We start from the raw sequence: 144,179 nt of genomic DNA, 5'->3' as shown, positions 1-144,179 counted from the left end.
TTATCATTATCATTACCACAACCATTATCTCAGTTGGGGGCAATTGCCTCTATTGTCTTTAGATGATTAGATTTAGTGGTTACCTCTAAGGCTGTGTGTATGTTTAGCACCTTTAAGGACAGCCCACTGAAAGACCTATAAAGAAACCATGTAAAGTTTGTTAGCCAGAATGATTTGGGTAGAACTACAGCCGCGTCAACGCGAAGTCCTCAATAAAAAATAACTTTGTTTGAACGTGATCCCCAACGTCTCCTGGTCTCTTGCTTCGACGAAGAAAAAGTTTTCAACAGGTGTCACCACTAAGGGCCAATCATCGCTTAATTAATCACTTAATTATCTCATTAACTTCAACACTGCTTCAGTGTTAATTTTTAACACCCTGTAGTTGGACCTGTATGTACACCGAGGAGTGTTAATTAAACACTGGGGGTTTTGCCAGTAATAGTAAGTACAATGAAAAAAATATGTATTTACACAATAAGTGCACTGTATCAAATGATTCATTTAAATGTTATTAGGAAGCCACTTAATATAAAGTAGGTTTCTGTCATTTTACTCTTTAATTGTATGTTGAGTTATTTAAGATCCGATATTGTGTTGCAATTGACTGACAGTCAGTGAAGTCATATCAAAACTTGCTGTTTGAGATGCTTCATCTGGTGACAGAACTATTAATATGAATTAAAAAATGTGAAACCTAATATGATTTATTTAAATAAATTTCAGCAAGTGCGCTGCCCTTTTTGTATAAAAGGACGGGCTCGGGGGCTGCTTACCTGATTTTCATCTCTTCAGCGAAGCTGGATCTTGAGAGAAGCCGCCGCCATCGAAGCAAGCGACTAGCAAGCGACTAGCAAGCAGAGGACAGCGTCTGAAGAAGCCGGTCGTCTTTCGCCGCCTTCAGCCATCCGTGCCTGCTGCGTTATCCGGCAACAGTATCCTTTTGCTTCTGCTGTGTGTGCTCGCTGCTGCGACACACACCTTCTGTCTGAAAGAGCGCGAGGCGTTTGTTTCAAAATGCCTCGCAACTCCTGTGGCTCTTGCAGAGCCCCGCTCAGCGACGGAGACCGCCACGTTATCTGCGCTTTCTGCCTGGGTCGAGAACACGCAGCCCTCACTCTGTCTTCGGGAGGCTGCGTTCATTGCGAAGAACTAACAATGTCGACCCTGCGGGCTCAACTTGACTTGTTCGACACCGAAGCTGTCACTCCACCTGTCTCTGCTGGGCCGCGCAAGAAGCACCGTTCCCAGAGGCCATCGGAGCCCGATGTGGCCTTCAAGTGCTCGCCGGAACCTTCCCCTTGAGCCTCGCTATCTCCTTCTCCTCGAGCCTCGCTATCTCCTTCTCCGCCCCCCTCCCCCCTCCCGGACGCGCAGTTGCCGGACGCGCAGTTGCCGGCCGCCGCCCTCACTGCCGCCGCCTCGGGGGATGAAGCGGACGGAGACGCCATCGGTGACAGCTGTTCCCTTCTGGCTTCGGACAGTGAAGAGTGGTCTGGATCTAACCGTTCAGGCCCCACCTCTTCGATCCAGGAGTCTGGCTGGACTCGGGCCAGCGTGGACGCGGAACTTCTTCGCCTCCTTACGAAGGCCGTCGCCCAACTTAGCCTCGAGTGGTCACCGCCTAAGGAGCCCGCGCCCAACAGGCTCGACGGGTGTTTTCTGCCTAGCCGCCGCCAAGCGCCCGCTTCTAGGTCAGCACCCTTCCTGCCAGAGCTCCACGCTGAGCTCTCTAAATCGTGGAATGCTCCATTCTCCGCGAGACTTCGCTCCTCTGTCTCCTTGATGCTCTCCCAAGTAGACGGCGCCGCCGAGAGAGGATACAATTCTATCCCCCCAGTGGAGGAGGCGGTAGCAGCGCACCTTTGTCCGCTGTCTGCGGGATGGCGTTCAAAGGCTGCCCTCCCGTCCAAAGCCTGCCGGGCCACTTCAGCTCTCGTCGGCCGCGCTTCCGCCGCCGCTGGACAGGCTGCTTCCGCCCTGCACTCCATGGCAGTTCTTCAAATTCTCCAAGCCAATCTCCTCCGTGAAATGGACGAGAAAGGCCCGGACCAGACTGTCATCACGGACTTACGGAGCGCGACGGACCTCTCCCTTCGTGCTACTAAGTCCGCAGCCCAGGCTATTGGGAGATGCATGGCCTAGCTCACCATCACGGAGAGGCACCTCTGATTGACGCTTGCGGACAGCTGAGCAAGCCATATTTCTCAACGCCCTGCTCTCCCCTACCGGCCTTTTCGGCCCAGCGCTAAGCGGGATTGTCGACCGTTTTTCAGAGGTGCAGAAAACCACGCAGCCCATGAACCTCTTCCTGCCTCGATGTTCGAGCTCAGCTGCAGGCCGCTCTCAAACTCAGCCTCCTGCACGAAGCTCTACCCAGCGTCCATCCCAGCCTCCATCTTCGCAGCGACAACAGGGCGCCCGCCCTAGAATTGCGCTCATCAAGCCGTCAGAGGCCGCCTCCCTTGCGGGGACCCCGGCCCAAGATCGCACTGAAACCTGAGCCTGCGAAGTCCTCCTAGCGGCTGCAAGGAGGAAGAGATGGTTGAGAACGTTCCGCTCTGTCAGTCCCCTTAAAAAAGGTGACTGCAGATGCGTATATTGCAGCCAACGAGCGCGTTGTACAACCCGCTCGCCTGCACCCAAACGCCGTTTTCATGGCGACCCAGAGAAAGAGTATAATGTCTGGTTATCCGGCTCAAGCCGATGCTGTTTTGAGTGTAGAAAATGTGCCCTACAACACTTGCTGAACGCTCGAGTGCCTTACCGAGCCTGGGCTTCCGGCGGTATGCGAATCAGAGTGACTCAGAGCTGCGTTTCAGATCTGGAGCCCTGGTTAGCGGCCGAATGGTACCAGCTGGGAGTGACAATGGGAGCTGTCTCGTACCGAAAGGTTATCTCTACAGACGCCTCCAACCTAGGTTGGGGAGCTCTCTTCGAGGGCAGACCGGTTTTTGGCCAGTGGTCAGACCGGGAGAAACGCCTTCACATAAACTGTCTGGAGATGATAGCGGTCGAGAATGCACTGAAGCACTTCCTCCCATACTTGCGGGACCACCACGTACTAGTCCGCACGGACAACATGTCAGTGGTGGCCTACGTGAACCGCCAGGGCGGTGTCAGATCCAGGAATCTCAGCGCTCGGGCGGAACGGCTCCTCGTTTGGGCTCAGTACTCTCTGCGCTCGCTGAGAGTCGCACATGTGCCCGGCCACCTGAACGACGGCCCAGACAGACTGTCCAGGGACAATGTTCCCCCTGGAGAATGGTCCTTGCATCCTCAGACAGTCCAGCTGCTGTGGTGCCTTTTCGACAAAGCGAAAGTCGACCTATTTGCGTCAAAAGACAACGCTCATTGCCCAAGGTTCTTTTTTCGAAAAACGAGGACGCGCTGGCCCAAGCTTGACCCAGCTGCCCACTGTACGCTTTCCCTCCGATCTCACTGTTACCACAGGTAATCAGGAGAATCAGGGAAGCGTGCCACTCGGTGCTCCTCATAGCCCCGCGATGGGAGAACCAAATCTGGTTCCCAGAGCTGATGTGGCTGTCAGACTTAGCCCCATGGCTGATTCCGGTGAGAAGGGATCTCCTCTCTCAAGCCGGCGGCTCGATTTGGCATTCCCATCCAGAGCGCTGGTCTCTGCATGCATGGATAATCAACGGATACCCGTTGCCTTGCCAGAAGAGGTTGTGAACACGATCACGCAGTCTAGAGCTCCCTCTACGAGAAGGCTCTACGCGTCTAAATAGTCTGTGTTTACCTAATGGTGCACCGTCAAAAATCTAGACTCAGAAACTTGTGGGGTCTCATGGGTGCTTTGCTTCCTTCAAGAGCTGCTGGATATCGGCAGGTCCCCCTCCACGCTCAAAGTGTATGTTGCGGCTATTGCAGCGTTCGCAGAGTTGGCGCACGGCCAGTCAGTAGGAAGGAAAGAGCTCTTCATCCGCTTCCTTAGAGGAGCCAGGAGGATGAATCCCCCGAGACCCCTGTCGGTTCCTATTTGGGATCTTTCTAGGGCTGGGCGATATATCGCATGACATTGTTAGGCGCATCTCGTCAGTTAAGCCGGTTCCTTGATTAGTAGTAAATCGCCATCACCTGCTTTCAGATGGAGCGGCATTCACTACAAAGAGCCGTAGTTAAAGAGCATATTGCAGGTTAGAAGACCCAATTAGTCAATGTATAGAACAATAATGTATGAATTTTCTTTTAAAAAAACCTTCTAAATACGCTACGTTTTTGTAAGAAAACTTTACTTCCGCATCTAAAAATGGGCGTGGGGGGCGTGACGTAGCACGAGGGAGAGTGGTCGATTCAAACAACAGGGAAATAATGGATCGCAATAACGTTTCGGACGCTGAGGAAATTGTTCATACTTACTCGTATGACGGAGCACAGCTATACAATTATGAGCCTGCTAGGCAGCCAAGAAAGCAGGGACAGGCCAGGATTAATGTTAGACAGAACAACGGTCAGAGGAGACAAATTGAGTTGTAGTGTGAGGAGATAGTGAAGAACAGGGCAGGTGTCTTGGTGAGAGACCAGTGTTAGCTTATAGATACGTTTCCTTGAAATTTCCTTGAATTAATTTTTTTTTAATTAAAACTAACATCATAAATATGATATTTTTTTACTTTGAGCAATGATGGAGCTATACTTGACTCTTCTTAGAAGCAAATAAAAGAAAACAGCTCCTTGGACAAAATGAAATGTAATATTGTAGTAGGCTAGTTATAAACAAAGGTTTATTTTAGTTCAGATTAACATTTGAGGGCAGCAATTGTATTCATAATGTCAAAATAAAACCGACGTAATGTAAATTGAAAGCATTTTAGCCTACTTTTCCTGCCAAACGTCCATGGTTGCAGACAGTAGTGTTACTACAGTAAATCCATGGTGAATGTTGCTGATCTGTGGACACTGGATAGTTCATTCATTGCACAATGTTTATTCCTGGTTTCCACGTCAGCGCTGTTTGATCCGTTCTTAACGGAGAAATGTGAATGTTTCTCACTAGATCTCGCAGCGATGTTATTACTTCTGTGGTGAATTCAAATACTTTATTTACTGGATCTCGCAGTAACAGTGTTGCTTGATCAGCTTGATCAGGCTCGCACTGCACTGGTCCAAACTGATAAACGGTCCACACAAACACAATAACGAGTAGCTCAGTTTTTGTTTTCCGAAGCCGATGCGGAATAGAAATCCCGTCTCTTCACCTGCACAAACCGCGCCCAGGCACGAAAGATAGCACCGTCCCTTTTCTTGTTAGGAAACCGGTGGACTCGATGTCCTGACAGGCTGGAGTTTTTGCAAGCTCCACAAACACAATAATTTACCATGACGATGATAAATTGAAATACAAAAACTACTGAAAACACACTGACTCACGACCGGTCTTACTGAATACCAACCTACTCTGCACTGAGCTGCGGCAGAGCTGCAGAGCACAGCACACATCTCCCTCTTGTGATGTAAAATGACGCGATGTTGAAAAAAAGTGTTTTTTTATGAGCAGTCAAAGAAACGCTCACTTTATCTACTAAATTGGTGTCCTTATGTCGTTTTAAAACATTTTAAATCCTGCATTATCTTTTCATATGATATTTTCATACACGGTTATATATTAATTTAGATTTTTTTTTACCTGCAATATGTTCTTTGACTGACAAGCTGAGCCATATCGCATTAATATCGAGGACGTATCGCCTGCGATAATTAATGTGATATGGCTCAGCTTGTCAGTTAACTACGGCTCTTTGTAGTAAATGCCGCTCCATCTGAAAGCAGGTGATGGCGATTTACTACTAATCAAGGAACCAGCTTTACTGACGAGATGCGCCTAACAATGTCATGCGATATATCGCCCAGCCCTAGATCTTTCTTTGGTCCTGGAGGCCCTGAAAGCACATCCCTTTGAACCCTTACAGTCCGTGGATCTGAAATACCTTTCCCTCAAAACCGTTTTTCTGATAGCCCTGTCATCAGTCAATCAATCTCAATCTCAGTCACGCGTTATCTGTTAACGCCGCGTGTCTCGAGTTCGGACCTAATGACTCTAAGGTCATTCTCAAACCGAGACACGGTTATGTCCCCAAGGTGATTGGCACTCCCTTCAGAGAGCAGGTCATAGGTACACCTCGATGGTAACCTCCTCCTTTATAACCTGGAAGTTCCCGCCTTGCAGGCTAGACTTTTGTCAGTCTAAGTCGTGTGTATGTTCTGCCCAGATTATTTGTGCGCAGGCTACTCTCACTTGATTTTAGCTCTCCTGGTCGAGCTGCACTGTAAGGGTCGATATTCTTCAGTATGGACCGGCTGCGCCACTCTATGTCCCCTATTGTGTGCTTATGTACTTGTGCTGGCCCACACTGTTGGCCGCCTGTTTCCCACTTATCTGTGTCCCCTGGGCATTCCCCTGGGACTTATGTGGTGGATGCTTGGCACGCACGGCGTTGACAAGGGGTTCCCAAAGCATAAGCAACTTACGCAATACGAGAGAACCTCTCGTAAGAGAACGTACTCGGTTACCTAACGTAACCTCGGTTCTCTCTAGAAGGTACGAGTATTGCGTAACCTGCTGTGCTCGCGCCACGAGCTGATCTCGCTTCAGTCGATGAAAACCAGGTAAGCAGCCCCCGAGCCCATCCATTTCCCCACTATTTGATTGGTTCTTCATATGCAAACCCCTCTGTTACTAGGTAAAGCAAACTTTGTTTTAATGATGACTTCATTTGTTAATCACAAGATTCTAACAGACTGTCTAGTTTAATTTCCCAAACTATGTTATTTATACACACGCACACTCAAAGTCACAAGTTTTCCATTGGTTTCGTGCAGTACATCCTGTTCAAATGTTAGATGTTAAATAAGGTTGGATGTTAGAAACATGGTTAGTTTAATATACAGTTTAAAATTTCCACAACAGTAAGCATTGGGACTAAAAGCCTTAAATGGAGTTGTTTTGTGCATTCCTGTGATCACAAATAAATAGAAGCCTGGCTGAAAGGATAACAGTATGGTTTGCTCAAACCTCCTTAGATTGCATAATTTCTTGGAAAAATAAGTAGAAATGCTAAATTTTTCCTAAGGAAATGTGTCAAAAACATGATATTTTATCTATATTTTTCTAAATGTGTAAGCATTGGGACATAAAAGCCTTAATGGAGTTGTTTTGTGCATTCCTGTGATCACAAATAAATAGAAGCCTGGCTGAAAGGATAACAGTATGGTTTGCTCAAACCTCCTTAGATTGCATAATTTCTTGGAAAAATAAGTAGAAATGCTAAATTTTTCCTAAGGAAATGTGTCAAAAACATGATATTTTATCTATATTTTTCTAAATGTGTAAGCATTGGGACATAAAAGCCTTAATGGAGTTGTTTTGTGCATTCCTGTGATCACAAATAAATAGAAGCAGGCACGACTGAATAAGAATGTTTATTCTCTATTTATGTGAGATAATGATAAATACCAGTTTGATTCAGGATGATTGATGTGTACTGCTGACACAATACATAACTGTCACAGTAAAAAAAAAAAAGTATTATAAAACATTGGTTAAATATCGATGCTGGAGTTTTAACCGTTACAAAAATAAGTTTATTCAAGTGTGCCATTAGTATACTTTTAAACTAAAAATAAGAAAGTATACTTTCATTCTACTCTTTATGCATGCAAAGTACAGTTAAAGGTATATTTCAAGTGTAACGAATGGACTTAATGCAGAATGCTCTAGGCCTCATAAAACCTTCCCCCTCTACCCTGTTGTCATCGGCCCTCAAACCAGTTCTATTCAAAGGCCGTTATCACCTCTGCTCTCCTGGAGCCTGTTTCAGAAAGGAGGTTAAGTGAAAACTCTGAGTTAAGAATACCCGTTTATACTTAGATTTAAACTTAGATTATATAGGCCAGGGGTTCCCAAACTTTTCCATTCCAGGACCCACCTAGACAAGATTAATCTCAAGACCCACCAAAATATTAAATAATTTTAAAGCATGAATGTGGGGTGGGAGGCGTTAGTTCTCTTTGGAGCTGTTTTTTTTCTTGTTATAGTATGAATGAATTGCAATACAAACTTTTGGCACATTATCAAAAATTGAGAGCCTAACAGCCTAATGGCTGTTGAAATAATGTGAAGAATACTGAGTAGTTTTTGTCTGCTGCCTCAACTGAATTACCAGACATGACAGAACAAATTTAAAGAAATGAAAAAAGATTAAGTAAGCTTAATCATAACCAAAGGTTTGATATGGCAAAAATCAGAATAAAAAAAAATATAATAGACTAATCATTTTATTTGACAGTAGGCCCAGGACCTAGAATTTCAATACTAATATTTATGCTGCGAGTGTTGTTAAACTCATTGCGTTGTTCAGCGCAGAAAACGCTTTCATGCTCGTGTACATGTGAAATACTTTTTATATAGGCTATATTTTTTGCGTTGTAGCAAAATGCATGCAAGGGAACGCAAACAACGCACTCTTACGACGACCCTATCTCTGAAAGACAATTAGTGCTGTGTTGAACAGACGACAGAGAAATCAGTGCGATTTGTTTCATGAAGCGCGCGCTTGCGACATGATTATTTTTAGCGTCTCAGAGCGGCGCGGTTCATTAAGCGGTTATGTGCGTATTATTAACAAGAAGAAACTCGTTTACTCCAATCACTGCTCTGCATTCTGCATGAGATCGAATTACACCGGATAATTCAAATGTCACGAAAGGCTGATTCAGGTCTCCGCTGCGTTTCCCAAAAGCATCGGGAGCTAAGCTGATCGTATTTTTTACAGTCTATGGTAGAGACCATAAGTGGCAACGGTTTTACGATCTACTAAAGGCTTTTGGGAAACGCAGCCCCTTTCGTGACATTTGAATTCTCCTGTGTAATGTGATCTCATAGCGATTTCTATTTAACGTTGGTACATCGTGCAAAATGTTTGTGTGTGTGTGTCATTCATGAAACGTAAATTTAGCTGCAGCCAATAGTGACTGCGCGACCCACCTCTTCCCAATCTGCGACCCACAAATGGGTCGCGACCCACAGTTTGAAAACCCCTGATATAGGCTACTCCACATACAAATGTGAAAAAATCTGAATGTGTAGATTGTTTGATGTGTAGACACATAATAATAACAACATTACTTCTGTAGGCCTCTCTGTGGCAGCAGAAACTCTTTATACCCATCGTCCTGTGAAGATGAGCATTTGGTTGAGTACACTTTATAACACTATTTGTCATAATTTCTGGTGTATTGAGTAGGCTACTTACAACTGCCTGGGGTTCTGTTGGGACAGGAGGCTCCAAAAGACAGATATTACCATCAGAATCTGTTGGGACTAACAAAAAAACCCAACTCAAAGTAAAATAAATGGAAATATAAAAAATAGCCTATATAAAAATAACACATATGTAAACCTCTTACATTTTTGGAAGGCCCTTGGATCTTCGGGAGTGACTGGCTCTGAAGTCCCTCCAGGAATTCCCTCAGCCAAAAATGCTGCTGCATTGCTAGACACTGGATGCTATTTAGTTATTTAATATGTCAAATGTTTGTAAAGTCAGGTAGCCTACACCCATGATATGCTCAAGCCTTACCTGATTGAATTATGTTTTTATGTTTAATTTTCAGCTGCTGCCATGTTCTTTTAATACCTGCAGGATTGCACCTACATGAAAATTAAAATTAGGTTGAATAACATACTGTTCTTCCAGTTTCACCTCTGATATTATAACAGTTGGGTAAGTTAGAGACCAGGGCGGTTCAGGCTGAGCAGATGGCCAGGGCAGATCAGGCAGTGCAGGCGGCCAGGGCCGGGACAACCCTTCGGGCGGCCATGGCGGAGACGTCCCTTCGGGCATCCATGGTGGAGACGTCCCTTCGGGCGGCCATGCCGGAGACTTCCCTACGGGCGGCCATGGCGGAGACGTCCCTTCGGGAAGAAGCTCAGGCTCGGTAGACATGACGTGCAGCTCAGGCTCAGTAGATAAGATGTGAAGAAACTCAGACTCTGGATCGGCAGACGTGACCGTGACGTGAACAGTCTCTGGATTGGCAGATCGGCATACGTGACCGTGACGTGAACAGTCTCTGGATCGGCAGACGTGACGTGAACAGTCTCTGGAACGGCAGACGTGATGTGAACAGTCTCTGGATCGGCAGACGTGACGTGAACAGTCTCTGGATCGGCAGACGTGACGTGAACAGTCTCTGGGTCCGTAACAGGGCAAGATGAGGATTTACAGACGGCCTCCATAGCCGTGACAAGGCAGGACGAGGATTTACAGACGGCCTCCAAAGCCGTTACAGGGCAGGAAGAGGATTTACAGACGGCCTCCATAGCCGTAACAGGGCAGGATGAGGATTCATAAACAGTTACCACTGACACCTCCGAAGGTTCTTCAGCAGATGCCACCACCTCTGGAGGTTCTACAGTGGTAGCATCAAGAAACAGGTAGAGTTCATTAACAGGACAGGTACGGTTCCATTGACCGTGACATGACAGGCTGAGAGGACATTGCTGGGCGCTACCACCATACAAGGGACTGAAGCGAGCACCACCGCTTCGAGAGGTTCTGTAGCACGTGCCGCCACCTCTGGAGAAACTGCAGCGGGTGCCATCGCCTGGGGCAGTTCTGAGGTGGTGTACGCAGCCCAAACGCAACATAAAGCGATCCCCATCATAGGAAGCGCTTCAGACAGGGTAATTAGTGCAGGAACAGGAGGATTAAAGTGAGTAGGTTTGGGGATACCAGCTGCGCGTGCAGACACCAGTGGTGCATCCTTCACACTGGAAACCAGACTGGGAAATTGAAGCACTGACCCTGAATATCTGGGTGTGGCAGACAGGACGTGAGAAGACTCTGGCTGGTCAGCAGTAACATGAAGAGACTGGAAAATCCGCTGAAATGTGAAGAGAGAGACTTGTGACAATCAGTTGAAACATGACTTGACTTATGAAGATTAACCGTGACTGGGCTTGACTCATGACGATCAACTGTGACTTGGCTTGACTCATGACGATCAACTGTGACTAGGCTTGACTCATGACGATCAACTGTGACTTGGCTTGATTCAGAATTGGTAGCTATGACGGAACGGGATGTTGTTGTGTCCGCCATGTTGTGAGCGTGCTCTGGTGCGGCCGCCATTACATGAGTGAGTGCGGAGTCGTGTTCCTCTGCGACACCCACAGTGAACGCTGAACCAACAGTCAACAAAGCATAGTCCATAAACTGACTGAGAGATGAACGGGGACCCTCACGGATTAAATGTGATTTGAGTGGCTGATTAATGCCCTCACAAAAGAAATCTATGAGCACACAGTCCGGCATATCAGAAAAATAAACAAGATCTAAATACTCTTGTATATAATCCTCGAGCGATCGCGAGCCCTGCTTGAGGTTTAATAACATTGGTGCAGTGTCCATACCTGGTCAATATCCACAGGGAAAGCCACTGGATCCTTGTGTGGCTGAGTATTCTGTAACAGGGCAAACAAGGCGAGAGATGTGCGGATCCATATGCAAGGCTTTATTCCAGAACATGGTCATAATACAGGCAGGGTCAATAAACAGCAAACAGGTATGGCAGAGGAATGACACAGAGTAATCCTTAGGGCAAGCGTGGGTAGACGATCGGCGAACAATATCCAACAGGGAAAGAGAGATAATCCAGGTAAATAGCAATAATCCAAACGAGGTGCAAACAGAATCCAATGTTAATCCAGGAAACATGGGCAAGAATCAGAACACAGGAAAACACAAAGGACAAGGCAAGACTAAGATCACTGGATGGCTCTGTAGAGTAGCTAACACTAGGGGAGTGATAAACGCAACACAATACTCAGCAACAGGGAGAGAAAGTCCAAGGCTTATAAAGAGTGTGAGATAGCGTGTAATAGTTCTCAGGTGTGAGCGTGATTAGTGGAATCAGATGTGTGAATGCAATGAATGATGGGGTTTGTAGTGAAGTGCAAGAGTCCATGCTGTGAGTGGGTGACCTTTGGTGACCAACCGGAAGTGCATGGACCAGATTCGTGACAATAACCCCAAACCAAGTGAGATTGTGCAGAGTTTTAAGTTTAATTCTCGGAACAAACAGCCGTGCTTCGGTGCTGTTGCGGTGCTTCGTGAACTTGCTCAACATTGCAATTACGGAGACAAGTTGAAAGAAATGCTCCGTGACAGACTTGTGTGTAGAATTGAGGCTGATGGAATACAGCGTCAGTTGTTGGCAGAACCGGAGCTGACTTTTGAAAAGCGCTAAAACTGGCGCAAGCCATAGAGACTGCAATTAAAGACGTGCTGGATTTACAATGTACAATATCAAAACAAGGCGTCCACGGACATGCAAGTGTTCACTTGTGGCACTGCTCTTGCAGAAAACGACACTCATGCTGTTTGAAAGCGCAAATTAGAAAAATTTGCAAAGTTGGGTTGCCCTCCACTAAGTCAAAGCCTAAGGGGGGAAAGGGAAGATACAAGCAACATCAGTCCAGCACAGAGAAACATAGATCGGCTCATCTCATCAGTGACAGTGGAAACCACTGCCAGTAACAGGTAATCTTCACTATGTATAGTGTGGTAGAAACTCAATTTCCAAAAGTTTCTCCAATTACAATGTACAATTTTTTTTTTTTTACATTTTGAAGTGGACACAGGCTGCAGTGTCACTATTATGTCAAATACAGAACATGCTAAGTTATGGAGTGTGGGCACCAAGTTGAAAGATTGTTCTCTTGATCTGAAAACCTATACAGGTGAGTCAGTAAAGATACTGGGGCCACAAATGTGAAAAAACTGACAAATGCTAAAGTTAAGTATGCACTCCGTTTTATTAAGAAAAATGAATACACAATGAGAGCAGACTCGCTAGCCAGAAAGCTACAGAACAAAAACCTTACTGACTTTTGGCAAGAGGTCAAAGTAATGAATACCAATAAAACATCCTTACCGGCTGATATTGAAGGTATTAGTAGGCCAGAAAAAATTGCTGAGCTTTGGCATGAGCACTACCGTAACCTGTTTAATTGTGTTAAAATTAAAGTGACTACAGAGTCACAGAGTCAACAACATCGACAGCACCAGACCACTACACTCCACCCACTCGTTCCCAGTCACCAGAGTACTAATCACCGTCACCTGTCACCAATCTTCACTGATCATCACCCAGCACTATTTAACTCTTCCCACTGCAGTTGACCATTGTCTGGTCTCGTTGTTCCTTCAGAGAACACTACCTGACTCCTAACCTTTGTGAAATCTTCCTAGACGATTTACCTTCAGCCATCTGTTTCCTGCATCCATCTTCAGTCATCTGCTTCGTTCATCTGTCTTCAGTCATCAGCCTCTATCCCCATTTCAGAACCTTCATCAGATAAGATCTGTTATCATCCAGATATCCATCCAGTAATCAACATTCTTTAGTTACTTGCCTGCTTCCATGCTTGGAAGTTACTTGCTTAGTTACTTGCCTGCTTCCTGTTTCATGACAGAAGACCAGACCAACATGCAAAGTACTACTGATCCCAGCGACGCAAGTGCTGCTCCCCCGGATCCCTATTCTGATTTCGTTCAAGCCCTTCGACAAGCTCTTCACCCACCAGTCACCAGTCCTTCACCATCTGCCTCTGTCAGTCCCATGGTCCGACGAGCGACATACTCAGGTGGGGCGGAAGAATGCAGCGGGTTCCTGTTACAATGCTCTCTCCTCTTTAAAATGCAGCCGCAGCAGTTAGCCAATGATCGTGCGAAGATCGCTTACATCATTTCATTGGTGACAGGACGTGCACTTCAGTGGGTGCGTGCCATGTGGAATGCTAATTTGGTAAAACCGCCAGTTCCATTTCTGTTCATGACCAACTGTTCCGTCTTCGTCAAGGGAGGTCTTCGGTGGGTGATTATGCTCTTCAGTTCTGCACTGCCGCCAGCGGGTGGAATGAGACCGCGTTGATCACAGCATTACACCAGGGACTCAATGTTAACATTCGTCAACAAATGGCTATCTATAATGACGTCATTGGCATAGAGAGCTTCATTCAATGTACCATCAGGATATCCCAACGGCTTACAACCTGTGCCTTGGATCAACCCGTACTGCATCCTCCGTCCACTTTCAACATCTGTCGACCCTCCAGCACCAGAGCCCATGCAACTTGACTCCACTCACCTGTCTAATGCTGAGGGTCAACGTTGCATAGTGAATTGTCTCAGCTTATACTGCGGAGCGGAAGGACATCTTCTGGCCACCTGTCCAGTGCGACCTCCATGTCCAGCAGTGAGTGTCCTTCAATTACCACCTCTCATATCTACGCTAAAAAGCACTGATGTTATGTTAATCTCCCGTCAACGATCACTTTCAGCGAAAGCCCTCATAGACTCAGGTGCTGCTGGTAACTTCGTCACTCAACTTCCTCCGAAAACGTCATCTCCGTCAGAAACCCTTTTCTCAAGTTCTTCATGTGCATTCGATCCTGGGAAAACCACTGGACCGTGGCACATACGGCACTGTACCCCATCACTGACACTGACATCACTGATGTCTCCATCAGGAGAAGTTATCGTTCCTGGTAATGGAGGGCTACCACCTCATCGGCCATGGGACTGTGCAATCGACCTGCTGCCTGGGGCCACCGTTCCACGTGGTAAGATCTATCCACTGTCCAACCCGGAACAGAAGGCCATGGAGGAGTACATCGAGGAGGCACTACGAGTGCCGGGTTATGCTGTACGAGCTTTCCAATGCTCCTTCCGTCTTCCAAGGATTCATGAATGACTTGTTCTGGGAATTCCTTCATCGCTTTGTCATCGTGTATATAGACGATATCCTCATCTATTCCCGGAACCTGGCCGACCATCACCACCACGTCATGCAGGTCCTACAGAAGCTTTGTAAGTTCCATCTCTTCTTGAAACTAGTAAATGTGAGTTCCACCGTGACACAGTACACTTCCTCGGGTACGTCATTGATCAACATGACATAAAGATGGACCAGAGAAAGGTAGAGACTGGAGAACTGGCCACAACCCACTTCTATCAAGGAACTCCAACGCTTCCTGGGATTTGCCAACTTCTACCGTCGATTCATCAATGGCTTCAGTAAACTCAGCTCATTGCAGTGGGGCCAAGTCTCTGTCCTGGAACTCCAAAGCTAACACCGCCTTCAACCAACTCAAGAAAGCCTTCAGTACAGCTCCTACCCTCGTTCATCCCAATCTGGATCTCCCCTTTGTCGTCGAGGTCGACAGCTAGGAGCTATGCTATCTCAGCGACAGGGTAAGCCTCCCCAACTTCATCCATGCACCTTCTATTCTAAAAAACTGTCCCCGGCAGAGCAAAACTATGATATTGGTAACCGGGAGCTACTGGTGATCAAACTGGCTCTTGAAGAGTGGCGACATTGGCTGGAGGGAGCTCAACACCCCTTCAAAGTTATCACTGACCACCTCAATTGATTGAACACCCGCCAGGCACGCTGGTCCCTCTTCTTCACCAGATTTAACTTCACCATAACGTACCGACCTGGTAACAATTATACCATCCTGAATCCATCACCCCTCCTCCAGAACCCATTCTCCCTCCAGCCATCATCGTCAGCCTGATCCAGTGGTCCCTCGGACCAATTCCCTAAAGCCATACAGTCAGAGCCTGCTCCACCAGGAGGTCCTGAGGGACGGACCTATGTGCCCACTCGTCTCCATCTGTTGCTCATGGACTCAGTCCACACTTCACCGGGCTCTGGACACCCAGGCAGATAAGATCCGTTATCATCCAGATATCCATCCAGTACTCGATATTCTTCAGTTATTTACCTGCTTCCATCGTTGTGATCTCATACTTCTGCAAATAAACCTGTTATTCACTTTACCTGTGTGAATCCTTCTGTTTCATGACAATTACGAGCTTTACAAGGACATAAATGCTTTTTACAAGTTGAAACCTTGAAATTATGGTAATTTCAAAATGCTGTGAATGCACCTTTAATTTAGCACTGAGCAAGCTGGCTCTTGCCTGTTCTTGATAACAAATTATTCTGGAACTGCTTATTAGTATTCGACCCCTGTCTGCCTATTATTTGTGGAGTTGTTATCAGTGGTTTTCAATCTTAGCCCTGGGGACCCACTGCTCTTACGACACTTTGGGGAATGCCCCTAGCGTAAGGCATCTGAAGTATGAATGAAACTAATCAAATCTTGATTGGTGCTGCACCATGACGTAACATGTGATGGCATACAAGGAAGCTACAAAGGGACGCCGGCACACAGCAGATGTATGTCTTCCTTCCGTATATGTATGTATACCTTCCATATCTGATTCAGATCATCAGCTAACTTAGTGAAAGCTCTATGTATTGAAAAGTGTGTCAAATAAGAGAGAAACACAACATCTTACACAAATGTTTTGTTTCAGTTTGCTTGAAATTGCCTTGATGTTCTTTTAAATTAATTTCTTGCAGTGTCAATTTTTGAAGTGAGTGGGTGTTGAGTTCAAAATAATGATTAAAAATGTTTTAAAGTCAACATCATATTAAATTATCTATATTTATTTCTTAAATGTAAAATGCTTCGGACTTTTTTTTTTTTTTTAGATTTATTTTAAATGTAAGTTATTTTATTTTTTCTGCAAAAATGGTCAACTGTTATTGATTGTACATAACCCTGAAACTTTTTTTTTTTTCACAACACTGTGACCAGCATGTAGATTATTGTAGATTGGTTATCTACAATAACCTATCATCAAGGAGTATATTGATTAGGTATGTTGCATTATTTTGATTTGCTATATCAACTATGTTGGTATATATTCAAATTTGTGGTTAACTGATCAAGAAAACCAGATGGTTGGCCGTTCAAGACCTACCGTTGAAACATCAAAATGGTTAAATTGTCAACTATGTTACCCTGCTGAGCCAACTCTTGGATGACAGATTGTCATGGCCATATACTGTGTAACTGTGTGCTCTGAGGATAATTAATTATTTGCAATAGATTAGTTTTTATTTTAACCTTCTGAGACTGTGTACTGTGTGTGGTTCAGTTATACCCTACGTTATGGGGACAAAATGTCCCCACAAAGATTGCAATATGATAAATAAGATTGTGATAAGCTTATAAATCATACAAAATTGTGTTTTTTTGAAATGTAAAAATGCAGATAGTTTTCTGTGATGGGAAGGTTTAGGGGAAAGAATGTACAGTTTGTACAGTATAACAGTCATGTCTATGGAATGTCCCCATAGCCCAACGTGTGTGTGTGTGTGTGTGTGTGTGTGTGTGTGTGTGTGTGTGTGCACCTACTTAACTATGTTTTAGGGACAAATTTGTACCAAGAAGTAACCAAAATCTCCAAAAACCTCCCTTCAGGGACGTCCTCATTTGTATATATGGTAGAAAAATAAAGTAATTAAAGGTCCCATTGCATGAAAATTTCACTTTATGAGGTTTTTTAAAGGTCCCGTTCTTCGTGATCCCATGTTTCAAACTTTAGTTAGTGTGTAATGTTGCTGTTAGAGCATAAATACTATCTGTAAAATTATAAAGCTCAAAGTTCAATGCCAAGCAAGATATTTTATTTAACAGAAGTTGACTACAGTGAACGGCTCGTTTGGACTACATCCCTCTACTTCCTTCTTTAATGATGTCACTAGAACCGTTTTTTGACTAACCTCCGCCAGAGACAATTTATATAAGAGACATGCCACTTCCTCAATCCTCAATAGAACTATATAAGGAAAACCCGTAACGGCAAAGATGGCGGTTGTATGAACATGTCCCGCCCCTCCCGCTGGAAAGCCAATCATCTGCTTTTAACAGTCAAGCAGCGAAACATTTAAACCTATCGTCTGGTTCCACTGACGCATGCGCACAGTTGAGGTTTTGCGACAGCGGAGACTATTTGGGGACAGCAGGTTGTTGTGTGTGCAACATAGATATATACACTAGATGTCGCCTGGGCTACGGCAGTTCATTGGAACGAATGCGTCTATAGAGCCGCCATCTTGGAACAGGGGAGCCCCTCCTCTTTAATGCATCAGCGTCAATGTAGGCAAAGGTCTAACGGAAATAAAATCACCATAAATCGTCATGAATGCGATTTTCTAGTTTTTATGGTTCGTTCCAATGGTCAGACATGTATTTATCATTGAGTCCAGAGGAAATTTAAGGTTTTGATATTAAGATAATTACTTATTTTTCAAAATATAATGCATAGTGCTAGTAGGCCTAAGTTTATTAGTCACATTCTTCCACTTGACCCTATAATGTAGAGTTGCACTCTCTCTCTCTCTCTCTCTCTCTCTCTCTCTCTCTCTCTCTCTCTCTCTCTCTCTCTCTCTCTCTCTCTCTCTCTCTCGAATGTGTGTTGCATGCACTGATCTATATAGAATGTCATTCTATATAGATCAGTGGTTGCATGTCGGGAGTGTGGGGTGCGTGAGCGTTTCACGGGTGAGAAGAGCAACTGATTTTTCCTCTTTTTGGGAAGCTGTTTTAATTTTTTTTGTTTTTTTTTGTTTGTTTTTTGCTTTTCGTTTTTTCTTTTTCGTTTGTTTCAATTTTTTATTTTAGTTTTTATTTTTCATTATTTAATTTGTTGTTGTTTTTTTACTTCGTGGCGGGGTGTGAGAATGGAGGCTCACCCGAGTGGGTGTGACTCCTCTCTGTCGCTCCGTCATGGAGTCAGGTGCGTGCCTGTGGCCGATGCTTCTGTGGAGGATGTAGCCTACTTGTCGCGGCGGGAGAGCAAATTGGATTTGAAAATATAGTTTCTGCCTCGCGAATGAATAAGGCCGTTGTGATTTTCTTGAAGGAGCAGAGTTTGGTTGGTCGGTTGATTGAAAGCGGAGTCTGGGTAAGTGGTGTTTTTTGTGTTATTTCACCGCTGGTTTCCCTTTCAACGAAAGTTACAATCTCTAATGTGCCGCCGTTCATACCTAGTAGTGAAATTGAACGAGAATTACTCAGGTTTGGAAAACTTGCTAGCGGAATAAAAATGATTCCGCTAGGTTGTAAAAATCAAGCATTAAAGCACGTGCTCTCATTCAGACGTCAAGTGTTTATGTTTTTGGAATCGCCTTCTTTGGACATCTCTTTTCGCGTTCAGCATGAAGGGAAATCCTATATGATTTACGCGAATACTGGCAGCCTCAAATGTTTTGATTGCGGAGATATTGGACATAAGAAAAATGCTTGTCCAAACAAAAGGCAGATTGAAAGAAATGAAAACACAAGTGAACACGAAGTAGTTTTACCAACATCAGAAGAGCAGAGTATGAAAGTAAGGAAAGACCAACTCAATAGGCCAACTACGGGAAAAAGTGAAACTGGAAGTGGTGAGGCTGTAAAAGACAGTGAAGAAAGTAGGCCTACAGTAAGTGAAGTAGTCGAGGAACATAGCGGGATAAGTATTGAAGTTGAAAGATCTGAGGTCATTGGTACTCTTGAAACAGATAGGACTACTATTGGTGATAAAATTGAAGATCACCTTTTTGGGTCACAGATAGAGGAAGAAGGAATTGGTCATGAAATGGAGGAAGGTGATGATGATGATAATTTGTCTGAAATGTCGGATATCCCATCTCAGTGTGGGGATGAACAGTTGTATACTGTAAAAGAAATTAATGATTTTCTGGATGAAATTTTTGGCAGAAAGTTTGAAGTAAGCGAGTTTTTCCCAGATGTTGGAAAGTTTTTGATTTCAGTAATGAAAATACAGAAAACAGTAGGATTTGAAGAACTTAGCAGAAGGAAAAGGTTTAGACTAAAGAAAATCGTTACAAAATTAAGGAGAGGCAAATGTTCGACCAAAAGATTAACTAAACTTGTTTAATGTCACAAAGGGTGAATCTTCTTTTCTATTTTAAACTGTCTTTCCTTTCTGTCCTATTTTTTTTCTTTCTTTTCCCTCTATATATGGAGAGCTTTAAAATAGGAACCATTAACATAAATGGAGGGAGGGGAAAAAACAAAAGGGCTGCAGGGAACTACACTAACCTTTTCCACTGGTGGCACTTGCGCTACTAACTTTTTCAGTTACTGGCGCAAAACATGATTTGGTCGCACAAATTATTTATAGTTAGCCGCTCTGGATAATAATAAACAATAATGAAACTGTATTACATACAGATGTGCTTTTTATTTTACTTGCCATCTTTTAAACCACATGCCTTCTTGTTTTTGTTTTCTTTAACATTGGTTGGGATAGATTTTCTCCTAAATGGATTTCAACATGCTATGGTTGGCACAGATGGGCAGACTCCTGAACTCTTAAGTAGTGATGCACCGATGTGAAAATTGTGGTCGATACCGATAATAACCGATATTAATATTGCTGTTATGGCATAAAAAAAATACTAAAAAAAAACAGGAACATTGTGTACAATTAAGATAGGCTACTTAATTTATTATCCCAATGGCAAAAATATTGTATCACGATTTTTTTCAGGAAAATCACGATTCACGATTTTATCACGATTCTTTTTTATGTTGGTTTTACTATTTTGCGACTGAGCATTACAGCCAAAACTTATGTTCATATTTTAAAAACAAAGCCTTGGGTAACAAAACATATATAAAAAAAATGCCAGACAGGGGTGAAGATAAAAATATTTGTCATTATTTTCTTTGTTATTAAATATTAAGATCAAAGATGCACATTACACATACACAACTTAATATACAAATTAAATAGTGTTTTATGTTTTCAGCTTCAGTAGGTGTATTTAACAGTAGCATTGAAGAAAGTAATTAAATGAACAAATATGAAAATAAAACAAAATACACTTCACTGTATAAATTATACATTGATACTTATTAAAGCTACTTCATTCAAGAGCAGTGAGTGATTTTCTCTTTGCATTTTGTTGTTTTATTAACATAAAAGGAATAGTTCTCCTAAAATTTCAAATTGTCATAATTTACTCTCTCAAGTTGTTTTAAACTCGAATGAGTTTCTTTCTTCTGTTGAAAATAAAAGTTATTTGGAAGAATGTGGGTAACCAAACAGTTGATGTAGGCCTACCCCAGTGACTTAGAATATTTTTCTCCTTTGGAAGTCAATGGGGACCAGCTACTGGATAGCCACATTCTTCAAAATATTAATATTAGAAAAATATTAGAAAATATTAGAAGGAAATTAATACAGGTTTGGAACAACATTAGAGTGCGTTTAAATGATTTTTGGGTGAACTATCCCTTTAAGGACAAGCGGCAGCGTGTTTACTATTGCTACTGTCTCTTTAAGAGTTGCGTCTAATATACACGCATTTGACAAGCAGATTTATTCAATTTTCTCAAGTTTGCTTTCACTTTAGTCATAACCGACTTTGTTTATCTAAACCTTGTGTGTATTTAATAGTATAAGCACAATAAGACTCGAAAGATAACTTAGTCCATTATCCAGGCGCTGGTAGACAGGCTTTTAGTGCATGTGAGCTTCACGTAACGTTACGCGCTGATGAAGGAACGCACACGTTAGAACACGTTAAAATATAAAACATTAAATATTAAATGTAAACTATAGCCCGTCAATTTTCATTTTACAATTATCTTCTCTCTCTGTGTGTGCGCGTCCGTGTTTGTGTGTGTGAGAGAGAGAGAGCCGCTCGCGCAGCACTGATACAATGGTTTTAATCTAAGTAACGGTCGCGGGGCTGAAGTTAACTTGATGTTTTGAATGCTCATAGGCAGTGCACGTTATAAAACGTATTCTTAAAATACACATTTCTTTTTTAATAAATGTTCATAGTAAATCATAGCCTAAAACATAGGTACAAAAATAATCAGTGATACATTTGCGACCCATTAAAAATTACGGTCGCAATGGCATTTCAAAAGGTCGCATATGCGACCATTTTGGTCGCAGTGTAGTTCCCTGGGCTGTTATATCTGAATATATACAGAAAAAAAACATTAATATAACTTTTTTACAAGAAACCCACAGTGATATGTTAGACGAGATAGACTGGAGTATGTGGTGGGAGGGAAACATTTACTTTAGTCATGGCTCAAATCTAAGTGGGGGTGTTGCCATTCTTTTTGGAAAAAATATTAATTAGGGCCCGAGCACCGATGGTGTGAGGACCCTCTTGGAATTGCTCTGTTTATTAGGGCCCGAGCACCGATGGTGTGAGGACCCTCTTGGAATTGCTCTGTTTATTAGGGCCCGAGCACCGATGGTGTGAGGACCCTCTTGGAATTGCTCTGTTTATTATTATTAGGGCCCGAGCACCGATGGTGTGAGGACCCTCTTGGAATTGCTCTGTTTATTATTAGGGCCCGAGCACCGATGGTGTGAGGACCCTCTTGGAATTGCTCTGTTTATTATTATTATTAGGGCCCGAGCACCGATGGTGTGAGGACCCTCTTGGAATTGCTCTGTTTATTATTATTATTATTATTATTATTATTATTATTCTTCTCCGCATTGAATTGCATTTTTGAGGGCCTAAACATGCGCGAAAACTCACGAAACTTTGCACACGCGTCAGAACTGGCGAAAATTTACATCTGATATAGGTTTCAGAATTGGACGGGGCAAAACGGCTCGATAGCGCCACCTATAAAAGTTCAACGGAGTGCGCCTCCCGCAACGTTCCACGTACGTGCACGAAATTCGGTACATACATGTAATGACCTAATACCTACAAAAAAGTCTCTTGGAGCATAGCCCTAAACACAACAGGAAGTCAGCCATTTTCAACTTCCTCTCAGATTTTTGTGCAGTTTTTGCCATTTTCAGGCCTCGTACTTTAACGAACTCCTCCTACAGTTTTAATCTGATCATCTTCAAATTTGGTGAGTGTAATCTTAAGGCCTTTGCGACGTTAAATTGCGAAGATCTTGAGTTTTCGTCGAAGGGCGGGTCCTCGGCGGCCTGACAAATTTCGATGTTTCGCCATGAAACAGGAAGTTGCTGTAACTCAGGCATGGAATGTCCAATCTGCCCCAAACTTCACACGTTTGATAAGAGTTCTGTCCTGAACACATGACCATGCTCATATTCAGTTATAGTCATAGCGCCACCTGCTGGCAACAGGAAGCGACATGTTTAACACTGTTATGGACTCCTAATAACATATAAAAAAGTGCCAGCAAGTGCTAAACATGCTAACAACATACTAGAAGCATGCTAAAACATGCTAGCAAACTCTTAGCTAAGTGCTAAAGCATGCTATTATTGCAATTAAATAGGAATTTGCTGTAACTCAGGCATGGAATGTCCAATCTGCCCCAAACTTCACACTTTTGATAAGCGTTCTGTCCTGAACACATCTACATGAGAATATTCAGTTATAGTAATAGCGCCACCTACTTATAACAGGAAGTGTCATGTTTAACACGTTGATGCCATTCTAGCAACATGTTAAAAATGCCATTGACTTCTAAACATGCTAGAAACATGTTAAAACATGCTAGCAATACTTAGCTAAGTGCTAAAGCATGCTAATTCAATGAAACAGGATGTTGTTGTTACTCAAGAAGGCAATGTCCAATCTGCGCCAAACTTCACACTTTTAATAAACGTTCTGTCCTGAACACATGACCATGCTCATATTCAGTTACAGTCATAGTGCCACCTGCTGGCAACAGGAAGTGACATGTTAAACACTGTTGTGGACATATAAAAACATATAAAAAAGTGCCAGCAAGTGCTAAACATGCTAACAACATACTAGAAACATGCTAAAACATGCTAGCAAACACTTAGCTAAGTGCTAAAGCATGCTATTGCTGCAATTAAATAGGAATTTGCTGTAACACAGGCATGGAATGTCCAATCTGCCCCAAACTTCACACGTTTGATAAGAGTCATGGCCTGAACACATCTACATGAGAATATTCAGTTATAGTAATAGCGCCACCTGCTGTCAACAGGAAGTGACATGTTTAACACTGTTGTGGTCTCCTAATAACATATAAAAAAGAGCCAGCAAGTGCTAAACAGGTTAGCAACATACTAGAAACATGCTAGCAAACACTTAGCTAAGTAATAAAGCATGCTATTACTGCAATTAAATAGGAATTTGCTGTAACTCAGGCATGGAATGTCCAATCTGCCCCAAACTTCACACGTTTGATAAGAATCATGGCCTAAACACGTCTATGCTCAAATTCAGTTATAGTAATAGCGCCACCTACTGGCAACAGGAAGTGACATGTTTAACACGTTGATGCCGTTCTAGCAACATGTTAAAAATGCCATTGAGTTCTAAACATGCTAGAAACATATTAAAACATGCTAGCAATACTTAGCTAAGTGCTAAAGCATGCTAATTCAATGAAACAGGACTTTATTGTTGCTCAAGAAGGCAATGTACAATCTACCCCAAACTTCACACGTTTGATGAGTTATCTCTTGAACAAATGCCCATGCTCATATTTAGTTATAGTCATAGCGCCACCTGCTGGCAACAGGAAGTGACGTTTAACACTGTTCTTGACTCCTAATAACATATGAAAAAATGCCAGTAGGTGCTAAACATCCTACCAACATACTAGAGACATGCTAAAACATACTAGCATACACTTAGCTAAGTGCTAAAGAATGATATTACTGCCAATTAAATATGAATTTACTGTAACTCAGGCATGGAATGTCCAATCTGCCCCAAACTTCACACTTTTGATAAGCGTTCTGTCCTGAACACATGACCATGCTTATATTCAGTTACAGTCATAGCGCCACCTGCTGGCAACAGGAAGTGACATGTTTAACACTGTTATGGACTCCTAATAACATATAAAAAAGTGCCAGCAAGTGTTAAACATGCTAACAACATACTAGAAACATGCTAAAACATGCTAGCAAACTCTTAGCTAAGTGCTAAAGCATGCTATTATTGCAATTAAATAGGAATTTGTTGTAACTCAGGCATGGAATGTCCAATCTGCCCCAAACTTCACACTTTTGATAAGAGTCATGGCCTGAACACATCTACATGAGAATGTTCAGTTATAGTAATAGCGCCACCTACTGGCAACAGGAAGTGACATGTTTAACACGTTGATGCCGTTCTAGCAACATGTTAAAAATGCCATTGAGTTCTAAACATGCTAGAAACATGTTAAAACATGCTAACAATGCTTAGCTAAGTGCTAAAGAATGCTAATTCAATGAAACATGACTTTGTTGTTACTCAAGAAGGCAATGTCCAATTTGCACCAAACTTCACACGTTTGATAAGAGTTCTGTCCTGAACACACATCCATGCTCATATTCAGTTATAGTCATAACGCCACCTACTGGCAACAGAAACTGACATGGTTAACACAGTAATGCAGTACTAACCACATAATTATTGTGTACTAAGCATGCTAGGAACAGACTAAACATGCTAGCAACACTTAGCTGAGTCATGAAGCATGCTATTATCACCATTATACAAAACATTTTGTAAGTGACTTTGACATACTCTTACTATATATACCTCCTTAAATGTACATTTCCCAACCATGCTCTGTCTTCCTAAAGCCACCGAGTGTTGATGGCAGGGGTGCGAGGGCCCTTTCATCGCTGCTTGCAGCTTTAATTATTATTATTATTATTATTATTCTTCTCCGCATTGAATTGCATTTTTGAGGGCCTAAACATGCGCGAAAACTCACGAAACTTTGCACACGCGTCAGAACTGGCGAAAATTTACATCTGATATAGGTTTCAGAATTGGACGGGGCAAAACGGCTCGATAGCGCCACCTATAAAAGTTCAACGGAGTGCACCTCCCGCAACGTTCCACGTACGTGCACGAAATTCGGTACATACATGTAATGACCTAATACCTACAAAAAAGTCTCTTGGAGCATAGCCCTAAACCCAACAGGAAGTCAGCCATTTTGAACTTCCTCCCAGATTTTTGTGCAGTTTTTGACATTTTCAGGCCTCATACTTTAACGAACTCCTCCTACAGTTTTAATCTGATCATCTTCAAATTTGGTGAGTGTAATCTTAAGGTCTTTGCGACGTTAAATTGCGAAGATCTTGAGTTTTCGTCGAAGGGCGGGTCCTCGGCGGCCTGACAAATTTTGATGTTTCGCCATGAAACAGGAAGTTGCTGTAACTCAGGCATGGAATGTCCAATCTGCCCCAAACTTCATACGTTTGATAAGAGTTCTGTCCTGAACACATGACCATGCTCATATTCAGTTATAGTCATAGCGCCACCTGCTGGCAACAGAAAGTGACATGTTTAACACTGTTATGGACTCCTAATAACATATAAAAAAGTGCCAGCAAGTGCTAAACATAATAACAACATACTAGAAGCATGCTAAAACATGCTAGCAAACTCTTAGCTAAGTGCTAAAGCATGCTATTATTGCAATTAAATAGGAATTTGCTGTAACTCAGGCATGGAATGTCCAATCTGCCCCAAACTTCACACTTTTGATAAGCGTTCTGTCCTGAACATATCTACATGAGAATATTCAGTTATAGTAATAGCGCCACCTACTGGTAACAGGAAGTGTCATGTTTAACACGTTGATGCCATTCTAGCAACATGTTAAAAATGCCATTGACTTCTAAACATGCTAGAAACATGTTAAAACATACTAGCAATACTTAGCTAAGTGCTAAAGCATGCTAATTCAATGAAACAGGATGTTGTTGTTACTCAAGAAGGCAATGTCCAATCTGCGCCAAACTTCACACTTTTAATAAACGTTCTGTCCTGAACACATGACCATGCTCATATTCAGTTATAGTCATAGCGCCACCTGCTGGCAACAGGAAGTGACATGTTTAACACTGTTATGGACTCCTAATAACATATAAAAAAGTGCCAGCAAGTGCTAAACATGCTAACAACATACTAGAAGCATGCTAAAACATGCTAGCAAACTCTTAGCTAAGTGCTAAAGCATGCTATTATTGCAATTAAATAGGAATTTGCTGTAACTCAGGCATGGAATGTCCAATCTGCCCCAAACTTCACACTTTTGATAAGCGTTCTGTCCTGAACATATCTACATGAGAATATTCAGTTATAGTAATAGCGCCACCTACTGGTAACAGGAAGTGTCATGTTTAACACGTTGATGCCATTCTAGCAACATGTTAAAAATGCCATTGACTTCTAAACATGCTAGAAACATGTTAAAACATACTAGCAATACTTAGCTAAGTGCTAAAGCATGCTAATTCAATGAAACAGGATGTTGTTGTTACTCAAGAAGGCAATGTCCAATCTGCGCCAAACTTCACACTTTTAATAAACGTTCTGTCCTGAACACATGACCATGCTCATATTCAGTTATAGTCATAACGCCACCTACTGGCAACAGAAACTGACATGGTTAACACAGTAATGCAGTACTAACCACATAATTATTGTGTACTAAGCATGCTAGAAACACACTAAACATGCTAGCAACACTTAGCTGAGTCATGAAGCATGCTATTATCACCATTATACAAAACATTTTGTAACTGACTTTGACATACTCTTACTATATATACCTCCTTAAATGTACATTTCCCAACCATGCTCTGTCTTCCTAAAGCCACCGAGTGTTGATGGCACGGGTGCGAGGGCCCTTTCATCGCTGCTTGCAGCTTTAATTATTATTATTATTCTTCTCCGAATTTAATCGCATTTTTGAGGGCCTAAACATGCTCGAAAACTCACGAAACTTTGCACACGCGTCAGAACTGGCGAAAATTTACATCTGATATAGGTTTCAGAATTGGGCGGGCCAAAATGGCTCGATAGCGCCACCTATAAAAGTTCAACGGAGTGCGCCTCCCGCTATGTTCCACGTACGTGTACGAAATTCGGTACATACATGTAATGACCTAATACCTACAAAAAAGTCTCTTGGAGCGTAGCCCTAAACACAACAGGAAGTCAGCCATTTTCAACTTCCTCTCAGATTTTTGTGCAGTTTTTGCCATTTTCATGCCTCGTACTTTAACGAACTCCTCCTACAGTTTTAATCTGATCATCTTCAAATTTGGTGAGTGTAATCTTAAGGCCTTTGCGACGTTAAATTGCGAAGATCTTGAGTTTTCGTCGAAGGGCGGGTCCTCGGCGGCCTGACAAATTTTGATGTTTCGCCATGAAACAGGAAGTTGCTGTAACTCAGGCATGGAATGTCCAATCTGCCCCAAACTTCAGACTTTTGATAAGCGTTCTGTCCTGAACACATGACCATGCTCATATTCAGTTACAGTCATAGCGCCACCTGCTGGCAACAGGAAGTGACATATTTAACACTGTTGTGAACTCCTGATAACATATAAAAAAGTGCCAGCAAGTGCTAAACATGCTAACAACATACTAGACACATGCTAAAACATGTTAGCAAACACTTAGCTAAGTGCTAAAGCATGCTATTACTGCAATTAAATAGGAATTTGCTGTAACTCAGGCACGGAATGTCCAATCTGCCCCAAACTTCACACGTTTGATAAGAGTCATGGCCTGAACACATCTACATGAGAATATTCAGTTATAGTAATAGCGCCACCTACTGGTAACAGGAAGTGTCATGTTTAACACGTTGATGCCGTTCTAGCAACATGTTAAAAATGCCATTGACTTCTAAACATGCTAGAAACATGTTAAAACATGCTAGCAAAACTTAGCTGAGTGCTAAAGCATGCTAATTCAATGAAACAGGATGTTGTTGTTACTCAAGAAGGCAATGTCCAATCTGCCCCAAACTTCACACTTTTGATAAGCGTTCTGTCCTGAACACATGACCATGCTCATATTCAGTTACAGTCATAGCGCCACCTGCTGGCAACAGGAAGTGACATGTTTAACACTGTTGTGAACTCCTGATAACATATAAAAAAGTGCTAGCAAGTGCTAAACATGCTAACAACATACTAGACACATGCTAAAACATGCTAGCAAACACTTAGCTTAGTGCTAAAGCATGCTATTACTGCAATTAAATAGGAATTTGCTGTAACTCAGGCACGGAATGTCCAATCTGCCCCAAACTTCACACGTTTGATAAGAGTCATGGCCTGAACACATCTACATGAGAATATTCAGTTATAGTAATAGCGCCACCTACTGGTAACAGGAAGTGTCATGTTTAACATGTTGATGCCCTTCTAGCAACATGTTAAAAATGCCATTGACTTCTAAACATGCTAGAAACATGTTAAAACATGCTAGCAAAACTTAGCTGAGTGCTAAAGCATGCTAATTCAATGAAACAGGATGTTGTTGTTACTCAAGAAGGCAATGTCCAATCTGCCCCAAACTTCAGACTTTTGATAAGCGTTCTGTCCTGAACACATGACCATGCTCATATTCAGTTACAGTCATAGCGCCACCTGCTGGCAACAGGAAGTGACATGTTTAACACTGTTGTGAACTCCTGATAACATAAAAAAGTGCCAGCAAGTGCTAAACATGCTAACAACATACTAGACACATGCTAAAACATGCTAGCAAACACTTAGCTTAGTGCTAAAGCATGCTATTACTGCAATTAAATAGGAATTTGCTGTAACTCAGGCACGGAATGTCAAATCTGCCCCAAACTTCACACGTTTGATAAGAGTCATGGCCTGAACACATCTACATGAGAATATTCAGTTATAGTAATAGCGCCACCTACTGGTAACAGGAAGTGTCATGTTTAACACGTTGATGCCGTTCTAGCAACATGTTAAAAATGCCATTGACTTCTAAACATGCTAGAAACATGTTAAAACATGCTAGCAAAACTTAGCTGAGTGCTAAAGCATGCTAATTCAATGAAACAGGATGTTGTTGTTACTCAAGAAGGCAATGTCCAATCTGCCCCAAACTTCACACTTTTGATAAGCGTTCTGTCCTGAACACATGACCATGCTCATATTCAGTTACAGTCATAGCGCCACCTGCTGGCAACAGGAAGTGACATGTTAAACACTGTTGTGGACTCCTAATAACATATAAAAAAGTGCCAGCATGTGCTAAACATGCTAACAACATACTAGAAACATGCTAAAACATGTTATCAATCACTTAGATAAGTGCTAAATCATGATATTACTGCAATTAAATGGGAATTTGTTGTAACACAGGCATGGGATGTTCAATCTACCCAAAACTTAATATGTAACATGGAAGAAACATGCTAGCAACACTTAGCTAAGTTCTAAAGCATGCTATAAAAGCTCAAGGAAGTTGTTGTAACTTAAGCATAAAATGTCCAATCTACCCCAAACTTCACACGTTTGATAAGAGTTATCTTTTGAACACATGTCCATGCTCATATTCAGTTATAGTCATAGCGCCGCCTGCTGGCAAAAGGAAGTGACGTTTAACACTGTTCTGGACTCCTAATAACATATAAAAAATGCCAGTAGGTGCTAAATATCCTACCAACATACTAGAGACATGCTAAAACATACTAGCAAACACTTAGCTAAGTGCTAAAGCATGATATTACTGCAATTAAATATGAATTTGCTGTAACTCAAGAATGCAATGTCCAATCTACCCCAAAATTAATATGTAAAATGCTAGAAACATCATAAAACATGCTAGAAATGCTAAAGGAAGTTGTTGTAACTCAAGCATACAATGTCCAATCTGCCCCAAACTTCACATGTTTGATAAAAGTCCTGCACTGAACACATCTACATAGCAATATTCAGATATAGACATAGCCCCAACTACTGGCAACAGAAACTGACATGGTTAACACAGTAATGCAGTACTAACAACATAATTATTGTGTACTAAGCATGCTAGAAACATACTAAACATGCTAGCAACACTTAGCTGAGTCATGAAGCATGCTATTATCACCATTATACAAAACATTTTGTAACTGACTTTGACATACTCTTACTATATATACCTCCTTAAATGTACATTGCCCAACCATGTTCTGTCTTCCTAAAGCCACCGAGTGTTGATGGCACGGGTGCGAGGGCCCTTTCATCGCTGCTTGCAGCTTTAATTAGGGCCCGAGCACCGATGGTGTGAGGACCCTCTTGGAATTGCTCTGTTTATTATTATTATTATTATTCTTCTCCGCATTTAATTGCATTTTTGAGGGCCTAAACATGCTCGAAAACTCACGAAACTTTGCACACGCGTCAGAACTGGCGAAAATTTACATCTGATATAGGTTTCAGAATTGGGCGGGGCAAAATGGCTCGATAGCGCCACCTATAAAAGTTCAACAGAGTGCGCCTCTCGCTGTGTTCCACGTACGTGTACGAAATTCGGTACATATGTGTAATGACCTAATACCTACAAAAAAGTCTCTTGGAGCATAGCTCTAAACACAACAGGAAGTCAGCCATTTTCAACTTCCTCTCTGATTTTTGTGCACTTTTTGCCATTTTCAGGCCTCGTACTTTAACGAACTCCTCCTACAGTTTTAATCTGATCATCTTCAAATTTGGTGAGTGTAATCTTAAGGCCTTTGCGACGTTAAATTGCGAAGATCTTGAGTTTTCGTCGAAGGGCGGGCCCTCGGCGGCCTGACAAATTTTGATGTTTCGCCATGAAACAGGAAGTTGCTGTAACTCAGGCATGGAATGTCCAATCTGCCCCAAACTTCACACTTTTGATAAGCGTTCTGTCCTGAACACATGACCATGCTCATATTCAGTTACAGTCATAGCGCCACCTGCTGGCAACAGGAAGTGACATGTTAAACACTGTTGTGGACTCCTGATAACATATAAAAAAGTGCCAGCAAGAGCTAAACATGCTAACAACATACTAGAAACATGTTAGCAAACACTTAGCTAAGTGCTAAAGCATGCTATTGCTGCAAATAAATAGGAAGTTGCTGTAACTAAGGCATGGAATGTCCAATCTGTCCCAAACTTCACACTTTTGATAAGCGTTCTGTCCTGAACACATGACCATGCTCATATTCAGTTATAGTCATAGCGCCACCTGCTGGCAACAGGAAGTGACATGTTTAACACTGTTGTGAACTCCTGATAACATATAAAAAAGTGCCAGCAACTGCTAAACATGCTAACAACATACTAGACACATGCTAAAACATGTTAGCAAACACTTAGCTAAGTGCTAAAGCATGCTATTACTGCAATTAAATAGGAATTTGCTGTAACTCAGGCACGGAATGTCCAATCTGCCCCAAACTTCACACGTTTGATAAGAGTCATGGCCTGAACACATCTACATGAGAATATTCAGTTATAGTAATAGCGCCACCTACTGGTAACAGGAAGTGTCATGTTTAACACGTTGATGCCGTTCTAGCAACATGTTAAAAATGCCATTGACTTCTAAACATGCTAGAAACATGTTAAAACATGCTAGCAAAACTTAGCTGAGTGCTAAAGCATGCTAATTCAATGAAACAGGATGTTGTTGTTACTCAAGAAGGCAATGTCCAATCTGCCCCAAACTTCACACTTTTGATAAGCGTTCTGTCCTGAACACATGACCATGCTCATATTCAGTTACAGTCATAGCGCCACCTGCTGGCAACAGGAAGTGACATGTTAAACACTGTTGTGAACTCCTGATAACATATAAAAAAGTGCCAGCAAGTGCTAAACATGCTAACAACATACTAGAAACATGTTAGCAAACACTTAGCTAAGTGCTAAAGCATGCTATTGCTGCAAATAAATAGGAAGTTGCTGTAACTAAGGCATGGAATGTCCAATCTGCCCCAAACTTCACACTTTTGATAAGCGTTCTGTCCTGAACACATGACTATGCTCATATTCAGTTATAGTCATAGCGCCACCTGCTGACAACAGGAAGTGACATGTTTAACACTCTTGTGGACTCCTGATAACATATAAAAAAGTGCCAGCAAGTGCTAAACATGCTAACAACATACTAGAAACATGCTAAAACATGCTAGCAAACACTTAGCTAAGTGCTAAAGCATGCTATTACTGCAATTAAATAGAAATTTGTTGTAACTCAGGCACAGAATGTCCAATCTGCCCCAGACTTCACACGTTTGATAAGAGTCATGGCCTGAACACATCTACATGAGAATATTCAGTTATAGTAATAGCGCCACCTACTGGTAGCAGGAAGTGTCATGTTTAACACGTTGATGCCGTTCTAGCAACATGTTAAAAATGCCATTGACTTCTAAACATGCTAGAAACATGTTAAAACATGCTAGCAATACTTAGCTAATTCAATGAAACAGGATGTTGTTGTTACTCAAGAAGGCAATGTCCAATCTGCGCCAAACTTCACACTTTTGATAAGCGTTCTGTCCTGAACACATGACCATGCTCATTCAGTTACAGTCATAGCACCGCCTGCTGGCAACAGGAAGTGATATGTTAAACACTGTTGTGGACTCCTGATAACATATAAAAAAGTGCCAGCAAGTGCTAAACATGCTAACAACATACTAGAAACATATTAGCAAACACTTAGCTAAGTGCTAAAGCATGCTATTGCTGCAATTAAATATGAATTTGCTGTAACACAGGCATGGAATGTCCAATCTGCCCCAAACTTAATATGTAACATGCAAGAAACATGCTAGCAACACATAGCTAAGTTCTAAAGCATGCTAGAAATGCTAAAGGAAGTTGTTGTAACTTAGGCATACAATGTCCAATCTACCCCAAACTTCACACGTTTGATAATAGTTATCTCCTGAACACAAGTCCATGCTCATATTCAGATATAGTCATAGCGCCGCCTGCTGGCAACAGGAAGTGACGTTTAACACTATTCTGGACTCCTAATAACATATAAAAAAGTGTCACCAACTGTTAAACATGTTAGCAACATACTAGAAACATGCAATCAAATACTTAGCTAAGTGTTAAAGCATCCTATTACTGCAATTAAATATGAATTTGCTGTAACTCAGGCATTCAATGTCCAATCTACCCCAAAATTAATATGTAATATGCTAGAAACATCATAAAACATGCTAGAAATGCTAAAGGAAGTTGTTGTAACTCAAGCATACAATGTCCAATCTGCCCCAAACTCCACATGTTTGATAAAAGTCCTGCACTGAACACATCTACATAGCGATATTCAGATATAGACATAGCCCCACCTACTGGCAACAGAAACTGACATGGTTAACACAGTAATGCAGTACTAACCACATAACTATTGTGTACTAAGCATGCTAAAAACATACTAAACATGCTAGCAACTACTATATATACCTCCTTAAATGCACATTGTCCAACCATGCTCTGTCTTCCTAAAGCCACCGGGTGGCGGCGGCACGGGTGCGAGGGCCCTTTCATCGCTGCTTGCAGCTTTAATATGACTGTTGTTTCTGCTTGTGAGATAGAAAAAGGTAGGGGTTTAGTTGTTCAGGTAGAAATAATGGGTTCATTGTTTGTATTTATTAATGTATAGGCTATGCACCGAATAATGGAGCAGAGAGAATTAATTTTTTTAAGAAAGTGAATGATGGCTTAAAAGTTTTTGATAAGAATGTATTTTTGATTATAGGTGGTGATTGGAATTGCACCCTAGATTTTACATTGGATAGAAATGGAGAGGAACCCTGTCCTCCTTCAATAAATGTGTTAAGTAATATTATTAGGGATTATGATTTATTTGATGTCTGGAGAGAACATCATCCAATGGCAAGACAGTACACATGGGTAAAAGTTTCCAGTAATCATATTAGTTCAGCAAGGCTAGACAGGTGTATATTAGTAGAAGTAATAATATTAAAAAATCTGTTATTTCCCCAAATGGTTTTACGGACCATCATTTGTGTTCGTTGGAAATAAGCTTGAAAAAATCAAAAAGCTTCAGTTCTTATTGGCATTTTAATATTAAATTGTTGCATGATGTAACTTTCTGTGAGAAATTTGTTTTATTGTGGAATAACTGGAAAGAAAGGAGAAATGATTATGATAATATTGTTCAATGGTGGGAAGTAGGAAAAACCCAAATAAGAATGTTTTGTCAAAATTATACTGCTCATACAAATAGTTTGATTAAAAAGACAATCAAAGACCTTGAGAGAGATATAGAACAACTTGAAATAAATGCAGTAAACAATAATTTAATTGATGTAAGCATGTTGGAAAAAAGGAAGAAAGCTTTGGGAACTCTTCTTCATGAGAATGCAAAAGGAGCTTTAATTAGAGCTCGTTTTTCTTCACTGAACGATATGGACGCTCCTAGTTCTTTCTTTTTCAATTTAGAAAGAAAAGTAATGGAGAGAAAACAGATGTTACATCTGAAACGTGAAAATGGACTTTTAACCTCCGATCCAAAAGAGATGAGGATGCTTGCAATAGATTTTTATAAGGATCTGTTTGGAGCACAAAACTGTGATGTCTCTAGTATGGACTTTTTACTTAAAGATATACCAAAACTGGATAATGAACAGTAAAAGGAGTTGGACTCTGAGATAACAATGCAAGACTTGTCAAAAGCAGTTCAGCAACTTTCTATTGGTAAAGCCCCTGGAATTGATGGACTTCCTTCAGAATTTTATAAACATTTTTGGCATGTACTCAAGGAAGACATGTTGGAGGTTTTTAAAGCCTCTTTTGAAAAGAAGGAACTGCCAACAAGTTGTAAAAGAGCTGTACTTTCATTACTTCCCAAGAAAGGTGACCTTGGTCTTTTAAAAAACTGGAGACCAGTTGCATTATTATGTACAGACTATAAAATTATTGCGAAGTGTCTTTCAGACTAAAAACATACCTTGGGTCTTTGATACAAAGAGATCAGACTTATTGTATACCAAAGAGAACTATAATGGATAACCTCTTTCTTTTAAGAGATGTTATTGATTTGGCATACATGGATAATCAAGATGTTGGTATATTTTCAATTGATCAAGAAAAGGCTTTTGATCGAGTTGATCATGTTTATTTGTTTAATACTCTCAAAGCTTTTGGAATTGGAGATTCCTTTTTATCTGGAATAAAACTTTTATATAATGGGGCATCAGTCATGCTCAAGGTGGGAGGTGGACTTAGTCAACCAGTTTTAGTAAATAGGGGTATTAGACAGGGTTGTCCTTTATCAGGACAACTCTATTCTTTAGCAATTGAACCTCTACTATGTCAATTAAGAAAAAAAATTAGAAGGTTTTATGGTTAAAGGGTTTGAAAAAAGGCCTATTAAAGTATCCGCTTATGCGGATGATATTACTGTTTTTATCAAAAACAAAAATGATGTTGAAGCATTAAAAGAAAGTCTTAGTATTTATGAAAAGGCCTCATCTGCAAGGGTCAACTGGAACAAAAGTGAAGGGTTCATTATGGGGAATTGGCAAGAGAAGCCTCCTCCAGTACTTCCAGGTGAAATTAAATGGGGAAATGAAGGGTTGAAGTTTTTAGGGGTATTTCTTGGGAGGGAAAGATATCAGGAAAAGAACTGGGAGGGAATGGTTGAAAAAGTATGTGGAAAATTGTCCAAATGGAAGTGGTTGTTGCCTAAGCTGTCATATGGGGGAGGGCACTAGTGACTAACAACTTAGTTGCCTCTATGATCTGGCATAAAATGATTGTAATGAACCCACCAAATGATGTTGTTTGTGAAATCCAAAAGAGATTAATTGATTTCTTTTGGTCTGGATACCACTGGACAAAGGCTGCTGTGCTTTTTTTGCCCGTCAATGAAGGTGGACATGGACTAATGGACATACAAAGTCGAATTAAGACCTTTAGAATCCAAGCAGTGCAAAGACTGTTGTATTCTGGGAATTCCATGTGGACTGATACAGCTTGTGCTTTATTGCAAAAAGTGGACATTTTTAAATATGATAAACAGTTGTTTTTAGTAAGGCTGACTGATCTGAATTTGAGTGGTACTTCATCCTTTTATCAGTCAGTTTTAAAAGCATGGAAATCTGCTTTTAAAGTAGAGAGAGAGTTTTCAGATCCTGGAAGCTGGATACAACATGAACCTCTTTTCAGCAACCCTCTGATAGAAGCCAAGGAACTAAATCTGGAGAGCTTGAGATCTGTAATGGCAAAGCTCATTGTACAAAAGTATCCGATTTGAGAACTGGAAACAAATGGAAAAGTCCTGAGGAGATGTGCTGTCTGACTGGCATCAAGTCTGTGAGGTTCATGAATATAATACTACAGAGAATCTTTTCGGTCTTACCTTCTGCATTGAGACAGTTTAAAGAAGTGAATGAGATGACTCCACAGAACAATGAAGAACATTATGAATTTCCAGACTTAAAGATTTCTGCAGCCATTGAAGAACAACCAGAGGATGATTCCATTCTCAATTTCAGAACTCCTCAGTTAAAAACGTTTGAAGAAACATCTAAGAAAGCAATTTACATAACATGTGTGAAAGTGACACACTACTCCTCCCTTATGACAGTAAGGGAATCAAAATGGACCGATCTTTTTGGGGCAGTTTCTTCCCCTAAGGGATGTTGGAAGACTTTTTATAAACCTTCCCTGGAGAAAAGGACTGCGGATCTCCAGTGGAGAGTCGTTCACTGGGCGATAGCCACAAATAAACATGTGGCACATTTTGATCCCAATGTGGTAAAGGAGTGTGTTTTTTGCAATGCTGAGGAGTCAATAGATCATGTGATTTTGCTATGTTTTAGATTAAGAAGATTATTTCAGACCTTGGAAGATTGGTTCATAAAATTGGGAGAAGTGTTTAGCACAGTGAATTTTATTTTTGGTCTTAAATATGTTGCTGCAAAGAGGAGGAATATTTCCTTGATAAACTTTATAGTGGGCGAGGCAAAGTTGGCAATATGGTTGACAAGGAAGCGGAAACTAAAAGGTGAAGTTTCAGGGGACCCCGATCTGACTTTAAAGGCCATAATAACGGCAAGAATTAAAGCAGAATTTGTTTACTATAAAATGATAAATAATTTAATGGTTTTTAATGAAATTTGGGGAATAGGAAAAACTTTGTGTACAGTTGATGAAGAGGAACAATTAATTTTTCTTTTGTAATTTACTTTTTTCTTTTCTTTTTTCTTTTTAAGGTTTTAATTTGGAGGAAAAAGTTGTAAATGTTAATTTTTTAAAAGGAGTTGGAGTTGTAAAAGGAAGAATGTGATAATAAAGGAGTGTAAAAATTCAAATTCTCTCTCTCTCTCTCTATCTCTCTCTTTCCGAAGCCAGGCAAAAGTGTAAACAAGAGTTACAAGACTTCACCGTCTCCAAATTAAGCGCTGTCTTGCTCTCTCTCCCGCACGCATATTAGTCAAAATAAAACGACATGATGGTAAAAGTCCCCCCCCCCCCGAATTACCGCTGGGTGTGAATTGTGCTAAAATACGTTGCCTTATCTTCTCTGAAATGCGGTCCGCACATTCAGCTGACATAAAATTACTCTCTAAATAAACGAAAAAACCTATCCAGTGATGTAATGTTTTCTGTGTTGACACTAACCTTGTGGGATGTGATGTCCATGTCCTAACTGCTGGGATAATCACACAACCGTATGACACCCAATTAGCGAACTAATGATTCATTTGAACCGATTCATTTTAATTCATTGTTATTACTGATAAAGTGCAAACCTGCTTATATTTAAATAAAGGAGAACAATATTGACATTGAATATGCACAACACCGACATTCTGGATAGAGACGTAAATGAAGTTGGTGTCGTGAACCCTTGCGCATGCGTAGTAAAAGTATAAGCTGTGGGGGAAAAGGCGTTTTAAACCTTATTGTGGGGCAAAGTCATCAAACTTTTTCAGCGATTTTTATCATATTTTACAGCAGGTTTCTATACATGCAGTTTTTATGTCCCAGTGACCAGTGAAAGTGCAGTTCTGACTCTCTGCCCATTCATTTAGATAGGAGCCTGGTCTTGTTAGTCCGAAATAGCTGCCCGGAGGCGTTGCCAAGATGGCGGCCGAGTGGCACGACTTGCCTAAAAGGACTTTGCCTCCGCCCACAGGAATGCTCCCTCAACTCTACTGGCTACTTGTGCACTTCTTATGTGCACTTCTTATAACTTACTGTTTACTCAGCTCTTACGGTGATTTTCTGAAGTAAAACTGACTTTTCATCTTTTGTGTGATAAGAGACTGTAAATGGTTCGCACTCTGAAAAACTAGACAAAGTCTTTGTGTGTCACAAACATCTTTTGTGTGATGTACAATAAACTTTATTTAACTCATCAGTATATGTTTGATCATCATTCAGACAGCAGACTTGTAGGCTATTAATAAATAATGGATACATAGCCTACAAGCAGATGACAAATACGTTATAATAACCGTAATTAAACTACTAAACTATACCTGTTTCATCTCTATACAGCACTCTGACTCTGTAGGCATTATTGTCCGACTCGAAATGAACGCCGTTACTGAGAGTTTCTGATATTATCATTCCGTGAGCTGAAATTGTCCTGACAGACTGAGCGCGAGCTCATGAAGCTCCGCCCCCTGCATCGTCCAGCAGCACCTCATTTGCATTTAAAGGGCACACACTAAAACAGCGCGTTTTTCTGTGCCCCAAAAAATGACAATTTAAACATGCTGTAAAAAATGATCTGTTGGGTATTTTGAGCTGAAACTTCACATACACACTCTGGGGACATCAGAGACTTATTTTACATCTTGTGAAAAGGGGCATAATACGGGACCTTTAACATTAATATGAGTTCCCCTAGCCTGCCTATGGTCCCCCAGTGGCTAGATGATTTGATGGGTGTAAACCAAGCCCTTTTTGAGAAAATGAAAGCTTAGACGGTCGAATCTAGAAACCTTCCCTTTATGTCGTCATAAGGGGAAAGGTCACCTCCCCTTTCTCTTCTTTGCCCGCAAAGAGAATTTGTCCCGCCCCTGAGAATATGATCTGCGCGAGCGCGATATTGTTTTTTCCTCGAGAGACGTCATGGCTTGCAAACGAGCGAACGAACGTCTATAGAATGTCCATTTAGATAGGTGTGTGTGTGTGTGTGAATCAAGATTAATTCAGTGGTTCCACTGCACATTTTAGATGTTGCCCTAATAATCAAACACGCCTGATACTATGGAAGCTTGTTACCGCCATGGATAAAGCCAAGATGAAACAAAGTGATCTATGTTCACATTCTACAGTCAAGCTCACCAGGAAAACATCCTTACCCTTGTGATATCACAATTGACAATTAGATATGTTACACTGATGAAATATGTAAAAAAATATTAAATATGTAAACTGAAACCAATAATAATTTTATTGAGAAACCATAATGCTTTTGGACTTTTCTGTTAAAGCTCCAGTATGCGACTTTGGTATTTGACCATAAGAGGGCGCAGTTTCCAACAATAACAAAGGCGAAGCTTGATGACGCTATGAAGGAGGTGACGATGGGAGATGTCGTTTTTAATGCGTTTTCACCATCTAGCGATATATCTACATGGAATTAATGAATCATGATCACGGATGAGGTAATTTATTCGTTTTTGTATTACCTGTCTGATCGTATTATTTTATTTCATCATAATTAATGAACTGCAAGGAACGTGAAATGTTATGCTATATTATCCCGTTACAACATACAGCTATTTGTCAAATGATTTGTTTGGTTAATGTTGTGCAGTTTTACGTTTTTATGGTTAATGCCGTGTTGTTTAACGTGTTCAAACCAATATCTAAAAGTAAATTTGAACGAACATTTGCAAGTAATGACTAAATATATTTTTTTAACATCATATCCGATTGTATTTAATTGTACTGCCATAAGCTCGGTCACCACACGTGATAAAAAGCCTTACCAAAGTACAAAGAGCAATATAACTTTGTTTATAAGTGCTATTATTGACAGTTGCATGTCTTACCTGTCTATTAATACACTCGCGAGAGCAGAGTCTCTGTCAAGTCCAAGATTGACGCGCAGCTCTCTCCATCTCGAAAACGCCTGCCGATATTTATCTGGGTTTTATTCCTCCGTTTGTCACACAGTCTGAGTGTATCCGAATATGGACACTTTCGTTTTGTTGGCACTTCAATACTCGCCAAAGAGTTCGTGATCCATAACAGCTATAACCATACAGTCTATGGCTATAACGCTTTACCCACCACTTCCGCATTTGACCATGCGATATTCCGGTGTGGTGGGTCATATTTTTTATTTTATTCTTTTTTTATTCTTTGTCAGACGTCTTTATTTTTTATTGTGATAAGAAAAAAAACCTCAATAAAGTTGTTGTAAAAAAAAATAAATCCGGTGTGGTGGAATATCCTATCACATGGTCCACACCGGAAAAAAGGGATATTGCGTCACTGAGGCGCGACATTTCTTTTCCGGGACGGCCAGTTATTTAAAATCGGAATTTCTCTGAAATAAAAAATCTTTGGAGACTTTTGAGATATTGTAAGTACACAACTGGAGGAAATATATCACACTGTGCAAGTTATTTTTGGAAATTTTATTACAAAATTCCTACATATTGGAGCTTTAATATGAAACGTGCCCCATTTATAGAATGAACCATACATTTGTTACCTCTAATCTATGTGCCAAAAATTATTCATTTGTTGCAATCAGTGCCAAAATATATTGTTTAAATAATTGAAATAGACAAATGCCATTATTGAATACATTATTCATATATCAGAAGAAGACATTATTGTAAATTGTGAAAATAATAATAATAAAATAATAAATAAATACTGATAAAATAAATTCATGAAGCATGTATCTATCTTTATTCAGATCACTCCTGAAACACCTAAGCATTTCAGTGTGATGCAATCTTGCAGAAATGATTAGATAGATCTGTTGCTTGATGATTTATTTCACAGCAGTTGAACTGTCCAACAACAGAATCATGTTAAATGTGTTGTCTTGTTGTCTAGTCTAGAGTTGTCTAAATGTACACCCTGCTGAATTATCACGTAAAATTCTATAAACTGCGTGCACTGACACAACAGATTGCAGAGGTTACACAATGTTATTTATCAGGCAGCATATATATATTTGTAAATCAAATGTATTGTGAAGCCATGAGACCTTTAGCTGCCAGTGTAGTTAATATTAAACTAGAACTTTGATCTTGTTGAAGCATTTCTATTTCTTCATTTCATCATCTTCAGAATCAGAGATCTGGAACACGACAGTTTTCATTTTACGTTTCAGTACAATGAAAACTGTAGAAAATGAAAGGCTCACTCTAAGACGGGAGTTGGGGCTCACCAGTGCTGTATCTTTGGTTGCAGGCATCATGATAGGTTCAGGAATTTTTATGTCTCCACAGTTTGTACTGGTGTACGTTGGGAGTTCAGGGGCAAGCTTGATCGTCTGGGCAGCGTGTGGTATAGTATGTATGTGTACTGCTTTGTCATATGCTGAGATGGGCACCATTATCAGAGAATCAGGGGGCGACTATATCTATATACTGTGAATTTATCGACCTTGTCCTGCATTTTTTGTGGCCTTTGCAACCATGTTTCTGATTAAGCCATTTGGGATTATAGCTGGTTCTCTGAGCTTCGCTAAGTATGCTGTGGCACCATTTTACACAGGCTGTACACCACCCATTCTGTTGGTAAAGTTTATTGCAGCAGCATGTGTCTTGGTGGTTGCAACTATCAACATGCTAAATGTACGTTTTACTATGGCTACTCAGGTGGTCTTTATGGTGGCCAAATTTGTAGGTCTATTGATAATAGTTATTGGAGGTATAGCATCACTTGTACAGGGAAACTATGGAAGCCTCTGCAATCTAGAAAGTGCCTTTGCAGACACAAAGCTTGGCATTAGTACCGTTGGAATGGCACTATATCAGTGCCTGTGGTCATATTCCGGGTGGTACAACATAAACAATGTTACAGAGGAGGTGAAAAGACCGGAGGTGAGATTAACTGAGTGATTATTGATGTCACTATTGATGTGATGTAACTGAGTGACTATAATTGAGTGATTTAGTCTTCTGCAATGTCATGATTTTGACAGTATTGACATACCAGAAGAAATGAAGTAATAAAGTCAAGTAAGATCATTTCATTACATGATTACGGTGATAAATGCAGATTTGTCACATAAAACTGCTAAATTTTATGATTTATCACTATAATAACCTCATTTATAAAGTGATTTTGTCTTTCAGGTGAACTTGCCAAGGGCACTGATGATTGCTGTTCCCATGGTAACAATTCTATACCTACTAGTCAATGTCAGTTATCTGGTTGTTATGACAACCACGGAGATGATATCATCCAGCGCAGTAGCTGTCACATGGGGGTAAGGTTCTGAGTGCTACACAATATATCTGTTTAGATATTATAATTGAGTGATTTAGTGTGATGTAGTCAATCCTATAAAATGCTATAGTGTATTAATATTTTACATGATCTTGATATTCATGTTGGGACAAGTATTTTTGTTTTATGATGTGTATGCATTTATTTGTTTTTTTGTGAAAGGAATAAAGTATTAGGAGGGTGGGGCTGGGTGATGTCCGTTGCTGCAGCACTCTCAGCCTTTGGTTCTCTGAATGGATCTTTTTTCAGTGGAGGACGAGTGTGTTACGTAGCAGCAAGAGAGGGACACATGGTAAGAAAAATTGCCTTTGAAATAACTGAAAACAAAATGGGAATCAAATCAGTAGTTTGAGTGTAATGCAGAATTTGTAAATCACACTTTATATTATATTTCAATAACCACAAATATTAGGGTGGTTTCAGGAAAAGTGGGACAAATAAGCTTTGATTATTGATAAATTGCCTTTTAATCAAGTCAAGTCAAGTCACCTTCATTTATTTAGCGCTTTTTACAATATAAATTGTTTCAAAGCAGCAGCTCTAGAATAAAGTTATCGTCCAGCTAAAGTTAGTTTTGACTGATTCACTTCCGTTGCAAAGATCATTAGTTATTAACTTAGGGGACGCTAACACAACACCGTTCTAACAGAAAACCCTTAATGCACTCCGGCCTGCTCATTTGCACAACAACAACAGTGCCTGGTGGCTCGAGAACGTAAACCTTGAAATAGGTTCCAAGATGCAAACATTGAACATTTTTGAAAAACGCTATCATCTCTGCATAAACTTCAAAAACGTGAATCTGTGAAAACGCTGACGCCGTGCACACGCGTATTACGTATTTAGTCTATAGGTATGCGTTCAAACACAAAGTGTGCACAGGCATGTAGTTCCCTTTCGAAAGGGAACTCGCACTGCATCGATTGATGCTTTGGGGAACGTTTCAGGCATGACAGGTGCCTGAAATTAGAAATCACGGCAATCCTATTAACCATCGACAGCCCATGAATCATTACTGTGCGACCTGGGAGTATATAAGGGTGCCTTGCAACATAACATTCACCTTTTTCATCTTCAGGGACTGTTCTGTCTGTAAGCGCTTTGAAAATCAAAGGTAATTATGAAATGCACTGAGAACATTTACATTACATTTACATTTAGTCATTAAGCAGACGCTTTTGTCCAAAGCAACTTACAATTTAGGAATAAATTAAGCGAGTCACCGTGAAGAAGCAAAAACAACGCAAGAAGTGCTCAAAATACGAAGTTCAGGCGTTGTTCAGAGGCATAAGCCCAGGCATAAGCCCGATAAGGGAGGATTAAAGGAAAAGAATTTTTTTTTTATTATTTTTTTTTATTACAAGTGCTCACAGAAGAGATGGGTTTTCAGCTGTCTTTTGAATGTTGTCAGGGATTCTGCATTCTGGATGAGGGTGGGGAGAGCATTCCACCAGCATGGAACCGTGAATGAGAATGTTCTGGATAGTGATTTTGTTACTCTCTGTGATGGAACCACGAGCCGTCACTCGTTGACCGATCGCAGGATTCTGGTAGGGACGTAGACTCGTAGGAGCGAGTGAAAGTAGGAGGGAGCTGAGCCTGTGGTAGATCTGTAAGCAAGCGTCAATGCCTTGAACTTGATGCGACTCCCGCAAGAAGAGGAATCTGAGGGAGGTGATCCAACACAAACGCAAACAGCGTCGGTGATGGATCACCTCCCCTGAGTGCTTAATATATCTTAGCCCTCTCCTCTCTTCCACAACTCCCCAGGCGCTTCTGGCCCTCACCAGAAGCTGCGCTTCTCGTCCGGTGTGCGACCCCCTTTAGCCCTTAGGCTATTAGCCACTTCAGGGTAGAGTAGTTTGTCTCCTCTCTTAAAAATATAATAATATTTTTTTACTGGAGAGTATATAGATTCTTTCTAGAGACTTTCTTGTCCTGAGTACATCGCTCCCTTTAGCTCGGTTTGATTTTTCATACAGGCTGAGCGTTTTTTGCAGCCTCTCATATGAAAATAATAATAATATTTTTATCTTGAAGCTGGTGCTCCACCGACCACTGAGGTATATCTATGCTTATAGGCTGGCCCTCACTTAGCATTCCTATATGACAGCCTCCTCCCATGGTAGGGAGTCGCTCGGCCAAGGCATTTGGGGGTAAGAAGAGTAATGCAGGCTGGTGCAGAGGCATGATTGATAAAGACCTATGGTTAGGCCTTCAATAAGGCCTCCCCAGTACAACGGGTCTTTTTGAGCAGGTTTAGGCCATCTTTCGCTCTGCGAAGAGATCGTTTTTTGTTTGCCAGACCCCGCCGTACAGAGCTAGCATATGGACTTGGGCCTCCAGAGTAGGCTCCACTTATTGCTCAAGCGATGGGTTGAAGGTGGTTGGCTTGCAAGCAAGCCCCACTCCCCTAGGCTGGGCGCAGGAAAATTCCTGTCACCTCTAGAGCCACTGGCAGGCCTGCACCCTGTTAAAATTCTCAGGGGCAGGTGGTTGGCACTCCCCTGTCGATACAAGGTAGTTATGAGTGCTCCACTTTCAGCTCTGTATCATTCTACCTCACACCACTATGGCTCGGGTCAAGGGGAAAATTCTAACCTTCACTTAATTTTGGTTTTCGAAGTACGCTCCCTTGAAGCCAGAGCATTGCCATGAGCTGATGCCCATGCGTATAGTTGGTAGGCCCCTGCCTCCATTGAGGCAGGGTGGCTGAAGACCTTTGAATATAATTTCATTATTTAATATTATGTATCTGTATTATTATTCTTTATTAGTATTATTATCTTATGAAGTTTAAAATGCATGAGTTAGACTATAGATTGCATGGACACGTGTGTTTAAGGAATATATTTTAGACACAAGGAGGGTAGCTGGGAGGATTATGTATTCTGCTTAAAGGTATGTGTAAAATGCAATGTTCAATTAGCAGAGAGTTCCAATGATGATGATACTTCAAATGTGACCAGTTGGTATGCTCTTTGCAAGAAAATGAATGCTTCAACTGATGCAAATTTACCATTTGTATACCACTAATATACACTAAGAAATAGTTTCTTAATGTGGAAAGTGGATTGTACCATTAGCATATACGTTCCATCTTTAAACAATGTTTTTCTACCTTACAAGGAAGTCGAAAGTCGCTCAGTTGTGTATTTAAGCTCAATCCTTACTGTACTACGGCAGAGAAACACGGAAAAGACCTGGCATGAATATAACATCTTCTCAGAGTTTCTCTCCTGACATATAAGAATAAAGATATTTCTTGGCAAGATAACTGGTGTCCGGTCCTGTGAATCAAATAATAATGGGGAAAAGGCTTTATTCCAAGTCTACAGTGGCGTATGTTGTACTCCCCTTGCTTAAATGGTGTTGTTGTGTTTTTGCTGAGTACACTGCCATGGGCAATGTGGTTAAGTACCAGGATACTGTAGGTTCTGTGTAAACAGTTTATCTGCCAACGAAGGCTGCGCTGTCAAGTAGTAGGCCTCAGCAGGCCACCTTGACGGGCAGCCCCCAAAAAGGGCTCCTTAGGCCAGCTTGCCTCAGGTGGTTGGCCTTAGTAGTTCAGGCAGTAGACTTTAACAGGCCTCCTCGGAAGAGAGTCCCAGTGTTGTGGGACATTATAGCTGCGACCAGGTAGCCAGACTCAAGAGGCCTCCTGTGGGTGGCCCCAATATTTTTGTTGGTGTAGTACGGTTACCAACAGTGTTGTGTTTGTAGTAGAATAGACTTGCTTTCAGCTAGTAGACCCCCCAGCAGTATGCACTGGCGTGCATCAGGCCGAGTAGGCCTCTCAAATTCTCATATGAGTTTCCGAGTGACAGGGTACACAGCCAGCAGTGTTGACGGCCAGGCACTGGCCTTAGCAGGCTTGGCTGTTAAATTCACTGGCCAATCAGACAATTGGCTTCAGTGGGGCTCTCTGGCGAGCCCCGATCATGATCAGCCAAATAAGATTTGCCACTGTATGGTTGGCCGTTTAGGCCTCCCAGAAGGCAAACCCCCAACAGCGTGGGTAATTTTTGCCAGCTAGTTAGACCACTGTCAGGCGGTTGGCCTTATCAGGCCACCATGAAGCTCAGTCCCCAACCTTACTGGTCCATGACAGTCAGTTTCTTACCTAAGAAAACTTTTAGGCAGCCAGCCTTGACAGGTTGCTCCGAGACTGAGCCCCAGGACTGGGCAGCTGGCCTTAGCAGGCCACTCTGGGACTGGCCTCCCTGTAAGTGGTTTCCCAGCGATACTGGTTTCTGGCAGCTAGTGGCCACTTGCTATCAGTTCAGCTGGCCTTAGCAGGCAACTTCTGAAGGCGAACTTGCACCCTAAGCACGACTAAAGTGTTCACTTTCTACTGGTTCCCTCCCGAAACCTCTCGTTTATCTAGTCTACAGCCTGGTTTGCCTACCAGGCAGGCCTTGCACTCCCCTCACTGAGGGTCATTATGAGTATTTGGCCTCCTGAGTCTGGTCAAATGGTCGTAGGCCTCTTGCGAGGCCTCCCAGTTAGATCAGCCCTTGGGCCTTTTCAGGCCTCCTCAGTGCTTTGAAACATAAGCGCTGGGTAGATCTGTGGATTGAGCAGAGAAACTCCCCTCGCTAGCAAGAGTTATAAGCGCTATGCTGAGTCATGCTTTTTTTCACATTCAAAGATGTGTTTTTAGTCTAGATTTGAACTGACAGAATGTGTCTGCTTCCCGGACAATGTTAGGAAGACTGTTCCAAAGTTTAGGTGGTAAATAGGAAAAGGATCTACCGCCAGCAGTCTATTTTGATATTCTAGGTATTATCAACTGGCCAGAATTTTGAGATTGCAATAGACGTGAAGGACTATAATGCGTTAAGAGCTTGCTGAAGTACTGGGGAGCTAAACCATTTAGTGCTTTGTAAGTAATCAGCAATATTTAAAAATGTATACAATGTTTAATAGGGAGCCAATACAGTATTGACAGAACCAGGCTAATATGGTCCCACTTCCTGGTTCTGGTAAGAACTCTAGCTGCTGCGTTTTGGACCAGCTGTAGTTTGTTTATTATGACTGCAGGGCAAACACCCATAAGAGCATTACAATAATCTAGCCTTGAGGTCATGAACGCATGAACTAACTGTTCCGCATTTTTCATTGAAAGCAAATGTCGTAATTTAGATATATTTTTAAGATGGAAGAATGCAGTTTTACAGACTGGTAGAAACTCACTACGAAGAACGGAGTGAGTTCTTCTCTGCACAGCAGAGAGAGTGGCTCTAACTACAGACTGCTGGACAGCTTTAACAGCTGAGTGCTACATCACCATCACCTGCCACTACATCACTACATCAATTTTAAATTATCAAAATTTATAAGGAAAGACAAGTATTTTGTTTAGGCTTGGCTTGTAGGGAATTCCAAACCTGCGTATATTCTAACGCACATAACTATAGAACCCATTCTAAATGCGCATGTGACCGCCATCAGCGTTTCTCACAGGTTCGCGTTTAAAGTCTGTGTAGAGAGAATGGTGTCGTCTTAGCGGCCCCTAATTTAATAACAAATGATCATTGCGACGGAACCAAATCAATTAAAACTAACTTTAGATGGAAATAACTTAACTCTGCTGTAAAGCCGAAACAATCTCTGTTACCTTAAATTATACGCTTATCTCTGTAAAGCTGCTTTGAGACAATCTACATTGTTAAAAGCGCTATATAAATGAAGATGACTTGACTTGACAGTGATGACTGGCAAATGAACTCAGCGGTCCTGCTCACAGAAAGCCTGCCAGGCCGGACCACCTCGCTGAGAAAATTAATGGAGCTGTAGAACAGTGGGGACTTGAAGGCCGAGTTATTGCATGCGTTCATGACAACGCGGCCAATAGTGTTGCTGCCAACAGTCCCACCAGAGTGCCCTGGATTTCCGTTGCCTGCTTTACACACACCCCCCAGTTGGCCATAAATGATGGATTTGCATTGTATCTATATCGGGTAATATCAGCGGCTAGTAAACTTGTTAGCCACTTTAATCACAGCACTTCAGCAACCAAAGCGCTGCAAAAGAAACAGGAGCAAATGAGCCTCGCAACTCACCGGCTCACCCAGTCGTGTAAAACACGGTGGACCTCCGTGTGCGAGATGTTTGATCGGCTGGTGGAGCAGCGGTGGGCTGTTGTTGCTGTGCTGTCGGACTGAACTGTGGCCAAGCTTCAAGATGCCAGGATCCTGGAGTTGAAGGATGAGTACTGGCAGCTGATGGAGGACACACAGCTTGTGTTGTCAGCACTTAAATGTGCTACCACGGTTATGTCTGCAGAGAAAGACGTCTCCATCTCGAACACTTATCCCGTCACCTTCGGCCTCATCAATATCCACCCCATGCGCAGTGAAGGAGACAGGCCCAGACTCATCGAATTCAAGACAAAAGTGCGTTCCTCCCTCATCAAGGGAATGAATGTAAGCTAAACTTTTTATCTTAGTTTACATGATATACCTAATTGCAGGCTTACTTTCCTGTTATCTGCGTTGTGTTACCTATTTAGATTTAAGCTATAAGCCCCGCGAAGAATAAAACAGTTACTCCATAAAACTTTTAATTTTAATATTTATTTTATTCATAAAATAAACACCAGCAACAAAAAATATAACATTATAAGTATAACACATTTATTCCTCCGCCAAGCAATGTAGTTCCAAAGAGGTTTTTTAAGCAACACATGCAGCAAAAAAGCATCATAAACGGCATTTGCGCAGTAATACTAATGTAATGCGGTCACGGGTGTATGTTTGTTGAGTAATTTACAACGGCTTCGAATGCTCAACCAATCAAAATCAAAGACTGGAACTATCCGTTTTATAAACAGCATTTTTTCTGATTATTGATTCCCCATCATATACTTATACAGGTTCAGTCTGGTGAGTTTGTGTCATTCGCCCCCATGATCTCATCAATGCTGGAGCTGGAGAAAAAATGAATTTTAATATCAAAATATTAATGATTAATCGATAGTCGATCGTTAATTCTCCTGACGATCGACTAAGAAAATTTAATCGAATGCCCATCCCTAATTGGTATCAAAGAGCACACCCAGGTTCCTAACCTTATCTCATGGAACCAAGGTTATGTGAGTAATCGAGACGTTCCCTTTCGAAACGTTTACTCGTATTGCGTCTTTTGCGGTAGGTCTAGGGCAGTGGTTCCCAAAGTGGGGGTCGCTGGACCCCGCCGCAGGAGTCGCAAGATGATTTCTATAAAAAAAAGTGGAAAAAATATATAGGCTCTATATATTTTTGTTGCAATTAATTTAACCCTTTCGCACGTACGATCACACGTGATCAGTCTAGGCTGGTCCCTGGAGCGTACAATCACACCGATGTGATTAGAACGGTCAGTGCATGACATAAAATTCAAATGTGCTCTCGCGCGATGGCTGGCGCTGAGCCAGAGACAGGCGTGCTCAGAGCTGTCATATATCACAACTTTTCAGTGTTTTCAACCACATAAAGTTTATTTTAGGTTTCAGACATATAAGTACTAAAAAAAAACAATACATTTAGAGTTTGTAAAATACACACTGATGTTAAAGGAAGAGGCAATAATAATCCTTTCCATTATAATTAGACACGTTTTATTCATATCAGATACACATTGTGTAAGTAACTTTAAAGTTTACTCTATTCTTCTTCCAGTTCAACAGCCACTTACTTTTATGTATTTCGAGAGAAGTGGATGAATTCACGCGTTGTAAATCCAACAGATCCGATTCTCTGAACTGCGTCTGCGGCACAAACTAAGATGACGGCGCCCATCGCGCATACAGCTCAACTAACGCGATCGTTATAAAGGTGTTTAAACAACAAAACACTTCCACTGCATATATTTGACAATCGGAATATCAGATATTTCATGCCATATCTAACAAATGTGTGAATATTTTGAATAAAAAAGGAAAATGACATAAAAGCAGATCATCATTCATTCAGCACTGTTATTGCTGCGATGTCACGTGACAAGCAATGACGCGTCACCACGGAAACCATAAAGTGACACATTCTAAATTACGGTCGCCTTGAAATTAAATCGATTTGCTGTACTTTTCACTATGCCTTGGCTTGAGGACAGCTTTGAAGTCATTATTCCCATATTTGAGGCAGGAAGCGCTGACGGAGAGCACTTGCAGGTTGCCCACTCGCTTGACCAATGCTAATGTTAGCAGTAGTGTGGCCTTACGCAAAAGTGGCCAGAGCTCGGCCAACTGTAGAGGCTCGATGGGGGGCCTTTGAGAACCCTAAGGACCGTAGATAGATCCCAAGAGGGTACGGTAAGAGGACGAGCCGGGTTAAGCCTCCTTGCCCCTTTCAGGAAGCGGACGACCAGGTCGCTTCTAACCAGAGAGGGAGGTCCTTAAGGTCCCGTTGAGGGGCTACACATGGAGGGCCCACATGTTGCCTCGGGAATGCCAGATTGTCCCAGTCGCTTGGGTTTGAACAGAGGCTGCAACTTGAGTCCACCTTGGTGGTTTATGTAGGACACTACCGCTGTGTTGTCCGACCGAACTAAGACGTGATGTCCTATTAGGTTATATAACTTTATAATAGTATCAATCTTGCAAGTAAAGAAATTCATAAAGTCATTACTGCTGTGCTTGGAAACATCTGAAGTTGAAGCTTTATTTCTTGTTAATTTAGCCACTGTATCAAATAAATACCTAGGGTTGTGTTTGTTTTCTTCTAATAGGGTTGAAAAATAAGCAGATCTAGTAGTTTTTAAGGCTTTTCTGTACACAGTGACACTGTCCTTCCACAAAATGCGAAATACCTCCAGTTTTATTCGCTTCCAGCTGCACTCCGTTTTTCGGGCTGCCTTCTTTAGGGCATGAGTGTTGTTATACCATGGCGTCTGACAGTTTTACTTAATCTTCTTTAAGCGCAAAGGAGTTACTAAGTCTAAAATGCTGGAAAAGAGAGTGTCAATAGTTTTTTCAGTGTTGCATGATCCTTCATGCTGGATCATGCTAATCGATTGCTCCTGTCTGCCTTGTTGCTGCTGCTGAGTTGGCTTGTGTCTGTAAGCTTTGTATATCTTTCTGTTTTGAATCATTATTTACTATCATTCCTTGTTGTTTATATTGCTAAATATACAGTGGGGAGAACAAGTATTTGATACACTGCCGATTTTGCAGGTTTTCCCACTTACAAAGCATGTAGAAGTCTGTAATTTTTATCATAGGTACTCTTCAACTGTGAGTGACGGAATCTAAAACAAAAATCCAGAAAATCACATTGTATGATTTTTAAGTAATTATTTTGCATTTTATTGCATGACATAAGTATTTGATACATCAAAAAAGCAGAACTTAATATTTGGTACAGAAACCTTTGTTTGCAATTACAGAGATCATATGTTTCCTGTAGTTCTTGACCAGGTTTGTACACACTGCAGCAGGGATTTTGGCCCACTCCTCCATACAGACCCTCTCCAGATCCTTCAGGTTTCGGGGCTGTCACTGGGCAATATGGACTTTCAACTCCCTCCAAAGATTTTCTATTGGGTTCAGGTCTGGAGACTGGCAGGCCACTCCAGGACCTTGAGATGTTTCTTACAGAGCCACTCCTTAGTTGCCCTGGCTGTGTGTTTCGGGTCATTGTCATGCTGAAAGACCCAGCCACGACCCATCTTCAGTGCTCTAACTTAGGGAAGGAGGTTGTTGGCCAAGATCTCGCGATACATGGCCCCATCCATCCTCCCCTCAATACGGTGCAGTTGTCCTGTCCCCTTTGCAGAAAAGCATCCCCAAAGAATGATGTTTCCACCTCCATGCTTCACGGTTGGGATGGTGTTCTTGGGGTTGTTCCTCCAAACACGCTGAGTGGAGTTTAGACCAAAAAGCTCTATTTTTGTCTCATCAGACCACATGACCTTCTCCAATTCCTCCTCTGGATCATCCAGATGGTCGTTGGCAAACTTCAGATGGGCCTGGACCTGTGCTGGCTTGAGCAGGGGGACCTTGCGTGCGCTGCAGGATTTTAATCCATGATGATGTAGTGTGTTACTAATGGTTTTCTTTGAGACTGTGGTCCCAGCTCTCTTCAGGTCATTGACCAGGTCCTACCGTGTAGTTCTGGGCTGATCCCTCACCTTCCTCATGATCATTGATGCCCCATGAGGTGAGATCTTGCATGGAGCCCCAGACCGAGGGAGATTGACCGTCATCTTGAACTTCTTCCATTTTCTAATACTTTCCTATTGTCCTGTAGCCCATCCCAGCCTTGTGCAGGTCTACAATTTTATCCCTAATGTCCTTACACAGCTCTTGGCCATTGTGGAGAGGTTGGAGTCTGTTTGATTGAGTGTGTGGACAGGTGTCTTTTATATAGGTAACAAGTTCAAACAGGTGCAGTTAATAAAGGTAATGAGTGGAGAACAGGAGGGCTTCTTAAAGAAAAACTAACAGGTCTGTGAGAGCCGGAATTCTTACTGGTTGGAAGGTGATCAAATACTTATGTCATGCAATAAAATGCAAATTAATTATTTAAAAATCATAGTCAAGTCAAGTCATCTTCATTTATATAGCGCTTTTAACAATGTAGATTGTTTCAAAGCAGCTTTACAGAGATAAACGTATAATTTAAGGTAACAGAGATTGTTTTGGCTTTATAGCGGTTCTTTAATAAAGTTATTTTCCAGCTAAAGTTAGTTTTGATTGATTCGCTTCCGTCGCAACGATCATTTGTTATTAAATTTGGGGCCGCTAAGACGACACCATTCTCTCTACATACTGTAGACTTTAAACGCGAACCTGTGAGAAACGCTGATGGCGGTCACATGCGCATTAAGAATTGGTTCTATAGTTATGTGCGTTTGAAAATATGTGCGCAAGTTTGGAATTCCCTACAAACCAAGTGTGATTGGTTTGAAGTGTGACATACAGTGTGATTTTCTGGATTTTTGTTTTAGATTCCGACTCTCACAGTTGAAGTGTACCTATGATAAAACTTACAGACCTCTACATGCTTTGTAAGTAGGAAAACCTGCAAAATCGGCAGTGTATCAAATACTTGTTCTCCCCACTGTAGCTTACTCAACATCACACATTAACCAGCCATCGCTAGCTTCAATCTAAATTGTTATTGCTAGCACAACACGCTAGTAATTCGCTAGCCTGTTAGCGTGCCATCCGTGCACTCTTTATTTATTTTTCTCTCGTGCACTCGCGCCTTTTACAAGTTCATCAAACCTTAGGTGAGTAGGATCAGTCAACAAACACGGTGAGTCATGTCATCTTCTCCTCTTATTGTCACTTGCACTTCATGTAACATGTATAGCATAGCCTTTTCTCCCAACACAGGCTTTACATGTGATAAATGCAGGGAGATAGTCAGGTTGGCGGAGAAGATTTCAGAGCTAGAGATGCGCATCCAAACTTTAATCGAGGTTAATTGTAAGAGTGCAAGGGCTTTAGATACTGTTTTGGATGCAACTAGCTTAGTGAACTCTGAACATTGTTCGGTTCCGGCTGAAATAGAGCCCGTGCAGCAGGGCAATTGGGTGATGTTGAGGTGTTGTAGTTGCGGGACAAAATACTGCTCTTCCGTTCCGGTTACCATAACAAATAGCTTTTCTCCACTCAGTGAAACACCTACTGTGAATCCTGTTGAATGTGCCCTAGTTATTGGCGATTCTATTACACGGAACGTGAAAATAGAGACACCAGCCACCATAGTCACATGTTTGCAGGGAGCCAGAGCGCCTGACATCAAAGCAAATTTAAAAGTGCTGGCTAATGCTAATCGTAAATTCTCTAAGATTATTATTCACGTCGGCCCTAATGATGTTTGATTCCGCCAGTCGGAGATCACCAAAATTAACATTAAAGAGGTGTTTGAACTCGCAAGTACGATGTCAGGCACTGTAATTTGCTCTGGCCCCCTTCCTTTTCACAGGAGTGATGAGATACTTAGTAGATTGTCCTCACTCAATGGCTGGCTGTCTAAGTGGTGTCCGCAAAATAATATAGAATTCATAGACAATTGGAAAAGTTTTTGGGGCAGACCTGACCTGTTGAAAAGGGATGGTATTCATCCCTCCTGGGATGGTGCTGCTCTTCTCTCTAGTAATATGGCACATAGTCTTAGAGCTCAAACATGAATTGGGGCTCAGGTCAGGAAGCAGACAGACTGGCTAAACCGATCGTCTGCCAGCCGTCTCACGTCACCAAGGTCAGATAAAACCCATCACATAGAGCCTCTTTCACCTAGATATCATCATATAGAGACTGTGTCTGTTCCCCGAATTAGGAAATACAAAAAACTTCCAAACCCATCTAAGGTTCAACAAATAAAAAACAGATATAATACAAATGAGCAAATGATAAAACTTGGGTTGCTGAATATTCAATCCCTTACTCCAAAAGCACTTATTGTTAATGAAATGATTACAGACTATAACCTAGATGTGCTGTGTTTGACAGAAACCTGGCTAAAACCAAACGATTACATTACTTTAAATGAGTCCACCCCACAAGATTACGGTTATTAACATGAACCTCGTCTGAAAGGCAAAGGGGGACGTGTTACTGTAATTTATAGTAATATTTTCAAAATTACTAAGAAGTCTAGTTTCAGATATAAGTATTTTGAAGTGTTGGTGCTTAATTTAACTATGTAGTGTAAATGATAAATCATGTTTGAGATTTGGTCTCAAACTGATATACAGGTCACCAGGGCACCATATAGACTTTATCAAAGAATTTGCTGATTTTCTATCAGAGTTAGTAATGGCTGCAGATAAAGTCCTAATTGTTGGTGATTTTAATACATGATGATAATGAAAAAGATTCATTGGTAATAGAATTTAAAGACATTTTTAACTCTATTGGAGATAGACAACGTGTTAAGGACCTATTATTGTCGTAATCATACTCTAGATCTAATATTATCACACGGAATCAATGTTGATGCTTTTGAAATTCTGCAACAGAGTGATGACATCTCAGATCATTATCCAGTCTTGTGTAAACTTCATTTAGCCAAGGCTGCACAGCCAGCTCCATGTTACAAATATGTTAGACCTATCACTTCTGCCACTAAAGATTGCTTTATTAATAATCTTCCTGATCAGTTTCATCATCTCAGCATCCCAGATAGCTTAGAAGAACTCGATATTGCGACAGAAACTTTTAACAATCTCTTTTCCAGATCTTTAGAAAAGTTGCTCCGTTGCGCTTAAAGAAGATTAAAGGGTAACACTTTATAATAACTGCACGCTATTAATCATTAGTTAAGCATTAGTAAACAGTTAATTCATCATTTATAAAGCATTAATAGACATTAATAAATGCAGTTATAAATGCTGTATTCTTGATTTAAAAGCATATCTCTAATGTGTTTAATAATTGTATTTTCACACTTTATTAATGATCAATTTATCATTTCTAAATGAAGTACTGCATTATTTACAAACCAGTTATTTAGTAGTTGTCAGTGGTTCATAAGCTCACTTAGAAAGTGTAAGTAAATGATTAATAAACTATTTAAATGTACATTCATACATCTTATTATTCAGACATATAGTAATAGTTACTAAGTGTGTTAATAAATGCTTTATTAACATGTATTTCTACTGTAATCCAGTGTTAATCCAGTTAGTTATAAAGCATTTATTAGTGGTCAGTTAACTATTTTTGTGAGCTCATCTAAAGTGAGGACTATTTATGCCTTGTAAAGCATTTACAAAGGAGATTTAAAGGCTGTTATATATTGTTATGTTCTGTATCACCGTGTTGTGTTTGTTTCCTTTTTTTCTGTTTAGAAGATAAATGAGCCTTTAAATCTCCTTTGTAGATGCTTTACAAAGCATAAATAGTCCTCACTTTAGATGAGCTCACAAAAATAGTTAAATGACCACTACTAAATGCTTTATAACTACCTGAATTTACTACATTTACTTACACTTTCTAAGTGATGAAGAAAAAAGGAATCGCCGGTGCAGCACAGATGTTTACTTATTAATTAATTTATTTAAGGTGCATAACAATGACTAACGTTTCGATGTAAAGTTACATCTTCATCAGAGTCCTTGGAGAGAATGGGTAGTGAAGCCCTTAATGAGGATCATCAACAAGTGTGATTGTGCGTAAAGGGGGCGTTGGCCACCCAAAAAATACACCCATCTAAACCAAGGTGCCACACTCACAAATCAGTCATTAAAGGGCAAGTGCCCGCACACAGGTCAGAAAAGATTAAAAACAATGTAAATAAGTAACAAGCATAAATGTTCACAATACAATGGGAATAAAAGTATATTCATCTTACATACTGAATTTTAATATGCTTAAATGTTTAGAGAAAGCATGTTAAGCTAAATTCTTCATTTAGACCTAGAGGTTCTAAAGTGTTAAGTGTATGTATCCAAAACGCTTCCCTGCATAGGAGTTTATTGATAATATCACCACCTCTGGGTGGGGGTGTGATTTTCTCAATTCCCCAAAACTTCAATGATGCTGGGGAACCATGATTGGCCTGCTTATAGTGCCTCGCCATGGCATATGTTAAGTTCTGGGTACGAATTGCTGTTTTGTGTTCAGCTATCCTTAGTTTAAGTTGACGTTTTGTTTGACCTATGTACACCAGTCCACAGGGACACTTTAGAAGGTATACTACGTGAGTACTGTTACAATTGATATATGAAGAAATCGAATATTTCTTACCGGTGCGGGGATGTGAAAAATCTTTAGTATTGGTCGAATTGGAGCATTGCGCACAATTGCCACATTTATAGAAACCCAGGGACGGGTTGGGGAGCCAAGTAGTTGAGGGTGGGATAGTCATATCTGAGTGGACCAATCGGTCGCGAATGTTACGGGCGCGTCTGAATATGAACCTAGGCAGCTCAGCGCAGATGTCTTTAAGTGTCGGATCACTGTTAAGAACATGCCAATGCTTGCGAATAATATTTTTTATTCTTCCTGCTGCTGAAGTGTAGCTAGTGAAAAAAAATACTTTAGATGTCGTGTGTGGCTTAGGTTTTTTCTTTAACAATGAGGCACGGTCTGTATTTAGAGCCCTATCCCACGTTTTAGTAATGTCAGATTTATCATAACCTCGTTGTCCGAAAAGACGCGCTAGATGGGCTGCTTTTGACATTAATTCACTTGTGGTACTACTATTTCTTCTGACTCGCAGGAACTGGCCCACTGGTATATTGCGAACCAGATGAGGTGAGTGATTGCTATCTGCTCTTAACAGGGTGTTCCTGCTGAGAGGTTTGCGGTAGATAGTGGATTGTAGGATATTATTAGCATGGTAAGGTCTAAGAAATCAATGGACTGCTTGTTAAATTCCATAGTAAAAGACAAATAATCTGTAGTTGAATTTACATAAGTCAAAAAATGATTTAACTCATTGGGTGTGCCCTTCCATATTAATAGAACATCGTCTATGTATCTGCGCCAGAGTGATATTTTAGAATGGAACGGGTTCTTTTCAGTATTCTGTACATATTTTTTCTTGGCTCCCCAGCCCACCCCTGGGTTTCTATAAATGTGGCAATTGTGCGCAATGCTCAAATTCGACCAATACTAAAGATTTTTCACATCCTCGCACCGGTAAGAAATATTCGATTTCCTCATTTATCAATTGTAACAGTACTCATGTAGTATACCTTCTAAAGTGTCCCTGTGGACTGGTGTACATAGGTCAAACAAAACGTCAACTGAAACTAAGGATAGCTGAACACAAAACAGCAATTCGTACCCAGAACTTAACATATGCCATGGCGAGGCACTATAAGCAGGTAGAGATGCACCGATTACAATTTTCTAGGCCGATTCTGATTTTCGATTTTTCATTGAGTTTGACCTGCCGATACCGATTTTAGCCGATTCCGATTAAATTTTTTTCTAACCACTTTACAGAACACACAAATATTTATTTTCGATCTTTTCTTTTACCCTTTCACGCGTAAGTTTAAAATATTCTAACTGACACCCCCACCCCCTGAGTGAGTTTTTTTCAAGGCGAACATTCCCTTTAATGTTTCCATGGCGACACGTCACGCAATACACTGCAGCCACAATAATACTGTATGACAGATGTGTCGCTTTTATTTCGCTTTTCCTTTTTTATTCAAAATATTCACAAACTGTCATCAACTAGCCTATCTGATATTCTGATTCTCAAATACGTGTAAGTGAGTGTGTTTGGTCGTTTAAAAACCTTTATAAATAATCTTGATCTACAACATGAGATGGGGGCTGCAATGTTGTCCTGTCAGTCGGATTTACAGCACGTGAATTCATCAGTTTCTCCCGAAATAAATGCAAGAAAGTGGCCGGTATAGAGTAAACTTTATAGTTAACTTACTTCCACTATGTTTGTCTGATATGAATAACACATGTCGGCAAATTATATTTGAATAGATTGTTTTTGCTGCTTCCACAGACATCAGTGTGTATTTTACAAACTCCAAATGTATTGTTTTACTCGTGCTTATTTGTATTTAAATATCTGAAACCTTAAATAAACATTATGAGGTTGACACTGCGATATATGACAGTGCTGAACCAAGCGGCAACATTCTAATCTGAAAAATGATGCCTACCCGGAAGTGCGAAAAACTGCAATACATCGAAAATCCACTAGGTCCCAAAAGGGAGCAAATGTCCATAGACCCCATGTTAAAATGTCCGTTTTCACAGCATAAATTTATGTTTTTACAGGTTGGTCCCATGGACTTTTATTGTATTTTTCGATAGCTGTGAGGGGGGTGAATTTTTTTCTAACTCGTTAGTTTAGATCGTATTTAGATATAAAATGTATGACAAATAAGGGCGTGGTTACGTTTGATTGACAGCTTGATTGACAGCTTAGGCTGCGCCAAGGAGAATGTCAACATAAGAAGCGCCATTTTTTAACACAGTTGAAATATAATACTACTGTTTCTGTATCATGAAATGTAGTTTTAAGAGTTTTTCAGGCGAGAATGTAGTTGTTTAAAGCTCAAATCCGTGGTTTATTGAAAGATTTATGAAAATTTTATCCAGTTGTGAGATCCAGCGATGACCGGGCGCTCGGTGCTCATGTACCCCGCCTGGAACAGCCTTTCCTCGGCTAGTCGTTCTGACGTTTGCCGCGGACTCTGGCGTCTCTGTAGTGGTTAAACATGAGATATAATTCGTCTTGTCTATATCTAATGGGCGATTTTTTTTGTCTCGTGAATCTATAATTTGTTCCCTGGGCAATCGTTTTGGCTGTGGGGAAGTTTCATAACTTTATAAGCTATTTAACTTTACCGTTGTATGGTTAGACTAGAGCGCTGACTTTGTATGTTTGACTGAATTGTTTGCTTTATTTGTATAGCTTCTTGTACCTTTTACTTATACTTTTATAATGGCTAATATTGATAACTGAAATTTAACAAAAAGAGACTGGGTTTAAATTTTAATACAATGAAGATGATCTGTAATGTTGTTTACTGCAAAATCTGTTGTTTAGTACAAATGCACATATTGCCTGGACCATATTAAAATGTTTAATATTTTTATAATATATTTAAAACGAAAAGAGGCAGGTTTGTGTTTTATATTTTGTTTTTTGTCTTATAATTAGGCAAACGTTATGTGCAGTGAATATAATCAATATGCGTTGCCTGAACCACATTTGTGTGGCTATAATGTACAATATACATTAAAATATACACAGAGATAACCGGAGTAGCAGAGCGAGCTGAGTGATGCGCGCTGCATCAGAAGGTGGGCGGGATTAGGATTTCCCAAGATTTTCCAAGATGGCGCCGCCCATACCCCCCATAAACGGCTTCAAAACCGTTCTTCAGAAAGTCTATGGGTGACGTCACAGACGCTTTGTCCATATTTTTTACAGTCTATGTGCTGAACGCGTCCGACTCTGGCTCAGCGCCAGCCAACACGCGAAAGCACAGTTTGAATCTGGCAGTTATGCGACGTCACTGAACATTCTAAATGTGGCACCGTACTCTCAGGGGCACAGAAATAAAAATCCCATATTCATTCGATTCACATGACATCACTGTAGCTTTGCGCCGCCATCTTTGCGACCGCGGCGGTCTCAGTAATGCCTGCAGTATGTTGTGCAGTTGGCTGCAACAACAGCCAAAAGAGGAACCCTGAACTGGTATTTTATTCTATACCAAAAGAAGAGAGAAGAGAGAATAATTTATTTAAAAGACTTGAAGTCTCATGTTGGTTTGTGGTTAATTATATTTCCATTATACTCTCAGTGGCCAACATTATAGACAGATATCGACAGATAATGTTTTGTCTTCATTTTATTGTTGGATCTGTTTAAATGCACTTTATCATGGCAAGTTAGTAAGATTTGTTTTGTTTTTTAATATAACTGTCTGTCTGTTAGTTAATACCTACCTAAATCTAATAAATATTTTTCTGAAGTTCATAAAGATATTGTCTTCGTCACATGCGCTTTAGATCTTATTTTGTGTAAGTAATGTTAACGTTAGCTCTGCAGACGATGCATAATCTCAGCCTTGAAATGCATATTAAAGGACTAGTTCTTCCAAAAATGATAATTCTGCCGTCATTTACTCACCTTCATGTGCAAATTTACTTTCCGTGGAAGACAAAGGGACATTTTTGAATATGTAGCCTAATGGAGACTCTTATTGTCGATGTAATGAAAGTGAATGAGTAACATTAGCCTACTGGGGGCTGTCACGCAAAAAATAATAATAATAAAAGACAAAAAAAAAAAAACATCACAAAAGTATCATAAAAGTGATCTAATACGACTTGTCCGTTATATTAATATTGTTATTTATTCATATGATAGCTTTATGTGACGAACAAACTGCAATTTAAGTCGTTATATTATAATCACTGAGCTTACCTCTTGATAGCTTTTAATCGCAGCTGAATCATTCAAAAAGATTAGACTCGAAAGATTCTTTCATTTCAATATTTGTGTGTATTAAACCTTCTCTCTGTAATTGAACATCTGTTCTTTCGGACAGATATGGCAGTCTTTTATGATATTCGGCTGATGTCTCTGGCTGTGCTGATGGACGGATTAGATAGATTCATTCATGCCAGCCGAACAGCTGCAGATTCATAGATTCATTCATGACATCGCCTCGACTCTCATGAACGCGCGCCATGAAGCTCTATGACTTAAGTATTTCTATATCATGAAAGTCCAATTGGGGCAAGCCTGGGGCAGATAATAATCGACTAAAGAAAACTGGGGGTAAAAAATAAGGATCGGAGCCTAAAATATAAATTTTCTCCAGGTATCTCTGTCTCTCTCTCTCATTCAAATGGACAGTTTGGGCGGCCATACCGGGCGAGTCGGTCGCAAATATGGCGGCGTTCTATTTGTAGTGACGTAGGTGGCATCTATGAATATGAGACCGGACCGCTCAAAAGGTTAATCATGCAGCGCCCGTGTGCATTTGACCAGCATAAAATCGGCATAATGTCAGATGTGAAAATTGGCCGATTCCGGTCACCAGCCGATCAATCGGTGCATTTCTATAAGCAGGCCAATCATAGTTCCCTTGCATCATTGAAGTTTTGGGGAATTGAGAAAATCATACCCCCACCCAGAGGTGGTGATATTATCAGTGTTGCCAACTATTTTCAAAGGAAAGTAGCTAACGCCTCCCCTAAAAGTTGCTAGATGATGTCATACATCGATTAGCATGTTCATGACGTCATCGTGGCGTACTTGCATTCTGCCTGCCTAATGTTTTTTCTCATTATAATCATGCTCACTTACTGTATTTTAATATAACATAATATAATATGATATATAATATAATATAATATAATGTAATATAGCCGAATGTCCAATAAAGCTGTTCTCATTTACTATATTTTTTTGTCAGACAATAGAACGAGTAGCTACTGAATGACTATTTTTTATATGTGCACAATTATCTGAATTGAGAGAGTTCGGGAACTGGGTGAACTAAAGCACTGTGATAGTGAGTATTACAAGTGATACGCACAAGAAAAGAAAGGAAAATAAAATGGTCAAACTAAATTCTTCAAATATAAAACAAAAGACAAGTGATAAGTCCGTGGAAACAACAATGTTCATTCAGGTATGTTAGCTGCCGTGCTGCTGCTCCTCTCTCAGCCATTCACTGAACAGGGTAGACGCAGAGAGAGGTGTGTGACGGCAAGGAGTTCAAGCAAACCTCGCGCTCGCAGGACTGTGCTGGCAACATTTGTAGGTTACTGAGGTTTGTCCAAAAAGTAGCTAGATTTGTCGCTAGTCGCTTTTTTGAAAAAATGTCTCGCTAAAGGGGTATATTATCAATAAACTTCTATGCAGGGAAGCGTTTTGGATACATACACTTAACACTTTAGAACCTCTAGGTCTAAATGAAGAAATTAGCTTAACATGCTTTCTCTAAACATTTAAGCATATTAAAATTCAGTATGTAAGATGAATATACTTTTATTCCCATTGTATTGTGAACATTTATGCTTGTTACTTATTTACATTGTTTTTAATCTTTTTTGACCTGTGTGCGGGCACTTGCCCTTTAATGACTGATTTGTAAGTGTGGCACCTTGGTTTAGATGGGTGTATTTTTAATGTTTTTAATCTTATTAATGTCTATTAATGCTTTATAAATGATGCATGAACTGTTTACTAATGCTTAACTAATGATTAATAGCGTGCAGTTATTATAAAGTATTACCGATTAAAGAAAATAGTCCAACGCCGTGGTGCAACGAGCACACTCAGGCCCTTAAAAGAGCAGCCAGAAAAATGGAGCGCAACTGGAAGAAAACAAAACTAAAGGTATTTCGCATTTCATGGAAGGAGAGCTCAATTGCATACAGAGAGGCCTTAAAAGCTGCTAAATCTGCTTATTTTTCAACCCTATTAGAAGAAAATAAACAATACCCTAGGTATTTATTTGAAACAGTGGCTAAACTTACGAAAAATAAAGCTTCAAGCCCAGAAGTTTGTAATAATATTAATATTAATGTAATAATAATATGGGGAAGGTTTCTCTGCGTATTACTTGTCTTTCCTTTGTCGCAACACAACAAGATTAAATGCAATATATTTTCTCATATGGATTGACTCGTTATTTCATCTGACTCCATAAATGAAAAAGATTTTAATGATGTCTGTGCATCATTAAACGTGAACGAATATTTGATTATTCTTTTAAACTCTGATTATATTTTACCCGCTTAGATCAGGAAACTATATCGCTTTGAGGTTCTCGCAAGGTCTACGGCACAGTTTCACCAGTCCCAATTATCAAAACAGAAGTAATTGGCTAAATATCTGGGATTTGCCGTATTCACACGTGCACAATCAAAGATATGTAAATAGCCCCCTTGGAGTACCCCCTCAGGAACTTAATTAAATCTTTTTACTTTAGTAAAGGTCTTGACCACCATTAAAAGACGTTAGTCGATCAACTTTACTTTTCTTAAAATGGCTTTGGCTTGGCCAAGCTCGTGGCATTCCACGTACACTTATCTAAAGTAATATTAAATTAGAACAGAGGTAATTAGATGCACCCAAATCTAGGTTGATCAAGTGTACTTGGATGCAGAGATGAGTTATTTTCCGTCTAGAATCAGCAAATGCTGTTTCATTTGCTGATTCTAGATGGAAAATAACTCGTCTCTGCATCCAAGTACACTTGAATTTGATACCAGATATTAGTCGCCACTAATCTGTCGCAAACTTGTGGAAATATATGAATCCGATAATCTATGGGAAAAACAATCTCAGAGTCAGTCAGAATAAAATCAAACGTTTACAATTTATTGACCAGGTAATGAAGCAATAATTCAAAATCCAATTCATAAGAATAAAATCATCAGTTAAGCATATCATAACAACAATTCAGAAATAGAGGAATTTGTAGAAATTATTTCCTGGCAACAAAAATTACACACAGCGGTTGTGTGGGAAGTCAACCTACAGACTCCCCGAACTTTATCTGCTACAGATAATTCAATATTCTTACCAAATGGTGGCATCTGTCATTATAATTAGATTTTGGTTCCCTACTGAGGGGTTCACACTGTGAGATCAGAATTTGTACTTGAATGGGTTCTTGTTTTACATACAGGAGGTATAGTCTGAATGGATGATCTTCCTGTTACATATGCAGGAGATAGTTCAAGTGTTAATTCTCAGGATGGCCATTTGTTTCATCGAGGGATCGATCAGACATACTGGCACCAGCCTTACAACTATGCAACCGTCTACTACAGTATCGCATCAGGGAGTGCATTGTAGTCTCCCTAAGGAAAAATTCGATTCATTCATTGCTACTGAAGTGAATCAATCAAAACTAACTTTAGCTGGACAATAACTTTATTCTAGAGCTGCTATAAAGCCAAAACAATCTCTGTTACTTTATTTTCCTATTATCACTGTAAAGCCGCTTTGGAACAATCTACATTGTTAAAATCTATATAAATAAAGATGACTTGACTTGACTTGACTTCAAAAATCATTCTAATATGCTGATTTGCTGCTCAATAAACATTTCTTATTATTATTATCAATATTGAAATGCTGCCTAACATTTTTGTGGAAATTGGGATACTTTTGTCTCAGATTTCTATGATGAATAGAAAGTTCAGTGAACAGCATTTATTTGTTAAATTCATTAAAGCATTTGATAAATAGAAATCTTTTGTAATATTGTAAATGTCTTCACTGTCACTTTTGATAAAGTTGATGCATCCTTGATAAATAAATTAAAGTATTATTTTCTCTCTCTTCTTTTAATCTTACAAACAATACATGTTTGAATGGTATTACTTTTTCCACAAAAATGTTAAGCAGCAAAAAATGTTTTCAACATTGATAATAATTAATAATTATAAATTAATAAATATATATAGGACTACATTCATATTTTAATTTTTATTATTATATTATATATTTACAATTATATTGCACTATTTTACAACTACCTAAAATAAAATCACTTTACTTCACAAACTAGCTAAGCTGGCTGCATTCACTGAGGTAAATTATAATCATCAAAAATAGTATACGTAATATTCACAACAATAACCGTTAAAAATACTGTCATTTGTATAACAATGGCGAAATGTATGAATACTTACACACATACGTAAACTCCTCCATCGTTAGTTATGACCGTTCTGACTGGTGATGACGTGGTGTGCGAAATGATAGTTGGGTGATCATTGCTCTCCACTTCCTGTGAAGTGATGTATCGATGTTCCCTTATTCCCTATGCCATGTGCAGTGCCCTTCGAACTGAACATGTTCGCTCCCTTCGGATTAGAATCTAACTTAAGATGGCGGAAAACCCTGTGAAGTCCACTTCGCAGTCTACTTATGGTCAAATGGAACGCACCTGTTGATTGTTTGAGCATGTGACTGCGCGTTTCTCCTTGTTTTCTATTGTTATGCGCAGCATATTTCCCGCGCGCACAAACACAGCCACAGACAGTGAATTGTTTGTTCGGTTAGCGAAGAAGAGCATGATGTATTTTGTATAAAGTTTTTTTTTTTGTTATTAACTGCTTTGAGAACTGGAAATGCACAATTCATGCATACAAATCTGTAAATATTAATAAATACAGATGATGATTAAATTAGACCAATGCAAAAAACATAATTCGTGCCTGCATTTATTAAGACAAACCTAGTAAAAACGAATGCAGTATATACACTGACTTGGCAGCTCTGTGAAATGTAATACAACATACTGTCTAAATGCATTAAAATTAAAAGTGTGAGGTGAAATTCTTGCATAGACATAGGTAAATGGGTTTGTCTATTAGCCTGAAATATATATATATTTTTTTTAATTCAGATCTTGTGCTTCCTCACATTGGAGTCCCGAGTTCATGTATAAAGTTTGGTTTCGATACGTGACAGAGTTCCTGAGATATGGACGACTTCCTGTTTGGCGACTATGCCGCCGATTTCGTTTGGCTGTGACGGGCAAACGCTTCCAAAAATCAAAAATCCTTCTAGTAACTTTTGTGAGGCTTGGTCCAAGGATCATGTACGTCCAGTTTCGTGAAGTTCGGACCAAATTTGTGACCTGTGAAACTTTAGTTTAGCTTTCTGTTCAATCCAATATGGCGGACAAACGACATGGACTCGTGATGTCATCTTCGCGAGCAACTTACACCGGTACTGACCGGACGTTTTAAAGTTGGAACGGTGTCTCTGTCTCAAAGGGCCTAGGCGCAGGAGCTGGCCAAAATTTTTCTCCCGGGAAGAAGAAGAAGAAGAAGAAAAAAAGAAGGAAGAAGGAAGAAGGAAGAAGGAAGAAGGAAGAAGGAAGAAGGAAGAAGGAAGAAGGAAGAAGGAAGAAGGAAGAAGGAAGAAGGAAGAAGAAGCTTTCAGCAAGCACACTTAATTACCCACCCAATGTTGTTTAATTAGTTTTGTTCCAATGTAATTTTCATTTTAAAGTAATCACACAAACACAAAGTTGTTGTAAATGCAGTTATCATTTATTCCAATGCAAAAAATTACTGAGCAACACTGTTGCATCTAATTCTCAATAGCTCCTCAAATGTTTTTTTCATTGAGTCTGCACCGTTCTGGTCTGAATATCTTTCCTGCAACACTAAAGATTCTCTCAACAGGTGCAGAGTGAAGTTGCAAGGGACTTCTGAAACTTAAAAAGTCCAGTGTTGCCCATCAAATTGTGCTTTCAAACAAATATCCACCTCAAATTGTTTAGCAACCATTTTAAATACTTGGTTAAAGTAAAGCATTCTGGGAAATGGAGTCATGTTCCATCATGTTCCACAAAATTACAATTACAATAAATCAAACTTAATTATTTGTTCTGTGAATAGAGCTTTTAACATTCATTGCTGGGGGAAAACATATCCTTTTAATGTAATCTGTACAAGTAGTTCAAACTAATATCATTTATAATGCAATCATATCTGACATAAACTGTAAAGCTTCATTGTTAAACACTTCACTTAAAATATGTATATGAATTTCTTTGAATTTTTATTGAATTGCAATTCTGCTTCCTTTAATTCAAATTCGAATTGTAATTCTAGATCCTGCTTTTGACATCAATTCAAATTCAATTCAAATTCAAGAATTGAATTGGAATTAAGGAGTCATTCTCAATTCAATTCTGAATTGTGCACAAGCCTGTTCACCAGGCCCACCTATTGATGAAGTTTTGTATCCGCCACCCTCTAAGGCTGCATCGAAAGGTAACTTCGCGTCTGATGCCATTTTGGATCCACAGATATAAACAAACTGCTTCGGTGTTGTGTGCAGGTGCGCTAATTTTCCCATCATCAGTTTGTTTTTATAAATCACAAATTATGCGTTGGAAGTGGCGGAAGTATCCTCTTTTAGGGCCTATTTTGTGCATACGCAACAGTTATAAATGAGGCCCCAGGGACTTTCTGTAAGCACAGGCTCAGATTAAACAGGTACATGTATGTGAAAAAACCACACAACTGTGTAGAGCAGGTCATCAGCAGTCTAGGCCTAATACCGTCCGGTCCCACTGCTTCCCCCTGCTTCAGTCCCCTCATAACCTGAGATGGATGGAGAATAATAGGCGGAGCTACTGGTGAATGGAGGATGGAGGAGGGAGGAGGGAGGAGGGAGGAGGGAAGGAGAGAGGACTTTGGGGAGATGATGTCATGGATGTGATGGTGGGGAGGTGATGTCAGTTAGTCAATAGTGAGAATTGGACCCTAATCTAAAGTGTGACCACAAATGAATTTAAACTCTTAAGGGTTAAAATGTAAATTTAGACTTCAATTTGTACAATACAGATCAATTTGTTAAAATGCATGACGGCAGACAGATTAATTCACTAATATCTTTGTATTTCACTTATCTTTGCATCGATTGGACACATCAAAATTCTTTTGATAACTTTGGTTTGTGCAAAGATGTCTGCTCAAGGTCGGACAAAGAGTCTTTGAAAAGTATTTTTTCAGAAAATCTAAAATAGCTATACAAATTTATAGACAGAATAGGGTTGGGTTAGAATTCAAAAAACGTTTCTGTGTGACAGTAGTGATGCAGGGACCATCCTGCCAAGATTGGAGTGTTGTCGATTTATGGTCTCTGACACCCTTTTAAAGCAGATAAACAAAGACGAAGAAAATCAGTGCAAACACAACTGGGCCCCAGGACCTTTTGAGCTTGGACCCATAAATATATAAATAAATCTTAAATGTATGCCGCCTCTATTATTTTTTTTAAAATGATGATTGGTTTGAAAAAGAAGTCACCCTTCTAAACTGGTTTTATATGGTTTCTAGCCAGACCAATGATAGAATTTATGGTCCCACTTTTGCTGATGATCCAGTTTTATCTGTTAAAAAAAAAGTATTCATTTTGTATTCATCATATATAAATATAATAAATATTTGTACTGTATATTTACATTAATTTGGGTTATTGCATCTGAACAGCCTTGTATCTATGCACCACCACAAATATGCAAAACATTTGGGGATAGTTCATACAAAAATCTAAATTCTGTCATAATTTACTTACCCTCAAGTTGTTCCAAATCTGTATGAATTTATTTCTTCTGCTGAACACAAAAGAAGATATTTTGAAGAATGTCAGTAACCAAACAGTTGATAGGCCTCACTGACTTCCATAGAATGGTGAAAAGTCAGTGGGGCCCATCAACTGTTTTGTTACTGAAATTCTTCAAAACATCTTCTTTTGTGTTCAGCAGAAGAAAGAAATTCACAGTTTTGGAAGAACTTGAGGGTGAGTAAATGATGCCAGAATTTAAATCTTTGAGTGAACTAGCCCTTTAAACTATAACCACTGTTCTTGAACAGTATTATCAAAAGTGTTCCCTTTCTTTCAGCCTGACATCCTGGCCATGGCTCACATGCACAGGCGTACTCCATCTCCAGCTCTCATTTTCAACACAATCATTTCTCTTATTGTTCTTATTCCGGGAGACTTCCAGGCCATAGTCAACTTCTCCAGGTATAGTGCCTGATTTTGCATAACACCAATTTACCCATGGATAAAGATTATTTAACATAGGAATAGCAGTTGGAATGAATTAATTACTAAACCTCCTTGTCCTCCCCCCAGTCGTTCTGTATCTGTGGTCTGATGGGAGGACAACAAACTCTTTGTGCAGCAAAGTTTAATTTATTAACCACTGTACCCAGATATCTATATTAATCTACAAGCTCAGTGTCCTTTCCATGAATGACAGTAAGAGAGATAGAAATGGCAGACTTTCCAAAGTCTATAATCTTGCGGGGTGGTCTCACTTTAAATGAGACCACCCCGCAAGATTACTGTTAAAAACATGAACCTCATCTGAAAGGCAAAGGGAGTGGTGTTGCTGTAATTTATTGTAATATTTTCATGAATTACTAAGAAGTCTAGTTTCAAATATAATTCTTTTGAAGTGTTGGTGCTTAGTATAGCAATATATAATGTAAATGATAAATCACGTTTGAGATTTGTGCTGGCTACTGTATACAGGCCACCAGGGCACCATACATACTTTATCAAAGAATTTGCTGACTTTCTATCAGAGTTAGTACTGGCTGCAGATAAAGTCTGTTGGTGATTTTAATATACATGTAGATATGGAAAAGATGCATTGGGACTGGCATTTCAAGACACTTTTAACTCTATTGGAGTTAGACAACATGTGTTAGGACCTACTCATTGTCGTAATCATACCCTAGATCTAATTTTTATCACACGGAATCAGTGTTGATGCCATTGAAATTCTGCAGCAGAGCGATGACATCTCAGATCATTATCTAGTCTTGTGTAAACTTCATTTAGCTAAGGCTGCAAAGCCGACTCCGTGTTACAAATATGTTAGACCTATCACTTCTGCCACTAAAGATTGCTTTATTAATAATCTTCCTGATCAGTTTCATCATCTCAGCGTCCCAGATAGCTTAGAAGAATTCGATATTGCGACAGAAACTTTTAACTCTCTCTTTTCCAGCACTTTAGACACAGTTGCTCTGTTGCACTTAAAGAAGATTAAAGAAAATAGTCCAACGCCGTGTTACAACGAGCACACTCTGGCCCTTAAGAGAGCAGCCAGAAAAATGGAGCGCAACTGGAAGAAAACATAACTAGAGCTATTTCGCATTTCATGGAAAGAGAGCTTGATTGCTTACAGAGAGGCTTTAAAAGCTGCTAGATCTGCTTATTTTTCAACCCAATTAGAAGAAAATAAACAAAACCCTAGGTATTTATTTGAAACAGTGGCTAAACTATCGAAAAATAAAGCTTCAAGCCCAGAAGTTTCCAAGCAGCACAGCAGTAATGACTTATATCAGGGAGAAAATTATAACTATGCAACCGTCTACTACAGTATCGCATCAGGCAGTGCATTGTAGTGTCCCTAAGGAAAAATTTGATTCATTCATTGCTATAGAAGAGGAAGAATTTGTTAAACTCGTTAAATCATCTAAATCGACAACATGTATGTTAGACCCTATACCGACTAAGCTACTGAAAGAGATGCTTCCAGAGGTCATAGATGCTTTTCTTAACATCATTAATTCATCTTTGTCATTAGGATACTTTCCAAAAACTTTTAAGCTGGCTATGATTAAACCACTTGTTAAAAAAACGCAACTTGATCGTCAGTGGTGGAGGAATACTGAATCTCAGTACTTGAGTAAAAGTACAAATAACCAGAGACATATTTACTTTAGTAAAAGTAAAAGAACCACAATGAAAACCTTACTTAAGTAAAAAGTAAAAAGTACCTGATTTTAAATGTACTTTAAGTATTAAAAGTAAAAGTACTTGCGTAACAATTTATTATCTTAATGTCTATATTCTAATAATTAGGGCTGTAACAATATGCAATATGAAACCGAAATCGCGACACTCGGATCCACGAACCTGTGTCGCGGTGTGAGTGTGAGAAGGCAGAATCGCGACACACCCCTTATTTGAAGTTAACATTATACAATACGTAGACCTGGATAAATTCTTTAAAATTGGGCAATCCCAGCGTTATGAACGTGACAATTGCAGTAAAAACTTGAAATGTAAATTCTCAGAAAATGCATTTAATACCAATTGAAAACCAGTTGGATTTATATATCCATACTCCCCATACTCCCTTAATAAAGAAGTCCAGACATTAGAAAAATATTAGTCTACTACAGACACATGCGTTTTATATTTAATATGAGGGAAATATAAATCCGTAACGGACATGACACAAAAAAAACCTTTAACTTTTAGGTGGCAAAATATTTTTTTAGTAATTTTGTGAATTTCACTGCGCAAACCAAAAGTAATATAGGCTACCCACCGGATGAAGAAGGGTTGGCTCTCAACAGAACATAAAATGTTCACATTTATGAGGAAAAAACAATGTTACGGACGGGTCAGTTCTCCGTTACGCACGTGAGCGCTCTGAAAGCGGCACTAAAATACTGCATTAAAACGTTCACAGAGACCTCAAACAGAAAATGTGCATTTCTCTCTGGCGCGTTCACTGCAAAGATCGCGCGTCAGCCTCGTCAACTTCATCCTTGCTGCTGACACTGACACAGCAGGAAACACTTGTTTATTAATAAACAATTAAAATGTCTCCTTGTTATATTTTACATATTCATAATCATTACTTTTGCCGGTTCTTTGTGACAGCTTTTAGGTGCTTTATTGGCAGCGCCACAGTTAGCCTACATGTTACATGAACGCGTCAGCACCGAAAACATGGAGATTTTTTTTCAATCCCTGTTTTGGCGAGGGGAAAAACAGATCCGAAAATGTAACGAAACGTTGTAGTAATGTAGTGGAGTAGAAAGTATAATAATTGCTGCAAAAAGTAACGAAGTAAAAGTCAAAAGTATGCCCTATTGATTCTACTTAAGTAAAGTACAGATAGGCTACGTGAAAAATGTACTTAAGTAAAGTAACAAAGTATTTTTACTTCCTTACATTCCACCACTGTTGATCGTACAGAATTAGTCAATTACAGGCTGATCTCGAATCTACCTTTTCTGTCAAAGATACTAGAAAAGGCGGTATCCTCACAACTTATTTGTGGCATTGGACAGTTTCTTTCTGTTAGTCCACCAAGATCCAATCAAAATGTAGCAAACTTTTGTCCACTGTTATGGACAGAGAGGGGCCTGGCCATAAACTGTCCCCTGGAATGTGCTGTTCACCACACCAGTGATCACACGCTCCTGATCACATGCACTTAAGCATTTTCTGAAGTTTATTGGAGAATTTTTATTTTGGGCCATGGTAATCAGAATTTCTTTTTAGCAAAATTTGCCCAAAAATGTTTCTGACATTTTTCCATTTGTTTTCTAGCTTTACTGCCTGGATCTTCTATGGGATGACAGTATCAGGTCTGCTGTATTTAAAAATCAAGAAACCTGACCTTCCCCGGAAAATTAAGGTAAGAACACACATTCATGATCCATTCATAACCCATTCATTCATTCATTGCAAATGTGTATTATTGCATTTACCCTTGTGGGAAATTAAACTATCTCTCATAGAGCCAACTGATTTCCTTTTTTGTATATTAATACTAGACAGAATATTTGGGGATATTTAATTTAATTAATCAATAAACAATACTATTGATCAGCATTACCAAACGTGGACGTTTTCCACTAGAAACAAACATTGATGTATTATTTTAATTTAATACTGTGAAGCTGCTTTGATGCAATCTGTATTGTGAAAAGCGCTATATAAATAAACTTGATTGATAAAGAACATTATGATTATCCTTCGCTACACTGCTCAGCCACATGTAGTCCATACACAGCAAAAACTCCAATGTTAACTCTCCTGGGAGTTTATTTGACTCCACACTCAAGAGTGTTAAAGTGTTAAAATATGAGTGTTAAATGAACACTGAAGCAGTGTTGAAGTTAATGAGATAATTAAGTGATTAATTGAGTGATGATTGACCATTATTGAAGACATCTGATGTTAACAAGCAGAATCACTGAAGGAGAAAATCTAAACTTTTAAGTCACCATTATGGTGGTCAGTATTTGCTTTAGTTTGTGCTCTTGACCCTTAAACTATTAACATTAGATTTTGTTTGGCTGCTGTAATTGATTTATAACTGCCAGATAAACAAAGAGAAAGGGTGATCAGCTGGTGTTATGTTTTGACATAATCATCATTTAACCTGTATCACTCATTTAGAGCCTCATTTCTGACTTAAATTTATATTGTTGATTACAGCATTGATTACTGTGGTTCAACAGCATAAGATACAGAATGTTCAATATATTCCAGGATAAAAAAAATAAATAAAAAAAAAATAAAAAAAAGGCACACACAGACATCAAAAATCAGTGTATGCATCTCACCAATGGTGACAAACAGAATATTCAATTAGGAAAAAGAAATTACTATTCAGATCATAATTTATTCATTCCGCAATGCATGATGGGAGCCATTAATGAGTTTTGATTGGTGGCATCCAGAATGCACTGCAACATGCTTTATTATTGTCACCATTGTTAAGATTCACAGGCTGATTCTTGATGTCTGTGTGTTTAACTAGATGTACCGCATCGCGGTACAAAATATGACCGCCGCTCAGGCCTGCACTGGCTTTCCACAAAAATAAATGACGTGGAGTAATTTGGCTGTATTGCGTGTTTATGTATATACCTAAAAAAAGTAGTAGTATGTGCATGTCTGTCTGTGTGTGTGTGTGTGTGTGTGTGTGTGTGTGTGTGTGTGTGTGTTTGTGTATGTGCATGTCTGTCTGTGTGTGTGTGTGTGTGTGTGTGTGTGTGTGTGTGTGTATGTGTGTGTGTTTGTGTATGTGTGTGTCTGTGTGTGTGTGTGTGTGTGTGTGTGTGTGTCTGTGCGTGTATGTATGTGTGCGTACATGTGTGCGCGTGTGTGTTTGTGTGTGTGTGTCTGTGCATGTGGATTTGTATGTGTGTGTATGGGTGTGTGTCTGTGCGTGTGGATGTCAGTGTGTGTGCATGCTTGCGTTTGTTTGTATTCCTGCATGTGTGTGTGTGACAGTATCATCCTAAACCAGCAACCCTTCGCTCAACAGCACCATCTACAGGCCGATGAGTGTACAGTCACTAAATGTGCACATAAATGAATTTATTTTATACCCCCCCATGGATGAAATTCTACGAAACTTAGCAGAGGATACCCCCAGAGGATGTCAAGTTAATCATACACATGAAATATGGTGCAGTTCTGAACATCTCCACTGAAGATAGGGGCGATTAAAGCAGAATAATATTGCATTTTCATTTTTTATGGGATGGGCGCAAATCACAAATGAGTGATTATGGGCTAGGTTGATGTGGGCCCTTAAGAGCAACATACCATAAAAATTTCTTCATCCTCGGTGCCACGGTTCAGGTAGTTATTTATGAAAAACTGCATTTTTTTGGGTTTGGGGGGGCCCAGCGCGGGGGGGGGAGTGGCCCCCGGGGACCAAACGAAATTTTTCCGTAGAAGTGTAGTGGGGCTACATGCCCACCAAATTTCATGTTCCCCGGTGTTTCGGTGTCCCTGGTATCGTTGACGAAAAATTTACGGGGGCCCCAGCGCGGGGGGGGAAGTGGCCCCCGGGGACCAAATGAAATTTTTCCGTAAAAGTCTAGTAGACCAACATACCATAAAAATTTCTTCATCCTCGGTGCCACGGTTCAGGTAGTTATTTAGGAAAAACTGCATTTTTTTGGGTTTGGGGGGGCCCAGCGCGGGGGGGGAGTGGCCCCCGGGGACCAAACGAAATTTTTCCGTAGAAGTCTAGTGGGGCTACATGCCCATCAAATTTCATGTTCCCCGGTGCTTCGGTGTCCCTGGTATCGTTGACGAAAAATTTACGGGGGCCCCAGCGCGGGGGGGGGAAGTGGCCCCCGGGGACCAAACGAAATTTTTCCGTAAAAGTCTAGTAGACCAACATACCATAAAAATTTCTTCATCCTCGGTGCCACGGTTCAGGTAGTTATTTAGGAAAAACTGCATTTTTTTGGGTTTGGGGGGGCCCAGCACGGGGGGGGAGTGGCCCCCGGGGACCAAACGAAATTTTTCCGTAGAAGTCTAGTGGGGCTACATGCCCACCAAATTTCATGTTCCCCGGTGCTTCGGTGTCCCTGGTATCGTTGGCGAAAAATTTACGGGGGCCCCAGCGCGGGGGGGGGGGGGGGGGGAAGTGGCCCCCGGGGACCAAACGAAATTTTTCCGTAAAAGTCTAGTAGACCAACATACCATAAAAATTTCTTCATCCTCGGTGCCACGGTTCAGGTAGTTATTTAGGAAAAACTGCATTTTTTTGGGTTTGGGGGGGCCCAGCGCGGGGGGGGAGTGGCCCCCGGGGACCAAACGAAATTTTTCCTTAGAAGTCTAGTGGGGCTACATGCCCACCAAATTTCATGTTCCCCGGTGCTTCGGTGTCCCTGGTATCGTTGACGAAAAATTTACGGGGGCCCCAGCACGGGGGGGGAAGTGGCCCCCGGGGACCAAATGAAATTTTTCCGTAAAAGTCTAGTAGACCAACATACCATAAAAATTTCTTCATCCTCGGTGCCACGGTTCAGGTAGTTATTTAGGAAAAACTGCATTTTTTGGGGTTTGGGGGGGCCCACCGCAGGGGGGAGTGGCCCCCGGGGACCAAACGAAATTTTTCCGTAGAAGTCTAGTGGGGCTACATGCCCACCAAATTTCATGTTCCCCGGTGTTTCGGTGTCCCTGGTATCGTTGACGAAAAATTTACGGGGGCCCCAGCGCGGGGGGGGAAGTGGCCCCCGGGGACCAAATGAAATTTTTCCGTAAAAGTCTAGTAGACCAACATACCATAAAAATTTCTTCATCCTCGGTGCCACGGTTCAGGTAGTTATTTAGGAAAAACTGCATTTTTTGGGGTTTGGGGGGGCCCAGCGCGGGGGGGGAGTGGCCCCCGGGGACCAAACGAAATTTTTCCGTAGAAGTCTAGTGGGGCTACATGCCCACCAAATTTCATGTTCCCCGGTGTTTCGGTGTCCCTGGTATCGTTGACGAAAAATTTACGGGGGCCCCAGCGCGGGGGGGGAAGTGGCCCCCGGGGACCAAATGAAATTTTTCCGTAAAAGTCTAGTAGACCAACATACCATAAAAATTTCTTCATCCTCGGTGCCACGGTTCAGGTAGTTATTTAGGAAAAACTGCATTTTTTGGGGTTTGGGGGGGCCCAGCGCGGGGGGGGAGTGGCCCCCGGGGACCAAACGAAATTTTTCCGTAGAAGTCTAGTGGGGCTACATGCCCACCAAATTTCATGTTCCCCGGTGCTTCGGTGTCCCTGGTATCGTTGACGAAAAATTTACGGGGGCCCCAGCGCGGGGGGGGAAGTGGCCCCCGGGGACCAAACGAAATTTTTCCGTAAAAGTCTAGTAGACCAACATACCATAAAAATTTCTTCATCCTCGGTGCCACGGTTCAGGTAGTTATTTAGGAAAAACTGCATTTTTTTGGGTTTGGGGGGGCCCAGCGCGGGGGGGGGGAGTGGCCCCCGGGGACCAAATGAAATTTTTCCGTAAAAGTCTAGTAGACCAACATACCATAAAAATTTCTTCATCCTCGGTGCCACGGTTCAGGTAGTTATTTAGGAAAAACTGCATTTTTTGGGGTTTGGGGGGGCCCAGCGCGGGGGGGGGAGTGGCCCCCGGGGACCAAACGAAATTTTTCCTTAGAAGTCTAGTGGGGCTACATGCCCACCAAATTTCATGTTCCCCGGTGCTTCGGTGTCCCTGGTATCGTTGACGAAAAATTTACGGGGCCCCAGCGCGGGGGGAGGGAGTGGCCCCCGGGGACCGAACGAAATTTTTCCGTAAAAGTCTAGTACACCAACATACCATAAAAATTTCTTCATCCTCGGTGCCACGGTTCAGGTAGTTATTTAGGAAAAACTGCATTTTTTTGGGTTTGGGGGGGCCCAGCGCGGGGGGGGAGTGGCCCCCGGGGACCAAACGAAATTTTTCCTTAGAAGTCTAGTGGGGCTACATGCCCACCAAATTTCATGTTCCCCGGTGCTTCGGTGTCCCTGGTATCGTTGACGAAAAATTCAGTAAGGTGATGGGAAAAAAAAACAAAAAAAACTTTGACAATCCCTATATGACCGCTTTCGCTAGCTACGCTAGCGGCGGTCATAAATAATAGCAGGCTTTGGCTTTTTTTGTTAAAGTTTTCTATCAGAACAACTTATAAGAAATCCTTTAGATTACATTGAAAATGTTGATAATCTTATGCTTTACAAACACATTTTGTGTTTGCTTTCACATGCTGCTTTAATCAATAAAGTAAATCTAACTCAGATATTAGGCTCTAAATGAGTCATTCAGGCCAAATAATGATTATGTCAAAACATAACCAACAACACCTGTTAATCTTTTCTTTTTGATCATCTGGTATCATAACTCTATAATCTAAAGTTATAAATGTAAGGGTCAAGAGCCCAACTAAAGCAAACAACGTTGACCACAATGGTGACTTAAAAATAGTAATTTTCTCCTTCAGAAATTCTGCTTGTCAACATCAGGCGTCTTCAATAATGGTCAATCATCACTTAATTAATCACTTAATTATCCATTATAATTAATGGAGTTTGTGTGGTCGAAAGATCATCCTAAATATCGGGTCAGAAAACAAGATGAGTTACACTCAAATGAAGTAGCATTTGGATTCATTTTAATAACATAGACAACATAAAGTCAGACTTTTCCAAGATGGCGCCGATCAGTGCAGTGATCAGTGCTCTCTGTTTTTTAGTTTGTTTGTGTTTTATGTTTTCTTCTACGTTTTAATTCATTCATGTCAGTCACTGAGGATTTATGATTCCACTACCCTGCTGCAGATTCGATCTCAAGTTGTATACTTGGCGATCAGTAATGTGAACAAGTGCGCTTTTCCTTATCACACACTGCCGCCGTATCTATGGCGTTCTCCGACTTGATGTGTGTGCTGCAGGCGTAAGCGGCGCCGGCGACGACGAGGGAGACGTGCGGGCGCTCATGTGAGGCAGAGATTTCGGCGGGGGTCTTCTGTTGAGGTGCAGTTTGTAGATGATGCTGGCAATACGGATCGGGCTGTAGATCTTTGGGGCTGGCGATGTTCTTTCTTGCTGCCCGTGTATCCAGATGGAGGTTTGTCAGTGCTGCGGTTTCGCCATGATATGAAGATTTCATCACACCGAAGAGGTGTATGCCTGAGCAACTTGAGCTGTCCTAAGACGGTAAAGTTGGGCGCTATCACAGCAGCCCCCACGGTCTTGCACACGCTACAGATGGCGCTTTTAAATGCGCGCTCGGTTCTAAATAAGACCTTTATACTTAATGATTTTATACTGCACAATGCCTTGGATTTCCTTTTTATCACTGAGACTTGGATAAATGGGGATGAGTGGAGTCCCTGTGTGGATATTTGCCCACCTGACTATATCTTAAATAATACCCCGAGGCAAATGGGTCGTGGCGGGGGTTTAGCTACTGTTAGTAAGCAGCAGTATAAATGCCACAGCTTATCGACTACATGTTATTCGAGTTTTGAGGTTCAGCTCTTAAGGCTTGAGTTTCACAAGCCTGTTTTGGCAATTGTTGTTTATCGACCTCCAAAGTACTCTCCTGCGTTCATTCAAGAATTTTCGGAGTTTTTATCCACCATGATATTATTGTCTGATCATATTTTACTTGTTGGGGATTTTAATATTCACATATGCTGCCCTGGGAAGCCTTTGGTAAAGGTTTTTTCAGACCTAATGGACTCGTTTAATTTTAAACAACATGTACTTGGGCCCACTCATGAGAAAGGACATACACTGGACCTTGTGTTCTCCTTAGGTGTAGCTGTTTGTGATGTTGTTGTAATGGATGCCTGCCTTTCAGATCATATGCCTGTCACATTTAATTTAAATATGCAATTTGTACGGGCGGAGCATCAGCCTTCTGGTTTACGCTCACGTATAATTACTCAGTCTACACCACAGGCGTTTGGTGATTCTTTTAACTCAATTTTTGAAGTATCCTGGCTGGAGTCTGCATCTACTGAGGCCGACCCTGAAGAATTACTCTCTGCCTTTAATTCGGTGTGTTCTGGAATTTTAGATTCTGTTGCCCCATATAAGCTTAGGTCTAGTAAAGTCAATTTACAGCCCTGGTTGAATGATCATACACGTACACTTAGACAGCAGTGTAGGCGAGCAGAACGGGCCTGGAAAAAGGACAAACTTACGATCTCGCAGCAGATTTTAGTAGATTCACGCAAGGGATATCAGAAGGCTGTGAAGGAGGCTAAATCAGCCTTCTTTTCAAAAATTATATTGCAGCACTCAAACTCACCAAAAACATTGTTTCAATCTATTAATAGGTATATGAACTCTCACACTGTTTCATTACCATCATCTACAGAATGTTGTGAAAAGTTTTTGAATATTTTTTCAGTAAAAGTTAATACAATCAGAGCTAGCTTTAGTGCTTTGAAGGGCTTGACAGGAGGTACTCTTAAAAGTGTTAATAATTTGGATCAATTTGATATGGTTACTACTGAGGATATTAAACTGATCGTTGACAAATTGAAACGACCCGCTGCAAGTTGGGATGTTTTGCCTTCTGACTTGTTGTCCGAGACGTTTGATTATACTGGGTCTTGTATTACTGCTATTGTCAATTGCAGTCTTTACACAGGCATTTTTCCTCATAGTTTTAAGCAGGCGGTTATTCAGCCCCTTCTTAAAAAGCCTAACCTTGATCCTTCGGATTTCAATAATTATCGGCCCATTTCTAAGCTGCCTTGTATTTCCAAAGTATTGGAAAAGGTAGTTTTAGCACAGTTAAGTTCGTATCTGGCCAATCATGAGTTGCTAGACGCTTTTCAGTCTGGTTTCAGAGTAGGACACAGTACTGAATCTGCTTTACTGCGAGTTTCAAATGACATGCTACTCATTGCAGACTCAGGGACTAGAGGAGCTTTAATTATGTTAGATCTGAGTGCAGCTTTTGATTTAATCGATCACACTATTCTTATTGATCGGTTGGAACATGTAGTGGGGCTGAGAGGGACGGTTTTAAATTGGTTCTCCTCATATCTAAAGGGACGCTCATGTTCTGTTAGGGTTGGGGATTTTTCCTCCAAGTCACTTATTTTGGAGTGTGGAGTTCCACAAGGTTCAATTTTGGGCCCTATTCTTTTTTCTTTGTTTCTTTTGCCCTTGGGCATAATTTTTAAGAAACATGGTATCTCATACCATTTATATGCAGATGACATTCAGGTATATTTACCGATCAGTGCTGGTGTCCCTAGCACTAATCAATCCTTGGTACTATGTTTACAGGAGGTTATTGCCTGGTTAGAGCAAAACGGCCTGAAGTTAAATGCCAGCAAATCGGAAGTTTTGGTTTTCGGGACAAACAATGACGACAGGGACTTAGGGGGCCTTCTTGGCTCTTGGGAAACATATGTTAAACCCAAAATAAGAAATTTAGGGGTAATTTTTGATTGTGCTCTTATGTTCGATCATCAGGTTGACTGCATTGGCTCCCTGTGAAACAGCGTATACAGTACAAGGTTTTGTTGTACGTTTATAAAGCTGTGCATGATTTGGCCCCGAAATATATTAAGGACTTGGTGCGTATGAACTCTTGCAGAGCACAAAGGTACTCCAATTGTCTTCAATTGTTTGTACCGAGAACTCGCTTAAAAACAAAAGGGGATCGAGCTTTTTCAGTTATTGGTCCTAGACAGAATTAAAAGCCACAGAATAAAGATACGTTTTAAGACGCGATTTAAAAACCACAATTGAGGATGCAGACCTTACATCAGGAGGAAGTGCATTCCACAATGCACTTCCTCCTGATGTAAGGTCTGCATCCTCAATTGTGGTTTTTAAATCGCGTCTTAAAACGTATCTTTATTCTGTGGCTTTTAATTCTTGACTTTGTCATTGTATGTCATGTATTTTATGTATTTTATTATTTTATTTTATCTTATTCTATTTTACAATCTCTTGGATGTTCAGTCCTTTGGCCTACAACGTAGCATAAAGGGCTATATAAATAAATAAGACTTGAGACTTGACTTGAGAATGTCAAATGTGTAAGGTAAAAATATCATATTGAGCAGGGTCTACTAACAACTTTTAACAACCTTATTTGTTATATGTTCTGTTTTAAGTGTGATTTGGTTAGAATTGTTTAATTTTGGATTGTTCAATATAAATGAAATGTTCAATAGCCTTTTTTATTCTTTATTTTTAAAGTTTTTTATTTTAATTTTATTTTTTTACCAAACATAATGTAAAATTTAAGGTTTAATATAATTACATTGAATAATTTAAGTGTAATATATGCATATATTTATCAATCACAGGCCAAAAATTACAAAATGTGGATTAAAAATTAAAGAAGTGGAACTAAATGAAGGCGGCGTTTTGGAGCTGAAAGAGTCAGCTCTTATTACTGAGCTGAGCCAAATGATCCGGTTCCCTATAAAGAGCCAGAATTCCTATGATTCACAATGGCCATTAAAGCGGATGTTTTAGAAAGTTTTTGTGTCATCTAGTTGTTTAGAGGAGAAAAAAATCAAAGGAACCTTTTACCCTGTGGAGCCTTTAGCCCCGTTGTACCCTAACCATTTTGAGAAAACTAAGTAAAGTGAAGGAAGTGGGGGAGAAGTAACAAATGTGTAGGATGCACAGAACAGAAAGAAGCTTTCCCGCATTTCACTCAGTGGCTTATGGAGAAAGATTCCTGTATGTTAAACACTGTGTTTGTATTTCAAGTTTCAAATAGCTATATAGGCATGGTGAAAGGAATCTTTACATTGTCAAAGCATTAATAACACTATACATACACATTTACAACATAAACACACATAGGGCCCTATTTTAACGATCTGAAACGCAAGTGTCAAAGCGCAAAGCGCAAGTAACTTTGTGGGCGGGTCTTGGCGCTGTTGCTATTTTCCCGGCGGGATAAATGACTCTTGCGCCAGGCGCAAATCTAAAATGGGTTGGTCTGAAGTAGCTTCATTATTCTTAGGTGTGGTTTGGGCGTAACGTGAAATAAACCAATCAGAGCGTCATCTCACATTCCCTTTAAGAGCAGGAGCGCTTGTTCTAAAGCGGATTCCTATTATAACGGCGGATGTGCCAGGCGCACGCGGGGAGCGGTTTACAGCCAAGGAGAGCAACGCTCTCGTCAGGGACGTTGGGGATGGAGAAACCCACCCAAATTAACTTCGGTTAAAAAGGCGTATGATAATTTGGGTAAATGTGTAAGCTAGATGTATGCTTTTATAATAAATTGTCTATCTATCTATCTATCTATCTATCTATCTATCTATCTATCTATCTATCTATCTATCTATCTATCTATCTATCTATCTATCTATCTATCTATCTATCTATCTATCTATCTATCTATCTATCTATCTATCTATCTATCTATCTATCTATCTATCTATCTATCTATCGTAATAATGTATGATTTGCAAAAATGAAAACTGCTGCTTCTGTGTAGATGAGAGAATCAAAGTGAATGCGCGTTGTGCACACGCTACATTGATTATGGCCAAACATGCGCCCTTAAAATAGCATATGACTAACATGCGCAACACGCCACTGACTTTAAACTATTTTTTCCTGGTTAGTGGCGCAATTGTTTTCTAAACCTGCAAAATAGCATGAAGGAACGTTTGCGCCGGAACACGCCTCCTTTTTTGCGCTGAACCGCCCAGTTCATTCCCTAGTTTAGTGACGTGCTTCTGTGGAGGGAAAAGCGCGCTTTGCGCTGTGTGCAAAATAGGAATTATACATGCGTCGGTGTACAAAGTCAATTGCGCTGGGTGCAAGATAGGGCCCATAATAATAATAACAACTAAGGCCCTGTTTACACGAGAACGCTCGCGGGTGAAAACGTAAAAATATTTTATCAGATGTGCCTTTCGTTTAGACGGCGACGGCGTTTTTGGGGCTTAAAAACGCAAAAAAGTGAAACCACACTCCAGAGTGGAAATCTTAAAAACGCTCCACCGTCGCGTTTCCGTCTAAACGGTAAAAACGCTAAAGTCTGCTAGACAGTGAAGGCACCGATCAGTGCTTCACATTGCCACCCAGCCGCCTGGACTGCATACTACATTGAATTTCACACACTTTTGCGTCACCGTATGCACGCAGATTTCCCCCCCCCCATAACGCTCGTCTAAACGCAGAATAAAAAGTGATAATTTTTGCGTTTTCTCTTCAGATCGTTTACGTGTAAACGTAGCCTAAGTTATACTAAGTAGTTTGAAATAGTTTAATTTAAGTTTAGTAGTTTTAAAAGCCAGATACTGTAGATAGATAGATAGATAGATAGATACAGTAGATAGATAGATAGATAGATAGATAGATAGATAGATAGATAGATAGATAGATAGATAGATAGATAGATAGATAGATAGATAGATAGATAGATAGATAGATAGATAGATAGATAGATAGATAGACAGACAACAACTCCCACGCTCCACAGCGCCTGTTAGTTTAGCTTCCAAACAAGATTGCAGATATTGCTTTTAGTTTCTGCAAGTGAAGTCCCACCCACTGATCTGTAATAGGTCTGTAGCATGAGTGGGTCCCACCCCCTGGAAAAATGAGGAAGTGTTTGTAGTCTCAACCCCTCTACAAAGATATGGGACTTCCTGCTTAAAATAATGCAAAATGACGATTTTTACATCATTATAAGCAGGAACTGCAACGCTGAAATCCGTATTTCTCCCATCTCATGGGAAAATGAGGGAATAATGCACGAACATTAAAAAATATGACTGGGTTTCTAACGATACAAAGCTTATTGCAAATGGGTGAAGTGTTCCTTTAAATGTAATGTTTTCGACAAACTTAATGCATACTAAATGCAATCGATTTCAAATGTATCACAGATTAAGATTATTTTTTGGAACAACTTAAGTGGGACTTCATATGTACTTTCATAATTGCTTCTAGTGTCTTTAAAATAAAATAAATGTGCACTGCTCAATATACGGACAGGCAATTAATGTGAACTAAAGTATACTTCAATGTCAGTTATCAATACACCTCTGGTGCTCCTCATTTGGGAGTCACACTTGTTATCTTTGCGGTCAAAAGGTGAAAGGTGAAAATGAAAGTTCCCCCCAATAATATTTTTTTAATTTTGAGAGGATTTGATGGTACTTATTAATATTTATGCAATAATTATGGGTCATTTTTGCCATTGAAAAAATTAATCTAATTTTTCAAAATATTTTTTAATTAAAGGTTTTTTCAAAAAATTTTTTGTCACATACAGCAAACATCTCCTCACTATCCGCTAGCTGCCTGTCCCCTGAACACACTGTAAAAAAACGCGGTCTCTCTAGACACCACAGGCTCCACAAACGGCAACAAAAACAAACTGGGCTCACCCGCACCACGAAACACAACAAACAGTGCTCCAGCCAATAACCGACAAGATGTATTTGAGGGTGGGGTTTGGGGGGTAGTGCGCGTACACATGAAGGGGGTGTGGGGGAGAGAGAAGCATGAAGAGGGAAGTTTGAATTATGGCCGACACACGACCAAAGAGACGACGTTAGCAAATTGCAAAGAAGAGGGACAAGGATAAGGAACGCGCGAAGTACCGAATTTACATCGGAAAAACCTTCGAAAGGTGGCGAGAACTCCGCCGGCAGAAGGGCTTCCAATCCGACATTCAGTTGCTCTGTTTTTGCTGAACAGGTCAATCCATTTTTCTTTCTAAACCGACGTTCATGTTCGCCAAACCAACACAAGGATGTAATTAGCTAGAACTAACGTTATGCAGTCAGCGTTAACTTTGGTGAATACTACCATAATGCATGTTTCTAGCAGCTAGCGATCAATCTCTATTGTAAATTCACAGTAGGACGACAATTTGTGTGAATGATTGTTTTCACCCACTGTTTGTTATGAATTTGAATGTTCATTTATAGGCTATTGACAACTTTGACTAAATTTGTTTACGACGTCGCCGTTGTTTATGCTCACTGGGAAACGCGAAGCTAACATTATCATGCTATTATTGCGTCCTTGTATGGGAGCTATAATTATAACCTCAGGTGGCGAAACGATTTTAAGATAATGTTTCTCTTTTTCTGCATTCTGTTCTGCAATATATAAAAGCATTTATCTAACTTGGTGACATTACACATTGAATGAAGTATCGGGGTAGTGACTACTTTGACTTTCCTTTATGCCGGAAGGGAGGGGAGGAGGGAGGAGACGGGAGGAGGGAGGAGGGAGGAGGGAGGAGGGAGGGTCTAGCTAGCCTCCGTTTTGTTTGACAACAATTCGAATGTCAACAAGTTACATCTCCCGACATCGCCTAGAGCACCTTTAATGCAGTGTTTCAGATTAATATATGGGCCCTATTTTAACGCATGGTCTAAAGCGCAGGGCGCAAGTTCACTTAGGGCATGTCTGAACCCACTTTTAGAATAGAATAGAATAGAATAGAATAGAATGAGGCATTTATATAGCGCTTTCATATGTACTACTGTACACCCAAAGCGCTTTACAATCATATCAGGGGTCTCTCCTCAACCACCACCAGTGTGCAGCATCCACTTGGATGATGCGACGGCAGCCACAGTACAACGGCGCCAGTGCGCTCACCACACAACAGCTATAGGTGGAGAGAGGAGAGAGAGTGATAGAGCCAATTCAATGTAACTTCACTTTTGCTAGTTTAACGATGGGAAATGGTCTAAAAGGGTTGTCCCTATTCTCTTAATGAGTAATGGGTGTGTTTTGGGATTTACGTGTGTTAAACCAATCAGAGTCTCATCTCCCATTCCCTTTAAATGCCAGTTGCGCTCGCACCATGGCAGATTCACTATTTACATGACGGAATTTGATAGTGGAAAGACCGAAGTCGTCTCCAGAGCACAAACAGAACTGCTCGTGCGTGAGGTAAAAATGTGCAAGCAGATCATCTACGGGACAAGCCGGATTCCACCATATCTTTATGTACACAATAATAATCTTTTACATTGTAATCCTTTTATTTTAAATATTTGGCATGTTTTTGTGCTGCTGGACGTGCGTTCCTGTGTTTTTAATAAGCAGAGTGTACGCACGTTGTGGACCCGCCTAAAGGCGCACATTACTAAGGCGCTCTTTAAATAGTGTAGCCGGGCTTGGGTAAAAAGGAGAGAAAACATGTAAGTTGTTAAACCCAGAGGGTGTGTTTTATTTCTTGTGCAATAGTGAGGATTGAAGGAGTATTGGTGCTCTTGTGCTTCTGTTGTGAGAGTGCTGGAGAAAGTGGAATGAAGACTGCAAACTCCAGCCAGCAAAGAGTTCTATCAAGGCTTCTAGGTTCCTTCTCATTAATCACTCTCTGTAAGAGAAAAGGGTAAACAGACGTTAGTGAACGGAACGATGGTAGTCCGCCGTGGAGCTGGACGTCCTGTAAGTACAGGCACAAGTTAGTGGAGGGGGGGTGGGAATGACCCTTGACAGACCTGACCAGCCCGAGAACATCCTGGACAGACCATCAGCATTCCTGTGAGAGATTCCGGCCCAGTGTTTTACATTAAAGTGGAAGTCCTGGAGCGCAAGGAACCATCTGGTAACCCTTGCGTTGGTATCCTTCGCTTTGGACATCCATTGAAGGGGTGCATGGTCGGTCACTAGGGTAAAGGAGCGCCCTAGGACGTAGTAAGGACAGCCCACTTTATAGCCAGTGCTTCTTTTTCGACGGCAGCATACCGGGTCTCTGGAGGGGTAAGCTTACGACTGATGTATGTCACAGGGTGTTCTTCTCCATTGATAGTCTGGGATAAGACTGCTCCTAGCCCAGTATCAGAGGCATCGGTTTGGAGAGTGAAGGGTTGAGCGAAGTCTGGGGTATGAAGCACTGGAGAGGAAGACAAATTAGCTTTTAGGTTTTGGAATGCCTCCTCCTCTGCACCTTGTCGGGCTGGCCTTTCTTTGTCAGGTCTGTGAGGGGAGAGGCCAAAGAGGAAAAACCTGGTATAAAACAGCGATATACCCTGCTAATCCCAGAATGCACGTACCTGTTTCTTGGACATGGGCCGGGGGCATTCATGGATTGCCTTTACCTTGTCTTCCTGTGGTAGGATGAGGCCCCGACCAATTCGGTACTTCAGGTAACGTGCTTCAGAGAGGCCCAGGTGACATTTTCGGGAGTCCAGCCTGACGCAGTGCCGATAGCATATTCCTCAACCGAGTGAGATGGTCCTCCCAGCTCTCTGATTGGACGACCACATCATCCAAATAGGTGGTGGCATACTGCCGGTGGGGCCTCAGAACCACATCCAGCAACCTCTGGAATGTAGCGGGAGCCCTATGCAGGCTGAAAGGAAGGGTCCGATATTGTCAGTGCCCTGAGGAGGTGTTGAAAGCAGTCTTCTGCTTGGAATCTGAGTTTAGGGGCACCTGCCAATATCACTTTGTGAGATCCAGAGTGGAGATGTATCTCCAGAGTGGAGATGTACCCTCTCTAGCCAGTCAACCAGTTCGAACACTCGGGGCATGGGGTAGCTGTCAACAAGGAGGTGTCATTCAGCTTCCTGAAATCATTACAGAAGCGGAAGGTGCCATCAGGTTTCGGGACTAAGACAATCGGGCTGGACCACAGGCTGTTAGAAGGTTCTATGATCCCCAGCTGGAGCATCTTCTGGACCTCGTCCTCAATGGCTTGTCGACAGGCTGCTGGATCTCTATAGGGCCGCTGCCGGACAGTGACACCAGGTGGGGTCCGAATCTCATGGGAGACAATTGTGGTGTGACCTGGAAGATTCAAGAAGATATCTCTGAAGGGATCATGTGACCCATCGACAGCGATGCCAGCATAGTTTTCGGCTCTGCTCGCATGGTCTTATTTTTTCAATAATCCTTTAACATAATTAAAATACTTCGACATCTATTTCATCATGAATCCTTCCCTAAGCAAAGAAGCACGGAAAAGGGAAAATGAACAATCGCCCATAAAGAAAAAATTCAAGGATTCTGCCATCTCCAAGGAAGAACTCGATGCAGCTATTGCTAATGGCATAAAGCTAGCTCTCCAAGAACAACAACGTGGTCTAGATATGGCCGTAACCTCCGCTGTCAGGGAAGCTGTGGACTCTATTCTGGTCCCAGCACTACGTGACTTGCGAACAGAAATCCAAAAGACTAATGAAACTGTGAAGGAGATCAGCAGTGAACTTGAGAAGGTAGCCAAATCTACTAAACGGACTCAAGACCGAGTGGAATCTGTTCAGACGGCTGCACGAGAGGACAGACGATCGGTTATCGAACTAAAGACACAGCTAGACCAGCTCACCACAAAGTTGACAGACCTGGAGGACAGGGGACGAAGAAATAATGTAAGGCTGGTTGGCTTACCAGAAGCAGTGGAGGGTTCGGATGCAATCGGCTACCTTCCCAAGTGGATCCCCTCATTGGTGGGCTGAGACATTGACATTGAACGGGCACATCGTGTGTATGATGGAGGAGAGGCTAAATCCAACAAGCCACGCACCCTCATCTTCAGATTACTCCGTTGGCAAGACAGATCGGCTATCCTGAACGGGGCACGTCAAGTTTATCCAGTGAAGTTCGCAGCCAATGGCGTGCGCGCATCCGCCCACCTGCTCACGCCTCCCGCTCATGCTTCGGAGCCAACAGCCGGCACTATCCTGTTCTTCCCCGACTACAGTCCAGCGACAACAGCAAAGAGAAAGAGCTTTAGTTCTACCATGAACAAGGCTAAGGGCATGGGCCTGGAGCCATTCCTCATCTATCCTGCGTGGATAAAACTGCAGTATAAAGGCGAAAGGAAGATGTTCGATTCCCCCCAGGCCGCCGAAGATTTTATCAGCTCTCTTCCGCGGAGGTCCACCTTTACACTGGTACGGCGAGATGGTGGTGCTACTGACGCAGCCTCAAACCCGACCGAAGAAAACAACCACAGGGATCCCCCTCATGCCAGAGAAGGCAATTTAGTGGACATGGAGGAACGATCTTAGTCAAGTCAAGTCATCTTCATTTATATAGCGCTTTTAACAATGTAGATTGTTTCAAATCAGCTTTACAGAGATAAACGTATAATTTAAGGTAACAGAGATTGTTTTGGCTTTATAGCGGTTCTTTAATAAAGTTATATTCCAGCTAAAGTTAGTTTTGATTGATTCGCTTCCATTGCAACGATCATTTGTTATTAAATTTGTGGCCGCTAAGACGACACCATTCTCTCTACACAGACTTTAAACGTGAACCTGTGAGAAACGCTGATGGCGTTCACATGCGCATTAAGAATTGGTTCTGTAGTTATGTGCGCTTGAATATATGTACGCAGGTTTGGAATTCCCTACAAACCAAGCCTAAACAAAGTACTGTTGTTTCCTTATAATTTTTGATACAGAATTTTATTTTATTTTATCAATTCGGGGTAGGTACGCGAATTGAGTTTCCCGACAATGTTTTATCTGTAGAGTGGTAAAGGGATCCTCCATAGGGAGATACTAGTTGGCACTTCAGCACTGCGTTGTCATCGGGTCCAGGCGCAGGTCCTTCATCAGATCTGGATACGGCCTGGATCCGGCAGGCTGTGGGAAAACCTTGGGATAAACAAAGACACTAAAATTAGCGTAGATGCCATTCTTCTTATAATATAACGAGTACATCAGGATTTATGGGAAGTGTTCCCAGTTCCAGCTGACCTAATCTATGCAGCCTAACATTGAATTATAGAAGTCTATAATGTGTTATGTGTATGCTAGGTCAAAGAGATGTGTTTTTAGTCTAGATTTGAACTGACAGTGTGTCTGCTTCCCGGACAATTTTAGGAAGACTGTTCCAGAGTTTTGGTGCTAAATAGGAAAAGGATCTACCGCCAGCAGTCGACTTTGATATTCTAGGTATTATCAACTGGCCGGAATTTTGAGATCGCAATAGACGTGAAGGACTATAATGCGTTAAGAGCTCGCTCAAGTACTGCGGAGCTAAACCATTTAGTGCTTTGTAAGTGATCAGCAATATTTTAAAATTGATGCGATGTTTAATAGGGAGCCAGTGCAGTTTTGACAGAACCGGGCTAATATGGTCATACTTCCTGGTTCTGGTAAGAACTCGAGCTGCTGCGTTCTGGACCAGCTGTAGTTTGTTTATTAAGCATGCAGGGCAACCACCCAGTAGAGCATTACAATAATCTAGCCTTGAGGTCATGAACGCATGAACTAACTGCTCCGCATTTGTCAATGAGAGCATATGACGTAATTTAGATATATTTTTAAGATGGAAAAATGCAGTTTTACAGATGCTAGACACGTGACTTTCAAATGAAAGATTGGTATCAAAGAGCACACCCAGGTTCCTAACCGACGACGAAGACTTAACAGAGCAGCCATCAAGTATTAGACAGTATTCTAGATTATTATGTGAGGAAGTTTTTTTGTCCAATAATTAGAATCTCTGTTTTTTCAGAATTTAGAAGTAGGAAATTACGAGTCATCCAATTTTTTATATCAGCAATGCATTCCGTTAATTTAGTGAATTGGTAAGTTTCGTTAGGTTTTGAAGAAATATACAGCTGAGTATCATCGGCATAACAGTGAAAGCTAATGCCATGCTTCCTAATGATATCTCCTAAGGGTAGCATGTACAGAGTGAACAGCAGCGGTCCTAGTACTGAGCCTTGTGGTATGCCATACTGAACTTGTGATCGATGAGACATCTCTTCATTTACTGCTACAAACTGATAACGGTCAGATAAGTATGATTTAAACCATGCTAGTGCAATTCCACTAATGCCAACATAGTTTTCTAGTCTATTTAAAAGAATGTTGTGGTCAGTGGTGTCAAATGCAGCACTAAGATCGAGTAACATTAATAGAGAGACACAACCACGATCGGATGATAAGAGCAAATCATTTGTGACTCTAATGAGGGCAGTCTCAGTACTATGGTACGGCCTAAATCCTGACTGGAAATCCTTGCAGATATCATTTCTTTCAAGAAAGGAACACAGTTGTGAAGACACTGCTTTTTCTAATATCTTTGACAGAAAAGGTAGATTCGAGATCGGCCTGTAATTGACTAATTCTGTAGGATCAAGTTGCGTTTTTTTAACAAGCGGTTTAATCATAGCCAGCTTAAAGGTTTTTGGTACGTATCCTAATGACAAAGATGAATTAATGATATTAAGAAGAGGATCTATGACCTCTGGAAGTATTTCTTTCAGTAGCTTAGTCGGTATAGGGTCTAACATACATGTTGTAGATTTAGATGATTTAACGAGTTTAGTAAATTCTACCTCTTCTATAGCAACAAACGAATCAAATTTTCCCTCAGGGAGACTACAATGCACTGCCTGATGCGATACTGTAGTAGACGGTTGCATAGTTTTAATTTTCTCCCTGATATTATCAATCTTATAAGTGAAGAAGTTCATAAAGTCATTACTGCTGTGTTGTTTGGAAACTTCGGTGCTTGAAGCTTTCTTTTTCGTTAGTTTAGCCACCTTTTCAAATAAATACTTAGGATTATGTTTATTTTCTTCTAATAGGGTTGAAAAATAAGCAGATTTAACAGCTTTTAAAGCCTCTCTGTAAGCAATCGAACTCTCTTTCCATGAAATGCGAAATACCTCTTTTTTTGTTTTCTTCCAGTTGCGCTCCATTTTTCTGGCTGCTCTCTTAAGGGCAAGAGTGTGCTCGTTGTACCACGGCGTTGGACTATTTTCTTTAATCTTCTTTAAGCGCAACGGAGCAACTGTGTCTAAAGTGTTGGAAAAGAGAGAGTTAAAAGTTTCTGTCGCAATATCTAGTTCTTCTAAGCTATCTGGGATGCTGAGATGGTGAAACTGATCAGGAAGATTATTAATAAAGCAATCTTTAGTGGCAGAAGTGATAGGTCTAACATATTTATAACACGTAGTCGGCTTTGCAGCCTTAGCTAAATGAAGTTTACACGAGACTAGATAATGATTTGAGATGTCATCGCTCTGCTGCAGAATTTCAATGGCATCAACATCTATTCCATGTGATAATATTAGATCTAGAGTATGATTACGACAGTGAGTAGGTCCTGACACGTTTTGTCTAACTCCAATAGAGTTTACAATGTCTTTAAATGCCAAACCCAATGCATCTTTTTCATTATCGATGTGTATAGATGGTGGACAACCAGAATGAGACTTTTACCGCCGCCGTTCCTGCGGCGGCAAAATTGGGATGTGTATTTGCTGCCTTTTACCGCTGAGTGGTGCTGTAATCACAGACTTTGAAAAGTGTCAGTTTATTCTCTTTATGACGTAATCTGCCGCGGCAGTAATCTGAGCTGAGGTCACAGATAAATTCAAGATAAATATTGTGGTTAAACGAATTCAAATTCATTAAATTTAAACAAAGTAGACACACGTTAACATTGTGTGCCCGGTTTTTCTATAATTTAGAAAGGCTATGTCAATAGGTTACTTGTCATTTACTTCGTGTTATTTTAATTTTTTTTTTAGATTTATTAACTGAAACATAACAGTGAAATAAATTAAAATAATTTACCGTAAAATTAAACCATTTTCAGGACTTGCAGTTACTAACCGATGTTAGTCGGTTTAAGCATTCTTTGTTATATTCAGAATTAGGCTTACATGTTGTTATGATTATCAATTGAATTCTTTAATAAATAATCAACCACAATGCCTATTACTGCCGCAGCAAAAATAAACCAGTCGAATTTCAAAGTCGTTCGCGAAATGACTGGCGCAAGTGACAGGGCAAAACAGCAGCAACTGCGGCATTTTAAAAGGTAAGTTTCCTATCTGTTTATAAAAAAAATAAATAAAAAAAAAACATGGCGCAAGATCTTGTAAAAAAAAAATAAAAAAACTTTTTTCATTATTTTAACAAAAATGAGACTGATTGAATATGTAAAAATATAAACAAACAAAGCAGAGAATAAAACAAACTTTTAGGGAAAAAATATAGGCCTATTATGCTACAACAGAATTGGTTAACATTAACGAAAGCAAAATATGTAAAAATACATTTCAAATAAAATAAAACAAAACAAATTCGTGGCCGAGTGGTAGGCTATAACTTACGTTTCAATAATTCAGATGACACGGGTTCAAATCCCGAACAAACATGGGCTACTTTTTTATTATTAATGCAGAGAGATTTGATAGTTCTAAAATATTGCTACACCATATTGTTTTTTTCTCCTATAGCCTATATTAAATATTTTATATTTATAAAATAAAATTACCATTCATTTCCATTTTACATTAGGGACAATTTTTATCCAACAGAATGGCTGAATTAACATCTGCATAATAATAATAGTAATAATAATAATAATAATAATAATAAATAAATAAATAAACAGCACAAGGTCTTGTAAAAACACTTTATTTTTATTTTTTCGACACATAATTTCGAGACAGTAAATTGCCAATGTTAAAAAAAAAAGTAAAAAAAAAGGAATATAACAAACTTTTAAAACAGAGAAAATGGTAGACCTAGGCTATTCAGACGATAGCTCTGTGGTCAATGCATTAACAATAGCCTCTCGGAGCTTCAAACGATCTGAGATCGAATCTCAGTGTAGCCGACAGTGTTTGTTTTTCCGTTCTTGATGCTTAAATATGCATCTGTTTATTAAAGTCAATCATCTTGTTTAATTATCAATTGTACATTACAACATAAATTTGCTACATTCCAGTTGAGCCGCTGCAAAGACGACACATCTGATGAAGGAAGACTGTCAGCCGATTGCACCAGAAAATGAAGATGATGAAGCTCGTCTTTAATCTGCTAAATTATTTTTTTTTTGTGTGTGAATCATTCACGAGATTGAGAGGACTGACAGTGATACCCGGCCATAGCAACGGAAGACATTTTTCAAAAAAGATCGAACAAAACAGAAAAATACTTTCAATACAGTATTGCTTTCAATTAAAAAATAAACAATGAAAATGTAAAAGAAAAAGAAAATTAATTAAGTTTGAAAACCCATCGCACATTTCAAGGTATGAATAAAGTGTCGGGACAGTTTATTTATTTAAACAGGGTTGCATCAATAGAGTTTATTCCCTTTGTGATGCAAAATAAGAAACACAGAATCTTATTCTTGCAACATTTTAAATTTCTATTGTCAAAGAAATTGCAGCTAAATTAAAAAATTAAAACGGTACAAAACGAAAAAAGTTCAAAGCAACATAAATTAAGAACAGGCGTTTTTCTTTGGCTCTCTCGCGCTGGATATTTTTTTAGTAAGTTTGGTCTCCCTCACTTCTCGAAATTAAGCATTTCAGCGTAAAAAAACACCACTGATAATACTGTATATGTCGCTGTGTGTCATCCACACAAATCACGAAAGAAACTGTAACAAATAGCCTTTGTTCCTTCAAAGATACAACATGCCTTGCTGAATTCATCTTACAATAAAACGAGGTGGGTCGCGAATTAAAGAGCTCTGTATCTGCTAAATTGAAATTGTGTGTGGAAAACCTTTAAATACAATCAATAAAACTACAATATATAATTTAATAAGATATAGGGCCTACTGTACATAGGCTATGGACTTTTGGAGATTTTGAGATTAATCCTTAAAAGAATTTTGCCTTTGCCTGCTCATCAGGCTGGCTCCGACACTCTCCATATGAAAGACGGAACATTAACACCTCTGTCCTGCACCCCCACGATAAAGCAACTATTGCCTTCTCCAAACCCCCCACAGGCTAGCTGAGTTTGCAAAACAAAACAAAGAGTTTGCCACTCGTCGTGGTGTGCCAAAACACTTAATTATAAACTTCAATATTTCATTCAAAACAATCTCAAAACGCTTTGTGACATTTTGAAAAGCCGTGGATGCATTACTGCCACTGGAACCATGAACGCAACAGAATGGTTCTGATTTTATTGTTTGTCGTTTAAACGTCATATATATATATATATATATATATATATATATATATATATATATATATATATATATATAATTATTATTATTATTTTTTTTTTACAGAACTGCTTTTGAAATTACGATTGGAATTATTATAGGCTACAGAAGTAAAGTCATTGTATAATATTTGTTCCTTAGTGTAAAATGGAAATGCATGGTGATTTTATTTTGTAAATAGGCTATAAGCAAAAAAATATGTTTTAGAACTAGACAAATCTCTCTGCATCAACAATAGACTATAAAATGCATTAATAATAATAATAATAATAATAATAATAAATTGAATTTTTATAGCGCTTTTCTCTAACTCAAAGTCGCTTTACAGGGCAGAGAGAAAAAAAAAAATAAATAAAAAAAAGTGGGGGGGGCTATGGATAGGCAGAGGTGAAGAGATGGGTCTTGAGGCGGGACTGAAAGATGGTAAGGGACTCAGAGGTGCGGATCTCAAGGGGAAGGGAGTTCCAGAGCCTTGGAGCTGCCCTCGAGAAAGCTCTGTCCCCAAAACTGCCGAGTTTTGACTTGGGGATGGATAGGAGACCGGCTGATGTGGATCTGAGGGACCGTGAGGGTTGGTAGGGGGAGAGGAGGTCAGTGAGGTATGATGGGGCCAGGTGGTGGATGGCTTTGTAGGTAAGAACCAGAATTTTGTATTTGATCCGGTGGGAAATGGGAAGCCAGTGCAGTTGTTTTAAGACTGGCGTGATGTGGTGCCAGGATTTGGAGCGTGTGATGAGTCTGGCGGCTGCGTTTTGGACCAGTTGTAGTCTTTTTATGTAAGTTGAGCTTATACCAAGGAGTAGTGAGTTGCAGTAGTCCAGTCGTGAGGAGATGAAGGCGTGAATGAGTCTTTCAGCAGCAGGGGGTGTGAGTGAGGGTCTGATTTTAGCAACATTGCGGAGGTGAAAGAAGGATGTTTTAATTACTTGACGGATGTGGGGCTCAAGGGAGAGGGTTGAATCAAAAATCACGCCAAGGTTGCGTGCCTGGGGAGATGGGGAGACAATGGTGCCGTCGATGGTGAGAGTGGGGTTATTGGTTTTGCCGAGTGTGGATTTGGAGCCAATGATGAGGAATTCTGTTTTATTGCTGTTGAGTTTGAGGAAGTTCTGTTGCATCCAGATTTTAGTAGCTGACAGACAGGAGTTGATGTGGGAGAGGGGAGGATTGTGGGGGGACGTTGTGCTGAGGTAGATCTGGGTGTCATCGGCATAACAGTGGTAATTCAGGTTGAAATGGCGAAATATCTGACCAAGGGGAAGGATGTAGATGATGAAGAGGAGGGGGCCGAGTACGGAGCCTTGGGGAACGCCTTGGGTGACTGTGGCTGTGGCAGAGGTGTGGTTATGGAGAGAGATGAAGTGGGATCTGGTGCAGAGGTAAGAACGTAGCCAGCTGAGTGCAGTGCCTTCGATACCGAGGTTTTTAAGTCTGGTGAGCAGAGTGTTATGGCACACGGTATCGAAGGCTGCACTCAGGTCGAGAAGGATAAGAATGTTGAGGGAACCAGTGTCAGCAGAGGTGAGGAGGTCATTGAGGACTTTGAGGAGAGCAGTTTCTGTGCTGTGGAGGGGGCGAAAACCAGATTGGAGGGGTTCATATTGATTATTGGCATGAAGATGGGTTTGTAGTTGTGAGGCGACTATGCGTTCCAGGGTTTTTGACAGAAAGGGGAGGTTGGATATTGGGCGGTAGTTGTTGAGTGAAGAGGGATCCAGACCAGGTTTCTTGAGGATTGGGGTGACAGCGGCAGTTTTGAAAGCAGAGGGGACAGATCCAAGGGACAGTGAGGAGTTGAAGAGGTTAGTGAGGTAAGAGCAAAGGACAGGGAGGCAGGACTTAAGGAGTGGAGTAGGGAGGTAGTCAAGTGAGCATGTAGTAGGTTTGGAGGAGCTGATGAGTTTGTAGATTTCAGGAGTGGTGACCAAGTTAAACTGGGAGAGAAGGGAGTGTGGAGGAGGGTGAGTAAAGTCAGGAGGGAGGTGGGGAAAGTCGGCCATGTCCGATGCTGAAGTAGTTACTGGGAGGTCGTTTGCAGAGGATAGAGACTGATAAATTATGTTGATTTTTTTCAGCGAAAAAGTGAAGGAATGAGTTGCACAGATAAGGAGTAGAGGTAGGGAGGGTGATGGTCCGAGGCTTGATGAGGTTATTCAATATGGAGAAGAGGGTTCTAGGGTTTTGACAGGGGTTGGTGAGGATGCTGGAGAGGTAGGCAGATTTGGCAAGAATGAGGGCGTCTTTGTAGGAAGTGAGGTGGAGTTTATAGGCTTCATGGTGTACTGTAAGAGCTGATTTTTTTGTCAAACGTTCGAGTTGGCGACCAGTTTGTTTCATTTTTCGGAGTGCAGGTGTGTACCAGGGTGACGAAGTGTTAAAAGTGACGGTTTTTGTTTTAAGGGGGGCCAGAGTGTTAAGGGAGGTACACAAAGCAGAGTTGAGGTGGTTTGTGAGATCATCAGGTGAGGTGAGGGTTGGGTCCAGGTGGAGAGTGGTGGAGATCAAGTCAGAGAGATGATGGGAATCAATAGAATTAAGGTTACGGAAGGTGATTTTTCTGAGGAGGCGGGGGCGTGGAGTTGGAGAAGGAACGGTGAACCATATCAGTTTATGATCAGAGAGGGGAAAGAGGCAAGGATGGAGGTCGAGGACTGGTTGGTTAGTGGAGCAGACCAGATCGAGGATGTGTCCTTTTTCATGGGTGGGGAATGTGACATGTTGAGTGAGAGTGAAGTTGTCCAGTAAAATGTTGAATTCCGATGACAGCTTGCAGATGGGAGAGTCTATGTGGATGTTTAAGTCACCGAGTAACAGCAGACGTGGAGAGAGAGATGAGGCTAGTGTGAGGAGTTCAGTAAAATCAGAGAGGAAGGAGGGATTTGGTTTCGGTGGCCGGTAAATGAGGATAACTGTCATGGATGAAAGAGCTTTGAAGGCGAGATATTCAAATGATGATACTGAGGGGAGAGTGAGTTCAGTGATCCGGAAGTTCTGATTGAAAATAACAGCAAGACCACCTCCACGGCGAGAGGGGCGGGGTTTGCAGATGTAATTGTAGCCAGTGGGGGATGCTTGGTTGAGGGAGAAGTAGTCATTGTGTTGTTGCCAGGTTTCAGTGAGCAGAAGGAAATCCAAAGTGTTGTCAATGATTAATTCATGTAGAGCAGGGGCTTTATTGTTAAGCGATCGGGTGTTGAGTAGGGCAAAGTTGGCATGGTGAGAGGGTGGAGAGATGGGTGCAGGCTGAAAAGATCTGAGGTTGTCCCAGTTAACAGTGCGTGTGTGATGGTAATGCAGTTGAGGAGGGACAGTGAGTTTATTTGCGTATGATTGGAGAATATCTGTGCGAAAAGCACTGTGGTCCAGTCCGGGTTTTCTGTGCAGCCTGTCGGTGCGCTCAGCACTATGTGATCCAGCAGGGGAAGTGTTCCGATGACGAAGAACTGTGCGAGAAGCACTGTATTCCAGTCCGGGTTTTCTATGCAACCTGTCGGTGCGCTCAGCACTATGTAGTCCAGCGGGGGAAGCGTTCCGATGACGTGGGAGAGGTGCGACGGAGCGTGCAGGTGACCAGATGGATGGAATGGATAGTCCGTGGTGGAAGTAAACAAACTTGCGGCGAGAGCTTCTGTGAATATAACGGGATCGACGTAGAAGTCCGAGCTGTTTTATGACTGTGATGCAGGATGGAATGGAATAGTTGGTTAGTTCGACCAGTTGCAGAGTTGAGTATTTGAACATGATGCCGAGCGGTGGGACTGAGAGCTCCATGGTTGCAGTTAGGAATGAACTAGGGACACAGAGATGGATGACTGATGTGAGTGCCAAGATGATCCACGGCATGACAGAGAAGATGAAAGTCGCGGTCACAGCTCGCATCTATTGGAGGTTGCAGCAGCAGGAGTCACAGCGAAGCAGACAGAAGTTAGGTGAACGGGGGCAGCCAGCTAGCAGCTAATCGATGAGGATATAGTCCGGAGAAGGTGCCCAAGCGGCTTCAGGAATCAGCTTGAAGGCTGTCCGGAGGGAGAAATGCTGTCCAGAGGTAGGGGTACAGCGAACACAAACAAATAGGAACACAATGAAGAATAGCAGACAGAGAAGCGGCGAATAAACAGCGCCAGCGTCCTCTCACGTCCGCACGTCCAATAGGCGTTAAATAGGCTAATATAAAAATATCAGTACCCGATCAGTACTCGAACAGGATTCGAACCCGTGTCATCTAAATGATCGTTACGTAAGTTCAACCACTCGGCCACGGTTCACTCATTGCGACATGGCCTAACGTTCCAGTGTGTGTTCGCTCACACGAGCGAGAAGCGTTCTTCATTCAAATGAACGCGCCGCCGCGTTTGTCGAACAGTAATTCAACATGCCAGAATAAAACCTGGCTTTAGAACAATGCATAGCGCCACTCGTCGTGGTGTGCCAAAAAATTTACAATAATTTAGTTTAATTTATTTCAGTGTTAATGTTTGAGTTAAAAAAATCCTCTACAAATTAAATTAACACAAAGTCGTCTATAAGAGTCCTTTATAGGCTACGTAAAAAAGCAAAGGGCTTACAGTCTTAACATTTAGGCTACTTTGCTTAAATTCGATACATTTATTTTCAGTAGGGCCTAATAAATTTGTAGGGATGTAATTTCAGTATGCTTTACCAACGCTATGTATTCAATTAAAGTTCCAAGAGGTCTGGGGCCTCATGTATCAATCTTGCGTACGCACAAAAACTTTGCGTACGGCAGCTTTCACGCTCACGGTCGTATGTACTAACAGTGAAATTAACGCGAGAATGTGCGTTCCTCCACGCCAATTTCATGTCTGGCGTACGTATATTTCTCACTGTTTTTGTCCGTTGGCGACTCTTACAGGCAATGAAGTGAAGTTGCAAACATTACACAACGAATTGTTCTACAAGTCTATCGCACCACCACCTGTGGGAAACATTGCTATTAATTTGCAATTTATAAAATAAATGACATATATTGTCACACGAGCCTTATGAAAATATTCTATCAATTATGCAATTAAGTAAGAACATATAAAAGCATATTATGCAAAATGATACAACCCTTATTCTATGGCAGCTTTGGTTTTAATGTCCACCTTTATATCAGACCATTTCTTTTTAAGGTAATTTAGAGTAGACTGTGTACAGTTGAGACACCTTAAATAACTTGCTTAAATAACAAGTTGTATTTTTACTGTGCACGTGCGTATTAGTGTCCTCTTTGATCGTGGGAAATTTGAACAACGGACACATCTCCGATCCGAAGAAATCGGAAAAACTTTTTTTTTTCTAAGATATGATGTTCACTTCACCATGCACTCTCCACAATGACTAGCTTATTATCCTTATGCGACTGTTAAACGTAACTGGTATCACCACAAACGTTATTCTGTGCCCTAAAAACGGGCATATTTCATGGTATTGTGTCATGCAAGGTAATTGCAAAATCTAGAGAAATGTGCGAGGTGGCCAGCGGGGTATAGTTGAGACACACATGTACCAACTGTACCCCCGATAGAGTTCTATTAGGAAACACACTGTTTAGTTGTTCAGCCAGCAATCATGTAGCCAGCATAGGACGCAAATGAAAATACAATTTGATATGTGTGATATTTAAACTGTGTATTATAAATAAATATTGTTACATATCTTGTTCCTGCTTTATACATTTTAACCAGTGCTAATTTAAATAAAATGAATGAATATAAATGGATGAATAAACAAAAATGTTGCCTAGTTGTTATTTTCTTTTCTATTTGTCTTTATTTTTTATATTTACCATGAATGGTTAGTTACCTTCACGACATTAGAAATGGGTCTCTCAACTGTACCATGCACTGTCTCAAGTGTACCACATATGGGTACAGTTGAGAGACAAAGTTGAGACAAAAAGCACCTTATATTTAAAATAAAAACTACTTGTGGGTATTATTGATTGATAATATCTTAGTCTACAAGCTAATGTAATCATGTGGCGTTTCATGTGGAAATTCACTTCTTTTCAATGTCTATTTTTGTGTGAAAAATCAAAACGCAAAAAGTGTCTTAACTCTACTCAGTCTACTTTCAGATCCCACCGCATTGACGGCATCAGCCAAACTCTCCCACTCATATTTTTTTCCTTTTGTTATTAATTCCGGAGGACAAAGTTCCAAATATTTTTTTTTTTTTTCGTTTCTACCTCCGATAGTAGCACCTCCAATTCACTTTCTGTAAAGTTTCATTTCTTGCCGTCATTTTCTTACTGTTTTCTTTTGCCAAAGTGGACTCATTACCATATTTAAATTAGTTTAATTAAGGGAGGAGACTGGGTGGGGCGTTGTGCTCGTGCATGTGCGCTCAATTTTACGTTAATTGGGATGTACAAAGAGAATATGCGTGGGATCCTTCATACGCAGAGATTCATACATCTGGATTTTTTTGTGCGTACGCACATTTACAGCTTTGTCCGTACGCAATGTTTTAGTATGAATTCAACGCAAGTCTTTGTACATGAGGCCCCAGGTCTCTATATTTCCTTCCCAGCTGACACTAATATGCAAGTGCACAGCAAAAATCACAACTTGTGCTTGCTGCGAACGCGAGTTATTTAAGGTGTCTCAACTGTACACAGTCTACCCTACAGTGTGAATTCGTTACAAGGTTTCATTTAATTAAATTAATGTGCAGCAATTTGTACAAATAGAGTCTATAGGCCTACTATACTGTTGTAGCCATTAAATAATCTCATTTAGTATCATATTTGTTAAAATATTATAATTTTATTTTTTTCCATCTATGTTGAATATGAAAAGTGAACAGCACGAGTAAGATAGAGGATGCATTATATCGAGAGATGGATATGGAGTGGGTCAGACATGATTTTGACCACTTTATTAAGTTTTGTTTAGGAGAAAACCTTTCTTTAAAGTGAATTTCGTTATCTATAAATTATATCTTAATTTTGATAAATTTTTCATCAACCAATTGCCTGGATTTAATAAGTCAGAGAAGCAAATATAACAGACACTAATCATGGAGGCGCCCGCGCGGTCACTTGCATTGCACGTCAGCTGGAGCACATCTCATCCTCCTAACTTAACGAAACTCAGCGTATGCCTCACACAGACATGATAAATACATCAAATACACAAAGCTTGAAATGTCTTCAAACGAAATAATTCAAAACGAAAAGAAAAAGGCTACTCTCTGATTATGTCTTTATGTGCATTTCTCTCTAGGTGCGTTCACTACAAATATGGCGATCGTCAACTTCATCTTTGCAGTCGACACTGTCAGAAAACACTAGTTTATTGATAAAAATCAATGCACGCATCACCGGATTTACAAATACACATCTTGCTTGTTGCACGCACACATATTATGTCGAAAAAAAACGAAATATTATGTTGAATTAACATCATAATTAATAATACATCTTTTAGAATATTTGATTAAATGCTGATTGTTGCGCTTGTTCAATTTAATAAAATTAAAACTTTAATAGTGATAATTAAAATAATTGAAAATTAAATATTTAGTGGCCAAGTTTTGCTAATTTATTATATAGGCTATTATATGCCTTTTGCCTATATTAAGTAGGTCATATTAAGACAAGGCATATATTAAGTTATTTTAGCTGTTATGAGAAAAATAAATCTAACGAAATCTAAAATCTAAATCTAATAAATCTAAAAAAAAAATTCTAACGCCAATTCAACATGCCAGAATAAAACTTGATTTTTGAACAATGCGTAACGCCACTCGGCCTGGTGTGCCAAAACACTACATTTTAAACTTCAATGTTTAATTCAAAACAATCTCAAAACGCGTTGTCACATTTTTTTAAAGCAGTAGCCTAGCCTATACATTAAGGGCATTGAAACCAGGATCTTAACTAAAATGCGTTCCGCGTAATCTCTAAAAAATTATGCCACACTACTCCATGTATTTTTTTTTAAAGGACTGCTTTTGAAATCACTATAAATTACTATGCAATTGTATCGCTCACGAGAGCTCTTCATTTATCTAATTCCTCAATAGAATAGTAAAAATATTCAGCGTCATTGCTCCTAATATCGTCTCTATTTTTAACTTTTGATTCTATTTTTTCAGTTCTAAAATTGATTCTATCTTTGGTTCTATTCTGTTGTAGCCTAATAGGCCTATTTATATATATATGAAAAATATGCCTATTAGGCTTAGGGTTTTATATTTAACCCACTTACATTTTAAAATACGGCAATTGCTGCTGTTTTGCACAATGTCCCTTTGCGCCACCTGGCGGTCATTTCGGGAACTACTTTGAAATGCGGCTGGTTTATTTATACTATATATTTTTACATTAAGTACTAACACTTCAAAATAATTATATTTAAAACTTGATTTCTTAGGTTTTGAAAATATTACTATAAATTACAGCAACTCCTCCCCCTTTGCGTTTCAGACGAGGCTCATGTTTATAACAGTAATGTAATAAAATATCAGTGGACTCATTTAAAGTAATGTAATCGTATGGTTTTAGCCAGGTTTCTGTCAAACACAGCACATCTAGGTTATTATCTGAAATCATATCATAAACAATGAGTGCTTTTGAAGTAAGCGATCGAATATTCAGCAACCCAAGCTTTAGCATTTGCTCATCTGTATTATAGCTGTTTTTTATTTGTTGAACATCAATTACATTTTTAACCTTAGATGGGTTTAAACGTTTTTTGGATTTCCAAATTCGGGGAACAGACACAGTCTCTATATGATGATATCTAGGTGAAAGAGGCTCTATGTGATGGGATTTATCTGACCTTGGTGACGCGAGGCCGCTAGCAGACAGTCGGTTAAGCCAGTCTGTCTGCTTCCTGACCTGAGCCCCAGATTGTCATGTTTGAGCTCTAAGACTATGTGCCATATTACTAGAGAGAAGAGCAGCACCATCCCAGGAGGGATGAATACCATCTTTTTTCAACAGGTCAGGTTTGCCCCAAAAACTTTTCCAATTGTCTATAAATTCTATATTATGTTGCGGACACCACTTAGACAGCCAACACAATCTACTGACTATCTCATCACTCCTGCGAACAGGAAGGAGGCCAGAGCAAATTACAGTGCTTGACATCGTACTTGCGAGTTCACACACCTTTTTAATATTAATTTTGGTGATCTCCGACTGGCGGAGTCGAACATCATTTGTGCCGACGTGAATAATGATCTTAGAGAATTTACGATTAGCATTAGCCAGCACTTTTAAATTTGCTTTGATGTCAGGCGCTCTGGCTCCCGGCAAACATGTGACTAAGGTGGTTGGTGTCTCTATTTTCACGTTCCGTGTAATAGAATCACCAATAACTAGGGCACAATCAACAGAACTCTCAGTGGGTGTTTCACTGAGCGGGGCAAATCGATTTGTTATGGTAATCGGAACGGAAGAGTGGTTTTTTGATCCGCGACTAGAGCAATCCCTCACTGTCACCCATTTGCCCTGCTGCATGGGTTCTACTTCAGCTGGAACCGAATCATGTAAAGAGTTCACTATGCTAGGCGCATCCAAAATAGTATCTAAAGCTCTAGCACTCTTACTATCCTCAATTAAAGTTTGGATGCGTGTTTCTAGTTCTGAAATCTTCTCTGTCAGCCTATCTGTCTCCTTGCATTTATCACATATAAATCCTATATTGCCAACAGAGAAGGCTATGCTAAACATGTGACATGAAGTGCAGGTGACAATAACAGGACAAGACATTACTCACCGTGTTTGTTGAGTGATTCTTACTCACCTGAGCTTTTTATGAACTCAAAGGCGCGGGCGCGCGAGAGAAAAATAAATAAATAAAAATAGCTGAGCGCACGGATGGCGCATTAACAGGCTTATTAACGCGAATTACTAGCGTGTTGTGCTAGTAGTAACGGAAGCTAGCGATGTCAGGTTAATCTGAGATGTTGGGTAAGCTGTATTTAGTAGTAGTATAAACAACTAGAAATTGTAGTAAATGATGGTTCAAAACAAGGAAATACGAGGCTAAGACGGAGCTTACAGCACCGAAGCAAACACACTCACAGCAGGCAGCGAGGCAGACAGGAGCAATCGATCAGCGATCAGACAAAATCAGCCACTATAGGTGCTATAGTGTATAGGTATAGTGTATGTCTTAGATCACCTAACAAGTTATGTAGCAATGGTCAATCTCAGGGTCCTCATTACAAGGTACAATCTAAAAACAATCTAAAAACTTTTTCATTCAAATGAGTGGGAATTGTCCATGTCTTTGAAAAGTAACCATTTCTTCCAATTTTGTTCAAAGTCATCTGCTCTGAGTTGCAGGTAAAAGGTGATTTTCTCCATTGTGTAGATCTCTTCCATAATGTCCATCCACTGTCTTGTTGTTGGAGCATCACTTTTTAACCATTTCCTGGTGATGGCCTTAGAACTGGCAGCAGTCATTATTTTAAAGAGATACCTGTCCTCTTTCTTTATCAGTCCTTCTGGGATCAGTCCCAGATATAAAGTTCGGGGGTCCGTGGGGACCCTATAATTCAAGACGCGTTCCAGAAGTATGTTAATACCATCCCAGAATGGTTTAAGTTTAACACAAAACCAGAATACATGACTGTGATTGGCATTAATTTGTCCACACTGTCTCCAGCATTGTTGTTGTTTACCAGTTTGTTTACTTGTAATTTGAGGGGTAATGAAGAAACGCATTCGATTTTTCCAGCCAAATTCTCTCCATCGTCTGGAGCTAGTAGAGCTGTGTCGAATTTTACTCATTAAATGCCAATCACACTCGGACAGTTCGATCTGTAATTCTTCTTCCCATTTAAGCTTAACATATAATGAAGTGTTACTGTTACAGTTCTGAAGGCATGCATACAGTTTAGACACAATCTTGGAAGGGAGCTGCTTGTAGGCCTCCAACAATATCCCTATCAGTGCATTGCTTTCTGTTGATATCTTTGTTTTTACCTGTGTATCATAAAATTGTCTTAGTTGTAAATAACGAAACAAGTCTTTATTTACTAGATGAAATTCATTTTTAACTTTTTCGAATGATTTGAAAACCTTCCCCTCTGTCAGTGTGCTTATATTTGTTATACCTTTATCTATCCATTTTGTAAAAGCTTTGTCTGTTAGGCCTGGTTTGAACAAAGATGTCCGTGAAGGCCACAGCAGCAACATATAGTCCCCTTCCAATTTATATCTCTTAACTATGTCTGTCCATGTTTTTAATGTTTCAGTTACAGTAAAATTATCATCGTCCTGATGTCTGTGATGCTTGTCTCCCAGCCTAGCCTGGGGCAGGTATCTGTTCTGAGTAAGCTCTACCTGCTTCCATTTGGCACAATAGTCAGGATAACACCAACACGTAATATATTTAAGCTGAGCGGCAAAAAAATAATCTCTTAAATTAGGTAATGAGAGGCCACCCCTGTTTTTGTCCAGAATTAGTGTTTTGAATTTAACTCTGGGTTTTTTGCCTGCCCAAATAAACCTAGATATTTGTTTGTTCCATGCTGTAAACTGGGAGTCTGGGATTTGAACTGGTAGGGAGAGGAATAGGTACAACAATCTCGGTAGAATGTTCATTTTTATTGCTTCAATTCTTGTGCTGAAGTCTAAAATTATTGTTGACCATTTTGAAAGATCCCTGTCAGGGACCAAGGCAGTGAGGCAAGAGGACACAGGAGACCGTTTAAAAAAAAAAAGAGGGTTTATTACCCAAAATATTGAGGAGTTACACAAAGACCAAAATTAATAACTAGGCCTTAAAAAGAGGTCAACAAGAAGTAACTGAATGTAAACTTAAATACATAGACTCATAACACAAAATTAACTGAACAAAACTGACCTTGCCACAAAGACACAAAAGGGAGCTTATATAACAGCTTGACAAAACCAAATAACATAGAAGGGGTTGTAAGATTAATAAGGGAATTAAGATCAATATAACTCAAAGGGGATTGAATTACAGGGAATAAGAACCGAATTAATATGCAAATTATTCAGAATTAATATTTAACACTTTATCAACTATTCGTCCACCGATAAGTTGAGATTAGGGTATTTTATCAATTCTGGACAAAATATTATCCCGTGGCCTATGGTAATAATATCATAAAGTTATGATAACTGATTAATATGAGCAAGGTAGCAAAATCTACAGTTTAAGGCAGTAACTTGTAAGCACACAGCACAAGACGCTTGTATGTAAAATCAACCAAGACTAACGAAAACACACAAACATTCATTCAAACAGTGACAGAGAGTGATGTTATTAACGGAGGGTGAATGGAGTCCCAAATGTCTAGCGTTAGACACTATTTCTTGACCGCAACCTGAGAGAATAATCTACTAGCACTTTAATCTTAGTTCGTTTTCTTAATAAGATTTGCACCAGTTCAGCCAGAATTAGGAGATATTGTGTACTTGCGTTTGAATGCTCCTGTGAGCGCGTGTGTTCCCTTCTGTGGCGAAGTTGCTGGAGAGGGAATCTCTTCGGCGCTGATTGGCTGGCAGTCGGTCGATGATGCGTTCTGAGGGACAACACTCGATGGTGAGTGGTTGGTTGCCTTTGCCGGGTGGCGCTTCGTTCGCGGGATTTCCTGGATTGCGGGTTGCTATGCAACGGAGTTTCCTCTGAGTCTGGAGCGACTCTGAGAGGGGTTTCTTTGACGAAGTTCAACGAAGGATCTTACGGAAGAGTTGATGAGTTTTGAGTGAGCTCTTGGTGGTTTGAAGAGTATGTAAGCATACACGCTGGACGACGGAAAGGTCAGCAAGAGCAAAAGTCACTGCAAAAGCGAGGCACAAGGCAGGCAAAAAGCAGGCAAAAAGCAACTCATAGCTGCTTGTCATTGGGTTATAAGCGTCTCCATCTGACCCGTCCTTCCTAGTGCGACAGCCAATCAGATATTGTCTTGGGCGGGACCTACGCCCCGTTCTCCGGTTCTTGCATGTAATTAGCGATCGCGTGTGCCCAAACTCCTGAGAGTTTAGTTAAACGCTTTAAATAAGCAAACTTAATAGTTTAAATATGGTGCATCCTACACACATCTACTTTATATCAAAATTCTAGAAATCATTTACCCATCAAGTAGGTACCAAAATACATATACTTCCCATAGGTGGAAGTAAATAAGGATTTAGCTGTGATAAGTGTTTAACACACAAAATTAACTTCAGTAATATAAAGCATACATAATACAGAGAATACACATGTATGAGGCAACTTCTGGTGATTAGTTCCTAACTGAGGTAGAAAACCTTACAGATAGGCTGTAATGAAAGTTAAACACACAGAAAGAACTCCACAGGTTATATAAAACATACATGATACTTAAGATATATGTGAGGTAAATACTGGTGATCAATTCAGCTTATTGGAAGCAATTTTGAGACCGTTGTTTGTATTAAATCACAAGTGGGTTAATTTCAGTCTATTGGTTTTGGAGACAAAAGTCTCTGGAATTTACAACTGCAGAAAGGAGGTGTCCCCTGGTTTAGGGTTTGTGGTGATTCTGGGCCATAGGAATGCTTTAGCATCCTTCGTTTCCTGATAAGGCTGTGGATTTATGCATTGGGGTCACCACAGGGTTTCTTGGCCATTTGGTCTTAAGTTTGTGGAACAAAGAGGAATCTTTTCCTGCTGTCCTGGCATCGCTGGTATGAGATTAGACACGCACAACAAGGGGAAGGGGGGTGACATCTCCTTTAGCCATCTCGGCACCATGACTGTGTTTTATGACTTACTAATGATTCACTGGGGAATCGTTCCGAACTGTGGAATGTGGTGTTGGGTTCATATGAAATGGACTGTTCAAGGATAATCCTACAGGGTAAACAAACTAACACTTGAGAACTCAAGAGCTAACTAAGGACAAAATCCCCCCGGCACATGGTGAGACATGGTATGGCCTAATGAGCTGGCTCCCGGATATAGGTCTCCTCAGCCCTTAGCCACTCCTTTCGCCCAACCAGGAAGGGACCGCCCCCCAACAGGTCCAGGTAACTCAACACAAAGAAACATGTGATTAGTGCATTCCCTGTAAATCAATGTAAAGGTAAAGCAAAATAAACCAAATCAAAAAATTGTATTGTGTTCATTATTTAAATATCATAGTTTAGATAGCTGTAAATAATCAGTGCAACCAACTAAAGAGATTAAATAAAACGATAATCAAATGTTTAGAACTGAGGTGATGTTACCCTGTGTGGCCGTAGCCATCACACACTCCTCCCCTTCAGGACTCTCGCTGGTACAGCGAGACAGGTAGTCAGCTGTCTGATTCTCTTTGCCTGGGATGTGTTGGACGCTGAAACGGAATGGTTGCAGGGCCAGGTACCACCGGGTGATTCTTCCATTGGTGTCCTTCATCCTCTCCATCCACTGCAGTGCTTTATGGTCGGTCTCCAGTGTGAACTCTCTACCCAGGAGATAGTAACGGAAAGAGTCCAAGGCCCACTTGATAGCCAGTCCCTCTTTTTCCACAGTCGAATAACGGACCTCCCTGGGAAACAGCTTTCTACTGATGTAAGCAACAGGATGACGGTTCTCAGGAGGCCCCTGAAGAAGCACAGCGCCCAGACCCCTGTCGGACGCATCAGTCTGCACAAAGAAATGGTCGTTAAAGTTTGGACCATACAAAACTGGTTGCTTACTCATTGATTGCCGAATATCATGGAAAGCTGCCACGGCCTCCTCTGTCCACTGGATCTGATTGGGACTCCGGGACCCGGGTAAGTCTGAGATCAGAGCCGCCCTGGTGGAAAACTGCGGAATGAAGCGACGATAGAAGCCTGCCATGCCCAAGAAGGATCTGAGTTGCTTCCTTGTTTGGGGTAAAGGACATGACTCAATAGCTTGGATCTTACTAACCTGTGGCCGTATCATCCCATTCCCAATGATATGACCCAGGTACTCAGTCTCAGATGCAGCAAAGGCACACTTTGCGGGATTTACGGTCAGCCCAGCAGCGTGAAGACAGCCCAAGACGGTGCACAGATGTTCCAGATGTTGCTCCCAGCTGTCACTATACAGAACAATATCATCAAGATAGGCTGTCGCAAATGCAGAGGAATCACGAAGCACCTGGTCCATCAGCCTCTGGAAATTTGCTGGCGCTCCATGAAGGCCAAATGGGAGCACTGTGAAGTGGAATAGGCCCCATGTAGTCCGGAACGCAGTCAGCTCTCTGGATCGCTCGGTCAGTGGTACTTGCCAGTACCCTTTGCTAAGATCTAATGTGGTCAGGAATTTTGCCTTTCCCAGCCGTTCCAGCAGGTCGTCAATCCTTGGTGTCAGATAGGAGTCAAACTGAGAAACTGAGTTCAAGTACCTGAAATCAATACAGAATCTTATGCTACCATCCTTTTTCGGTACAAGGACTACCGGGTTGCACCATTCACTCTTTGAAGACTCTATGATACCCTGGGACAGCATAAGATCCACCTCCTCCTTCAGTGCGGTCAACAGGCGCTCAGGGATCCTGTAACTGAGTCGTCTCACAGAAGCACCTTCTTTAAGGACAATATCATGTTCAACAAGGTCAGTCCTCCCAGGGTGCTCCTGGAACACTTCAAGATTACAGATGGCTCTCACCTGCTGCTGTTCATCTTCAGAGAGATGACTGAGATCGAAGTCCACTGGAACACCTTCAGAAGGTAAGTATTGCTCATCCACTTCCTCCTCTTCCAGAATGCTTCTGACGAGCATCACCTCTGTTTTCCTTTCAGGTCGTTGCACCCATTCCTTCAGGAGGTTCACATGCTGCAATACTTTATTGGAACGTGACTGACCTGTGGTCAATATCCGATAAGTGGTAGGCCCAAGTTTCTTCTGGACCTCAAATGGCCCTTGCCACTTTGCCAAAAGCTTGTTGTCATCACTAGGGAGAAGCACTAGTACCTTCTGTCCAGGGCTGAAGGATCTCTGGCGGGCTGACCGATCATACCAGGACTTCTGCTGTTTCTGGGCCTCTGCCATGTGTGACTGGGCAAGCTCGCTCATTTTCTCCAATCGGTCTCTCATCTGCACCACATAGGATACCACATTAACAGAATCTCCTCTCCCCTGGTCTCCCTCCCAACTCTCTCTCAGCAGAGAAAGAGGGCCTCTGACATCATGCCCATAAAGAAGTTCAAAGGGAGAAAACCCAGTGGAGGCTTGGGGTACTTCCCTGTATGCAAATAACAGATATGGCAGCCAGAGATCCCAGTCTGTACCACTGGTGTTCACAAACTTTCGCAGCATCTGCTTCAGCGTCTTGTTGAAACGTTCCGTCAGCCCATCCGTTTGGGGGTGGTAAGGGGTGGTTCTTAGGCTCCTGATACCAAGTAATTGATAGACCTGCTTCAACAGAGTTGACATAAAGTTAGTTCCTTGATCAGTCAGTATTTCACGCTGGAAGCCCACTCTTGAAAAAAACTGTACTAGACAAAAAGCAACAGATTTAGCTTTTATGGACTTCAATGGGAACACCTCTGGGTACTTGGTTGCATAGTCTGTTATAACCAGCATGTAACGGTTCCCAGCTTTACTCTTCTCCACAGGACCAACAATGTCCATCCCAAGGCGTTCAAATGGAGTGGCAATGATGGGGAGTGGTAGGAGTGGAGCTCTGGAGGGAAGGCTAGCAGAGGTCATTTGACACTCAGGACAACTTTTGCAGAATTCAGCAACATCTCTACACAGTCCAGGCCAGTGAAAATGGTGTTTAATGCGGGCTGTGGTTTTGTGCTTACCTAGGTGACCAGCCCAGGGAACAGAATGCCCCAACACCAGTATAGCCTCTCTGGCTACTTGGGGGACCACTAGCTGCAATACGGATTCCTGTTGACGGTAGAGAATGCCATTTTGCAAAATGTACTCCTCTTTGCTCACGTCCAGCTCATCTCCTGGCTCCTTCTCCTTGATTTTCTGAAAAAGAGATGCTAAAGATGGATCAGATTTCTGCATGTCTATAATACTGGCTGGCATTTGAAATCCTAACGGCAACTCTGGCTGGGTGTTAGTTTGTGACTTCACAACTGTGTGAAGAAATTTCTCCTGTCTTCTCTGCCTATGAGTTTTACGTGACCTCCGGGGTGTTGCCTCGTCACTGTAAAATGGCAAGGCACTGATGATCTCCAGGTTCTCATTAGACTTCTTAGCCTGCCCCCTGGTGACAGCAGCATTTTCTGGTTTTGTCTGATTCGAACAAATCAAAAAGTACTGGGAGGTCTCGTCCTAGCACAACAGGATACGGCAATTTATCAGCTACCACAATATTCAAGAGATATGTTTGATTGTCAACTTTGATATACATGTCCGCAGTTGAGTAACTCTTCTCATCACCATGCACACAACATATAGGGATGGTATCTCTGGTGGTGATAATATTGGTTGGTACAAACTTCCTGTGCACAAGTGTCTGATCACTCCCGGTATCAATTTAAAGCTTTAAGAGCAATTCCGTTAACTTCAACATCAGTCATCTTTACAACCTGGTCATTCTTGGAAACAGCATCCACATGAGGGCGTGGTACAACACACATCTGAGTCAACTTTGCTGTATTTTTAGGGCACATGGGCTTTGTATGGCCTTCTATTCCACAGAGATAGCAAATTGGTTTTCTACCTGAGGGTTGCGATGGTCTGCTAAACAACTGGTTCTCCCCAGTGGGAACCTTACCCCCGCTGGCCTCTGGCTTTGGTTGGTACTGCTGGGTGGATTGATACTGCTGAGAGGGTTTACGGCTGTCTCTTGGGGTCTTCCATGAGTTGTAGCTCCATGGCTGTCCTTTTCTCCGCGCCGCCACAAACACATCCGCTAATTTAGCAGCCTACATGGCAGAACCTGGGTCGTGCTCTCTGATCCAAATCTGCAGCTCAGGGGACACCATTCTCAAGTATTGTTCCAGCATGATAATTTCACCAATTTCTTGTGTTGTTTTACCTTTTGGCTGGATCCACTTTCCATACAGCTCTTTGATTCTTGAATACAATTCCTTTGGGCTCTCGTCAGGGCTCACCTCTAGGGAACGGAATCTTTGCCTGTAGGTCTCAGGGTTAATGTCATACTTGGAGAGAATTGCACCTTTAACCCTATCATAATCCAGAGAGTCATCAATGTCCATATGCACATAAGCACTCCTAGCTTTACCAGTTAGCAATGGCATTAGATGAAAAACCCAGTCTGGCTTCTGCCATCTGCAGGCTAAGGCAATACGCTCAAATGCAATGAGAAAGTGTTCAATATCGTCATCATCAGTAAATTTCTCTAGTCTGGGCACATGGTGTGGATGGACTTGACCTGCTGCTGTCGTAGTTGAATCAGTCACAGCAGTGTGATCCATTCGGGTTTGAGAACGAGGTCTGTTGGGTGGAAAGGCCTCCAGATCTTGATCAGAATCTGTTGGTGGAGGATCTAACAGTGGAGATGTTCGGGCTTGTACTTCCAACTGCAACATCTGAAATTGATGTTGAAGTGTTTTAAACCGCTGTTCTTATCTTGTAGTTGCTTCCTTCTGCTTATCATCTCGGGCCTCCTGCTGTCCCATTTGTGCTCGGAGAATGGCTGCCAGGTCAGACAGGGTTGGCTCCTTTCCTTCATCTTCAGTGTTTTCCACTCCAAAAGCTCCATTTTCTCCTTCTTCACTAACAGGTTGCTTGTCCGATGCAGTTTGGCTAGCAACTCCTCCTTGTTGTCTACCTTTTCCCCCTCTTCCACCACGATTCATTTCTTCTTGTTGAAAAAAAAAAAAAAAAGAATCCTGTGTCCGTCACTGGATGATCCCAAACGCTGCCACCAATTGTCAGGGACCAAGCTCCCAGCTCCGGCATATTAATACAGGAGGCAGTTTAGCTTTTAGCCGATTTACTGTTCACTTTGTGGGGCTTCGCTGGAATCCTCGAAGTTTCTCCTTAGCTCTGTCAGCTGTAGAGGAACGGGAACCTTCCGAACTTTGGCCCTTGCGCTGCCAGGTCAGCATCTCTTTTAGCCGTGTCATAGCGGGATCCTGCTTGTCCCTCGCCGCGGGCACCTCCACACTGTAACCCCGTTTCTGCAGCTCCAATCCTGCGTCGTGTGCGCTACTGTATGTTCGGACTCCGCTGTCCCAGTGGATTCTCAGATTGGTGAGGGGAGTTTGGAAGCGTATTCCTCTCTCCTTCAGGCATTTCTTTATTTCCTTGTATTCCCTGCGTTGTTGTACGACCTCTGCAGCGTAATCGTGATCGAAGAAAATGGGCCGGTTGCCGAGCTGAATCTTACCCTTTTTCCAGGCTTCTTTTAACACAATTTCTTTGGTCGTGAATTCCTGGAAGTTGATAATAAGGGGTCTCGGGTGGGCTTCGGGTCTTGGTTTAGGTGCAAGTGAACGATGAGCCCGCTGTATTTTCAAGTCGAGGTCTCCAGGCAGTGGAAGTTCACGTTTCAGAAGATCTGATATGAAGCGTATCACAGAGTTTCCTTCTTCACCTTCTGCTAGGCCGAAAATGCGGATATTATTTCTTCTTGATCTAGATTCCAGATCCGTTAGCTTTTGCTGCAGAGTTTTATGCTGTTTCATAGCTGTTGCAAGCACTTCGGTCATCTCCGTTGTCACATCCTCCATCTGCCCCACACGTATCTCTGTTTCTTCCACCCTCTCCTTTAGCCCTTGCATTTCTTCGGTTAAGTTGTCAAGTTTGCTGCTCATCTCTTGGTGAAGGGAATTGATGTCCTTGCTTATTCTGTCGTTGTCCCCTTTCAGTTCGGATTTGAGCTCTTTTATCGCTTCCAGCAGATCGCTAGGTGTGATGCTCGGTGCGGATCCCTCTGCAGCTCCACGTGAAGAACCGCTAGCTTGTGATGCTACTTTACCATCTTTCGCGGCGGAGCTGTTTTTTTCTTGTTTTTTTGGCATTTTATCTTTAATTTATTGCCTCCCTATGTTAAAGTTCACTTTAACGATTTGCTTTTAAAGGAATAGTGAATTTGTAGACCGTTTTTCGAATCTGAGCTGATGAGCGTCTTCACGTGTGTCTTCCTACTCCATCTGCTCACCCTATTTCCTCCAGTATGCATCCTTCTTAACCGGAAAATATCATGCAATGTAAATATTACTGGAAATCATGAGAATGGAAGATTTTCTTTTGCCCGTGTTTGTATATTCGATCATAAATTAGCTTTCACATCCATATACTGCCCAAATGAGCCTGACAGATATTTTTTTTCTTACATTGGAAACACATTGTTAGAACAAAATGACTGTTCTTTAGTGGTGGGAGGTGATTTCAATGCAGTCCTTAATCTGTCTCTTGATAAATTTAATTCAGATGCAATAGGCAATCCTTCTTCTACCTTATTGAAGTCACTTCTCAAAGATTTAAATCTTGTGGATATTTGGCGTATACAGAATACTACCGCTAGAGATTACACATTTTTCTCCAATAGACATAAAACATTTTCCCGGATAGATTATATTTTTCTTAGCCCAACCCTTATTGCAGGACATACGTCCATTACTATCTTACCAATTCTACTGTCTGATCACTCTGCACTTTTATGCAACATCGATCTGCCCAACATTAAGACAAAAGCCCCCAGGTGGCGTTTAAACACATCTTTACTAACTAACTTTGGATTTCTTAGTTCACTCAAAGTACAACTAAAAGACTTTTTAGATATTAACACAAAGGGTTGCTCTAATCCACAAGTTTTATGGGAGGCCACAAAGTGTTTTATTTGTGGTTTCTGTATTTCATTCTCCTCAACTTTAGCTAAAACAAAAGCTTCCCAGATCACAAATCTTGAAACAAAATAGAATCATTAGAGAACCTACAAAAGCATAGCTTCTCAGATGATCAGTCTAAACTGCTGGCATCTTTAAAAGATGAATACAATACATTGGCCGTATCAGAGGCGGAATTTATCTGGCATAGAACCAGACAAAAGTACTATTTTGAAACAGAGAGGCCTAGTCATCTACTGGCTCTTATGCTTAAGGAATGTGAAACAAAAGCTCACATTCCAGCAATAAATACACCTGAGGGCAAAATTACTACTGATCCGCAGGCCATTAATAATGCATTCTTAACATTTTATGAAAACTTATACAAATCAGAGTTTTCTTATGATGATGCTACCAGTAAACATTTTCTTGACAAACTAGAGCTTCCCTGCCTCAAGCAAACTGACCAAGATGATCTGGAAGTCAATAAAGGTAAATTGCTTGGCTTGGATGGCCTCCCTCCAGAGCTTTATCTAGAACTATGGGACATGGTGGGCACACTCATGCTGAATTCATTTAATTTTGCAATCAAAAGTGGGACCTTCCATAGAAACCAAAAACAGCACTCATCACCTTACTCTTGAAAAAGGGAAAAGATCCTTTTGAGTGCTCTAGTTTTAGACCAATATCTTTACTTACAAGCAATCTTAAGATATATGCCAAAGTACTCGCTCTGCGCCTGGAAAAAGTTATTCAATCTCTAGTCAATGAGGATCAAACAGGATTTATTAAGGGACGCTATGCATCTGATAACATGAGAAGGCTGCTACACATTATAGAGGTTGCAGAGACACACCCAAATCCTTGTGCTGTATTTTCACTCGACGCAGAGAAAGCCTTCGATAGGTTAGAGTGGAAATATATGTGGGCAGTTATGCAACGTTTTGGTTTTAGGCAAAATTTTATAGCAATGATCAAGGCGCTATACCACTCACCTTTAGCAAGTGTTCTAACAGTTGACATAATCTCTTCTCCTTTTACCCTGCAGCGTGGTACAAGAAAGGGGTGTCCACTCTCGCCACTTTTATTTTTTCTTTCTCTGGAACCTCTAGCACAAGCCATTAGGCAATCTACGGCTTCCCCTATGGAAATTGGTCATCATAAGCATATTATATCTCTGTATGCGGATGATATAATTTTGTTCTTAGATAACTTTGACACCTCTATTCACCCAATTAATTTGATCATTTTAGCAGCCTGTCAAGCTACAAAATTAATTGGACAAAATCTGCACTTATGCCTCTAAATAATATACACACAAATGTTCCTATTCCCGTCTATATTTAGTCCAAAAGCTCTTTTACATATCTGGGCATTACGATCTATAAAAACATACATAAAATGAACAGAGACAACTTCAACACTATGCTAAGCAAAATAAAATCAGATATTCATAGATTGAGGAATCTAAAAACGTCTCTTCAAGGTAGAATACAGTCAAAATGAACATATTTCTGAATGAACATACCGTCTCAATTTCCTCTTCTTTATGTTACCACTCTGCCCCCCTCCAAATTACTTTAAAGACATTCACTCCATGATTTCCAGTTTTATTTGGGATGGTAGACGGCCCAGGGTTCGTCTGAATACACTGCAACGACCCAAACTGCTGGGTGGTCTGGCAGTACCGAACGTTGAACTTTATTATTGGTCATTTCAGATCAGAGCACTCAGCACATGGGTGGACCCACATTCTACCACTGCATGGCGATTGATTGAATATGCTAAAATATTTCCACACAAGCTGCAAGACATACTATTCTCCAGGGTAGCAAACAAAACAATTAAAAATAATTTTGGGCCCATCATTGCTAACTCTATTCAAGTGTGGAAGAAAGCATGGGCGGCCCACCTAAATTCTGTCAGAACACGCCACTATGGCATAACCAGGGGGGGGGGGGGCGGCGCTGGCTTCTGAGGGGCAGTTCTTTGGCAGACAGGACAGGCTTGGCAATACCGTCGCACCTCCGCATTGATTCCTGGCCAATGGAAACGGTCCCTGAGTCTTTGAAGAGTGTTGTCTGCTACGAGATGGCCAGCCATTGGGTCTGTGTGAGCCAAAGAAATCACCATATCAGTTTTCCATCTTAGCAAGACGAGGAGCTCCTTCTCTTCTCCCCGCCTGGTGGCCACGCAATATAACAAGCTGTTCTTTACCACAAAGTGCGGAGAGGGATGGGGAGGTGGCATATGGTCTTTTCCCTCTACAACTCTGATCTGTTTCCATCAGTGCCGGAGTCTGTCACCCTCGCGCTGCTCGTGGGCCAGGGAGACCCCAGTTGAAACCTGCTGGAATAGATCAGAAAAGATATCCAGGTGGTTATTAGTTGACTCACCCGCTCTCTCACTCTCTGAGGGTAGGTAAGCTAGGTGACCGTGTGACTTCCTGGGGCCCAGGGGTCCTTTCCGGTGTACAGGCTTCTCTGGTCATCTCAGAAACTGGTCAAGCCCTAGCCAGTCTCTCCCCAACAGCAGAGGAACAGGAAGATCTGTGATGACACCCACTTCAATCGACCAGGTACCTGAGGCAGCTGAAACAGAGACAGTGCATGCAGGGACATACTTAGTGTCCCCGTGGACACAGGTGATGGGAAGGAGTGCTCGGCCTGGCCTTTCTGGTCCGAGGATATGGGGCTGGACCAAGCTCACGCTGCTTCCTGCGTCAGGAACGATCCAAACACGGCGTCCGTTGATTCGAACCTCTCATTCGGGGGCACCGTCTGGGACATTGTGGTGAACAATGTAGCCCGCCATCCAGGCTCTACCCACTGGTGGATTTGGGTCCTTGGGCATCGGTTCATCGGGCATACTCCCCTGGGGAGTCGCCATCCACAACACGTCGCTCCCCAGCACCCTTTCGGACAAACGGAACAGCTCTCTCCCCGGAATCTCTGGCAAAGGTCGTCTCTGACAGCTCTACAGCCTCCACTATATCATTCAAGGTCCGTGGGTTGGTGAGACCGACGGTGTGGCAATGAGGGCGAGGCAATGCACATAACAGCTGGTCCACAGTGACTCTCTCTACCACTTCCTCAGCGGAGGCTTGGCCGGGTAAAAGCCAAAGTTAGCAATTTCAACCTGCTTCATACCAGAGTCATGTTAAAAAACATTAATTTTTTCACTCATCCATAAACATTATTAGATCCATCAACATGACGGCAAGTTTCATGATTCCGGTCATCAATCTACGCCTTTGTTATTGTAAGAGGTTAGCGACCCCTAGTGGTGGAAAAAATTACATATTGTGGCTTTAACTAATATGAGCTGTGCAACTGATCGCATAGTTCTTCTGGGGTAAATTCAAGGTTTATTTCTTACACACACGTGTAGTATAAAGTACAGAAAATATATAACCTGATGAAGCTTGATTCTTTGTTTATCGAGGTGATGGGGGTAGCCATCACTGCATGTGGATAATTTTTTATTTTACAATAATGATAATGATCAATAATGATCTCAGACGGGAAAGACTGTACCTCTTGTTGGTTTCATATGGATTACATAGTCAGGGAATATTGTTTTCGATTTGATTTCATTTGAAAGTAGACATTTCAAGCTTTCTATAAAACATACAGTAGGCCTATCTCTGATGTCTGTGTGTCAAGTCAAGTCAAGTCATCTTCATTTATATAGCGCTTTTAACAATGTAGATTGTCTCAAAGCAGCTTTACAGAGATAAGCGTATAATTTAAGGTAACAGAGATTGTTTTGGCTTTGCAGCAGAGTTAAGTTATTTCCATCTAAAGTTAGTTTTAATTGATTTGGTTCCGTCGCAATGATCATTTGTTATTAAATTAGGGGCCGCTAAGACGACACCATTCTCTCTACACAGACTTTAAACGCGAACCTGTGAGAAACGCTGATGGCGGTCACATGCGCATTTAGAATGGGTTCTATAGTTATGTGCGTTAGAATATACGCAGGTTTGGAATTCCCTACAAGCCAAGCCTAAACAAAGTACTTGTCTTTCCTTATAAATTTTGTTAAAGAATTTTATTTTATTTTGTTGCTTTGGGGTAGGACCGCGAGACGAATTTTCCCGACAACGCCTTATCTGTAGAGTGGTAGTGGGATCCTCCATAGGGAGAGACTAGTTGGCACTTCAGCACTGCGTTGTCATCGGTCCAGGTGAAGGTCCTTCGTCAGATCTGGATACGGCCTGGATCTGGCAGGCTGCAGGAAAAACCTTGGGATAAACACAGACACTAAAATTAGCGTAGATGCCATTCTTCTCATGATGTAACGAGTACATCAGGATTTTTGGGAAGTGTTCCCGGTTCCGGCTGACCTAATCTATGCAGCATAACATTAAATTATAGAAGTCTATAATGTATTATGTGAAAGCTAGGTCAAAGAGATGTGTCTTTAATCTGGCTTTGAACTGACAGAGTGTGTCTGCTTCCCGGACAATGGTAGGAAGACTGTTCCAGAGTTTTGGTGCTAAATAGGAAAAGGATCTACCGCCAGCAGTCGATTTTGATATTCTAGGTATAATCAACTGGCCGGAATTTTGAGATCGTAATAGACGTGACGGACTATAATACGTTAAGAGCTCGCTCAAGTACTGCGGAGCTAAACCATTCAGTGCTTTGTAAGTAATCAGCAATATTTTAAAATTTATGCGATGTTTAATAGGGAGCCAATGCAGTTTTGACAGAACTGGGCTAATATGGTCATACTTCCTGGTTCTGGTAAGAACTCGAGCTGCTGCGTTTTGAACCAGCTGTAGTTTGTTTATTAAGCGTGCAGGGCAACCACCCAGTAGAGCATTACAATAATCTAGCCTTGAGGTCATGAACGCATGAACTAATTGTTCCGCATTTGTCAATGAGAGCATATGACGTAATTTAGATATATTTTTAAGATGGAAAAATGCAGTTTTACAGATACTAGACACGTGACTTTCAAATGAAAGATTGGTATCAAAGAGCACACCCAGGTTCCTAACCGACGACGAAGACTTAACAGAGCAGCCATCAAGTGTTAGACAGTATTCTAGGTTATTACGTGAGGAAGTTTTTTGTCCAATAATTAGAAACTCTGTTTTTTCAGAATTTAGAAGTAGGAAATTACAAGTCATCCAATTTTTTATATCCGCTATGCATTCCGTTAATTTTGTGAATTGATAAGTTTCGTTAGGTTTTGAAGAAATATAGAGCTGAGTATCATCGGCATAACAGTGAAAGCTAATGCCATGTTTCCTAATGATATCTCCTAAGGGTAGCATGTACAGAGTGAACAGCAGCGGTCCTAGTACTGAGCCTTGTGGTACGCCATACTGAACTTGTGATCGATGAGACATCTCATCATTTACTGCTACAAACTGATAACGGTCAGATAAGTATGATTTAAACCATGCTAGTGCATTTCCCGTAATGCCAACATAATGTTCTAATCTATTTAAAAGAACGTTGTGGTCGATGGTGTCAAATGCAGCACTAAGATCGAGTAACACCAATAGAGAGATACAACCACGATCGGATGATAAGAGCAAATCATTTGTGACTCTAACGAGAGCTGTTTCGGTACTATGGTACGGTCTAAATCCGGACTGGAAATCCTCGCAGATATCATTTCTTTCAAGAAAGGAACACAGTTGTGAGGATACTGCCTTTTCTAATATCTTTGACAGAAAAGGTAGATTCGAGATCGGCCTGTAATTGACTAATTCTGAAGGATCAAGTTGCGTTTTTTTAACAAGCGGTTTAATCAAAGCCAGCTTAAAGTTTTTTGGTACGTATCCTAGAGACAAAGACGAATTAATGATATTAAGAAGAGGATCTGTGACCTCTGGAAGTATTTCTTTCAGTAGCTTAGTCGGTATAGGGTCTAACATACATGTTGTAGATTTAGATGATTTAATGAGTTTAGTAAATTCTTCCTCTCCTATAGCAACAAATGAATCAAATTTTTCCTCAGGGAGACTACAATGCACTGCCTGATGCGATACTGTAGTAGACGGTTGCATAGTTATAATTTTGTCCCTGATATTATCAATCTTATAAGTGAAGAAGTTCATAAAGTCATTACTGCTGTGTTGCTTGGAAACTTCGGTGCTTGAAGCTTTATTTTTCGTTAGTTTAGCCACCGTTTCAAATAAATACCTAGGATTATGTTTATTTTCTTCTAATAGGGTTGAAAAATAAGCAGATCTAGCAGCTTTTAAAGCCTCTCTGTAAGTAATTGAGCTCTCTTTCCATGAAATGCGAAATACCTCTAGTTTTGTTTTCTTCCAGTTGCGCTCCATTTTTCTGGCTGCTCTCTTAAGGGCCCGAGTGTGCTCGTTGTACCACGGCGTTGGACTATTTTCTTTAATCTTCTTTAAGCGCAACGGAGCAACTGTGTCTAAAGTGCTGGAAAAGAGAGAGTTAAACGTTTCTGTAGTAATATCTAGTTCTTCTAAGCTATCTGAGATGCTGAGATGATGAAACTGATTAGGAAGATTATTAATAAAGCAATCTTTAGTAGCAGAAGTGATAGGTCTCACATATTTGAAACACGGAGTCGGCTTTGCAGCCTTGGCTAAATGCAAATTACACGAGACTAGATAATGATCTGAGATGTCATCGCTCTGCTGCAGAATTTCAACGGCATCCACATCTATTCCGTGTGATAATATTAGATCTAGAGTATGATTACGACGATGAGTAGGTCCTGACACGTGTTGTCTAACTCCAATTGAATTTACAATGTCTTTAAATGCCAATCCCAATGCATCTTTTTCATTATCGATGTGTATATTAAAATCACCAACAATTAGTACTTTATCTGCAGTCAATATTAATTCTGATAGAAAGTCCGCAAATTCTTTGATAAAGTCTGTATGGTGCCCTGGTGGCCTGTATACAGTAGCCAGCACAAACCTCAAACGTGATTTATCGTTTACACTATATATTTTTACATTAAGCACCAATGCTTCAAAAGAATTATATTTAAAACTTGATTTCTTAGTGGTTTTGAAACTATTACTATAGATTACAGCAACACCACCCCCTTTGCGTTTCAGACGAGGCTCATGTTTATAACAGTAATCTTGCGGGGTTGATTCATTTAAAGTAATGTAATCGTTTGGTTTTAGCCAGGTTTCTGTCAAACACAGCACATCTAGGTTATTATCTGAAATCATATCATTAACAATGAGTGCTTTTGAAGTAAGCGATCGAATATTCAGCAACCCAAGCTTTAGCATTTGCTCATCTGTATTATAGCTGTTTTTTATTTGTTGAACATCAATTAAATTTTTAACCTTAGTTGGGTTTAAAAGTTTTTTGGATTTCCAAATTCGGGGAACAGACACAGTCTCTATATGATGATAGCTAGGTGAAAGAGGCTCTATGTGATGGGATTTATCTGACCTTGGTGACGCGAGGCCGCTAGCAGACAGTCGGTTTAGCCAGTCTGTCTGCTTCCTGACCTGAGCCCCAGATTGTCATGTTTGAGCTCTAAGACTATGAGCCATATTACTAGAGAGAAGAGCAGCACCATCCCAGGAGGGATGAATACCATCTCTTTTCAACAGGTCAGGTTTGCCCCAAAAACTTTTCCAATTGTCTATGAATTCTATATTATTAAGCGGACACCACCGAGACAGCCAACCGTTAAGCGAACATAATCTACTAACTATCTCATCACTCCTGCGAACAGGAAGGGGGCCAGAGCAAATTACAGTCCTTGACATCGTACTTGCAAGTTCACACACCTCTTTAATATTAATTTTGGTGATCTCCGACTGGCGGAGTCGAACATCATTAGTGCCGACATGAATAATGATCTTAGATAATTTACGATTAGCATTAGCCAGCACTTTTAAATTTGCTTTGATGTCAGGCGCTCTGGCTCCCGGCAAACATGTGACTATGGTGGTTGGTGTCTCTATTTTCACGTTCCGTGTAATAGAATCGCCAATAACTAGGGCACAATCATTGTCAGTGGGTGTTTCACTGAGCGGGGCAAATCGATTTGTTATGGTAATCGGAACGGAAGAGTGGTTTTTAGATCCGCGACTAGAGCGATCCCTCACTGTCACCCATTTGCCCGGCTGCACGGGCTCTACTTCAGCCAGAACCGACTCATGTAAAGTGTGCACTATTCTATGCGCATCCAAAACATCTAAAGCACTAGCACTCTTACTATCCTCAATTAAAGTTTGGATGCGTGTTTCTAATTCTGAAATCTTCTCTGTCAACCTAACTGTCTCCTTACATTTATCACATATAAATCCTATATTGTCGACAGAGAAGCCTATACTAAACATGTGACATGAAGTGCAAGTGACAATAACAGGACAAGACATTACTCACCGTGTTTGTTGAGTGATTCTTACTCACCTGAGCTTTTTATGAACTCAAAGGCACGGACGCGCGAGAGAAAAATAAATAAATAAAATAGCTGAGCGCACGGGTGGCGCGTTAACAGGCTAGCGAATTACTAGCGTTTTGTGCTAGTAGTACTAATAACAAAAGCTAGCGATGTCAGGTTAATCTGAGATGTTGGGTAAAATGTAGTAGTATAAACAACTAGAAATGGTAGTAAAATGATGGTTCAAAACAAAGAAATATATGGCTAAGACGGAGCTTATCGCACCGAATCAAACAAACACACTCACAGCAGGCAGCGAGGCAGACAGGAGCAATCGATCAAGTACACGCTGAGTTTCGGTTCATTTTTGTGATGTGTTCCAGAAAGAAGTTCACAGAGCACAAAGTTTTGTTGTTATTGTAAGCTTACACAAATAAAAGTTTACAGTTTTGAATGATGAATCCCTTTTATCTGTATGACCAAATCTGACAGAGTACTTAAAGTTCGGCAGCATTCTCTCCGCTGTTATCATGAAAAAAATTATACAGCAGGAACCAATCAGCTGTGCCCTAATAGAGAATGATGTGATTGCAAGCAGGTTGAGTTAAGGACCTATCTAATCTAGGAGTCTCATGACAGAGCTTTGTATTTATTTTGTAGAAATGGACAATCCAAAAAGAAAACTTGAAAGTACCAGTAAAAAACTGTTTCCTCATGTTAAGTTTTTCTTTTTTCATTTTGGTTGTTTGGACTGGATTTCAAACTAACATTGTTTATTTTCCAGTGGGCATTATGACATGATAAACATTGACAGAAAAGCAAGCTAACATTCAACAAATGTCTTTCTGTATACCCTTCCAAGGTACCCATAATTATTCCAATCTTGGTGTTGCTGGCTGCTGTGTTCCTGGTGCTGGCTCCCATCATTGATGACCCTCAGATTGAGTACCTCTATGTGATCCTCTTCATAATGAGCAGCTCTATGATTTACATCCCTTTTATTCACTTCAAGCTGTTCCCAGGATTATTAAATAAACTCACAGTCTTCCTTCAACTTTTCCTAGAGGTGGCACCAACTGCCAAAAACCTGTAATGCTAAGGGAACAGAACTGTTAATTGAGTGCATTTTAAATTCATATGTTATAGGCTCTCACAATTCTAAATGTAATATGTGTGATATATAAAAGAGAAAAATAAATTAAATCAATTCATTTTATTCTTCTAATCATATGATTCTCAATGTAATGATGATTGTTTTTACTGGGTGCATGAAAGCCAAAATCTAAATCTGAATAATTGTTATTTTTAAAGAAACTTTTTAAGGTTTAATGCACCAAAAAAAAAAAAAATTAAACAATTCTTAATTTATCTTTTGGTAACACTACAATAGGTTCCATTTTTAACATAATGTTACCGTTTTTCTCAATCTTTTTGACACATTTCTCTAAATGAATGTATAGTTGCTCTCAAAACAATTAACACGGCAAACTAAACTCACTCTTATCCTGGCAAAACATTTCAGTATTCACTGCATAACGAAGTACTGCATTTTATTCAAGTAATGCATTTATCAAAAATAAATAGTAACATCAAAACTACAAGTGTGTTCTTTGTTGATTTGTTATATTTTCAGCTGCAGATACACAAATTACATGAATTAAAATAGATGTTTTTCGTGTTTTTTAATCGTGACCTTCAAAGTTCTTTAATGATGAGTTTAGTTGTAGGCTATAACAATTGAGTTTTTGCCCAAAAAAATAAAATAAATAAATAAATGTACTGCAATCATTGAATCAATAGACTTAAAGGTTGTATCAGCGATTTCAGGCCCAAACATAAATGATCACATTCATCTAATCTTTCCTAACCGCCCCATAAGTAGACCGTCAAAAAACCGTCTCTGTAGGCAGCCTAGGCTCTGAGATCTACACACAAAAACAGTTGGTTTCACCACCACTCAAAACCAAAATAAATAGTGTTCCAACCAATCACCGACAGGGGTGGGTGTCGTGAGGTTTTGCGCTCGTGCACGGCTGCCTATGACGGCTGCACGCGAAAACCTCACAACTTATTAGATTAGATGAATGTGACAGGGCAATGCCCCCTAGTGATGTTACGTTCGTGAACGAATCGTTCTTTTTGAACGAATCCTTTGGGTGAACGAATCGTTCTCGTTCACGTAATCCATTTACTCATATTTCTCGTTCACTGAAATGTGAAATCCCTCCCTCCACAGTAGCGCGGCGCTATTAGCAGCGCATGCGCAGCTCAGTGAACCGGTGTTTTCAACCTGTCAAAGAATGAACCTCGAGCCAGTAGCCTTCGAGTATGAGATGTGACGGAGCATGTGATTTGTTGGATGTAGTGAACGAATACGCCCTTCACTGACTGTGACCGAGTTGCTTTTGAGTCTGAACCATAGGTCTGAACGAGAGAGAGATCTTATCGTTTGTTAACGAATTGAACGCACTGGTAGCCTACATGTCGTTCATGAACGATAATGATGGCGAACCGATAGAGCTAGGTTTATGTAGTTAGCATGTTTGCATCAAAGAAACAAATTTACACTTTACCATTGTAATGAAAACAGGTTAATAACGCAAGCTATATGTTAAATATAACAAAGACAAATTAACATCGTCATTTTTTACTTGGTTTGAGCTAAGGGGGGTGCACTTGACTGTTTACTTGATTTAAATTTACACTTCTCGTTACCTGCTTTTCTTATATTTTGTTTGTGTGTTTTAGTTTTGTGGTATTTTGCACTTTGAACAATTTACTTGACTACTTGTGTTCATTTTGTTTTATCAAAAATGAATTCATTACGTTTTATTCGGTCATATGCACTTCTCTAAAAACTCAAACAAACCAAAAAAATATGACAGTATTGGTTAGGTCTCATTTGCGTAACGTCAGCAAATAGCATTTCAGTTCGGGCTGTGAAGGGGCATGTATTTGGTTGGATCTACTGAACGAATATGCCTATCACTGACTGAGATCGCTCTGTTTTGAGTCTGAACGAGAGAGAGAGATCTCGTTTGTGAACGAATTGAACTAACTGGTTCTTTCGTTCGTGAATGAAATGAATGAGAGTAGCCTACTTGGTAGATCGGTTTATTTAGCATGTGATTCAATCTCATTCAAAGCGCAGTTATAGGTGTGCACATATAATTGTTTATATGCATATTCAACATACAGAACATCAACGTTTAATATAATCCCAGATTTATGAATGTGTATGTCTGACTAAACAATTAAAATGTTAATTATGCAAGAAAACCTTGGTTTGGTCATCTGAACCACTTATTTATACTTATGTTATTAATTTAGTAAATAAGGCACACATTTTAACAAAGCCAAATCACTTTTTTTGTAACAAGTAAATACGTTCTTTAAAACATAGCATAAAATACACTATTTTTCGCCACCTGCTGCAGTATATATGTAATATGAAGAAATTATCATTGAACGAATCAGAACGAATCATTTTTGTGAACGAACTGAAAATGAACGAGTCTCTGGAAAGAATCAAAATTACCACCACTAATGCCCCCTCTAATGACTTATTGTGCCCCACTAAATGTAAAGCCCCGGACCATAAAACAAAGTTTTATTAAATGCTCGATATTAAATGCTTGCGATTATAATCATTTTCACTTTCTAAAATAGCTGTTTCAGCAGAACTTAGCTCACAGGAACAGTAATCTGTACAACGGTAACACTATAAATGCATAGCACATTATCTTCAGAAATTAATTCATTATTCAACGCATTATTACACAGAACATAACTTGAAATATAATTATATTCATAAATGACTGTTAAAACATCCCAAAACAGCAGAGGTGTCAAGTAACGAAGTACAAATACTTCGTTACATTACTTAAGTAGAAATTTTGGGTATCTATACTTTACTGGAGTAATTATTTTTCAGACGACTTTTTACTTCTACTCCTTACATTTTCACGCAATTATCTGTACTTTCTACTCCTTACATTTTAAAAATAGCCTCGTTACTCCTAGTTAATTTCAGCTTGTTTTCATTCCGGCTTGTCGTCGTTAAAAAAAAAAAATTGGCCAATTACACAAACGGTTAATAGATCTGAGTCCCGCCTCCTGAACACACATCGCTAAACTGATTGGCTTTGTGTTTTCTTTCTAACTTGTGAGAGGCTGTAGTCGGTTGTGCGACGCGCCAAAACTCCTCCGAGTCCTAAGGAAACGTACTCGGTTACTAACGTAACCTCGGTTCTCTTACGAGAGGTTCTCTCGTACTGCGTAATATCTTACGCTAGGGGAAAACCTCTTTTCCACGAGATATTGAAGCCAAAAATTATCCTTAATTTTGCAATAATGTAAAACGCATTGCAGCAGCCTGCAGCCATGGGCGAGACAGCTCGCGCGCCCATTGGCTGCTCTGCGGCAACTGCACCAGCCTATCGAGAGAGGCCCCTCATGACGTCGTAACCAATGAGGGCGCTTCACGCCCAATGCGTCATGTCCCGCCAAAAGAGGGTGGGGCTCGATTATAAATATAGCCTCGAGAGGCTGGTTTGACCAGTTTTTATCGCCGAAGCGAACTGGAGCGTGTGCATGCACGGCAAGATACGCAGTACTCGTTCCCTCTCTAGAGAGAACCGAGGTTACGTTAGTAACCGAGTACGTTCTCTTACGAGAGGTTCTCTCGTACTGCGTAATATCTTACGCTAGGGGAACACAGTGTAAAACGCCGTGCGTGCTTGAGATACAACACTAAAGTCCCTAGGGCAGGTGCCCGGGGCTCATACAGTGCCTAATCACATGGGACTCACAGAGAATCCGGGAAGAGGGGCTAGAATAGCATCATTCCTGTAATATAGAGCTCTAATAAGAGCAGAATAATCAAGTGTTTCACACAGCCAGGGCGAACTCGGTCTGGACTGATGAATATGGGGAACTTATGCATGCCCATAGAAGTACACGGGCGATCAGTGATCGACGCTCTAACTGTTTCAGCCTCCTGAGCCGATAGCATCGGGCAGGCAGTACTGACATTTAAACCGAGAGCAACTTAGCTTGCAAAGCGGGAACCTCGAGGTTATAAAACCTTATAAATGTAGACGGGGAGGCCCAGCCTGCCGCCATACAGATATCTTGTAAGGCAATCCCACTAGACCAAGCCCACGACGAGGCCATGCCTCTCGTGGAGTGCGCTTTGACACCTAACGGGCATTGCATGCCCTTAGATGTATAAGCTAATGCTATAGCGTCAACTATCCATCTGGATAAACTCTGTTTTGACGCGGCTAGACCCTTAGATCGTCCGCTGAACAAAACAAAGAGCTGCTCCGTCTGTCTGAAAACAGATGAGCGAGACACATAGGCCCTTAATGCCCTGACCGGGCAAAGGAAGCCTGCGTCCCCTTCCTCACCAGATACCGGCAGGGCCGACAGGGAGATCACCTGTGCCCTAAACGGTGTGTTGAGGGATTTAGGAACATATCCGTGCTTTGGTTTGAGTATGACTCTCGAGTCATTAGGTCCAAACTCCATACACGTCGCGCTCACTGAGAGCGCTTGCAAGTCCCCTATGCGCTTCACTGAAGCGAGAGCCAGAAGAAACACTGTTTTGAGAGACAAGTGTTTAAGGTCTATAAATTGTATTGGCTCGAATGGGGGACCTTTCATGGCTTCCAGAACCGTGGAAAGGTCCCAAACGGGAACCGAGGGAGGTCTGGGAGGATTCAACCTCTTAGCTCCTCTAAGGAAGCGAATGACCAGATCGTTCCTTCCTAGTGACTGGCCAGACGTTGGTTCAGCAAACGCTGCTATGGCCGCCACATAAACTTTGAGCGTGGATGGGGCTCTGCCCTTATCCAGAAGCTCTTGTAAAAAGGAAAGAACCTCCGACACCCCACAGTGTAAGGGTGAAGTGTCGCGCGCTGTACACCAGCTAGTGAACACAGACCACTTTGAGGAATAGAGCCGTCTAGTAGATGGAGCTCTAGCCTGCGTGATCGTGTTTAACACTCCCGCTGGGAGGTTAACGGGTACCCGTTGATGGCCCACACATGTAGGGACCAAAGCTCCGGGCAAGGATGCCAGATCGAGCCGTTTGCCTGCGAGAGGAGATCCCTCCTCACCGGTATCGGCCACGGGGCGGTACTCGTCAACTGCATCAGGACTGGGAACCAGGCTTGGTTCGTCCATAATGGGGCGACGAGCAGTACCGGGCATTCGTTTTCCCTGATTCGCTCTAACACCTGGGGTAGAAGCGTGACAGGGGGAAACGCATAGAGCGGGCAGCGGGGCCAAACGCGGGCCAGCGCATCCCTGCTCTTGGAGAAAAATTCCCGACAGTGCGCGTTCTCTTGAGACGCAAATAGGTCTATTTTCGCTCTCCCAAATGTCTTCCACAGCAGTTCGACTGTCTGCGGGTGTAGAGACCACTCTCCTGCCGGAAGATTGTTCCTGGACAGTCTGTCTGGTCCCACATTCAGGTGGCCGGGCACATGCGCTGCTCTGAGCGAGCGCAGATTGTGTTGAGCCCAGACTAGGAGGCGTTCCGTCAGCCTGTGAAGGGCTCTGGATCTGATACCTCCTTGGTGATTTATATAAGCTACCACTGACATGTTGTCCGAGCGGACCAGGACGTGGTGCCCTCTTATGTGGGGACAAAAACGCCTCAGCGCGTTGTCGACTGCCATCATTTCCAGGCAGTTTATGTGTAGAAGCTTTTCCCGCTCTGACCACTGGCCGAAGAACGGTCTGCCCTCTAGCAGCGCTCCCCATCCCGAGGTTGAGGCGTCCGTAGACACCACCTTCACACTCGAGGAAGTCCCCAGGCTTACACCTGACCGGTACCAATCGGTCACTGTCCAAGGTTTCAGAGCTGCGATGCATTTCTGATCGACCTTGAGGCGCGAGAGACCGGAGCTCCATGCTCCGCGCGGAACGCGCGGTTTTAACCAGTATTGCAGCGGGCGCATGCGAAGCAGACCCAGCTGAAGCACTGAAGATGCTGATGCCATGAGACCCAGCATTCTCTGAAACTTTTTGAGCGGGACTAAAGTGCTGTGGCGAAAAGTTTCTGTCATGCGCTGAACACTCAGCCTGCGCTGCGGTGACAGCGAGTCCAGTTCTGTACCCAGAAAAGATATTTTCTGACTGGGAGACAGCGAACTCTTTGCCCAATTGACTCTGAGACCTAAATTCTTGAGGTGATCGAGTAATATGGTCCTGTGTTCTATGAGCTCTGATTGTGATCGAGCTAGAACCAGCCAATCGTCCAAATAATTCAGTACTCGTATGCCCCGGAGCTTGAGGGGAACGAGTGCTGCATCCATGCACATCGTGAATACGCGAGGTGCCAGGGATAGGCCAAACGGCAGGACTGTGTACTGATATGCCTGGCCCTCGAAGGCGAATCTCAAAAATCGCCTGTGACGTGACGCTATTTGTATTTGAAAATAAGCGTCTTTCAGATCTATCGACATGAACCAGTCCCCTTGGCAAATTTGCTAGAGGATTTTCCCGGTCGTGAGCATTCTGAACCGTCGTTTCAGAAGTGCTCTGTTCAGTCGTCTTAGATCCAGAATGGGTCTGAGACCCCCGTCTTTTTTGGGTACCAGAAAATATCTGCTGTATATACCCCCTTCGCTCTGAGCCTGTGATAAGGGTTCTATAGCCCCTTTGCTCAGTAACTTCGCTATTTCGGCTCGAAGTAGGTGTGCAACCTCCTTTCCCACCGTGGTTTCGATTCGCGTCGCTTGGCGTTGCGGGCGTCGAACAAACTGTAGCGAATAGCCTCTTTCTATAATGTTCAGCACCCATTCTGATACCCCGGGAAGCTCTGTCCACGCTTTCGCGTGAGTAGCTAAGGGCAGAATGATATTCAGGCTCTGGTCGCGGCCTAGTGGCGGGCAGAGAGCATCGGTGTGCCGTAACATGAACGCCGCGCTTGCAGCGCATGAGACTGGGGGCGCGCTGATCACAGCGGGCAGCCTGCCCGCGCTCAGTTCTCTTACAGCGGTGTGCTGGGAGAGAGCGAGCGGGGAACGAGCGGGGTTTATTATGTCTGTAAGCGCATGAGGGCGCGTGACATCGGGCCCATTCAAAACGCTGAAAACACCGTCTGTTTGTGCAGACTGTATGTGCGTTGGTTTCGTTTTTACAGAAACCGTGAGACATGTAGTGTGTAGTGTTTGTGGGCACTGGGACATGGGCACAATCACTACATTTGGTGCACAATCGACATGAGTCGATTTTATTTGTGCGGGCCGTGTGTGGCGGGCCGTGTTTGTGTGTAGTAATGTGCACTGGGCAGTGGGCATTTTTATTACACTCATAACACCGTCGGCCGTGGCCGGAATACCAGAAAATACACTCTTTATGGGATTTATCTGGGTTGCCGTAAAAACGGCGTTTGTGTGCAGGCAAGCGGGCTGTGTTACCGACTTGTTTACTGCAGAATACACTGGAACAGTCGCAATTACTGGAACTGGACGAGCGAAAATTTTCGGTGGGAGTCCGGCCGCAGCGGGACTCGAACACCGTCGCTTTCCTAAGCTGGTTAGGAAGGCTTAGGGGCCTCGGGCTTTATCACAATCTTCGGCCGTGGCCCGCACGGCGGGGGGCAGCGGGCGGTGGAGCGAGAACGCGGCCTCTGATCCCGGGTCTGACGGCGCTGTGGGGCGACGGCAGCTGATGGTTGTGGCTGGGAGCTGCGAGCAGACGGCTGTTTTGAGCGACCTGCTGCGGAGCTTGAGCGCTTGGGCAGGAAATGTTTCATTGCCTGCGATGTCTTCTGAACCTCAGCGAATCTGTCTGCGAAGTCCTTGACAGAGGATCCGAAGAGGCCAGCGGGGGAGACGGGGGCGTCGAGAAACGCGGAGCGCTCTGAGTCCGACATCTCCGAGAGCGTAAGCCACAAATGTCTCTCAGCCACGGTGATGGAGGCCATGTTTCGCCCTATGGCCTGCGCGGCGGATTTAGTAGCGCGAAGGGCGAGATCCGTCGCGCTTCTCAAATCCAGAAGGCTCACAGCTTCCGGTCCTTCCTCATCCATTTTTCGGAGAAGGTTGGCCTGGAAAACCTGGAGAATGGCCATAGAATGGAGCGCCGAAACAGCCTGCCCGGCGGCGGTGTAAGCGCGACCGTGCAAGGCTGACGTGGCACGGCAGGCTTTGGATGGCAGCGCCGTCTTAGCGCGCCGTCCAGCGGAGGGCGGGCAAAGATGGGCGGCTACCGCCTCCTCGACGGGAGGGAGAGAGTGGTACCCTTTTTCCTTGGCACCGTCAACTACGGAGAATGCCGCGGACACGGGAGCACGCACTCTGGCTGAAAAGGGAGCGTTCCAAGACTTAGCTACCTCTTCGTGAAGCTCAGGAAGAAAGGGGGCTGGTCTTGAAGGCTGTGAAGCACGGTCCCTTTGCAGAAAACAGCCGTCGAGACGGTTGTGTGCAGGCTGCTGAGGCGTCGACCACTCAAGGCCGAGGCTCTCGACGGCCTGCTCGAGCAGACGCATAAACTCCGCTTCAATGCTGGCTCTTTTCCCAGGGGGCCGGTGAGAAGACGGTGCGAGGTCCGCGGAGCTCGACCAATCCTCACTGCCCGACGCTAGGAGAGAGAAGCTGTCGTCCTCCTCACACACAGCTTCCTCGCAGTCCTCCATGGCGGAAGCGGCGGCAGACAGCGGCCGCTGACCGGCAGCGAGAGACTCGGGTGAAGCAGGCGGCGAAGCTAGCGGGCGCACCGGCGAGCTTTCGCGGGATGGAGGAGGTTCCGGGACCCGCTGAGCGCGGCGCTTTTTACGGCGCGGCAACGCAGCGGGCGAAGACGCAGTCTCGGAGAAAAATGCCCGGCGAGTCCGCAGAGTCACCATCGGCATTAGCTCGCAGTGAGGGCAGCCGCCGTCAGCGAGCGCGAGAGCTGCGTGATCCTCACCCAGGCAGGAAACACAGATGACATGGTGGTCCCCGTCGCTGAGTGGAGCTCGGCATGAGCCACAGGATGTACGAGGCATCTTGAAAAAGACGCTCGTGCTCTTTTAGAGAAAAAATGTGTGTCGCGGTGGCGAACACACACAGCAGTAAAAAGGATATGTACGCCGGAAAGCGTGAGCAGGAACGGCGACTGAAGGCGGCGAGTTGTCGTCCAGCAGCTTCAGGTATGGCGCTAATCCCGCTAAGTGCTTCTTCAAACGGCGCGGCTTCCTCTCTGGATCCAGCGATGCGTAAGCTTCGCTTGAAGAGATAAAAACTGGTCAAACCAGCCTCTCGAGGCTATATTTATAGTCGAGCCCCACCATCTTTTGGCGGGACATGACGCATTGGGCGCGAAGCGCCCTCATTGGTTACGACGTCATGAGGGGCCTCTCTCGATAGGCTGGTGCAGTTGCCGCAGAGCAGCCAATGGGCGCGCAAGCTGTCTCGCCCATGGCTGCAGGCTGCTGCAATGCGTTTTACATTATTGCAAAATTAAGGATAATTTTTGGCTTCAATATCTCGTGGAAAAGAGGTTTTCCCCTAGCGTAAGATATTACGCAGTACGAGAGAACCTCTCGTAAGAGAACCTAGATGCGGTAAGCGAGGGAGAAATCAACAGTTCTGTGCTCAAGAATACGGGGCAAATTGCGTCAAATATTGATTTGGGGACAGACGTTTTTACAATATAATGACAATCGTAACATAACACTAACATAATCGTTAGTGTGTGTGTGTGTGCGCGCGCATGAGAGAGAGAGAGAGAGAGAGAGAGAGAGAGAGAGAGAGTGTGTGTGTGCGCGCGCATGAGAGAGAGAGAGAGAGAGAGAGAGAGAGAGAGTGTGTGTGTGTGTGCGTGAGCGAGAGAGAGAGAGAGAGAGATTTGATTTTTCAATCAATTTATTAAAATATTTGTTAACATTTATACAAATTTACACACATAAAAAAGTATAAAAAAAAAATTACTTTAAACCTCTTACAAAAACAATTTCTTCATCATCAACTGAACACAGAGCATTATTGCAACACCACTGCATTTCGAAAGCTTTTTTCGTGTTCATCAATTTATGAAAATTAAAATCAATAAGAATTCTTGATTTTACCATATTACAAAAAACTAATACAACATCTTGTCCTGGCTTATCTTCTATCTTATTTCTCCTAGTGATATAAACAGCATATTTTGCTTGTCCAACAATAAAATTAATAACATGACATTTGTACTTTTGTTTTGAACTGTAAAAGAAACCCAAAATATAGTCTTGCTTTGAAAAACAAATATTAAAAGAATCTAAAAAAACACTTAATAAATCAAAAAGTGAGTTAAGTCGATTACATTCCATAAAACAATGAAAAATGGTTTCTCGTTCTAGACAAAAAGGACATTTATCACTTACAGTGGGGTTTAAAATAGACACAAAGGCATTTACAGCAATAGCTCCATGTAAAATCCTCCATTGCAAATCACCAAGTTTTTTTTTTAATGGTGGTTTGTAAAGTGCTCGCCAAACAGGTTTAGTTTCAGAGTTGATTCCTAATTTCTCTCTCCATACTGTGTCTGTTTTAATACTTAAATTATGCTGATTAATAGCTTTCACAATACATTTATATAACATTTTCCCTTCAACTGTACAAAAATCAATATACTCATTAATTCCACTTTTTAACAAGGGGCTATTAAGACAAGACTCCTCTATTACAGGGCAAATTTCAAGATCTGGAAAAAAATCATTACTATCAGGGATTAAAGTCCCTGCACCAAAGTCTTCCAAAAGTAACTTCTCTTCAACAGTTAAAATTGTAGTTAGTTTGTCAAGAAACTTCTTTGCAAAACGTATTGATCTAACTCCTAAAAGGATAGCAACTTTTTCAGCTCTCAATAAATTATATCCTGATTCATTAATAATGTTTTTTAGCTTAAAAAGCTTTTTATTACATAGTATATCAGTCAGACCAGGAACATCTTCTCCTGAAGCATCAAATCTAGCACCAAATACAACTGGTTCTTCCAACAACCAATAAAGAGAAGTTGCTGGTTCCATCCACCGCTGTTTAAAGAGACCCCACACTTTAAACAAGTTTTGATAAAAAAGGGGAATTCCAGTAAAATTCAGTCTTTTATGATCCATTAAACATAAAGTTAAATCCCCTTCCATATTGTCCACTCTTCTCAAGATGCTTAAAGCCAGTGGTCTCCACACAAGAGAATAAGGTCCCATCAAAAGTTTCTGTACATATTGGAGACGAAAGGTGGCTCTTCTGCTTGCGAGATTAACCAGACCTTGACCTCCTTCCTCTTTGGGCAAAAACAGAATGCTTTGAGGAGTCCAATGATACTTGTCCCAGAAAAAGTTCACCAGTTCTCTTTGAATATTTACAAGAAGTCCATTTGGAGGGTCCACACAAGCAAGTTTATGCCATAATGAAGATGCCACAAGATTATTAATTATAAGAATACGTCCTCTATAAGATATCTGAGGGAGCAACCATTTCCATTTATTCAGTCGACCTTTTATTTTCTCAAATAAACCTTCCCAATTTTTCCTAAAGAAATTTTCATTCCCTAGATAGACACCAAGGTATTTTAACCCTCCTCTTTTCCAAATCAATCCTCCAGGTAAATCAGGAAGATCTCCACTCCAATTTCCCACTAGTAGAGCTTCACTTTTCCTCCAATTTACTTTGGCAGAGGAAACACATTTAAAATCATTAACTATTTTTTCTAACTTAATAACATCCTCTTTTCCATTTACAAAAACAATAACATCATCAGCATAGGCGGAAAGATGTAAAGAATTATTACAACCAGGGAAATTCAGACCTGTTAAATGAGCTCGTAACTTTTGAAGTAAAGGTTCGATGGCAAGGGAATACAACATTCCAGACATAGCACATCCCTGCCTAACTCCCCTCTCAACTTTAAACGGAGCACACAAACCACCATTAATCTTAAGGACACTCTCAATGTTACAATACACAGCCTTAATCATAGATATAAAAGAATGGCCAAAACCAAAGGCCTGGAGTTTAGAAGCATCCAAAACATCTCTAATTAAAGCAACATTATCAAAAATAGACCTGTTGGGAATACAATAAGACTGGTCTAAATGTATCAATTTACTTAAAACTTTACTAAGTCTTATAGCCAAACTTTTAGATAAAATTTTGTATTCTGAACATAAGAGCGAAACAGGGCGCCAGTTTGCGATGCACTGAAGATCACCTTTTTTAGGTAACAGTGTGATGACTGCTCTTCTGCAGCTTAGAGGCAATAGCCCTCTTTCCAGACTGTCATTAAGAACTGTCAGCAGATCTTCTCCTATGACGGGCCATAGAGCCTTGTAAAACTCAACAGGTAGCCCGTCAATCCCTGGAGATTTACCATTTTCCATGCTCATCATGGCAGCATAAAGCTCTTGTACTGACAAAGTCTGTTGTAGTTCATTGTTGGACTCTTCGTCCACCTTTGGCAGTCCTTCAAGGAAACTCTCAGCATCTGCACCCCATTCCCTCAGTTCAGATTTATAAAGGTCTGAAAAAAACTCTACAGCACAGCTACGTATGTCAGCAGGCTCCGTTAGTTCTTGTCCTGTAGCTGAGCGTAAAGTATGCATCACTTTACTTTGACCTTTTTTCATTTCCAAATTAAAAAAGAATTTTGAGGGAATGTCCATTTGTGTCACAGTTTGAAACCGTGAACGGACTAAAGCTCCCTGTGCCTTAACCCCCAACAGGTCTACCAGAATTGCTTTTTTTTCCTTTAAACCATCAATGTGTTTTCTATTATTCTTAGATGCTAATAAATCCTGCAAAACAATAATTTCTGTTTCCAAAGCCTTCATTGATTGGGCTATGTCTCGAGTAACATTCACAGTGTACTTTTGACAAAAATCCTTAATAAGAACTTTTCCGCAGTCCCACCATTGCAGTAGAGAAGCATAAAAATGTTTTTGCTGCGTGAAGGTTTCCCAAAAAAAATTAAAACTGTCCATAAAATTTTTATAATTTAACAATGAAGTATTAAATACCCAGTATGCACTCTTATACTTCACACACTTCATTGAAACACTGCACAGAACTAAACTGTGATCAGAAAACCCCACTGGAATAATTTTACAAAATTTAAAAAGATTACTTTGATGCTGAACACTATAAATTCTATCAAGTCGTGCCAAGGAGATAGTATGTTCAGTACTATGAGCCCAAGTGTACTGTCTAACATCTTGATTTATATTTCTCCATATGTCACATAAATCATGAGTTTCAATTAATTGTATAAGTGTTTTCTGAGAAGCAGCATGTGGCTCTATATGATTCCTATCTAACTTATCATTAGCAGTACAATTAAAATCTCCGACTAAAAATAACATATCATCTGGATTTAAATCTTTCAAGACAGCATCCACCTTATCAAAGAAAATAACTCTTTCTAATCCCTTTGTAGGAGCATATAAATTCAAAAGCACCATAGTGACTTTCTCAAATTTCACTTTGACCTTTAAAAAACGACCACTTATTACTTCCTCAACTTCACAAGACAGAGGTAAAAAATGTTTTGAAAACAAAACAGCAACACCTCCACTAATAGAGGATTTATGACTCAGGACAATCTGTCCGTCCCATTCTCTTCTCCAATCGGTCTCATTTTTAAAATCACTGTGTGTCTCTTGTAAAAACAGAATATCTGTTTGTTTTTGCCTAACAAACTCAAATAACATCATTCTTTTAAGACCATCTCTGGCACCATTTAAGTTTAGAGATCCGATTTTAAAATTTGTCATTTTTGTTTTAGAGACCAGAACAAAAAAAATGAGAAGAGCTGCCAAAAAAAATATTTGTGGCAGACTTTTAGAAGTTGACAGCCTCATCATCTTTAGAATTTTTATTTTTTTTAAGTTTGTTCACAAATTTTCTGAGACGGTAAATCTCCACATCCTGAAAGGCTCCCTCCTTCATTAAATACCTTACATCATTGATGAATTGTTTACAGTCAGGGAAAAAGTTTTCAACTTGCACTCCTTTCAATCTCTTTGTTTCTTGCAGAAATTTACTAATGTAATCAGCTTTATACAAACAAACCAAGTTTTCACTTTGGGACAGATTTGAACCCTGAGACACATTTGAATCAGAGGAATCCCTATCACTTTCTGATCCCACATTCTCATTACCAACCTCATCTTTCTTTACTTGTTTAAAAGCTTTTCCACAGCTTTTTTTCTTTCTTTTAACTGGGATCTTAAAAACAGAAACAGAAGCTTCCTTTTCAAAATCAACATCGTCTTCCACATCAATTTTATCAACCTCTGTTACACAACTGTTTTCAAAATGTTCAGCCTGCTCATCAGATATCGAGGGAACATCACTTTTACTAAGCTCGTTAACAGTCACAAGTGTATCAGGGTTATTCTCGACAGCCACAACTGTGATCGGCTCGGGCTCAATCTCACCGGCTTCGACTACAACCATACCAGCAGTGTCGGTGTCACTCGCGATCTCAACCGGAGGAGCAACAGAAAGCCCCAATCCCGTGCTTGTGCTCGCACCTGCACTGTCCTTTTTGTTAGGACAATCACGAACTAGATGTCCGATCCTACCACAACTAAAACATTTGATTGTAGTGTCAGATGTTGCAAACACTGTGTAATCGAACCCATCAATTTTGAACTTATAAACCAGATCGATCTCATCAACTCCATTTTTCAGAACCATGAAAACTTGTCTTCTGAATGAGACTAGATGCTTCACTAAAGGTGACTTGCACCCGAGAGGAATTTTCTTTATAGGGGAAACCAGTTTTCCATATCGAGATAACTCTTGCGCCAGTATTTCATCCTTAATAAACGGAGGTACGTTAGACAATATGATTTTTTTTGACGGGGTACTCAAAGGTAAAACAGTCACGAGTGCACCATTCAACACAACGCCACTTTGAACAACGTCATTTGCCTTTTCAACTGTCTTAAAAAAAATAACAATTGCACTGTTCATTCGCGATGCCGAGACAATTTGATCATGTCCCACAAGCTCTCCCACCGCTAAACAACACTGCTCCACGTTAATTCTAGACTCAACCTTCACTCCATGGCGGCGGGTTAAGTCTTTAAAACTCATTGTGTTTTGACTCGTCATGCCTCCCAGCACAACGATGGTTGCAGACGTAAACACCTTCAAATTTTAATTTGCACGAACAAGTTCAACACATAAAAACAAACAGACACAAAAAAAGATAGAAGATAGAAAAGTTTAGCACACGGCCACAACACGCACTCACCCTCACCACGCTCCGTTCACTCCCAGCATGCACTCCGCAAGACAGAGAGAGATTGAGATTCAAAAAGCTTTTATTTACAAAAATTCATCTTGTTACAATGATACAGCCTCCAAAAAACAACTTTTTAAAATAAAATCAATAAAGTGTGAAAATTAATTCATCTTCAAAAATGACACATAGAGCATCATTACAGCTCCAAATATTTTCAAAAGAAAGCAGATCATCAATACTTTTATAATAATAAAAATCAATTAAGATTCTAGATTGTACCAAATTAAAAAACAATACAACGTTTTGTATTACATCCTGTTCAATTTTTTTTCTCCTGCTCAAATAGATGGCCATTTTTGCTTGTCCCACCACAAAATTAAGCAGTTGACACACAAACTTTTTTTTTAGGACATATTTACATCCTAAAATGAAAATCTCTTGTGAAAAAACCTCATTACATTTTTTAAAAACATCTTTTAAAACAGAAAGCAGTGGTTCAAGTCTATAACAGTTTAAAAAAGCATGAAAAATAGTCTCTCTGTCATCACAAAAAGGACACTTATCAGTGCTTTCAGGATTTAAAACAGAAGTAAAAGCATTGACTGCAATAACACCATGAACAATTCTCCATTGCAAGTCTCCTGTTTTTTTGGTCAATGGTGGTATATAAAAAACTCTCCATTCAGGTTTTTTGTCTTCATTTAACTTAAAAAAAACACGCCAAGGTGTATCTATTCTATTATTCAACTTGTTCTTATTAAAAACAATTACACAATATTTATACAAAAGCTTTCTATCACAGGAAAAAAATCAACACTTAAAGAATCAACTTGTTCAAGATAAAAACCAGCACACACATCCAACTTAAGAGAAAAAAACAATCCCGGAAAACACTCTTCCGGGTCTGGATTACACAGTTTGTTTTTATAGTCCAATAGCAAAAGTCTCGCTTGATCACTTATTGCAGATTCCCATCTCTGAAGAAGTTGTGCTATAACACGAGTAGAATTGATTCCAAGACATCGAGATGTTGCTTCCTTGTTTTTAAAACCAAGTCCAGCTACTTCCAGCAAACGGCCAAGAGTCACTATTTTGTTGTCAATAAGTGCTTTGTTTATTCCGGGAATGAAAAAATTGTTCGTTAAGTCCAAACGCTTCCCATGGATTAAAGGCTCTTCTAATAGCCAGTAAAGAGATTTTGAGTCTTCCACTTTTTGAAAAGTAAAAAGATTCCACACTTTAAAGACATTACTATAAAATACAGGTAGCATAGGAAAACGTAATTTCAGTGGATCCATCAAAAAAATTGTCCTTCCCAAGTTAAAATTACCCAACCTGTTCAAAATCAACCTTGCTACAGCATTCCAGTTAAAAACATCTGAAACAGTTAAAAGTCTTTGCACAAATTGTAATCTGAAAGCAGCTATTCTACTTTGTAAATGTATCAGTCCCTGACCATCTTTGCGGATCCAATGCAGCTTGTCCCAAAAAAAATCCACAAGCAGTGCTTGTAGTTTTATTAACAAAGTTAACGGGGGATCTAAACAAGCAAACTTGTGCCACAACGAAGAAGCCACTAAATTATTTGCAATTAAAACTCGCCCTCTAAATGACATTTTTGGAAGCAACCATTTCCATTTCTCAAGTCGACCTTTAACTTTCTCAATTATACCCTCCCAGTTTTTCTGTGTAACTACTTCGTCTCCAATAAAAACTCCTAAATATTTAAAAACAACTTTTCCCCACTCCAGGCCCATAGGAAGTTTTGGTTTATCATTTGTCCAATCCCCTATTAAAAAACCTTCACTTATTTTCCAATTTATATTGGCAGAAGATATTTTTTAAAAGTTTTCAACAAATTTAACAAAGCCTGAATATCACTTTGTCCATTGATACACACAGTCACGTCATCTGCATAGGCCGACAGTGTGAATTTATTCCTACATTCTGGTAAAATTATACCTTGAAGCTTACACCTTATCTGATTTAACAAAGGCTCAATCGCTAAAGAATATAACATACCAGATAATGCACAACCCTGTCTTATGCCTCTAAAAACTGTAAAAGGAGTACATAAACCACCATTGACCTTTAAAATACTCTCAACATCATTATAAAGAACTTTGATATAGTTAGTGAAACTATCACTAAAGCCAAATGCGTTTAAAACCTTCCATAAAAAACAATGTTCTACCCGATCAAAAGCTTTCTCTTGATCTAACGAAATAAAACCACAATTTAGTTTTAGCATCTTGGAGACTTCGATAAGATCACGAATAAAAGAAATGTTGTCAAATATGGATCTACCTGGGACACAGTAGGTTTGATCAGGATGAATAACACTATCCATTACATTAGCCAGTCTGTTAGCTAAGACCTTCGATAAAAGCTTATAGTCGCTGCAGAGCAAAGAAACTGGACGCCAACACTTTATATCTCCAAGATCTCCTTTTTTCGGTAGGAGGGTCAACACAGCTCTTCGGCAACTTTGAGGCAGTTTACCCCTTGCCAGACTGGTATTCAACACTTCTAGGAGATCTTCTCCTACTGTTGACCAAAAAGACTTGTAAAAGTCCACTGGTATACCATCAATGCCTGGTGTTTTTCCAGACACCATTCCTTGAACTGCCTTCTGTAGCTCACTCATACTCAGAGGGCCAGAAATTTCAGTGTTGATGCTTTCAGGCACCTGAGGTAAGTTTTCAAAGAAGAACTCACCCTCATTTTCTAGCTCTACAGCAACTTCACTTTTATATAAATTCTCATAAAAACCAACTGCCCTCTGGCGAATATCCGAAGGATCTGTCAAAAGAATTCCAGATTCAGATCTTAAAGCATGAATGGTTCTACTTTGACCATTCTTCTTTTCTAAATTAAAAAAGAATTTAGTTGAAGCATCCATTTGATTCACGTTT

General features: G+C 41.0%; 1 protein-coding gene across 1 annotated transcript; it reads left to right on the top strand.

Annotated features, from left to right (window-relative positions):
• Window positions 1–41,989: 41,989 nt before the first annotated feature.
• LOC308707773 (b(0,+)-type amino acid transporter 1) lies at window positions 41,990–126,133 on the top strand (the record flags this gene model as incomplete). Its single annotated transcript, XM_081394431.1, is given in 7 exon segments — window positions 41,990–42,247; window positions 42,251–42,700; window positions 42,956–43,089; window positions 43,272–43,401; window positions 69,936–70,060; window positions 73,400–73,487; window positions 125,903–126,133. Coding segments are annotated over 7 exon segments (1,416 nt in total).
• Window positions 126,134–144,179: the final 18,046 nt, after the last annotated feature.

The sequence above is a fragment of the Scardinius erythrophthalmus genome, assembly GCF_964197995.2.
Source record: "Scardinius erythrophthalmus genome assembly, chromosome: 19".
NCBI lineage: Eukaryota > Metazoa > Chordata > Actinopteri > Cypriniformes > Leuciscidae > Scardinius > Scardinius erythrophthalmus.
Note: the sequence above shows the minus strand (reverse complement) of the source record. Positions and strands in the feature narration are given on the sequence as shown.